We start from the raw sequence: 139,434 nt of genomic DNA, 5'->3' as shown, positions 1-139,434 counted from the left end.
AATTCTAAATTAGAAGTATTTTCCAAGGAGTCATCTTTAGGTGACAGATAGATGAGTCAACGAATAAATCATCTGGCTGATCCCATTCATAACTTTCATGTTGACTCCACATGCCCCACCATCAACCACCCTGTTTCTTTGTTCCCTTTATAGCAAAATTTCTCTAAAGACTTGTCTCTACTCTGTCTCCTATTTTTCCTTGGTGTCTTTCATCAGTTTGGGAATATTTTTGGCCATTATGTAGTTAAATGTTGCTTCCTCCCCTTCTCTATCTCCTCCATCTTGACCATGTGTAAAGGCTTCTGATCTGTGATCTTTCTCTGAAGTGGGTTTCCTAAGCTCTAGACTGGGATGGGGGACTCTTTCAATCTTGCAAGGCTTATGAAAACAGATTGGTGGATCCAATATCTGGTTTCTGATTCAGAAGATCTGGAGTGGAGCCCAATAATTTGCATTTTTCAAAAGAATCTGCATTTCTAACGAGTTCTCAGGTGAAGCCAATGAGACTGTTCCAAGGACCACATTCTGAGAATCACTAGAAGAAGGAGTTTAGGACCCTGTCATGCCCACACAAGCTAAATTCCCCCCACCGAACTTCATTAATAACACAGGTATTGTTTCGATAGTTTATCTTCTGACTCAACTGTTTTATTTCTGAAATGATTCAGAATCCAGGCAAGAAAGAGAGGTGCTATTTACTATTTACCGAACTCCTTAAAAGCCCAACAGCTGACACATGACTTAGGTACTGTTCGATGTCATTAGTGACCTGTGTTTATCCTTATTGATGTGGCATAAACTGCTCTCCAAAAGTCATTGGAGTCAACCACGGAAGTAACAATCGATAACGTAAATGCAAGTTTAAACTCCTCTAAGGATATTATACTGTTGAGCAAATATCAAAACAAATATTAGAGAAGCAATTTGTATTATTTAGATTTCTCTTATTAACAAGAAGTTAAAGTTCTCATTCTATAAACATTTATTGAACTCTACTACCTCACACAATTGGGGAATTTTAGGGCATTAATTAAATAGCATACTTTTCCCCAGCCAGGGTTCCCAGTCAGTTGAAAAATAGCATATTAGTTTGCTCAGGTTTCTGTAATTATAAGACATATGAAAAAGCAGGATAATGTGACAGTGAATAGAAGCAGACTCACATATGAACACAATGTTAGAATTAGCAGACAAGGACTTTAAAATAACAAGAGTAGATATATTAAAAGATTGGACAGAAAAGATGAATTACATGCAGGGAGAGAATTTCATCTCGAAAATGGAAGCTATAGAAAAGATGCAAAATAAAAAGTTAGGACTAAAATATACAATATTAGGAATAAAAATTTCATTATTTAGGCTTAATCATAGACTTGACAGAGTAGAGGAAAGATCAGTTAGTTTCAATACAAATTATCTAACCTGAAATGTAATGAGAAAAATGAGTGAAAAAAGCAAACAAAGCCTCTGAGACTTGTAGGTCATAAATTAAATCATATAATAAACCTAATAATTGGAGTCCAAGAAGAAGAGAGGAGGGATGGGGCAGAAGAAATACTTAAAGAGACAATGGCTAAGAATTTTCCAAAATTAATGAGGAAAAAGTAAAGAGTTATATGTTTAACGGAAAAGGAGATGATGAACTGGAACACTAAATGTCATGTAAGTGCCTGATTTTAAGCTTTTGATTCCTAAGGTAGTCATTTCAAAGACAGATCAATATTTTAAATAAACATATTACCTGCTATATGACACAGTTACTAGTAAAATAATTTAATAAAAAACTAGGCTGCCCCACCCATGAAGTTTCCCTTGTAGAAAGCCCTGGGTAACCTAGATAGCTGACTGCTTGAGTGGCCCTACTTCTCCTTTCCTGCACCCTGATTTCTTACGCTTTAAATTGACCAGTAAAAAGTGAACTCTTGAAACCCTAGACACCCTTCCTGCGGGCCCTATAAAGACAGAGCCCCAGATCCATGCTCTCTCCCTCTCTCTCTACCTCTGCCTTTGCTACATGGCCTTTAGGCCTGCTGTGTACTCTTTAGGACCAATGAGTAATAAACCTGTTCTTCAAAGCTCCCTGTTGGCTTCTTGCCAACATCTGCAATCATAGCAAGAACATCAAGGGCCAACCCAGCACAAAACAGGTGGCAATGAGAGAATGCCTGCAGCATTCCCTGTGAGGCAAGTGCCTCAGGCATTCCTACCTGAGAATGTCACTACCAATAGGCTCTGACAGCACAACACTAAAACACAAAACCAAAATCAAGCTAAGTAACCCAAAAGGAGACAGAAAACAAACATAGGAACAAAGAACACACAGGACAAACAGTAAACAAATAGCAGTGGTAGACTTAAACCCAAACACATTAATAATTACATTGAATGTAAAAGTGGAGTCACTTAAAAGATAAAAATGAACAGATAAGGTTTTCAGAAATGCACCAAACTATTACTAGACTATATTTTCATAAACACAACAATCCCACATTTAGGTATTTACTAAAGAGAAATGAAAATGTATGTCCACAAGCAAACAATCCAAATGTCCACCAATAGAAGGGATAAAAAATTGTATAATCATACAATGAAGTACTACTCAGCAATAAGAAAGGATTGAACTACTGGTACATGCACCAATGTGGATGACTCAAAAACATTACGCTGAGTAAAGGAAGCCAAACACAAAAAGTACATACTATATGATTTCGTTTAAATGAAGTTCTAGCAGAAGCAAGTATAATCTATTATGATTGAATTCAGAGCCTACTACCTTTGGGAGTGAGCAGGAATTGACTGGGAGGGGCACGAAGGAACTCCCTGAGGTGATGCAAATGTGTGGTTTGATATGGCTGTGGGTTGCATGTGAGGTTGTGTGTGTGTATGCATTTGTCAAAATGTGTCAAGTTGTGAGATTAAGATTTGTGTATTTAACTCAAGGAATATTCCTCATTTAAGAAAACTTAAAGGCAAAATATATTATAATGAACAAATATCAAGTTTTTAAATAAAAATATTTAAATAAAACTGAACCTTTCATTTAATTTAAAAAGTCTGTGCTTGGTACTTTTATGTCGGGAAGGGGGAGTGGCTTTTTTTTTTTTTTTTAATCAATGACTTTTTAAAAACTGGTATGGGTATATGGGTTATTGGTATGTTCTGATTCTTATTTCTGAAATTTCATAATTTGCATATTCTAGAAAAACGATCCATTGAAAGGAGAATAATATTTGCTGCTTTAAATCACAAAGCAGATGTTTCACACTCTGTGTTTCTCAGAGTAAATCTTTAATTCCATTATGTTTTTACAACCAAGTAGGAACTGTGGAGGGTCTAATACTAGATTCATGTGGCTTGTCAATAGGCTCAAGAGTTTTCTCAAAATCAGATGGTTTCTGGTTGGTTATGTATTGGTTAATCACACATAAGCTGACCATCATATCAGTTTGTCTCAGTTCTAATTTTCACCTATGGTCCTACAATAATTATTAATAGAGCTCCTTTTATTCTCAAATATGTTCTGTTTTAGATGAGTATAAAGGAAAAATCTTAAGATTTCTTGGTTTTACAGCTTCATCATAGTAGGCAGAAAAAATAGATACTATGACTTATGCCTGGACATGACTACTACTTAGAGAGACTGAACACTATGTCACTATATTCAGTACTAGAATCCCTGGGAGAAATGGATATTAAGAAGTTTCGAAAAATATTTAGTGAGAAAGAAATGCACTTTGAATATGACCTGGGAACTGGTACTGCTAATGTTGCAGATGTTTAACTTTGCAAGAAAGCAAAATGTCTCAAACATCCTTAAGGGAAGAGAATGAAGCCATTGATGGATTATGCCACATATTTTTTTCAAATTTTACATTATTGCCAATAATGTTGCAGTCAACATCTCAGGATACTTGCCTCATATTTTAGAAAAGGAAATTTCCCTCTAATTTACTGAGTTTGGGTTGTTGAAAGAATTCAGGCTCAGAAGGGGATTTTACAGCAAATCAAAGAAGAAAGGTCACATCTTTGAAGGAGATCTCTTTGATCATAGGTCATGGGGATGGTGGTGAACAATCGCTGTGGCATATCAGAGATCCACTGGAAGGTACTCTAGACCAAATTTTCACTTAAAAAATAAAACCGAATTGAGAGATTCTAAGGTGGCAGTTGATAGTGTAATTTAATCTCCCCAAACCATTCCCTAAAAATAGCAACTAGGATGGCAAAACAAAAATACCTACAATAAAACCAAGTGACAAGGTATTCGAAATATGGGTAGATGGGTACAATCTACTGACACGTAAAAGAACCCTGTGGTATTTGCATCTGTGTAGTAGGAAGCAAATGGAAGGCAACCAGGCTTCTGATGGCTCTGAGAACAGAAAAACCCCCAAATCACCAACAGGTACTTACTGGAAAATGAAATGGACTATCTGAGAAAGACACCAGGAACTGGGTGGGGTTCTTCAGGATTCAATTTGTGGGTGAATACAAGGGGAATGCTATGTAAGGTCGCCATTGCTAGAGTAGGCTTGACCCTTTAACTCTTGAAATTGACAGATGCAGCTCCTTTTAAGGACAAATGTCAGCACTGAAAGAATAAGCTGAGAATACCAGTGGAACAGGGGAGGGTATAAGGGTGTGTAGTGAGGTAAATAATGGCCCCCCACAGTATTCAGGTCTTAATGCTTGGAAAGGAATCTGTAAATGTTACCTTACATAGCAAAAGGATGTAAATGATTATTCTGGATTATCCAATGTTCCCTAAATGCAATCACAAGTCCTTTTAAAAGGGAGATTTGACTATTGAGAAGGCCATGTGTGGGAAGCAGAGTCAAAGAGAAGATGATATGACACTGGCTTTGATGATGAAGGCGTCATGAGCCCAGTGATTAAACATAATTTCCACCAGCTTCAACTTTCAATCATGCAAGCAGGCAATCTGACCTCATTCCATATTGTATGTAGTTGGTGCAAAAGGAGAGACTGTAGTCAATGGTGTTTCTGGGAGTTGCCCAGAATACATATTTTGCTTTCTTTCAACTGGTTTTGTTTCCTTTTGCCTGCTAAGTTTCGTTGCAGGAGTTTCAATATATGTTCCCCACCATCTGGTTTGGGGAAACCTTTATACCCCTACCTAAAACAGTGCTTTGGTTCCCTCATAAACTACTTATTGTGGTCATGAGTGAGAACACCCACGGCCTCAGATGAATGACTCCTGGCTCTCTTTGCTTGATTGACTCTTTAGAATCCCACCACTGGCTGTGACTTCTCACTTCCCCCTTCCCATGCAACCATCTCCAAGAGGCAAAAGGTAAGTATCTACCATGTACGAGGCATTGTTGAAAATAAATTCTTTGTATTCTGTGCTTTCCACATATGATCTTATTTAAACTTCTCTTTTAAGCTCTTCATGGGGTACTAATATTATCATCCCCATGCTATGACGAGAATTTTCTAGGCATAGATTCTGCCCTCTAGTGCAGTGCTAAGGTATGGTCTGAAGACCAGTAGTGAGACCTTACCTGGGAGCTCGTTAGAAATGCAAAATCACAGGTCTCACCCTAGGTCAACTGAATTGGGATCTGAGAAGGGGCAGGACTTCATGTTAACAAGCCCCCCGGTAATTCTAATAGAATTAAATTTGAAAAGCTCTGCTTCAGGGGCTCTCAGTCTAGTAGATGAATGAGGAAAAACTCGAAAACAAATGTTCACAATTTAATCTGCTGAAAGCGATGGTACTGTCTCCTTACAAGAATAAAAGAGGTACTAGTTCACATCACAGCTTTGGTGACTTTCTCATTCTCCTTCCTCGTGCTTTTTCATTTCCTCCTTCTTTCCACTTGTGTGCTGTTCAGAAACCCAGGTAGGAGTCAACTGACATTTGTGAGACACAGGCAGGAATACCAAACTGTTTTCCCACCCAATGAGTTGGAAGAGAGGGGAGATTAGTTTGCATAGATGTGTGTCAGTAAAGCTCTTGTGAAGCAGAGTATGCTTTGTCAGCATAAAGCTTCACAAAGATAGGTATCAGCCTCACCTGGAAGGCTTACGAAAACACAGACGAGCCCCAGGCTTTTTAATTGATTAGGTCTGGGGTGGGACCTGAGAACTTGTGTTTCTAACAAGTTCCCAAGTGAGGCTGAGGCTGAGGCTGAGGCTGCTGCTCTAGGGAGCACACTCTGAGAACCACTAACCACACAAAGTAATAGATATGGAGGCAAGAGCTTGAGTTAGGGAGCTGGAGGGAGCCTCCTAGAGGAGAAATGCATGAACTTATGGATATTTCGGACAATTGCTTTACTTCTGGGTTTGTGTATCATGCAGCATAATTTGTGGCATTTTTCTTGATAGCTCTCCCCATCACCCTCCCTGATAAACCTATTTCTGGTTCCTACTTCAGAAAGTTATCAGACTTCAGCTGATTTTGGCTTACTTTAAAAAGAACTGAACTGCTAAAAGGGTGGGTTTCATTTCCAGATGGTAGGAGTTTGAGAAAAGTGAGAGTTCGCAGAGAAGCTTCTATGTAAAAATTAGATTTTAGCAATTGGAGTCAAAGAGGTAAGTTCTAGTATAACGAAGATGGATGATGCAGAGAGAAAAAACTAACACAAAACTTAAGGACTCAAGCAGAAAAAGAATTATCTAGAAATGGGGTGGGGTATTGCTGAAGACTCTGAAATAGCCCTTGTGTTTTTAGTAAAACAGAATATTTAAGACTACAGTAACTCAGTAATATTGAAATAAAAATGTTGAGTGAATCTCCTGTAGGCCAGGGAGAGAGAACTCCATTCATGTCCTGTCTATAATTTGCTTTTTTTCTTTTTTTCTGCCTTCAAATGACCCAAATGCTTGGAAGGGAAACATAGAGAATCGGTTGTAGCAGTTCTTGAAGCCATTGCTATTAAATAATGTAGAAACATATAAGTATGGAAGTCAATAACATGGCAATATGTGAATTTTGCCTGAAGACCAGTAGTGATGTCTTCCTCTCAATTGCCGAGGAACTATGCAGTGGACAACCAGACAACCTTCCCAGAGTCTCCTATGCCTGCTCCTCAATGACCTTTTGTGCATTCTGAAGAAGTAGCAGATGCGGCTTCTTAGGATCAAATGCCATGATGGTTAATTATGAGTCAACTTGGCCACAGGGTGCCCAGACATTGGGTGTTTCTGGATGAGACTAACATCTGAGTAGACTCAATAAGCAGATTGAGCTTCACCAGTGAGCTTCACCAGTCAGTTGAAGGCCTGAATAGAATAAAAAGGCTACCCCTAGCCCCCCTCCCATAAGTAAGGGAGGAACTCCTCTTGCCTGACTGCCTTCAAATATGGAACCATGAAGGGTTTTTCTGCCTTCAGACTAACTGAAATATTGGCTCTTTCTGAGTCTCGATCCTGCTGGAACTACACCATCGCCTCTCTTGGTTCTCCAACTTGCCAGATCCAACTGCAGATCTTGGGACTTGTCAGCTTTTATAATCACATGAGCTACCAAGTCTGTAAAATGCGCGCGTGCACACACACACACACACACACACACACACAAACACACACACAACTTCTATATCCTACTGTTTCTGTTTCTTTGGAAAATCCTGACTGGTAAACCACAGATGGCCTCCATCACGGCATAGCTTGGCTACAGAAGTCTTCTCAGAGGGCACCTGGTGAGGAGACCAGTGAGAGGGAGGTGATTTGAGCTCACCAATTTCTGTTTTGAGGACAGATTGGATTTAGAACAAAACCTGAGCCTTGTCTTCAGCATATTAGTGCTCATTTAGCTTAATCCTCACTTTAGGCTAGGCTGAGACTCGATCAGCTAAACTTTAACAGTAGAGATCAATGGTTGGGTCCCTCCAGTTAATATATTTGCCAGTTTCCTCTAGAACAGTGGTTCTCAAGCTTGGCTATACATTAGAATCACCTAGATTGTTCCTAGAAATTTCATTACCTTAACCAAACTGCAGACCAAGTAAAACAGAATCTCTGAAGGGGAGGCTTGCATATCAATATTTAAAGACCCATGGGTGATTCCAGTGTACAGCCAAGGTTAAACTTCTGAGTCCAGAACACTCCAAATTTGCTAGAAACTAAATATTATCTAAATTACAGTTATGAGTCCCAATATTCCTTTGGCTGTAGTGTATAAATCTACTTGACAAATTGGGTTCAGAAGATAATAAATGTTTAATAACTGATCATTCTTCATGACTAAAGGCCATGTCATTATATAGATTAAAGTTTATAAACATCTTGATGATATCTTATTTCTTAATCCAAACCTAAAATATTGGTAGTAGTATGACCAAGATGGTAAAACTGAAGCTTGGGGATGTTATGACTTGCAAAGTTCATACTCTAGTAAATGGTGAAACCAGAATTAGATCTCAGTACTAGTGGATCCATATTCATGGTCATCTCTCCTCTTTACCTATCTATCGATATAGTGAAATAGTATGTTTCTCTGTGACCCGAGAAATCACTATTTTTACTTTACACTAAACGCTGGATGCCTAGCAGGAGGCATGTAATAAGATGATGTAAAATATGACAATTCTCAGAATTAATGGGTTATTGGCAAGTTAGTAATCTGAACTTCAATTTAAAGTAACTTAAATAAAATTTATTAATGAAATAGACATGTTCAAAGTACTCATTGAAATACTACATTCATAAAACGATTATTCAATTGCTGCTTTTTTTCCTAGATTTTTTCCTTCTTGAAAATTTGTCATGTCAATGTCACATCTTATTTAAACATAAATTGCTTCCCCTATCTTGATAACCTATAATTTCATTATGCTTTCTTATTGATCATCAGCAAATATGGAATCAGTCCTCACATAAGTGTTTGCCATCTTTTTGTATCATTATATCTTTCTGTCCTTTCCCTCTTATTCTGTAGATTTTCCTAGGAGTGAGGGAGAGTATCCCATTTATTCTTGTGACTTCAGGAGTATAGAAAAATGATCTCATTTCATATCAAACCTAAAATCCATAAAAAAAAAATGGTTTCACAGATGATGAACTTGGGGTTAGCCAGGAAAAGTAACTTTATTACTTCGATATCTAGCCAGTAAGTGGCAGAGCAAGAACTCAAGTGCAGCTTCATGTAGTTCTAATGACCAGGCAGTCTCTACCACTTACCCTTTAGAGATGACCCCCCGAACCTACATATCTCTGATTTTCCCCTGGAGATCCTATTACCTTAAGGACCTGCCTCTAGCCCGGACTGAAAGCATCAACCCACATAGTTTAATAACCTGATGAGCTGTCCTAGAATGCAACCTTTAGACTGAATTCCTCCACCGATTGTTTTTTGTTTTCTATTGCCATGTATGGTACCAATCTTGGATGAAGTACCATATAGTGGACCACATTAGCTTGGTTCCCTGTGGATAGTAGTCCTTGGTCTAAGCCCAATGTTGGTATATACAACATTGCTTCTAGGTGCTACCTGGAGGGTTTGGTGGGTGGGACCACTCTGAATTAATTGTTATGAATACCACAGTAGGTAGCTAAGCTATAGTGACCAGTGCTGCAAGTTTGGCCAAAAACTAGATACTTGTTTTTACCTGTTCAGTGGTCTTACAGGAATCCTGGTGTACTTGACTAAGAAACCAGGTAATGCCTGTCTCTGGGTCATGGTACAGTTCTTCCTGCTTTGGAAGCTAGCCATATGGCTATGTTCTGGCCCGCATAAGGAGAAGTGGGGAGGGAGCAGAGGCACCAGCTAGATACAGCTCTTCTGCTCTGTTTTCTCTCTGTCTAAAAACTACGAACTCTGATTCCTCCTGGAGTTGGGTAGATGAAAATCTCCAACCTCAAATGTATTTGACCCTAGAATTCTCTAGGGATATTAGGCCATTTCACCCACTGGGAATCGATCCACTGGCCTCAGATAATTACTTTCTCAAGAACAACTCTAGTGTAAGAAGACACCATGGATGATTATGCTCTGCTGGGAATCTCAGTATAGAGTTCTGTGCCCTGGAGGCTGAGGTAGGGCTATGAAGAAATGGAGGTCTATGTTACAGAAAAAGATTCCACAACATGAATGCAGTCTGCCATCACCTGAACAAAAAGAATGTGCAGAAATGAAAGTTCTACACAAAAATCCTAAGAAATAGGCATTTCATATCTTGCTCAGTCTACTTTCTACTTTAATTTCCAGAAAGGGTGAGCAAATAACAAAAGAGAGGTGCTGTAAATACCTTGTAAACATCTTTTCAGTTGTCTGTTACCTTGTGTATATAGAAGGATGTGTCTCATAGCTTAGATTTTTATAGAACCTAGAAGTTATGGTGCTTCTCAAATTCTTTAGAATAATTCCAAATATTCTGACATTCATGTACTGACATTATATTACAATGTTAACTCTAAATTTCATATGTTGGGATATCTGCAGCAATCCTAGTTCGTGAATGTCCCTAAGGAGAAGAAGGCTAGAGCAATACTGGAAAAGTTACTAATCATAGTTTGTAACAGATGATTTTTCCCCCCTCCATACTTACTAATATATTTATCTGGATTATTTTCAAAGTATTGTAGTAATTAGTTTTTAAGAAAGATTATTAGGTTTCATTTCGGATTCTTCTTTAGCTACTACATTCCAGTTTTGAATGATCATATTCAGAATCTTAATTTCATGTTCTATATTCCCACTTAATAATATAAATGAAACTAAATCTCATTTGTTTGTACTCAACCATATTTTAAGAATAACTACCACAGAACTATGGAAATATACCATTCTATAAATAACAACAGTCTTGTGATCTTCCACATTTGTTCGAGTTGCTCAAACTTATTTTTATTTATTTATTTTTTAACTTTAACAGTTCTCCAAGGACTTTCGATGTTTAGAGACTGTGCAGGTTTAAGTAGCATTTCAAATTTTTTTTAAAAGGTAAACGTGATTATTTATAGCTTTTAAAAAGTCAGGTCCAAAAGATAAAGAGAGACATTTATAAGATTATGTCTCCTGCAAGTAACTGTATTTTCGGTTCAATATGGTTTAGAATAAAAGTGGTTTTATATTTCATGTCAGGGCTTATAATAAAAAAAAAAAAAAAAGGAGTGAAGTCTATCTAGTCTGAATTCATGAAAAAACTATGCATTAAAAATTGTATAAATGCAGTAACCATTACTTTTAAGTCCTGGAACTTGATTTACCAAGTGCTAAGAAAAGAACAGAAACCTAGATTGAAGAACAATTGGAATTATGTATAAATTCTGTATTGTTTTTGATATGTAAATGGTACTTCTAAAATGTTTGAAATAATTTGTTCTCTTAAGCAGATGAATGGTGTTAGCAAGATTTAGAAAACATATTTCTTACCTTAGAGATCAGATTGCTAGCACTTGAATCAGTGAGGCTTCGCTGTACATTTATCTGCATGTTAACGTATTTCTTGGCATTTATTCTTATGTCCTTTCATGTATGTGTGTTCTGCCTTCCACATTAAACAGGGAAATCATTGGAGGGCAGAGATTTGTCTTGTCTTCTGGATGCCAAGTATTTGCAAAAATAAATAAATAAATAAATAAAACCCAAAGCAAAAAAAGAAACAAACGAATTTCTTGGTATTGAATATCCAGCCAGTATTCAAATTTGCTCAATAGTTTCAAATTGTTTATGGTATTAGGATCAATTAGGATCTAAATCAGTTATGTCAATTAGTATCTAAAATTTATCTCATTTATAAATTGTTTCTCTGTATCTCTCTATTCTCTTAATTTCTTTACTACTTCATTAATTTTTTTTCTTTTTTTTCTTTTTTTTTTTTTACCAACCAACCCAGAGCCAATATCCCTAACCACCACCTCCTTTGTAGGATTCTCACACTCTAGGCCATGAGACTTAATATAAATTTTCAAGCAGCTAAAAGGCTGCTTTTTAGGCAACTGAAATGATTTATTTTTCATCTACACTGAATACTTGTAAAGTACAAAAGCTGAAGCATAAGTGCCCTTAAAGTTTTATAAACTCAAGTTACTGAAATAGATTTTTGAAGAGATGGGAATATAAAATAAAGGTATTTTTTCTCAAAGATATTTAAAAAATAGGATAAGCAGCCATGAATTTCAGTGTGACAAAAGTGAAGTACTGGAACTTCACTTTCAATACTAGATAAATAGTCCTCTAGACAATGTAGTCAAGTGGTACTAAATAACAGAGATCACAGAAATTTGATAAAAAGGACTACATTATGTAATTTTACAATTCACTAAGCTCTGATTCTCACAGCCTGTAAGTGATGTGAAGTCGTTGTTTTATGAACAAGGATACTGGGATTTAGCATGTCCAGGAGACTTGCTCAAGATCCCTTAGCTAGACTTTCTGTTAAATATGGAGGACTGAACAAAGGTATAATCTCCACAAAACAAAAGTGAAAAGGCACATGCTCACAAGGACAAGAGGAATGAATGAAGAAAAAACAAACAATAACTTTGAAGATAAGAACCAGATGGGTGGGAATGCACACTTGGCAGACCCAGGAAACTTGGATCAAAGGCCAGTGGTAGGGAAAGATAAGAAACCATCCATTTTTGTACCACAGAACCACCCAGATAACCCAGGAACTGATGCAACCAACTACTTCTGGAGATGGAGGTTAGAGTAAGGCTAAAACAGGAGCATGTATTTAAGAAGCACCAGGACCTAACATCTTCCCAATTCCATACGGCTGTGGTTGCCTCTTTTAATTCCCAGTAGAAGATTGGAAAGAGTACAAGAGAATTTCTGGAAGGAGAGGCTAGCATGGGGTAGGGTAGGAATACTGGTACAGATGAGGGAGGGGAATATATTATAAAAAGGGAAGATTAAATCAAATGTTACAATGGATGTTGATACTCTCCTTATCCCATCTCCTAGCCTTCTCCCTTCACTTTAAATGGCTGTTCAGCTGGCAGATTTTTAGAGCAAAGTTGCTAAATTGCTCAGATCCAGAAGAGCCTTTCATACACACAGTTTATGTGAATGGAGTTGTACAGTGCCCAGCTTGCATGGCCATACATTAAAGCCCTGGATCAAAAGCACTTTCTCTGAGAAAATGGACCTGCCCAAGACACAAGACCCAAAGGTAATGATGTCAGAGATTTACCAAATGAATGGTCCAGGTAGGTTTCCTAATATTGAAGGCAACATTTGACAAGCCCCTATTGGAAACACAGAACCTTAGATCCACTCTTTGAAACCCTAGGCTTCAATACGAACTTCTAGCCAAGAATCACCAGACTGAAGAAGTCTCTAATATGTAAAACAGACCGAAATAATTAGGAAAAAAAAAAACTTAGAGGATATTAAGTATGCAGGGGAAAGAGAAAATGATCATTAATGTTATCAGTAATATGAGAAGATAATGCGTATGTGGAAACTAAAAGGTATTCTATTATGATTAGAAATATTCATAGAATAAAAAAGACCTGTTGTAAATCAAAAAATGTGATAACTAAAATGAAAACTTGATAGAAAGTTTAAGAGATAAAGCTGAAAAACTCCCAGGAAAACAAAACAAATTTTATTTTTTTTAAGTAATCTTTTTTAAATACAGTAAAATTTTTTAAAAATTAAGGGATCATTTCAAGAAATCTGACATCTGAATAGTACTATTTTCAGAAGCTTAAGACAAAGGAAAAAAAGGAAGATATAATAAAATGTAACTTAAGAAAATTCCCTAGAACTGAATAATGTGTATTTTCACATTTAAAGGACTCACTTAATGCCCAGCAAAATGATGAAAATAAAGAAAATAGATTCATATTTTAGTACATTATGAAATGTCAGATACATACTTTAGTACATTATGAAATGTCAGTTAATAATCAATCCTGATTATTAACCAAAAAAGTTAAAAATAAGTAAAGATAAAAATATATAAATTGGTGAGTCCCTCAAAGTTTTAAATACTCTAAATTAACCTTAGATCATGGAGGAATTTACGGGAGATGAAATCAAGAAATCAACGGAAATAGGAATATGTTGTAAACAAAATCTACAGGAGGAAGCTTTATCTCTCAAATGTCCTCATTATTAAATACAAACAATGAAATTTAAAGGAATCAACTACTCATCTTATGAAATTAGGAAAAGACTACCAAAGGAGCCTCAGAAGGCAGTAATAGGATAAAATAATAATTTTTAAAAATTAGAAAACATACAAAAAGAACAACAAAAAAAGCTGGATTTGGGGAAAAATACAAATAAAAAAATTTTATAAGTTAGATAAACTTTTTACAAGCCTGATAAGGGGAAAAAATTGACAAGATTAGAAATTATGAAGGAGAAACAACTGCAGATATTAGATTTTTTAAAATCCTGAGTAGAAAAATACTTGTATGTCTGAGGATTGCATGATAATTTTTATTAATATGAAATATATTAATAATCCACTATGAAATTAAAAATAGAATATAAAACAATAAGTACAATGAAGATCCACTTCACAACAACATGGATGGACCTAAAGATTATTATGCTGAGCAAAATAAATCAGACAAAGATAAAATATCATATGATTTCACGTAGATGAGGAATCTAAGAAACAAAAAGAATAAACTAATCGAAAACTGACTCACAAATACAGAGGACAATCTGGTGACTGCCAGAGGGGAGGGATGTTAGGGGCCTGGGAGAAAGAGGTGAAGGGGTAAAGAAGTACGAATTAGTAGTTGAGAGATGGTCATGGGGATAGGGATTACAGCATAGGGAATGTAGTCAGCAGTAACATAATAGCTACATGTACAGCCAGATGTGTGACAGAGTAATTGGGGGGATTGTTTCATAAACTATATAAATGTTTAACCAATGTACTACATACTTGAAATTAATAATAAAGTAAAATAAAATGCATATAAAAACAATATGTCCAGAAGGACCCACTTTTAATTCTAATAAATAAAACAAAATAAAAGCAAATGTGTATATTAATAGAAAAATGAATAAAGGACTTGAACATACTTGAACAAAGGTTTTCTCTTAGCATAGAATTATGGGTGATTTTTATATTTCGACTTACATGCATGGGTAATTTTTTACATTGGTTTTATAACAAATATACCTACAGGTTATTGTAGTAAAAGTTTAATAAACATTAAAAAAGAATTTAGGTCACTGAACAGTGGTAATTGAAAGAATATAGAAATACTGAGAAACAATTTATGAATGAGATAAGGGAGGATAATTCTAAATTTCCCAATTTACTTTGCAGTTTCTGCACCAAGGTGTTTTATTTTGTAGCGACATACTTATTGTAATGTTTCATTTTACTCATTGCTGAGACTATGGTAATACAGCACAGTAAAGATCATTTTCTCCTCCAGTGAGATAAAGCCATGTGGGACAGACATTTGGCCATCAGTTTCTTTCTTAAAGAATATTTTCATTATAAAAAAATAAACATATTCTCTCTACAAAAGTAGAGAGAATAGTATAATGAACTCTTATGTCCATCACCATCTTCCACAGTTATCAAAAATCTTATTCCCTCTATCCATTTACCTCCAACCCCACTGGATGATTTTGAAGGAAACACCAGACATCATTTATAAATATTTCAGTATGGAGCTCTTAAAAAAATAAAGATTTAAAAAAAAAAAACATTACTACGATACCATTATACTACCAAAAACTAATTTCTTAGTATCAAATATCTAGCCAGTATTCAAATTTGCTCAATAGTTTCAAATTGTTTATGGTGTTAAGATCAATTAGGATCTAAATCAGTTAGGTCACTTAGTATCTTAAATTTATCTCATTCATAAATTGTTTCTCAGTATTTCTTTATTCTTTCAATTTCTTTTCTACTTCATTAATTTCATATTTTATCTGCAATTGGATGATAATGTCTGCTATGCTCACTTCCCTTTTGATAGAAGTTTATGTTTCAATATGTTTTAGACAACTCATTAATGGAATGTAAGAAATCTACATATGTAGTCAATCTTTTTTTTTTTAATATCTTTTGATAGATTCCAGAAAACTGCTTGAAAATCACTCATAAAAAGGAATTCAAAAAGATTTTTTACAAAGAAAACAATGTTATAAGTTGTGTTAAAGAGATAAGTGGGAGTTAACATCTCTCTTAGTTTCAGTGAACCACTCTCCTGGTTTTTCTCCTGCTTCTTTATTCTCAGTCTTTCACTGGGCCCTCTTTCTTTATTTGATTTCTAAATTTTGGGGTTCCTCGGGACTCAGTTTTGAGTCCACTTCTCTCTTGAGACCATTTTCTTATGGAATGTCAATAATACCCATGGTTCCAAAAGGTATCTTTGTTGATAAACTTGACTAAAAATACTTTCACATAGCAAATGGAAACAAAACAACCAAAAATGAAGTAAAAAGACAAATGACACCCTGGCTTAAAGAAACTGCATCTTAATTCACAAAGAATTAATAGATAAGAGTTTCTTAAAAGTAAAAACAACCAATAATCCTGTAGAAAAATGGATTATAGATAAGAGCAGACAAATCACAGGAAAAGACACAAATTATCCTTAAAAAAAAGATTTTCAAAAGACAAATGATCTAATCAGAAAATGAGCAGAGGACCTAAACACACGCTTCGCCCTAGAGGACATACAAATGGCCAACAAATGTATGAAAAGATGCTCAACATGGCTAGCTATTAGGGAAATGCAAATCAAAACCACAATGAGATACCATCTCACACCTGTCAGAACAGCTATAATCAACAGCATAAGTAATAACAAATGTTAGAGAGGATACAGAGGAAAAGGAACCCCCATATACTGCTGGTGGGACTGCAAATTGGTACAGCCACTATGGAAAACAGTATGGAGGTTCCTCAAAAAACTAAGAATTGATCTACCATGTGATCCAGCAATTCCTCTACTTGGTATTTGCCCCAAAGACTTGAAAACTCATATCTGAAAAGATATTTGCACACCGATGTTCATAGCAGCACTATTCACAGGGGCCAGGACATGGAAGCAACTGAAGTGTCCTATGATAGATGATTGGCGAAAAGAGCTGTGGTACGTATATGCAATGAAATATTACTCAGCCATAAGAAGAGATGAAATACTGCCATTTGCCATAACATGGATGGACCTTGAGATAATCGTGCTAAGCAAAATAAGCCAGACAGAAAAAGTTGAAAATTACATGATATCACTTATTATATGTGGGATATAAACCTAAAAGCAACAAATAAGCAGGATAAACAAACAGAGACTCATGGACATAGATTAGAGGCTAGTGGTTACTGGTGGGGTAGGGAGGGAGAGGTATACAGGGTAAAGGAGAGGAAGGGTGAAGTGTGTAAAGGGGATCAAATATATGGTAGCTGGAGGAAACTGGACTTTGGGTGGTAAACACAATAGAATATACAGATGTCAAATGATAATGTACACTTGAAAATTATATAATTGTATTGACCAATGTTACTCCAATGAACTTAATTTAAAAAAAGATGTTCTACTTCATTTATTCACGATAAGAGAATACAAATTAAAACTACACGATGATACCATTTTTATCTCTTACCAGGTTGGCAAAATTCCAAAACTTGGACCAAATACTGTATTGATGAAGTTATAGGAAGGTGAGCACTCATATGTTGCTGGTGGAAATATGAAATAGGAACAAAGTTATAAAAAGGAATTTACCAATAGCAAAAATACATATGCATGTATACTTAGACTCCAAACTCCGCTTATAAGAATTTAGCCCAAAGATCACAGGCAAAACTATGAAAAGGCACATGCACACAGCTATTCATGGTAGTACTATTTATAATGGTAAAACCTTGAAAACAACCTAAATGTCCATGGACAGCAGACTAGTTGAATAAATTATGGTACACTCACTCAATGAAGTAGGGTGAATAACTTAAAATGGTCAATTCAGAACACAGTCATACGAGGGGAAAAAAGATATGTAATAAATATACACGTGTTATCACTTTAACCTAAAATGAAAAATAGATGTTTATTTGAAATTACATATTGTGTCTTTAATTTTCTGTTATTTAAATGCAGTTATTTAAACAACAGAACTAGTTAACAGTGATAATTATTAGTAATGGATAGTAAAAGCAACTAATTAAAAATATGTGAAAAAATATAACTATATTGATAATGTTGATATATTATAAACAGTGTATAGAAGATGATTATATATTATTTCCTAATACAGGAGTTTAATTTTTTTATAACTTTACTGGATTATTGTGTATTCTTAAAACACACAAATGTAAGATTTTTTAAAAAGATAATGTAAAAACATTGAACTAAATTGAAATTACCTATACTTAATTAAAAAAATGCTTCTTTCACATGATACAGTAGGATATCTTTCTATTTCCTTTTCTAAAAGCATTTCTCTGAACTGTCTGCAGCTTTTAGGATTTACTTAATTTCTTTATGTAGTGGTAAAACTGAATCATCAAATGTAAAATTTACTTTGACAGCTGGTTTTATCAAACCCATGTTACAATGGTTCCTGGTGTCAGTACTGTATGATGACATCAAGCTAAATTTCCTCTCAAGCGTTTAAGCATGGAATACTTAAAATTTTACTAGTCAAGATTTAGACTCCTGTAAATTAGTTTCCAGCTCTTCAAAAATGCCCATCAACTATGTATCTATACAGGCTTGTTTAGGGACACCAACTATTTGTCTATCAATTCCTGTGCATTCATTTATTCATCTGGTAGTCTATCTAATGTCTAAAATATCCACCATTTTCAACACTATGAAGCATACAGGATGTCAGAAGTTAAACTCTTTCTCAGAAAAAATGGTTTCTATAGCAGAAGGTTATTAGAATTTGTGAAAATTTCAATTTTAAATAAATTACAATTTTAGTTAAAATTAATAAAAACCTGCTTCACTTGACTGCCTTATTCAAGTGATTTCTTTCTTCCTTCTTCCCTTCTTTTTTCTTCATCTTTTTCTTCTTTTGCTATATTGGTTTCTGTCATAATCTACACAATACTTAATACCTTAGGCACATTCAGTCCATCCTTTTCTAGATTTTATAAAGATTATCAAATGGTTTTGGAGAAACGATATAAATTTCTGTTGTTATTCTTTTCCACATTGTCATTAGTGTATTTAGTGAGTACCTACCATATGCCAATCACTGCCCTAAATGCTGGGGATACAGGTTCAATCAAAATAGTTCCTGCCCTTAGGAAATTATTCTGTGAGACATAAAGATATATATTTTATATTTTTAAATTTAATGTTATTAAGTTAGCACATCTGCTTTACATGCAGAAGATCCTGGGTTTGTGTCCCAGTGGAACCATAGTCCATAGTCTTTGGCCATCCCACCTTGGAAGCTAAGCAGGGTGGGGCCTGGTTAGTACTTGGATGGGAGCCCACCTAGGAAGACCAGGTGCTATAGGCATAAATAATAATAAATAATTTTTAAAATAAAGCTATGAAAATTAATGTACCAACACATTTTCATTCCTAAGTAAACATCTAGAAGTAAAATTGCTGGATCATATAAACACATGATTAACTTTACAGTAAAAGACAAGTTGTTTACCAAAGTGGTTGGAACCATTTTGCAGTCCCATTGAAAATAGGAGAGGTTCAGTTGCTTCACATCCTAGTCAACATTTGGTATCCTCTGTTAGATTTTAATGGGTACGTAATGCTAAAGATGCATTTCTTACCTGCACCAGTCTACTTAGTAACTCCACGTTAAAACTAATCGTTTTATTAATAATTTTTTTAAAAACCTAAAACATTTAAGAGTTTGGAAGAAAATGGTTGGTTTGACAATGCAGATATTTTGTTTCTAACTTTCCCTCACGAAACCCCCATGCACTCTCTAGTAAACATAAATCTGATGTTAGTTAGCTCTAGCTAGGTAGAGAGCTTTAGGAGCCTAGCTCTTCATTCAGGACTGTAACTTCTAGAGTCCACACTTATTTCCATTGTTTCCTTGAACCCTCACGTCACCTTTCTAAGAATTTCCCAGGGAGCCGCGCGGGGCGGGCTCTACAACCCCCCCAAGGCTCCGCCCCTTACCAGGATCCGCCCACTACCCCAGGACGCGGCCCGAGTCTGCAAAAGGAAGGGAGCTTCTGGTCTCGCGATTGGCTTTTCTCCCGCGAGAAGAAAAGACGGCTGCCATCGGCCCAACGTTGGCGGAGGCGAGGGAAGGGGTGTGGCCGGGGAGCGTGAGTCCCCTGGAGTGAGGGAGAGGGGGCGGGGTCGCGCGCGCACCGGGCGTACGCATGCGCGCACGCTGCCGGTCGGGCTGAGCTGGTAGGGGAGGGGGCGGCGGCGGCGGCCAAGGAGGCGTCGTCTTTTTCCGCGGTCTGGAAGGTGCGTGGCGGCGCGGTTGGCCACGGGAGAAGTAGGTAGGAACCGCCCGTGTGGAGCCATTGATACTCCCTCTTTTCTGGCTCTGAAAGCTTGGGCCCCTCGCGTGTGTGACGGATCCTAGGGACGTCAGGTCACCCTGCGGCCCCGGCCCTCCTGCCGCGCTTCAGGTAGGAGCCTTAGGCTCCTGAGCGCCCGCTGCCCGCCAAGGCCCTCGCCTTGACCGGTGTTACCGGGGCGACGACCTGCACCCGGCGTGCCCGCCCTCCCGTTCGACAACAGTCTTGTCCTTGCTTTCGCGCCCTGTGGAGCCGGGGACAAGGCCGGGTCGATTGGCCAGGGGTGGGGTGGGACCCCGCCTCAGGTGCGGTCCGGCCGTGGACCTGGCCGGTGGGACTCTGCAGTGCGCTCCCGCACGCCGTGCCCCTCGGCGAGGCTGTTCTGGGGTCCTGCCCAGTCTGAGAGAGGTTGGCCCCTCAAGCTCCTGGCAGGTGGGGGACCACTTTGACTTGAGTAATTGGCTGCTTCATGGAGTACTGAAGAGTACCTTGGTCAACTTGTGGTCTCTGTTGAAAGTTGCAGTCTCTGGAGTTGGTTTTGTTTGGGCCAGTGGTGAGGTGGTTTGTCATTTTTCTTAAATAGTGGAATGGCAAACTCTTTATGATCTCTGGTGGGTGGTGGGCTATTAGTAAATAAGCAGTAGTAGTATTACATTAACGTGAGATTTTATTGCAGTAAGGTATATTTTTCCAGTACGAGCCTCAAACTCGGAAGAGTTCTGCTTAAACAGTTCAGTAAGATTTTCATCCAGTGCTTGAACACACGTGGTTTGCAAATACCCTTGTCCTGAAATATGCATCCTCTCTTTTACACCAGTATTAATTTTATAGGCATAATGGTTATGAAAGCTTCTGTAGAAGACGATGATTCAGGATGGGAGCTCAGTATACCAGAAAAGATGGAAAAAAGCAATACAAACTGGGTGGACATAACCCAAGATTTTGAAGAAGCTTGTCGAGGTGAGTTTGAGTATTTGGATTAGAAGTTCAAAATCTGGGAAAAGATAAAATCTTGATTGCGATTTCTGAACTGTCTCAATAAATTAAATCGATAGGTAAGTATGGTTTATTAAGTTTATTAATCATACTTATTCATTCTCTACCCTCTAATTTTAACTTTCATTTAAAGCCAGGATATGTGAAATACAGCATTAAATATAGATGTCGAGGCAATTTCTTCTATTAAAATTTTCCAACTTTAAAGATTAGAGAGTACATAGCAACAATTTAAAATGTGGAAACAGAAATTCTGTTGACCTAAAGATGGTTATGTTATTGTATATTTAAGATTTGAAAATGATCAGATTATGCGACTCTCTGCTTGAGATCCTCTTGTGCCTTCTTGTTGCACGTGGAATAAAGTCCAAACTTATTCTCCAAGTCCTTTATGATATAGTTTCTGACTACCACGCAGATTTCATTTTCTTACCACTGACCCACTAGGCTCCCTATGTTCCTCACAAGTCCTTCCTATCTCATTAAACACTCCAAGGTACATATTTTGTTTACTCTATCTTAAATTGCTTTGCCCCAGGTCTTCACAAAGCTCTCTCCTTTCTGACCATTTAAATGTTAAATCTCCAGAGAGGATTTGTCAGAACAACCAGTCTAAACAGATTCACCCCCTCATTTTCTTCTTTTTAACTCCAGTTCAGTTGAATCACCCTGTTTATATCCTTCACATCACTTATCTATTGTCAGAAATCATCATTTTCAATTATTTCTTGTTTGTTGTCAGTTTCACCCACTGAAATGTAAGCTCTGAGTGCAGCGATCTTATCAGTTACCTTAGCATGCAGAACATTTCCTGGCACATAGTAAGTGCGATAAATGATTGGAGAAATGAGCACGTTTGTTGGTTTGAGGTGAGAGTCTTAGCGAGGGGGAGATCGAAGTGGAAGCAACAAATGACAGAGTGAGAGCTTGAACTTTAAGAGAGGATGGGATCAAGAACATGATAAAGAAATTAACTCAGGGGAAAAGAATAGGGACATACTGAGACCAGAGAAACAGGTTAGGATGGTGAAGGGATTCATACCTTGATGGCTTCTATTTTCTTAGTGAAGAAGAAGGTTAGGTGTTTGGTGATGATGAGATACAGTGTGTTTAGACTAATGCTGTTAAGGAGCGGAGCAGCTTCAAGTGGAAAGAGCCAATTGAACGTAAGCAGAATGATAAATCATGTGCCTGTCCTTCGACTCTTTTAAAACATGTCCAATTAAAGTATGCCTAAGTGAGATAGTGGAAGGAACATCAGTCTAGGAGTTGGGTGACTGCCCATTTTATGTCTTTTAAGGGAGAGAGAAAGAAGTATAAGTTGCAGTGTAGTTTTTGTGCTCAGAGATCTTAGACTGTTAAGTGGATCATACCTATCATCTTGCCCTGATCTTAAGTGATCTATATAAGAAGGCTGTCATGAATCTAAATAAGAAAGGTTTTATGAAGTACATATGGCTTGAGTTAGGCCTTAAAGAATGGTTGAGTTTCTCTTAAGTAATTATGAGACAATTATTCTAGACTGAGATGAACCATCAGAGCCAGAATAAATTCATTGAGAGTTGTGTATTTGAGGAACAGTGAATAATTCTTCCTTCTTCATGGAAAAAGTTTAGAGTAGGAGATAGGATTTAATCTCTGCTTCATTGTGGATTGAGAGTCTGGCATGTCATTTTGTTGTCAACATCAAATAATCCTATCAACTTCCATAATTAGTACTTGCGCTGTTTCAAGTGGCACAAATGTGAGGTATACTTCTTGAGATTAAAAAGTGGATATAGAATTAATCTTGCTTTACATGTAGATTTAGGACTAAAGGATTTTGGCAGCTCTTGAACCTGTAGTTATTAATAATTTGTTTTCCTTTGTTGAAATAGATTCATTGCCTAGATTATAGTTTAGGTTTCTGTTCTAGCAACTTTCTGAAAACTAAATTTAAAATAGACCTCATTGCATCCTTTTCTTTAACCATTGCAGTGGTTTCTCTTCAGTGACTGTAATGGCATTTGGCTAGACTTTGGTGATTTGGTGCAGGTATGATAAAATAATCTGCATATGGATGGCAATATTTTTTTATACACATTTCTATTTATTCTTTTAGTGGCTCTTCAGAGTACTCTGGAGCAAATTCTGACTTATCATTTATTTTCTGCTATGCAGCTGGCACACATTCCCCTCCACTCTTCCTTTAACCAAGTTTTTTTCTTTGCATATTATTTCAAATGTGTGTTGCCATCACTGTTATTTTGCCTGATATGTAATATATCATTTATTTAAAGGACACCTCTGAATTTTTCTTCTCTAGGAAACTTTGCCTAATTAAAACCATCTCATTTTGCTCCTGTAAAATAGTCTCTGTGCTTCATATTCCATTTGGTTGTCTATATTTAGGTACTTCCTGAATTACTAATCCACAGTTTAGACTTTTCACTTAAACATAAATGATCATAAAATATACACAGCTCCTTCTTCCACTTGCCAGATTCTCTTCTTCCACAAGCTCTCAGGATAGCCAACAACCCCTCATAGACACCGGTAGGTGTCTAGAACCCAGAGGTGATCCTAGGTCAGCTGGCATTGCTTCCATTATTTTTAAGTCAAGGAGGATATAGACCTTTCCTCTCATCGCTTTTTCTTCTCTAATGCCTTAGTTCATTCTTCCTTAGTCAATCTTTATTACAGGTACCATTGTTTATGAACCCCATATCCATCCAGTTTCTTCAGCTCTTGCCCAGTACTTTTGGAAAACTTTTATTTTCTTTCTTCTTTGAAATCTAGGTTGCTTAAGCTTCTTATTTCTCTTCCTTTCTCATTTGTCTTCTCTCACCCAGAACTTTTATGTATATTAATACAATATATATATATTTGTTTTAAGAATGAGTGAATATTATAAGGCCATGTTTCTTCTAAGCAGAAAATATCTGGATCTTGGACTTCAGAAGTTTGAGAATCACTGCATTACATTAAATGCTGTCATTTTGGGTGACTTCTTGGAACCAGCATAATTATGACCACAGCTTGGGCACTCAAATTGTAGCAATACTTGATTATAATGTTATTATCCAGTTAGTTTTAGAACATGTTTCTGTAATCTTTTTAAAAGATTATCATTGAACTGATTATATAACATTTAACAATTATAGAAGAAGTATAGATTCTTGATAAAACTTTAATAGACTTTTGGTTCTTCATCCCCATCCATGAACACCATTTTTAAAATCATTGTTTTAGGAATTTGCTGTTAGTGCTTTATTCTTAGAAGAAAAAGATGGACTCATTGCATGTTAACATTTTTCCAATGAAAAATATATTTTCAAAAAAAAAGAAAACTTAGAACTGAGTGGAGTTGTTTTATATTTTTGAAAATCTCTTTAATGTTGACATAATGGAGGGCACCTGAATTCCACGTCTGCTTCTGTATTCATTCAGTCTGTTGCTGCATGTTGTTTTGGTTGAAGAAAATAAAGTAATTCTGACCTCAGTAAATATGTAGTTGAGAAGTGGATGAAACTTTTCAGATAATTGTGAATATTCTTTGATACTACACTAAAACTTTACATGCAGTTTTTTAAAGATTAGTTATAATGTGGAGTTGGAAGCCATATCAATGGACTTTTCATGCTCTGTTACATTAAAGTCCATTGGTCTGTCTTAAACTTTGAATGGATCTTTTATCCATGCCTAATTTTATAACATGCATTGCTAGTTGCAAAATATAAGTATTGGAAAACTGTCAGGCTCACAGTGGCAGATACATGTTTTCCAAAATTTCAGTTTTTCCCTGAAACCTCAAATTTTATCATTGGCAAGGTTGTTAGTTTTTTTTTTCTTAAAGCGACAAACATTTATTTTTGAGAAAATGTCATATTCTCTAGTATAAGTAACTGTAGTTTGTCAATTGTCCTTTCAAGTAAAAATGGTGTTCCGTGATAATTGTGCAAGAGCTTTTCCTCAGGACAGCTTCTTACTCTGGTATACAGTGGAAGTTAATGTATACTTCCCATTTGTCAAATAGAATATTAAAAAGATATATACTCAAAGGTTGAGATTTAATAAGATAAATCAGAGTCAGCACTAAGGTGAAACAAGTAAGGCACTTAGAGTACAAAATTTAAGGAGACACTACCCGAAAGCGAGTGCCTCTTAAATTTTGTACTGTAGATTCTTCAGTTGCTCACCCTAGTGCTACCTCTGAGATTAATAATTTTTACATTCATCAAGGACTTCTTAGGTGAAATTTAAAAAATATTTTTTGTCTTTTTTAACCGCAAATGTGTGGAGTTGAAGAATATACTATTTAGCATGGGGACACTGTCTTGATTTGTGCTGAAGCTACAGCAGTTTTTTCCTCTTTACATTATTGCTTTTGCATTATCAGTGCAAATGTCAACACAATGAAAATGACAAAGTACGTTTTAGTTTTACTACAAACATAATTTTAAAGTCACAGACTCTTGGGTTCCCAAACCATCTTTGAGAATTGCGGTATATTCTGTTACGCTTTGTTGTAGTATTTTGACCTATTCTTCTCATCGATTTATCTGTTTTGGTACATGGAACTGTTAAAAATGATTGTTATTTAACTTGTGATTAGCTAAGATGATGGGTAAAGTTCTGGAAATTGCTTGTTATACCTTCCACAGGATTTGACCATTAACATCTAAGCTACTTGAAATGTAAAGTACCTGCATATTGAAATTACCTGGAGTGCTTTAAAACCTTTGCATAGATCCCACCCCTTAGAACTTAGTTGGTTTGGGATGCTGCTTGGACTTTGAATTTTTTAAGTTTCCCAGTTAATACTAATATGCAGCCAAGGTTGAGAACCTCTTTCTATGAGCTGAACACTGCTTTGATCAGCTGTTTACGCATGTTTTATATATTATCTAAATAAAATGTAATTAAAAAAATAGTTTTGATACTGTATCTGGAACAAAAAGAGATAAGATTATGACACCAAGTGGTTTAAAAACAGCTTGAGAAGTAGCAATCAATTCTATGGAAAAGTTTATTTAGAGGAAAATTTACTGAGTGATTTTTTTTTTTTTTGAAATGAAGTTGTTAATTCTGATTGGATCATTCTGGCCCATGATGGGCCACTTGTTAATTCTCAAAAGTTCGATATATGGTTAGTATCTAAATATTCACTATGTAGAACAGGAGTCCACAACCCTTGGGCCATAGATTGGTACTGGTCCATGACCTGTTAGGAAGTGGGCCACACAGCAGGAGGTGAGCTGAGCCTTGAAGCTTCATTTGTATTTACAGTCACTTACCAGCACTAGCATCACCATCTCAGCTCTACCTCAGATCATCAGGCATTAGATTCTCAGAAATTCCCAGTTCCTGGTGCCAGAAAGGTTGGGGACAAGTGGTAGAAGGTATTATATTAGAAATTGAAGAGAAATAATATAACGGTTTCTTAAAAAATGAAGTTAGAAGGAATGCAAGCATATTTTTCAGGTGCTAATATTTTGTTTCATTTTTTTTTAACATTAAAAGTTAAATGCAGTTATTGTATTGTTCAAAGGATTTTTCTCTTTGTTTCTTTTAGAATTAAAGTTGGGAGAACTGCTTCATGATAAGCTGTAAGTATTTCTGTCTTTTGAAATAGTGTGGAGTGATATTTCCATCTGTTTTCTCATGTGCAGTAGTGTTCCTTGACGTCTGACTATTTCACCTTTCAAAGCTGTAAAAGTAATAGTAATTATAAATATATTTTTAACCTTGGTGAGCAGTTTTGGGGCCAGTGACCCTAGTTGTGATATGAAATGTTCGTCTGTGACTTATGGTCCTTTCCTTGAGGGTAAATATACAGGATGTGGAATTCTTAAAGAAAAGGTATCCATAGTATGTCGTATGTGATAGGCTGGTTGATGACCAGAGATATCAGTGACTAAGCACCTGGGTTAAAGTAGATTGAGAATCCCTGGAAAGATAAAGGGAAGTGCTTGATTATATTTTTACTCCCATTGATAGCTTCAGTTCCCATAGTGCTATATTCAGGCTCAGTTTTCAGGTTAGGAATATAAAATTTTAAATTAGCAGACAAGATTGGACATTTGAGGAGGGGAAGTAGAATCTGAAATTTAGTTCTTCTCAAACTTTAGTGTGCATCAGAATCATCTGAAGGGTTTTTTAAAATGCAGATTGCTAAGCCTCACCCCTTATTTAGTAGGCTTGGTGTGGGACCTCAGAAATTGCATTTTTAACAAGTTCCCAGGTGAAATTGATGCTGCTGATCCAGGTATCACACTTTAGAACCTTTCTTTTGATGCTGAGGCATTTGTAGGAGGAGGGATGTAATGAAATCACAAGCTAATGCAGGAAAACGATGGAACAAGATTTGAGAGAGCACAGTTAAAAAGGCCTAGCCCTCTTTATTTCCCCAAGGTTTTAGGTTCAGCCCAGAGAATAGCAGCCTACCCTGACCATCTATTAAAGTTGTATCTTTCCAATTCATATCTTTTTTAGCTATCTTTTCTCCCTACCATGTACAGTCTTCTGACATATTGTGTAACTTATTTACCCTTATGGCTTATTGTCCCTTTCCTTCCACTAGAACATAAGCTTCATGAGGCAGGCAAATTTGTTTTGCTTATTCATGTATCTCAAGTCCTTAGCACATAGTAGGCACTCAGTAAGTATTTCTTGAATGAATTAAATAGCTACCGTCAAACTTACTTTTAGGCTTTTCTTCTTCCTCTCCCATTTCTTGAGGCACATCTCAGTTAATGGTACACTTAATCAGTCCACTGCGTCGCAACTATCTGCTTTTATGGCTAATAAGCCACAATTACCAGACCATCAGGATTACTGCATTACTTTTCATTATGTACTTGCCAAAACTTTGGGCATTGTAGAGTGTAATACGCTAGATTGTTGGACTTTCACGATATAAAGAAAATGAAAAAATCAAAAAGTTACATTTAATAATGATTATTCTGAGCATGACTTTCTGAATGTTAAATAGAGAAAATTAAAGATGGCAAAGTATAATCTATTATAGATCAGTTGATCTCCTTTGTCCAAAAATTTCTAACACACAGCCTTGTTGAAGGTAGCACCAAAATTATCTTTTGTTTTCCACAATGCATGTAAAATAATTTCAGTCTATAATTTCAGTCACCAGTACGTGGAAAAATTGTTAAGTTAAAAGAAGATTATTTAATTGAAGTAGAAGTGTTAGCAAGTTGGAGAGACTTAAATACATAGAATATTGTAGTTATTTGAAATATGATTTTATATCATTGTGGGAATCTGGATAAGCTGACTAATTCAAAAACAATTTGTGAAGTCCATTTTTTTATTTGCAGGTTTGGTCTTTTTGAAGCCATGTCTGCCATTGAAATGATGGATCCCAAGATGGATGCTGGGATGATTGGAAATCAAGTTAATCGAAAAGTTCTCAATTTTGAACAAGCTATCAAGGTAGTCAGCATTGTGCTTTTTGTGTTTTCTTTTATCATTTGTTATTTATATTATAACATTCTGATTAATAATGGAAATCAAACTTAGTATATTAACTTAAAGTTCAGTTATTTTCCTTCTATGGCCATGCCACCCTGAACAAGCCCAATCCTGTCTGATCTCGGAAGCTAAGCAGGGTCCGGCTTAGTACTTGGATGGGAGACCACCTAGAAAGACCCGGTGCTTTAGGCATAAAAAATAAATAAGGATTGTAAGCTGACAGGGTTCTTGCAATCTGTGAGGTCAGCAAAGGGTTGCCTCACCTCAAAAAGAAAAAAATTTAGTTATTTTCTAAAAATATCTCAAGTATATAAACAAGAATTATTTAAAACCTTTACATATCTAGATCTCTTTCTATTGAAATCTGAAAATTTATTATATTAGGTCTTCATGAAAAGCTTGCTCTAAATTTGTATGTGTGTGTACATTTTTAAAATTGAATTTTGAAAGCATTTAAGTATGTATTCCAATACCAGGGAAATTGGATATATTCAGATACCAGCATAATTGGCTTAGGGATTAAATTTTATGTATTAATATATTAAGTATGCTTATAGTAGCAAATTTCAAATTTGCTCATGGAGAATTGATTTAGAAATTCATTCAAAGTTGCCAGAGTTTAATTTCACATATTTTACGAAGAAAGATTTGCTAAGTAAATGGATATTGTAAACAAAATTTACAAGTAGTATAGTTACTCAAGGGAAGTATTTTTTTAAATGTTTATTCTTTGTAAATTTCTATTCATTAAAATGATTCATATTCATTCTTAAACTAATTCACACTGTGCTTTTAAAATACCTGTTTGTTTGGCTTTTCATTTCTTTATAAAAGCCTTTATTCTGTTTAATTGAGAGGCTTTGATTTTTCTTATTAAGATACACTATTTTTAAGAACACAGATTTAATTTGGCATCTTAGTTTTATCAGATGATGAGATAGAGATTTCCTGGAATTGCTGTTTTTAAATATTTAATTTTTGAAAGCCAAAATGCTACTGTAGATAGATTTGCTATAACATTTGCAAAATGCTACTCTACATAAATTTTTTAAAACTTCTGCTTATATGTCATATTTCCCTTTCTTTTTAGGATGGCACCATTAAAATTAAAGACCTCACCTTGCCTGAATTGATAGGGATAATGGATACATGTTTTTGCTGTTTGGTAAGAGTTAAAATAACACTATTGGTTAATTTAAAAACTATGACTTACATGTGAATCTTTAAATTTAAAAGTATACACACCATGTTGAATATGATCCATATATAATGCTTAGCCTAGTAAAATTAGCAGGCCAAGTTATGCTATAGGAAACAGCATTATATCTTCTCGTATGATTTTAGGTTCTCATTTTCTGGGTAAGTGAGTTATTTTCTTCTAGTGAAGATAATAATATGGCCATCACTGAGTTCCCCCTTCATTCTCAAGATAACAGGGAAACAAATCTGCAATTGGAAGTTTCCGTAAATAAGCATAGAATTGAAACAAAGAATTTTGGATTGGCTTCGGAGAAATATGTTTCTTAATCTAGGGTAGATTGTAGTAAACTGGCCATCTTTTTGAAAATGAAGAAAACTTTTTAGTGCTTTCTGTGTGGTAGATAGGTTGTCTTCTGTATACAGTATTGATTAATTGAGGGAAAATGCTCATTTATATTGCCTTTTTTTCTTTTTCACCTATTTTCTGACTGCTCCTTTCTTTTTAAGCTTTTAAATCATTATCCTTAAAAATATGTAAAATATATTCATTTAATCATTTAGTAAGTATTGATTACCAGTGTATTTGAAGTACTCTGTTAGGGAATTTACATGTATATTTTTCATTTAGTTCTTACATCAGCTCTATTTGATATATGTATCTTATTATTTGTCTAGGATTACATTGCTAGGAACGGGCATAGCCAGAATCTTAATCCTGATCCTTCTTCCTCCAAAGTTGTCTCTTTCCCTCAAAGATATTGTTATTACCCTTTAGCAGTGTACAGTCCTAGTAGAAAGGACTAATAGAGGCTAGAGGGAAGGTTTTTGCCAAAGTTGAACCATTGTATGAGGCTCTAGGGATTTTATCTGAGAATTTGGCCTTTAATAGACACATAGTTTTTAGTCTAGAAAGTCTTCTGCAGGCTGGTTATACAAAACACCTTAATTGTAATTTTTATGTTCATTTCTCATTTTGTAATTCTTGCTATATTGCAGAATTCTTGGGACTTAGTGTAAAATGTAACTGTAAATTTGGGCAAAATTATTTACACCCTCAGGCTTTTTTTTTATATATGTAAAAGTTGAAAGATACCTTTCTCCTCAAAGTGTTAGGAAAAATGAGATAAGATATGTGAAAATACCTAGTATAGCACTTGGGACATAATTACTTAATTTTGACTGCTAAAGATATTCCCAGGTTTTAGCACATGGTACCTGGCCTGTTACAGCTACTCAGTAAAATAGTGTTGAATGATTATTTTCATGTTTTAGCAAGATTCCTCTGGTTGAGAGTATTAAAGATGGGAGGCAATAAAATCATTGTATAGTTTCTTGCAGTAATCTAAGTGAGATGTGTTTGTTGCTCTTCACTGGGTTGGTGGTAGTGAAGATGAAAAATAGAGTCGAATGAATGGCTGGGATCTCTAGTTAGTTCTAAAATTGTAAATTCCCTATTTTATGGATTTTTTTTTTTTGACCACATGTAGGATTGATTGCTTTTGGATGCTATATAAGGAGGTACTCTAATTTCATTAGTCTCCAAATATATTATAATATGAATTATGTATATGAATGCTTCCCATATTTATCTTTCAGCTGGTCATATTTAAGGTATATGATTCTTGAAAGACTTTAGTCAATGAAAGTGAATTCTAATTTTGTCTTTCCTGATCTTTTCTTTAATCACCTTTTAAATCTTACGCTTACTATTATATTTATTTGGGTCTGTGGCACTCTGGTCTTTGTTGGATCAGTTGAGACTTTGCAGACTCTCTATCACCTTAAACATACACATTCTTTTATTTCTTTTCTAGATAACATGGTTAGAAGGCCACTCTTTGGCACAGACAGTATTTACATGCCTTTACATTCATAACCCGGACTTTATAGAAGATCCTGCCATGAAAGCTTTTGCTTTGGGTATCTTGAAAATCTGTGACATTGCAAGGGAAAAAGTAAATAAAGCTGCTGTTTTCGAAGAGGTAAGATTTTGTAATATAAGAATTCTCGAAGCTCATTGGCTGCCTAATTATTCACTGTGATGGTTCATATTTTTGTAACACGTATAGTTAAAAACAGTTTTTAAAACATGCTATTGCTTTTTACAAATACATTGGCTAAAGTAATCCAGTTCTCTTCAAGAAAGAACCTTCATCTTAGTGTATGTTCTTTCTGTCAGTATCATTCATTACGTATCCATTATGTGCAGAGTGCTTTGTTCTGGATATTGTAGGGCTACACAAAGAAAATAAGTGCCAGCCTCTGCCTTCAACTCTCTTATAAATTAAAGCACAGAGTGCTTTACTTTCAGTCCTTGATAAGAGAGAGCTAAGGAAAACAAAGGTATGAAGAATAGTTAGGGTATAAACGTTTTTTCCCAATTAATACTAAGCACCTCACCCTAAGGAAGTGTTCTGAACTTTAGACATAAAGATTTTTTCTTCTTATAGAAAATAAAGTTTCAGATACAGATAATTTTAAGAGAAAGGTGATAGAATCTGAGATTATTGATAAGTGATTATTTAATTCTTTCCTTTGTTGAGACTGATTTTTTATTAATATTGTTGTTGATCCAAAATAGATATCTTAAGCTTCTACAGTGGTCCAGTATATAAGTATGTAAAGCTTTTCTAAATTAATGTTATATATGTGAGAATAATTAATACATACCTAACATGATTTTCCACATTTAAATGTATGGCTTGTGAGTTGTTTATGAAAAACCATTTACTTATATACACTTGTTGGTTATTTAGCTATATATTTGAATTGATATGAGTGTCATGGAAAATCTAATCCACTGGGTAGAATTTTTAAAAGATTAAGTTAATAAGTGAGAAGAGAAACAAATTATTTAGTTGCTTAGGTTCTCAAAGTACACCCAAAAGAGATCAAAAATCAGGCTGAGAAAAAATCCATTTAACAAATAGTACTGGAACAATTGGTTAGCATCCTTGAAAATTAATTTGTCATTTTACATCTGCTTTAGTCCCTTTGGGCTGCTATAACAGAATACCATATACTAATTGGCTTATAAACAATAGAAATTTATTCCTCACTGTTTTGGAGGCTAAGTTGCCCAAGATCAAGGCACTGGTGCTTCAGTGTCTGATGGGGGCCTGCTTCCTGCTTCATAGATGGCCTTCTTTGCACTGTGTATACACTTGGCAGAAGTGTGGGAAGATAACTCTCGGGGGTCCCTTTTAAAAGTAGAGATCTCTGCCTTTATGACCCAATCAATCACCTCCCAAAACCCCACATCCAGATACTATCACATTGGGGGTTAGGACTTAACATATGAATTTTGGAAGGACACAAACATTGTTTATAACATAAAAATAAATTCCCATTAGATGAAATATTGTAAGTGTAAAATGTTTTTTTAAAAATCAGGAGATAGTTCACAGAAAATAAAATGGCTTTTAAACATGAGATGCTTAGCCTTAAGAGAAATGCAACTTAAAAGTGTGAGACACCATTTTTTGCCCATCATTGACAAAGGTTAGAAATTTTTTAGAATACCGTGTTGAGGATGAGAAAACAGGCATTCCTCATATGCTGTGTGGGTTTATCATACAAGTAGTCATTGTTTCCCCCTAAACTTTTCCAATTTTCCAGATAAGTTTGTCTCAGATTTATAATTAGAAAAAAATTTTGATTACCCAGTAAAAGTCCTTAAGAGATCTGGTAATAAATGAAAATGATTTATAATAAGATCATTTCTTTGTTTGAAATGGATGCTTCTAAAGTTCCTAAGTGCTAATGTATTTTGTTCTCATATATGTACTGCTTTGTTTTAACTCCTGAACTAGATACATTTTCAGCTACCTAAAGGTGTTTCTTTATTTCTTAATATCTGCTCACACATACAAAATGAGAACCACAATTCCCCCATGAAACCACTTTTCCTCTTGCATTCTGTATCTTGCAAAATCATATCTAGAGTGTTATCTTTGATTACCTTTTTTTTTTTTTAAAGACTCCTACATCCAGGTTCTTTTATTTTTACCTTGCAAATGTCTTGAATCTGGGCACTGTTTTTTCTTCTCTCATTTTTCTTGCTTTAGTTCCTTCCTTCATCAGCTCTAGGTTTAGGCAGAACTCTTCTTTCTGGCCCAGGCTTTACCTCTAGTTCATTCCCCACTTGACACCAGTTACCTTCTTAAAAATAGGTTATCTGGTCACATTCGATTTTGCTATTTGAACATTTTCCCTGGGGCATGTGTTTTAATAAAAGTAATAATACTTGTACATAGTGTAAAAATCAAATAGTTCATAAGACTTAAAATGAAAAATTGTAATTTTCTGCTCTTTCCTTATCCATTCTATAATAATATTTAATTCTTTTAGTTTTTTTCTGCTATTTTCATATTTTTGGATACGAGGCTTACATTCTAATTTCTGGATTTAAGGATTTAACAATTTTCAGTTATCACACCTTTAGCATATATTTAGCATTTATATATTATCCCCTCCCTTACCCCAAATAGTAATTAAATTTTCGGTTAAATCATTATTTATTGCTGACATTATTGTGATTATATAAATGTTAATGACAAATGAGCCAAAGTAGTGTGTGCTTACATTTTCTTTCTCCTACAAATTTTTGTTTTTCTCCTCCTAGCATATTATTTTTTAGCTAATCCTGAGTGTGTGTTTCTCTTTCATCCTCTCACGCTTGTGCACAGGACGTTCCTTCTGGCTCTCATGCCTTTTCTCTTTTACTTACCTTTTTATGGCAAAGTCTTACTTATCTTTAACCTTGGATCATACTCTCTTGACTTGCCTAGACAGACTTTACTTTTCTTCTCTGCCTGCCCTTCGTACATTCTTCTGTTACAGTTGGTGTCTATACATGCTGATTTGCATGGAACAGTTCTCCTTGGTGCCTTTTGTCCGGTGTGATTATTAATAGCATCCTCCTCTTCTCTCGATAGTATCCAGTTTGAATAATAATAGCATGGCCCATCCCTTCTGTCATTAAACATGGATGTGATGTTTAAAGGTACTGCTTCATCTTGTAAACATTAAGTGACAAACATGAAAATCGAAGACAATCCAAGCTTAGGGTGATGGAGCTGAAAAAAAAAAAATACATATATTCTAATGTTCATGTTATTTGGCACGGTATAAGTCTGTGTCACTTAAGTCACTGTATCTATTTGCAACCAAACATTTCTAATACAAAAGTAAATAAACTAATTGAAACAGTTCTGGTTGGCCTGGTAGAGGGTAAACACGTTTCCATTTGCTGTGTACCATTCTAAGTATTTTTTATAATACCTATACTTTATGTATACATATACATTATGTACACAATACATAATGTATATTTTATTTAACATGGTGGAATTATATAAACCAGCAGTCCTCAGCCTTTATGGCACCAGAGACCGGTGCTCCTATGAGAATCTAATGCCTGATGATCTGAGGTGGTGATGGTAGTTCTGGGGAGCAGCTGCAAACAGAGGAAGCGTCGCTTGCTGTTCTGCCACTTACCTCTTGCTGTGCAGTACCAGTCCGTGGCCCAGGGATTCCGGACCGCTGATATAAACTGCAATTTTTTTCTGCGGACAATAGAAAATAGATTTCTGTACATACCAATACATTGAGGTAGATCCACCTCATTGTTTTTATTGGCTGCATAGCATCACGTTAACAGTACAAGTTTTGAATAATTAGTTCCAGCAAGAATTATCAAAGGCTGCTAAACTAGTACACAAAATAACTTTGGCTTGTTGGACTTTTCTAAAATGTCAGGGCATGAGAGGCAAGGACAGAAGACGTGCTCTGGATTAATGAGACGTGAATTTCCTGATTTGTTAATTATACCGTGGTTTTATAAGAGAATGATTTTTATTTTTAGGAAATCACATTGAAGTGTTTAGAGGTTAAAGAGGCATCAAAGTCAGCAACCTATTCTCAAATGTTTCCAAAAAAAATATAGAGAATAATAATGCAAATGCAAATGTAAAATATTTGGGAAATCTGGCAACGGGAATATGGCACTTTTTACTATTTCTGTAATCTGAAATTTTTGGAAAATAAAACTTAAAAAAAATACAACCTCTGGGAATTAAGGCCACCTAAGTTTGTGTTCTGACTGTCACTAGCTTTCTTCCTTTTGAGAATTTAACTTTTTGTTCTCAGTTTCCTCACTTATAAAACATAATTGATAATAGTACCCACTTCAAAGCATTCAAAGGTTAACGAAGTTAATAGAAGTAAATGTTTAGAACAGTGCTTGGCACATAGTAAACAGTTAATAAATGTTGGCTATTGTTATTAGTAATATTTTATCTACAGTAAGTTACAAGCCATTTACTACTGGACATTTAAATTGTTTCAGGTCTTAATCTGAATTATCTATATGTGTATTTTACCCTGTACCCTAAGTATGTTACCCAGTGCTTTATCTGTATATGGTACCTGAATTTTGGTTGAGTGAATCAAATCATTTCAGGAGCCCCTAAAATCTTTATGCAAAGTATTCTATCCATGAAGTGTATTTTTAATGTAATAATGTACTGCAACTACTATTGCATTTAAGTTTTAGAAGAGGTTGAAAAAATTTATTAGAATGTTACATTATTAGAACAATCAAGATTACTGCTCAGGTAGGATCACATTCAATACTGGTATTGCATAGTCTGTTACACAGTAAGGATTGTAAATACTTTACCATTCTAAATTTCCTTGTAAGGTTGCATTGTTTTAAATACTATGTTTTATAGAACTCTAAATATCTCTGAAAACTTTCTGCAATTATATCTTGGCAGTATTATAAAAACATCGTAAAGTACAAGAAAGAACATGGGCTTTACCTGCCAAGATATTTTACTTCTCTCACTGGATAATAGGCTCTATAATGGCAGTGATTGTATTTTACCATTGTATCGCTGGTTATCTAGCTCATATCAGCCACCATCGGGTACTCAGAAAAAGGTTTAGGAATGAATGAATAAATGAAAATATTTTCCCTAGTAATCTCACCTCCAAAATCTCGATTTCAAGTATACTCCTCTTTGTTCGCTACCACTTACTTTCTTGTCTATTTACTCTGATTCACCTACTCCCACTCTTCTTCAAGTTCCCTGGAGACCTCCAATTTATACATGTTGCTGCTTTATTTTTCTCTGCTACTTTCATGTCCTCGTTTCTCTGATTCTGTACTGAAGTCACTCTTTTTCAGACAGTCTTAACTCCCTTGCCCCTCTCATTCCATCATGATGTATCTCATCTGGCAAAACCCCCAACCATCTGCCTGCTCACTACTTGCACCCAAACAGCAGAAGGCTACTAGAGAAAACCCACATCTGTGTGTCTGTTCTCACTTTAATTTTAGGACTGCAAATCTAAGATGGGTACTCAGCACTAGCGACAGTCTTATTCTATAACATTTCTGTAGTGAATTTGCTTTTTCAGTCTCTGAGGTGACTTTTTTTACTTCTCAAACCTCAGTGTCAGCCCTTCTATCAGCTTGCTTTGTACCTTAATGAAATGTTAGATAGAATCAGATGTAATTAGAAGTACCCCATCTTCTCACTATCACAGGTGCTAACCTGTGCTAGTACCTATGTGCTCTGCCTTCTTTCTTGTTAAAGCGAAAGTATTCCTGCAACAGTCTAAGCTTGACCCCTCCACTTGTGTTCTAGATTCTCTTCCCTCTTGCCTACTGTAGTTATGAATCTTATTTTGTATTGCATTACTAGTGTCTCCTTCATGGCTAGATTATTTTTATTGGCATGAAAACATGCTTTAGTATCACTCGATTTACAGAAAATAGTAGCTTCCCTTGATCCCATGATTCCTTGTATTTACAGTCTCATTTCTCTTCTACCCTACACAAAAGTAAACTGTTAATGTTTACTTATTTTACTTTGTCTTTCAATCTCTTCTCACCCGCTTGGATATTTTCCAACTGGACATTCTTTTCTACTACTACACAGAAACTGGTCTTAACAAGGTCATTAAAGATATCAGTCTTACTAAATCCATTGTTCTCACCCCTCCCTCTTCAACCTATCAGCATAAATTGACCTACTTTGACCTACTTTCTTCTTGTCTTCCTGATATGGCAGTCTCTTGGATTTCTTTCTTCCTTACTGGTTAGTCCCATTTTCTGTGCTTGTTTCTCTAGGTACTAGAGTACTCCTGGGCTTTCTCTCTTCTCTATACCTTCTCCTTCGGTTGATTTCCTCTGGTTTGGTGTCATTTAATACCAACTATGCTCTAATGAAGGCCAAATTTATATCTCTAGTTCTGATTCCTCCCCTGACCTCCAGACTCAAGCAGATACCTTCCTGAAATCTTCATTTGGATGACAGAAGAAATTGCAAACTTTATATAGCCAAAATGGAACTCCATCTCTACCTTTAATCTTGCTCCTCCCAAAGTCTGCCCCATCTCAGTAAATGATACCATCATTTACCAGTCGCTCAGACTGAAAAATGATCCTTGATTGTACAGTTTACTTCATACCCCCATATCCTGTTCCTTAGCCCATTCTGTTGGCTTTACTTTTTAAATATCTTGATTTCAATGTCTTCTCACTTTTAATTACAATCTCGATCTAAATCACTATCAGCTCCTGCTAGGACTATTGGATGGTACCCAGTATCTGTTTGATTTTTGTCCTCTTTAATTCTACAAAGTTTCAAGAGTGATCTTTCATGGCAGCATCTGTTTACGTAACTCCTCTGCTTCAGTCCTCCGATGGCTTAGATTAAGTTCTTGTTACTGAGGCTTGTATTTATTACACAGACCTATGATATTTTCCCAGATAAGTGCTTTCCCTTAGACTCCTCTTGAAAACACAGTTCACAGATAGAGTTCATAGGTGTCTTCCCAGTGTCAGCCTACTTAATTTTTTAAAAAATATGTAACATTTAGATATTGGAGAATTTTACATTAAGTTTTTGTTCTGAAAAATTAGACCTTGCCACATTATCCCTGCATTCACTCATGGCCAAAATTGGGTAAGTAGTAGCTGACTTCTTTAGATGAAATATATGTTCTTCAGTTTGTCACAGTGTCTACCACTCCCCAAGGTATTTTGTAACCAGCCTGATGTACTTTGGAAGGTTACCAGCTGTTTACATTTATGCCCCCTGCCCTACAGTAAATCATTTCTTCAACAAGTATATTGTGAACAGTACTCTATGCGAAGCACTGTTCTAAGCTCTGGAGAAAAAGTAGTGAATAAAGCAAAGCCCTGATCTCATGGATTACGCATTCTTTGGGACACATAGTGTGTAAGTAAACAAATACATATACGATGTCAGGTGATGATAAGTTCTATGAAGAAAAGTAAAATGGAAGGGGATAGAAAGTGTTGGAGGGTGCTATTTTAGAGAGAATGCACAGAGGAAACCTCTGTATGAAGAATTGACATTGGAACAGAGTGGAGCTTTGTAAATCTTTTGAAGAAAATCATTTTGGGTAGGGGGTCAGCCAGTACAAAGGTACTGAGAAGAGAATGTGTTTGATGTATTCAGAGGCTACAAGAAGGCCTGTGTGACTGCAGTACAGTGAACATGGGGAAGAATGGTAGGTAGGAAATGAGGTTAGAGAAAGAGACCAGAGCCACATGCTGGAGGGCTTTAGAAACCATGGTGGGATTTTGGATTTTTACTGTGAGGAAGGAAAGTAGGTTTTTTTTTGAGTAGGAAGTCACGTGAAATGACTTATTTTAAAACAACCTTTTCAACTTTGGTAGCCACCTATAATTTAATGGAGGATCTGTCCAGAGACAGTATAGAAGTGAGAGATGATGATGACTTGAACTAGAGACAGCTGTAAAAGGAGTGAGATGTGATTAGATTAGAAATTGAAGATAGAGCCTACAGGGTTTTTTGATGGATTTGATAGGAGCTGTGGGAAAATGAGAGGACTTGCAGTGCAGGTTTTCAACTTGAGTAACTGGATAGATGGAGGTGTCATTTATCAGTGTGATAAACACTCAGAGAGTTCCTTTTTTCAGGCGTGTAAAATTTGAGAATCTTATTTGATGTTCAAGTAGAGATAGGGTGTATTACCTAAAAGATAAGCTTATAGCTCTGTAACCTAACCTAAGATTTCCCAATCCTGTGAGTCATGTAGTACCACTGAGTTTTTTGAGACCAGAGACATAATGTTCGTTTTTCTTTCTTTTTTTTTGTAAGATACTGGTACCTGACATGAATCACATGGTCACTGATATTTTTCTTAAGAATTCAGACATTTTGCTAGTTTCTGTCATTGTTGAAAATACCTAGTATTTCATTATATTAGGCTTTTGTGTACATTTTTGTGACAATTGTGATGATGGAAACACTCTAATAGAGCTTCTGATTCCTTAATCACCAACCAGATGATATTAAATTCATACTCTTCAAGTGAGTCAACAAGTCACTTAATTTGTTAATGTCTCAACAAGGTTTTAAATGATTTTGAGGAGTGGGAATCCATCCGTAAGTGGGAATTATTACCATGTGGTAATATCATAAGCATTAGCCTTATTTTTCAAGTGAACATATTAAATGCAAGTATATTTAAGTCGCCTCAGAACAAGCAGTTGAATTTAGAATACAGTGTTTTAAGGGTATACTGACAAGGAAAACATGAATGTTTTGATAGTAGTATTTAGACAAGCAGGATGACCTTCCATTACTGTTTTCTCATTAGCAAATAATGATTTTGTAAGAGAAATATTATGAAAAGTTTTGCTACTACTTAAGGGCCTAATTATTCCTTTTCTGTATAGGAAGATTTTCAGTCAATGACTTATGGATTTAAAATGGCAAACAGTGTGACTGATCTTCGAGTTACAGGTAAATCATTTATAAAGATAACTCACAAGTTTAATGTTTGGATTTGTTTCCTTTTAACCTCATTGTCTCTCTTTCTAGGCATGCTAAAAGATGTGGAAGATGACATGCAAAGAAGAGTAAAGGTATATATTTCCCCTTTTCTTTGGTATAGGGTTTTTGTTTTCTATGTGTCAGGTTAACTTTAGCTAATTACAAATAGCTAATGTTGGTAGTTCCATCAACTTTATATATGCTGTGCCTTTTTAGTAATGACTTTGAAGACTGTTAGAGGAGTTTTTGATAAGTTAATGTCACTTTCAGTATTCAAAATTTACACTTAATTTTTCGCCAATGTTTTAGAATTTTTGTATGCTATTTTAAGAGTAGCATAATATGTAAAGTGTCAAGCTACACAAAGGTAAGGACTATCTTCTTCACCTGGTGTCTTTAATAACTAGTATCATGTCTACAGCACAGTGGAAAAGCTCAGTTAATAGTGGTATCCCAAATCCGTGAAAGCCTTCTATGAATGACATCCTTGAGCCAGATGACCCTGACGATTTGGTTCTCATGGAGATTACACAAGGGAGAAAGTTAATATGTCCACTGTTTTTTTTAAACATATAGCACAGCATGATTGTAAGAGCACTTTTACATTATTGTCTTATTTGATATTTACCATTATTCATGGATTCAGCAATACAGTGCACATAATGCCCCACTTTTACATTAGGAAAAGACAGCTTAAAGGACTTTAGCAACCTGTGTGAGTCTTACTTAAGGACATGCCACTAGTAAGTGGCAGCTCCAGGGCTAAAACTTCCATCAAATCTTCCTGTGCTACTGCCCTGGAACTTTACCATAGTCAACGATCTAGTACTCGATCTAGTACTCATGTATTAACAAGATGTTTTGCATTGTACTGCAAAACAGATTAGTATTTACTACGTGACTTTATTTTTATGACATGATGTTGTAAAAGTTACTATTTGTTTCTAACAAGGTTAGTTTTAAAAGCATCAAGAATTTCAATTAATAGATTATTTTTAAAAAATAACCATGTTCTGTGTGCTATTATTTGTTATTTCACTGTTTTGCTTTTGCTGTTTTTAAAACCTTATTCTTTTCTGTGATCTTTATATAAAAATGAACTTTACATATTAATAGGAAAATAAATATTAAATACAGCTTTTTTTCCCTTTACAAATGTTTTTCTTAAAAATAGCTCTTAAACATATTCATTCAATAAATTTAGTGCTTCACCTTGTATAGTTATACTCTAACGTTTCTACAGGATTGTGTTTGTTTTAATTCGCCTTTTTTAAAATTTTAGAGTACTCGAAGTCGACAAGGAGAAGAAAGAGATCCAGAAGTTGAACTAGAAGTAATTGAACTTATTTTCTGGTAGATAATATCAGAGAAGTCTACCTCTTAATGTTGTAGTTTTATGAACTGCGTTATAATTTATGGAAGCCCTTTTTAAGGTATTTCTTTAAAAATTGGACATTCCAAGGGATTTCATTTCCCTTGTGTTTATTTTGATAGAATGATAATACACCTCTTTCAAATACATGATTTCAAAGCTGAATCTCCAGTATCCCTGTGAGGTAGGAAGAAAATGGCTTTTTACAGATGATACATCAGAGCCTGGCAAAACTCAAGAACTTGAACAGTATCAAAAGTTGCTCAGTGTTGAGATCCAAAATTTTCTGACTCTGTTTAAAGTACTTTTTTAACAGTCCTTTTTAAAAATGATAATTAAATTAGTTTTGAGATAATAGTGTAATGTTTTTATTAGGAGAAAAGTCAGTCCTGGTGATAGAGAAGCTTTACTTTATTTCTATTTTAGTAGAATAGGCCTTGTTATGTTTTCTATAGCTCATTCGCAGGCATTTAAAAGACGATAAGTGAAAGTGTTTGTAATGTAGTAAGTTATTAATATTGAGATTTAGGACTCAAATACCTTGAAAATGAAATTCCTTTGACAGACTTTACATCTTTTAACTTCCAGTTCTTTTTTATTTTTTAGCACCAACAGTGTTTAGCTGTATTCAGCAGAGTGAAATTTACTCGAGTGTTACTGACAGTGCTTATAGCCTTTACTAAGAAAGAGGTAAGAGTATTTACTATAATCTATTTTAGTGGGGTTTTTTTGGGCATGGAATGCTTTATTGAAGTAGTTCTGAAACTTTTCCATTGAAATGTGCCTGATCACACCTATATAGCACTCAACATTTGATGTCTTTACATCAGCGTAGCCCTGATGATTTTCTCAAAGTCGCATGAATTTTATATTCTCCATAATATATGCAGGTGTGTTGTTGATATAAAAATAATATTTTTTATTTTTTATTAGTGGATAAAATAAAAGAAGGCGAAATTGCTTATGGGTAGTCATATTTTGAGAATTGAAAAAGAAAAAGTAAAAATGAAACTCTTAGGATATTTTCTTTCTTTAATTGTTAGATTTGTATAGACTCAAGAGCAAGCCCTTGATGGTGAATATTTTTTTCCTTTGTGTATATTTGCATTAACTCTATTATGGATTAATTCGTGAATAGTTAATAAGTGGTAAGTAAAGATCCAGTCTTCATCATTGATCTAACTTCTGTAATACTATTTTTTTCCTCTTTTTTTTTTTTTAATTTCGCCTTGATGAATGACAAATGTTGAAATTTTTCAGTTGACTGCATCTCTCTTTTTTTATATACAAAAGATTAACAGAACAAACTGGAAATGTTTCCCATTGGTTTTTAATGGCTCCTACAAAATAATAGATATGGGTGAAAAAATAATTTTTATCCTAACAGGATCTGGTCATCCTATATTAAGTGAATAGTTTGTGAAAACCAGTGTCATTACAATAAGCATTTAATTTCTTTATTGTTTATAGGATTTTCCTATTTAATGTATATCTTTCAGTGAAAGAATATGTAAGAATGTTTTTGGTGATTTATTTGCTAGACCAGTGCAGTTGCAGAAGCTCAAAAATTGATGGTTCAAGCAGCAGATCTTCTTTCTGCCATTCATAATTCATTGCATCATGGCATCCAGGCCCAGAATGATACTACAAAAGGAGGTAATTGTCTGTTTTACTCCTATGTTTTTTCATTCTTTCCCATCTAGAGTGTATAGGGTCTAGTTCTAAAATTTCATTTAATTCAGTCAATCTGGACCTTGGAATGTTTTGCCCCATAGACTTATATAGAGTATTTATGCCCCCTTATTTTAAATTTTTTTTGTAGAACAAAACAATACTACAGAACATGGCCCTCTCTTGTGTCTTACTGTTTGGTCCCTGAATATTTACCTTGCCTTGTGATCATGCCGTAATGTCAGCAGTACATTCTTTTTAAATCACCTCTCCCCTTTACTTTTTTGAGAGATCATTACCTCCATTAGAGTCTTCCCTGACTCAATGCAGGCCTACGTATTCCCTCTTTGGCCTTACTGTACTCATACACACTTGTTACAACATTTTTTAGTACATCATATTGTAGTTTACCTATTTGTCTTTTCATGAGAATTGATACTTTTCGGCTAGAGACTGTTTTATTTGTATATCTGTGTAGTGCTTGGCACATTGTTGATATTCAGTAGATTTTATTTATGAAATATGCCTTAAAAGGAATAGTGTGCTTTTGTTGTAAAAGTTGCAACTGAGTTAGCATTTTAGATAATGTGTAACAATTTTGATTATGCATAAAACTCATTAAAATGAGATATTTATACTTTTATAATTAGTTTTTCCCAGTTGTTGGTATTGTGACCAGAAAGGCCAGTTTTTACTGATTCACACTGCTTTCCTTTTCCACTCCACCCCCGTCCTTTTAGGGACAGCAGTTATGTTCCCCTTCCCATGAATTTTTTTCTTACTCAGATGGTAGATAGTAGAACAGTGCAAAGGTCATTTGGTTTAAGAAATTAATGTTATCATAATCTTTATGTATCTACTAATTATACTGAATTTATTAATTCATTAACATTTTTTCATTTTCCCCAGGAAGGGGAATGAATGTGTATATGAGATGACTGACTAAGGTGGCATTCTGTAACCATCGACCATGAAAAAAAGGTTGTTAATGCATAGTACACTATCTAGTACATGTTTACAAAGAGGTATAACGTGTCTACAGCTCTTCAATAACTTAAAATACTAGTGCAAGGATACTTTTATGAAAACCATTCTGTAATAACTTATTTCGAAGTAATTTGTTGGGTTATGTGTCAGGAAGATATTAATAATGTAAAACAAGAGTCTTCCATATGACTGGATCTAATTCTCCTTTTTGCTGTATCCTGAATACTGTGGGCTGTTCTGGTCTATAACTAAGGATAATAATTACTGTAGGATCGTTAGTTAGTTTGTCCATGTGGTTCGTGGCTTCTCTGTCTTTCAGACTAGTCATTGCTAAAAAAAAAAAATATATATATTGTCTGTGTATATATTTTCCACTATTTCTCTGGTTTTATGGTTTGCTCATAAGTAAGCTTCAGGAAGATGGTTTGCATAAAGTCGACTTGAATAAATTTTTTTTCAAGGTAATCTTATGAATAAGCAAGTAAAGTTTTAAATTTAAGGGGTACTCTATGTTTACTTTTCTGTTTAATATCTTTAGCTGGCTTAATTTAACTTTGTAATTATCCTTTAAGCATAAAGCTAAACAGTTCTGTAATTTAAAAAAATAATGCCTTCCCAATGTCTGTTCTAAGAAGAATGATGTCAAAACAATAATGTGGATTAGTTTTCATCTCAAATTACTCATTTTGCCTTCTTAATGTTATTATAACTCCAGCTGGTGACAGAATGACTAAAGTTTGAAATCACTGAGCATTCATTTTAGCTTCTCATCAAAAGGTTTATAATCAGTAGGACTTAGTGGAAAAGCCTTTGTTTTCACAGAGCTCTTAGGGTTTTTTTTTTTAATCCTCTAGGTTAAAATCTTACTACTGTATAGTCAAGGGTTGAAATCTTTAGCCTCAAAGAAGGAACAAACCAGGCAAGCAAACCACATACCTTAAAAAAAAATGAGAAAAATCAGCGCACATATAAAACAAAATATAAGATGTTGTACAAAAAGAAAAAATATATTCTTTGAGATGCAAAATATAAGAGCAGAAGTATTAAAAACAAACAACACATAGAACAGAAAGTTGAGGAAATCTTACAGAAAGTAAAGTAAAGAATGAAAAGATGGAAAATAAGTGCGAAAAAAGATCAGAATATTATAGGATCAGCCCAGAAGGTCCACTGTCCAATAAAGATAAATAAAGTAAATGAAGGATAAGCTAATCAAAGTTATTCCAGAAATAGAGACCAGAAAGTAGAAGCAATAGATTTATGAAAATCTCCTGGAATTGAATAATGGAAATATTTAGAGTGAAAGAACCAATAAAGAGCTGCCCAGTACAACCAAAGCACATCATCGTGAAATTTCTGATTAGTGGGGCAAAACACAAAATCCTAAGAGATTTAAAAGACAAAAACAAATTATGTACACAGAATCAAGACAGAATGTCATTAGACTTCTCAACAACACTAATGAAAACTAGAAATCAATGGAGCATAGAAGAAAGTTAACGGAGTCATTCTTCCCAATCTCAAAACTTACTACAAAGCTACATTAATCAAGACAGTATGGGACTGACATAGAGATAGGCATAGATCCATGGAACAGATTTAAGAATTCAAAAACTAACCCATTTTTGGTCATCTTAAACCTAATAAATAATACTTTATTTGGAAAAAATTCTGTGCAAATTTGATTAAGTACAGATGGATCTTTTGATGAGATAATCTTGGACTATCTGGTTGGGCCCTAAATACCATCCTAAATGTCCTTAAAAGAAAGGCAGAGGGAAATTAGACACATTAGGCCATTGTTCACTAAAAGTAACTGGGGATGAGACTCAACCAATATGGTGACATAGGAGGCCCCTCAGCTCTCTTCCTTCCATGGACACAGTGAATATATAGCTGCACATGGAGTATTTCCTTCCAAAAGAGATCCAGAAACTAGCTGATCAACTCCTACATGTTAGATAAATGAGAACATACCACATCAAAATAGCTAGGAAAGGCTGAGGCATACTCTTGCCATAAACCCCCACACCTGACACGGTGCCATACAACCAGAAGAGAACCCCCAACTCCCAGCTTCTACCTAGGGAGTGAGAATTTGCACCCCACAGCTAGTGCCCCAACTTTTAAGACTCCTAGAGAGACGGGCTCCCAGAATTCCTAGCTCTGAAAATCAGCAGAGTTTATGTCCACAAGACCCATAAGACTATAATAAACAACGAAGCAATTCTTATTGGGCTCTTGAGCACATGCCATGGCTATGCAGAGATGAGTGCAAAGGGAGCAGGCAAAAGTGTCCCTCTCCCAGTCTGTTCCTGAAAGAGGTTTATCTGTATGTTTTGAAAGCTACTGCCTGAGGGCCAAGCTTCTAACTTGGTACTAGGAGCTGGCTGAGATCTTCCTCAGAGACTAGGAAAGCCAGTGGGCACCTTTCTCTCCTCCAGTTTGTTGCAATAATAAAACCCAGTTGCCAGTATCTCCCAGGAAGGAGCTTGTACACACAGCTTACACACAAGCTTTTGCAGCTGTCGCCCAAGGGACAATCTTCCAGATCACCTGGCTCTAATAGCCAGCAGGGCTTGTATTTAGGAGACCCACAGGACTGTATCAAACAGCCGGTTAACAGGTGTTGGAGCACCCTTATTCTATAGATACACACCTAAGCCTAGCACAGAGGATTTAAGTAAAATTGCCCATCTCCTAGTTTCTCCCTGGGAGGGCCTTAACTTTATACTTCTCCAGCTTCTACCTGAGAGTCTAGCCTCTAATTGGCCTGCATCTAGGTGCTGACGTTGGGACATTAATGGGTCTTGGCACACCCTTAACTACTAGGAGCCACTAAGAATAGAGGTGGAGGCATGGACAGTCCAAAAGTTTTAGAGGCAACTATCAAGTTGGGCTAAGCTGAAAACAGGAAAGTATCAAACTACGAAAGGTATATGTATACGGTATCAGCAGGGGATTGGTTCTAGGACCTCTGTGGACACTCAAGTGCCTTATGTAAGAAAGTGTAGAGCAATGCATACAGTTGGCCGTCCACATGTGTGGATTCCCAGCCTCAGATTGAAAATACTGTTTTTGATCCATAGTTGAATCCATGGATGCAAAACCTTTTGGATACTGAGGGCCACTAGTTTAATTCAGAATACTCTAACGTAATGATGGTAGGTAAAGAACTTATAACTCTTGTATGAAGGTAAAAAGACAAACATATTTTAAAAAGCTAATTACAATAATGGATACACAACATAAAAAGGTGCAAATTATGACATCAGAAACAAAATGGAGGTAGCTTTTGTATGTGTTTGAAGTTATTATCCGCTTAAAATAGACTATTATGAATGTAGTTTATGCAAAACCTCATGGTAACCACAAAGCAAAATCCTGTAATAGATATACAAAAATAAAGAGAAAGGAAGCAAAGTATAGTACTAGAGAAAATCATCAAATAATAAAGGGCAAGAGAAGAAAAGAACAAAGGAATTGTAAAAATTATAAAACAACCAGAAAACAATAAAGTGACAATGATAATTCCATATCTATCAATAATTATTTTAAATGTAACTGAACTAAATTCTCCAATCAAAAGACAGCACAGTTAAAGGTTTGTCAATTTTTTATCTTTTTGATAAGCCAGCTCTTTCACTGATCTTTTGTTGTTTTTCTGGTCTCTATTTCATTTATTTCCCCTCTGATCTTTATTATTTTCTTTCTTCTGCTAACTTTGGGCTTAATTTGTTTCTTTTGTGTAGTTCTTGAGGTATAAATTTAGGTTATTTGAGAGATCTCTCTAATTTCTTAATACAAGCTTTTATTGCTATAAACTTCCCTCTCAGAAGTACTTTTGAAGCATCCTATAAGGTTTGGTATGTTGTGTTTCCATTCTCATTTGTTTTGAGATATTTTTTGATTTCTCTTTCGATTTAGTTTTTGACCTAATGGTTATTCAGAGGTGTGCTGTTTCCACATACTTAGAGATTTTCTGTTTTTCTCTTGTTGATTTCTAATTTTATAGCATGATGGTCAGAGAAGATAGTTGTTATGATTTTGTTTTCTAAAAATTTGTTAAGACTTCTTTTGTGTGCTATCATAATGATCTGTCCACTTGAAAAGAATGTACATTCTTCTGCTATTGAATGGAATGTTCTGTACATATTTTTAGGTCCATCTGGTCTAACGTATAATTTAATTCATTGTTTCCTTGTTAGTTTTCACTCCGGGTGATTTATCCATCATTGAAAGTGGAGTGTTGAAGTCCCTTCCTATTATTGTGCTCTGTATCCCCCTTCAGATTTATTAGTATCTGCTTTATGTGCTCCTATGTTGGGTACATAAATATTTACAATTGTTATATGCTCTTGATGAATCGACTCCTTTAATCATTTTATAATGAACTTGCCTCTTATTACATTCTCTGTTTTAATGTCCGATTTAAGTGTAGCTGCCTCTGCTTTCTTTGGGGTCCCATTTGATGGATGACTGGATAAAGAAAATATCACATATATACAATAGGATATTATTCAGCCTTAAAAAAGGAAATTCTGTCACTTATGACAACATGGATGAACCTAGAGGGCATGATGCTGAGAAAAGTAAGCCAGACAGAGAATGATGAATATTGTATATTATCACTTACATGTGAAATAAAAAACAAAAATTGTTGCCCAGGACTGGGGAGAAATAGGGAGAGTTTGATAAAAATTATAGGAGGAATAAGATCTGCAGATGTAATAATATATGACATGGTAACTATATTTGAGAACACTATTGTGTAATTGAAATTTTTGCTATGAGAGTAGAACTTAAATGTTCTACTTAAACCAAAGCAGGGGAGTGGAGTACAATATGTCAGGTGATGTATATATAAATTATCTCAGTAAGGGGAATCCCGTCACAATTTATACATACATCAAATCAGATTGTACACTTTACATATCTTATAATTTTATTGTGAATCATACTTCAGTAAGGCTGGAAAGAATACAAAAATAAAAGGAAGTAGTAGCACATCTTGGAGAAATTGGTGATTCCAGGAGAAAGGCAGGGAAAGATATAAGATGAGCCTGGAATAGCTTATCATGTCAAAAGTTAGTAAATGTTCAAAGAATGATGGGGACATGTAAATTGTACACAGAAAACAGCTGGAAGTGATATTCACACAGGCCAAGTTGGGGACAACTGGGGCATTAAAGCAAATAATTTAATAGATTATAACCTATTGAATAGAAGAAATCATTCCATACTGATGTAAGTAAATGCATTAATGGAATTTGGTGATGATGATGATGAGCATGTTTAGGTTTTCTCTCCCCTGGCCCCCCCCCCCCGCCCAAATATTTATTAACTACAAAGGGAAAATGAGTGACTACAGTGAAGAACCCTGTCAGACACTAACTTAATCAAGTGATCAAAGTTAACATTACCAGTAGTAAGTTAAATTACCACTTTGCTGATAGGGTACAATGAGAGGAATATAACATCACTTTTATCATAGTCCAAAAATTAATATTCTGAATCTAATCATGAAGAAATAAGACAAACTCACAAAATTACTGGCATGTTAGTCTTCAGAGTTATCAAGGTCATGGAAGCCAAGGAAAGGCTAAAATACTGCTCCAGATTAAAGATCATTAAGAAACAATGAAATTAAATGCAACTATGGTTCCAATGTGGATGTAAAGAATATTATTGGAATAGTTTGTAGAACTTGAATGAGATCTGAGAATTAGATGATAGTAATCAGTCCCTAATTCTGATTGTAATGTTATGAGTATATGAGTATGTCTGAAGCGACAACATTCTCAATGTATTTGAGGGTGACTCAGTACTGGCTATGCTTGCATCCTTTACTGTAAGTTTAAGATTGTCACAAATGAAAAAATGAAAAAAGTTCACCTTAAAAAAATACAAAACAAATCAGCGTATATTACATGTTGATATTTTGGTTCAAAAAAGGAATTTATGTAACTGGACGAACTATGATATAGTCATACAATGAAATACTTTTCAGTAATAGAAACAAATGAAGTACTGATATACTCAACATAATACATAAATCTTGGAAAAATTATGCTGAAGGAAATCAGATATAAAAGATTACAAATTGTATGATTTCTTTTTGTATAAAAGTAGGAAAGACTATATTTAGAGAGAGCAGTTCCATGGTTGTTGGGCATGTTTAGGGTCACAGGGAACTCGTTACGGAAATAGAAATGTTGTATACGTTGACTGTGGTGGTAGTTACATTATTTTTCAAAATAATGAACTATAAGCGTAATATTTGCATTGCATTATTTGTAAATTATACCTCAATAATGTTGAAAAAGATTTATGTAAATAGGTACACATGAAAGAAAACTAGTAGTGGTTAGTTCTCAAGAGATTAACTGGGGTCACAAGTGGGCAGGAGAATGGTTTTCATTGGATACACTTTGGTTTAGTTTGAAACATTTTGATCATTTGCATGTATACCTATTCAAAAATATATACCAAAAAATTTCTAAATATATGAATGTGCATATATTATACCTTAAGTTATTCTGACCGGTAATTAGGATAGAATGTTTATTTATTAAAGCCCCAAATCTTTTGATTTTAACAGTTATATTTTAATGCCTTTTTAAACTTTTTTTATTGTGACGAAATAGACCTAACATAAAATTTACCATTTTAACTATTTTTAAGTGCAAAATTCAGTGCCATTAAGTGCATTCACATTATCATACAACTGTCACCACTATCCATCTCCAGAACCTTTCATCTTCCCAAACTGAAACTTTCCATTTCCTGCTCTCCCCAGCCAGTGGTAACCATTCTTCTATGTTCTGTCTATAGGAATTTGAATATTCTAGTTAACTCATACAATTGGAATCATATAATATTTGTCCTTTTGTGTCTGACTTAGTTCATGTACCATAAGTACAGTATTGTATAAAAGGAAATCAAGTATCCAAAAAGTATAGAATAACATAACAAAACCTCAACAGCTTCTACATTGTTTTCCAGAACTTCTTGCAACTTCAGAGATCCAAAACTTGTTTCAATAAGTCTAACTGTAAATTGCATATATAACTTGGGAGAGATGTGTTGTCTAAAAGTGATATAATGTCTCTCTATCCCTTTTGACTAATGTATTTCCAGATCTTTAATTTTGACATCTAATTAATTTTAGAGTAATTTACTTTGCTAAGTTAAAGCACGTTGTTACTATAAATCTTTTATCAAAGGACCTCGTAATGTGTGTAATGCTTTTTTGCTATTAATGAAGACCAATTATCTAACAAGGATTTTAGTAACTAAAACACTCTAAACCAATGTGCCATAATGTTTTAAAAATACTAATTATACTATATTATTTTATTTTTAAAAGTGTTAGTGTAAGGGGAAAATCATCTTATTTGGGATTCTTATACTGATAAGCATTTTAACTGGAAAACCAAGGTAATTTTTATAACCTATAGACTTGTAAAATTAGAAGTCTTGAAGTTACATTGTCTAATCTGTATCTAGCTTCAGTCAAGAAAACTATTGAGCACAGCACATTCTGGGTAGAAAGTAATGTGAATTATCTTCTATTCTTAGCTCATTTAGTAAAGGCTTTTCAGGTTATTTTAATATAAGACAGTCTGAGATAAATCGTGTGGTAGAGATATATGAAGTACAGTGGGGAAAAGAGCAATTTAGTCTGCAAAAGGATTGGGTGCGGTAAAGCTTTTCACAACTTGTCAGTTGCCGTGATAAAAAACACAAATTCCTGCCTGGCTTTTTAGCCTCTCTCCTCACCTCTATTCTATATCATGAATAACTGCTTATCATTTCTCAGTTTTTATGTTCTTTTCTAGTGAGGCAAATTATTATGTCTTGTATAGGATGGGTACAAAGTCATTATGTAGCTCATCAACAGCTGAGATTTAAAAATAGCTACTAAGAACCACTTTCACCATTAACAAAGATTGTGTCCAGAAAAATGTGGAGGAAAAATTTAAATGTATGTGGAGAATGGAGAGATGCATACAGATAACTTCTCACTTTATGCATAGAGACTTTGTTCTCACTCTATATGTACCTATTTTTACTTTTTGAATTTGGAGAAATTGTGACTTGGAATGTTGCAGCTCCCTAAGAAAAAAAGAAAAGGAGCCATATTATCTGTCCTCTAGCCTTTTACTATGCTTAGAGTACTTTGTCCTGACTAATATTTTGTCCTTCGACTAACTTCTTATTATTTAGTTCTTTCCTTAGACTTCATTTCTAAGAAGTCTTTCCTCTAATTTCTGTGTAGATTAGATACTCCTGTTACTTTCTGAGCTTACTCAAACTGAATTATACTTATTGTATTTGTCTGGACATGCGTTTCTCAACTGAGGCCTCCCAGAGACATTTGACAATGTTTGGATCCATTTGTGGTTTTCACAATTAACTGGATGCTACTGGCATCTAATGGAAGGGGTCAGGGATAGTGCTGAACACCTAGTAGTACACAGGAGAGCCGAACTTGTTTTAGAAATTAACATTGTTTTATATTGTACTTTTTAGTATAAAAATGAAGGTAATACAGAATATATTACTCATTTTTCATTAATATTTACTTCTTTCCATGCTAATACAGATTTTCATGAATGGATAGTATCTATTTTCTACTTATAGCTTAAAACCTAGAAATATATTATTACGAATAAAAGAATATTTCTGGGTAATAATTTCAGATGCATATTAGAATGCTTTAAAGAAAAATAAGGTTAACATACTATGTAAGTATTTAGATTACTGGGGTTTATCAGTTTAGCCCCAGATATATTTGTGTTGGTATGGTAAAGAAGCTTCTTACAGTGTTGCCACTACTACTATAATTCTAAATGAAGTGTTATAAGTGAGAAATTCAGACTATTTTATTATATTGGTCTCAGTCTTTCATTTTATTTTGAGCGTGCATATCTTGTCATTCAGCACACATATCCAGTGCCTGTTTAGGTGTTTGGGACACAAGCCAGTTCTTGCTTTCAAAAGAACCCGAGAGAAAGGAACAAATGATATAACTCCACACAGACAGTGTAGTAACATAATTATGAAGAAGTAGGAGAGGACCTAGGATGAGAAGGAATTTAAGCTGTATCAAGTCTCCCAGGCTAAAAACAAAAGGGTAGTTTTTACAGGTAGAATAATTTGTGTATAAGAGGATAAAAGAGTATCCTTGTAAGTTACTGTGCTTGCTTATAGATAGTGGTGTTTAGGGAGTGTTAAAAGATGATTTAAAAAAACAAAACTATGACTCACACAGATATAACATGTTTTAAGGATTTTATTAAACTCATTCAGTGACCAGACATCAAAAGTTTTAAAATGCACAAGTTGTTATGGAGTATTGGAATGTTGAAATAAATGGTTAGCGGAGGCAAAACTGTCTTTTTCTATAGAGTGAGGAGGAAGTCCATTGAATCTATACCAGACAAGACAGAATTGCTTCTCTCAATTATTTATACTTTATAGATTTTTAAAATAGCTCCCATAGGATCAGTCTGGCAGTACATAGTTTTTCATTGAAGTACATTTTTTTCTATAGAAATGGAAGGAAATCGTAAAGCACCTTTCAGTGCCCCACTGGAGAATTTGTATGATATATAATAGGGACTCAACAAATCTTTGGATTAGTGGAGTGAAATCAGGTTGTAATATAGATAAAACAATTGAGGTGGCAACAGTCAGGATTAATTTAATGAGAGAGCAGTCAGTGCAGGGAAACCAGGTAGGCTTTGCAGTAAGAGTGAAGAAGAGGGATAGATTGGGTAGATGGTAGGAAGTGGAAAACAAGACTTACGGACCAATTAAATAAAGCAGATGGGGAGGTGAGAAGAGACAGGGAGGTTTCTGGCTTAAGCATTCGTAAGGACAGTGGGTCATTTTACAGACAAAGGGAATGAATATAAGAGCAAAAACAGGGTTTGGGAAAGATTTAAGGTAGTTTTGGATATTTGTGCTTTTTGAGATGATGTGGAATACCAAAGTGGAAGTGTTTTCCATTATGTAGTCAGAAATCATAGGTTTGGAACTCAGAGAAGAAAGGTTATGGCTTTTAATCTGGAAACCTCTAGCTAAATTAGAATTTGTATGAAAATAAATAACTTCAATCAGAGAGAACTTTAATACAGAGAAGAGGAAGAAAGAAGGCCAGGAACCCTGGGGAACATCTTTATTTGCATGATCCTCAATAGTAATAGGATGCATGTCTCAGGAGCATTTTTGTAATTTTTGGTTAAGTATCAGTCTTGCTTTTAATTCTTAATAATGAGACCTGCTCAGCTTTAATTTTTCTTTCATTGACATCCTAAATTTTCTTTTTAAGTCTTGGTTTGTAGCCTGTTTATAATCCAGCAAGAGAACTTTTGAGTCCAAAATTTTTAATCATTTTACATTTCAGGGATATACTTCTTCATTTTAGATTTCCAGTTAAGAAAGACTGATTTGGAGCTTTGCACTAGTGTGAAAAGTGAGATCACCAGCAGAGAATGAGAACTCACCGTTAGGTCTCTCGTAATATTTTATTTTGATCGTGAATTTCTGCAATTAAATTTTAGTACCAAATCCCTTCCAGACTCATGGGGGTAGAATGGAGACTTTCCTCCTCTGATGTTTTTCATTATTATGTAGCTAAATCTGAATTGATTCTATTGTTCGGTAATTAAAGGGAAGACAGTGTGTTCCCATTTTACCTTTCTTCACAATCTCTTGGTAATGCAGCATTTCCTCCCCTTTTTTTTGAGGAACTATGTTAACCCTATTTTATCCCGTTCTTGGCTTGGTGTTACTTTGAGGCAGAAGCTTTTTGTCATCACTACCACCACTATGCAGATAGGAAGTATAATTTTACTGCTTATCTCATTTTAAAATGTATGTGTATATTTTATTATATATTGTAAATTATAAAATCTATTTAGAGAATATTGTGATTAGATATTTGAAACTGACCTTTTTATATTTAGTAGTACTTGATGTTTAAAATTCAGAGAAACATTGAAAATCTTTTTTTTTTTCTTTTTAGATCATCCAATTATGATGGGTTTTGAGCCCCTTGTTAACCAGAGGCTACTTCCACCCACCTTCCCTCGCTATGCAAAAATAATTAAAAGGGAAGAAATGGTCAACTATTTTGCAAGATTAATAGATAGAATAAAAACTGTGTGTGAGGTGGTCAATTTAACAAATTTACATTGTATCCTGGTAAGTAGAAGTCTATATTCTGGAATATAACTGTTCATTTTAGCAATTAAGAAACTTGAGTTTAGAGAGGTCGATAATTCACTAAGTTTTACAAATCCAGAGAGTTTCAACCCTGGATTCTATCTTCAAAACCTTTTATGTAAGTATGTGCATGTAGACGAATTTTCATACAAAAATCAGATCATGGTGTTTGGTAACCTTTTTCTTTCATTATTACTTTCTATACCATGCACATCTCTTTATGTCAACAGATACATATATTTCTGTATTATTTTAATGGCTACATCGTATTCCATTTTAAGTCCTTTCATATTGAATTACATTTAGGTCATTTTCAATATTTTATCATTACAAACAATACTAAGGTAAATGAACGTCTTTATATGTAAATCTTTATATCAGGGTAAATTCCTAAACGGTGGAGTTGCTGGATAAAAGAGTATATACATTTTTAAGTTGACATGTTTTGAATTAATCTTTATGGGTTAAAATATAGAAAAAATATAGGCTTATTTTGGGAATATTGAAACATTCAGAGATAGAGTTTTGTTCATTGGTAAGGTTATAGTGACATAAGGTTAGTAGGAAGTTAGAAAATATACAAAATAATACTGTTAATATTTAAACATAGTGCACTAATTTATTTTGTATGGCTATGTGTAGATATCCATTTGATTTGTTACCTCTGCATGCTGAAGTATACAATTTCTAGTCCCATGTCATTTCTTCTGTGAAGTTTTCCTTGTTTCAGGTTTTTTCTGTAACTATGGTCCTCGAGATGACAAATTAACCAATTTATATTCATAGAACTGAGCAACGGCCTCTGAGAGATAGTTGATGGTCAGTGAAGATTTGTGCTTTTGTTCTCTGTCTTGTGATAACTTTATTTTCCTTTCCACTAATTCTTTGCTTTAAAACCCAGCTTAAGTCTTCATTCCTTAGTGAAACTTTCGATGATTATGACTTTATTACTTCCTTTTGTTTACTTTCTTTTTAGTAGTTTGTCCTTATTCTGTCATAAGAATCATAGAATCTAAAGGTAGAAAATATCACAACATAAGCTAGTTCATTTCACAATTCACTGTATAGCTAAACAAACTAAGGTTTAGAGGGCTTATAACTAAATGAGATTATTGGTTAGTGGCATATCAGGATAATGAATAGATACTTTCTTATACCTCTGCGGTATCTGCTTTTCTGATCCTTGTTACATTGATGTATATTTGTGTTCACCAGATTAATCATAGGATTTTAGAAAAGGAGATCAGTGTGACCTGGAATTAGAAAGTATGATGTAACAGTTGGAATTTGATAATCTGGCAAAAGATTATGGATTGCCTTGTCAGAGGTGTGAATGCATGACATACCATAAGAGAGGAGGCTGGTGGAGCCAGGCCTGGACTGTTGGCACTGGACATGGAAAGACCATAGTAGGAGAAAAGTCTGGATCCCTAGAAGACTTGGGACAGAGGAATAGGTGGTAGTAGTGGGAGAATGTGGCAGAGGCCAAGAGTAGAGGAAACAGTTAAAGTTAGGGAGAATAAGAGACTAAATAGTCTGGTAGATATGTATAAGAAACCTGTTATTAGGATAAAGTGCCAGATTATAGAGAATGCGACCGTGTCAATAAAATACAGCATCCAGATGAAAAATTTGGAAAGGACATGAGCACACAGGTTTAAAAAATATATATGAAAAATGTTTAGCTTTACTAGTAACTAAAATGCAATTTTTAACAAGTAGATTGAAAAGTGTAGTAGTATTTAATGTTGATAAAGGGAAATAGTCATTCTCCAGTACTCGAGTGGCTGTCTCTCTCCAAAGTTAAAAATGAGTATACTTTGACTCAGCAATTCCCCTTCTAGATAGAGATTTAGGATGAGAAAATAACCTGAGATATATGCAGAGGCACTAAAACCTTTTTTAGTACATCATCCTTTGTAATATTGAAAAACTGGGAACAGTTTATATGCCCAATGGTGACACTAGCTTTTCTATGGTATGTGTCAAATAGTCATTAAGAGCATGTTATAGAAAAATATCGATATGGGAAAATGTTTATAAATGTCAAGCTATGTTTAAAATTATGTGATCCATTTATACATCATTGCGTACAGAAAAGATTGTTAGAGATAGAGCCAAATTCGGTTTTAAAAAAGATGGGAAAATATTAATTATGACTATTTCTAAATGGTAGAATACTGGATGGTAGTTTATTCTTTGCATTTTTCTACATTTTAAAAAATTTTTGGTATTTTGCATATAGGGAAAAAATATAATGGTAAGGGATAGGGTAGAGAAATTAATGAAGGGAAACTTGTGGATCAGGAACCCAGAAGATGACACTTTTGACAACTGTGGAATAGCTGAGTTTAGAGGAGGTAAATAATGGACTTCATAGAATATATCCTGTTAGCGATGCGTACTAGCAATAGAAATGTAGTACAAACTGTGGGAGTGAATGTACATACATTCTTCAGTTCATCCAACATCTTTGAGTGTTTTCTTCACTGTTGGCTATGGTACGTATACAGTGATGAGCAAAAACTTATCTATCTATGTTGCTATAGGGCTTACACCTTAGTGTGAGTTAGAAACTAATCAAATAACACTGATTATAGCATTAAAAACCAAAGTAAGTGATACGAAGGAAAGGAACTAGAACATACGTAATCAAGGAACTGAGCTAGGTGATCAAAGAAGGCTTTCTTAGGGAAGTAAAGGTAAAGCTGAGATTTGAAGTTCAGGTAGACATTCGTTGAGATGGTGAGGAGGAGGCAGTTCCAGATGAAGGAAGTTGAATGCTCCTCCATGATACATTTGAGAAATTAAAAGAAAAGTATCAGAGTAAATCATACTGTGATGGGGATGGGGGATTTGGTGAGGCTAAAAAGGTGTAAGGCAGATCAAGCAGGTCCATTTAAGCCATATTAAGGATTTTAGTCTTTATCATAGGGCAAAGGAAAACCATTAGAGTTATGTAAGATCAGTATGGGTAGATTGGTGACATAATTGGGTTAAGAATTTGCAAAGATGTGGCTGCATTATTGAAAAAAGAAGAGGACCAGAATAAACACAGCGAACAAATTAAGAAATCATTATTATAGTTTAAGGGAGAGAAGAGGACGACTTGGACTAGAAGGATGGCAAGGAGATGATGAGGTAGTCAAGAGTTAGAGCTATATGTGAGTTAAAATTGGTAGAATATTGGTGGTGTTTTAAATATAGGGCATTAGAGGAGCTCTCGGGAAGGTCTCCAGACTTGTAAATCTGGTTGCAGATTTGGCACTGTTCACTGAAATGGGGAAATTCTCAAAGGGGACCTTTGAGAGTCAGTTGAGTCTCAGGAAGTAGTTTGAAGTGTGTTTGAAATGTTTAAATAGATATAGAATAGATATTGGCTATATGGATAGAGTTTAGAGCTCTGTGCTAGAATTATTTTAGAATTATTACAGTATAGATAGTAACTGAAGCATGAGTGCGGATAAAACTACAAGGAAAAAAAGATATATAGATTAAGAAAGGAAAGTAGTCTAGAACTAAACTGTGAACCTACAGGAGAAAGGGCCAAAGAGGAAGCAACTCCTGAAAGTCAATTAAAAGGTTTTTCACGAAGGAAGTCATGTCAAATGCTGCTGTGAGAGATCAAATGAAAGAGATGAATAAAGGTCCAAAACTAATGTTCATTGGATTTAGTGCTGAGAGATAATGGTGACTAGAACAAAGAGCCAGGTAGTGGGCAGTGGTGATGAGTAGGAGTTGAGTAAATAGAGACAGGGGGTGTAGCTAACTCCTTTAGAAAGTTTGGTTGAGAAGGCAGTGGTTGAGAGGGAAATGTGGGATCATGTGACAGTCTCTCTCTCTTTTTTTTTTTTTTTTTAAATGGGAGAAACGACTTAAATGTAAATGGGAACAATCTGCTAAAGGGATAACTTTACTATCTGGGGGAGCAAAGGATGGATAATTGACAATGTATAATATTCTTGAAAAAGCAGGAAAGAATGGAGTCCTTGGAACAAGTTAGTGGACTTCTGTGGTTAAAGTAGGCAAGGAAAAGGTCTGATACAGATGTAGGTACAGTAAGAGGTTAAGAGGCTGAAGTTGAGGAATTTCCTGTTGGATAGATGAGTTTTAAATTTCTTTGTAATGTGGAATGGAAGAACACATCTCTGGTGGAGAATATTTGTTTTGAGCAGTATGTGTAAGGTGTAACAGTTAATTTTAAAAAAAGAAAATTGATTAGCTAAACTTGGTAAAATTTGGCAGAATACTCATTTAAATTGATGTTCATGAGTCTGAGGAATAAGTATAGAAAGAAGCAGACAGGGGATATCCATACTTTAAATTAGGGATGATGAAGAGCCAATAAAGAGCTAGAATAAGTGGTCATAAAGATAATAATTGTAACTGAAAATTATAAGGTTTGTCTCCTCTAAAGAGGAGAGGACTTAAAACATTGTGCATTGCTATTCATAATGATGAAGAATCTTGGAATGATAACCCAAAGAGATAATAGTTTGAAGAGAAAAAGAAAACCTTTAAAAAAAAAAATAGGTGAGACTTCAGTGAAGATATTTTAACAGCCCTCGAAAAACATTTTTTTTCTCCATTCTTCCTCACTACCTCCTACCACTCTGTGTGCCCACCACTGCTTTCTACTCCCATTCTCCCTTCCTCAGTCATCTCCCTCTCACTTTCACACCTCTAATTTTAGGGATAGTACGTATTAAAAGACCAGGATTTTTCCATGTCCGGCAATAATATTGTCTTCCTTGGTTGAAATTGCGTGGCAGAGAGGTTCCTCTTGAATACCAGATCCAAGTCATTGATGAGAACTGTACTGAGGGGAATCCTTGGGCTACAATAGAGAGCTCAGTAGAAAAAAGTGCTGCCTATAATTGTTGAGGGATGTTTTCCACGGTGATAGACACTTGGGCAACAACTGTCTCTGTTTCTAGGAGAGTTGTAGGGTATATATATTTTATTCTCTCACTGCCAGCCTGTAGCAGTGCCACGGGTGTCCCCAAACTTTGATACCTATCTTTATTCAACAAATATTAATATATATACATTCTTACTTAACTATAAAATTTGGAAAATGCAGAATATGAAGATGATAAATAACAGCTGTCTTACAATATACAGATGTTAACATTTCAGTATATCTTTTTTTCTTACCTATGTATAAACCCATGTACAATTTTCTAAGCATATCTTTAGGTCTTTCCCTAGAGTTATGAACAGTTGGTAATATGAATCCAATTGGCCTGATTACTTGGTATTTCTGTGAAGCAGGAAGTAAACTCTTAATGTTAGTAAATTATTGATACTGTTATTTTCATGGTGTATTAATATAATATGGGTATCCACACAGTACAATTATTGATCAGCTTGTTTTAAAAAAAATTGAGGCTCTAAAATTACCCATTGTTCCATTGATACAATTAAATAATTCATATAGAAATGATCTCTAGCTATTCGTCATATTCTAACTCTGGTAGTGTATAATTCCCAGAGAGTCTAGTAAAAATTACACTCTATATGCAGACATTTTCACCTTTTATTTAATCTATTAATAACATTACTTATTCTCTATGTCTTAGGATTTTTTCTGTGAGTTTAGCGAACAGTCACCTTGCGTTCTTTCAAGATCTCTTTTACAAGTAAGTTCCACTTCATATTAAAAATACTTCTTCAAATATTGAATTATGTGTTGACATTGTTTTATTGGTTGGTGGAATAAAAGGGAGATGCTTTTAAAGTGTATTCTGCAGTTAATGTTATATTTTATTAATAGAAGTATTGACTTAGATTGTTAGACGTTCGTCAAAATCATATCCTGGGCGAAATATTTGGAAATTAACACATGTGAAAAGAATACATGGATTAAAGAGGAAGCCTGCAGTTAGAATGAAAATATTACATATCAAAATTTGTAAAATACAGTTAAATCAGAACTTAGAGAGAAATTTATAGCCTTAAAATGTTTACATGAAAAAAAAGATCTGAAATTAATAATTTACATTTTCACTTTAAAACACCAGGTTAAACTCAAAACAAGAGAAGGAAGGAAATAACAAAAATAAAAGCAGAAATTAGTAAAATAGGAGACAGATAAACGATAGAGAAAATCAATGCAACCAAAAGCCACTTCTTTGAAATTGATGAACCTCTAACCAGATAGGGCAAGAAAAAAAGTGAGAAGGTACAAATGAATATCAAGAATGATAGGATATCACTATAGATCTTACATTAAAAGGAGAATGTGGGAATATTATTAAGACCTAAATAAATCGAGAGATATACCTTGTTCATGGATTGGAAGAATCGATATTTTTAAGATGTTCTCCCCAAAATGGATCTATAGATTCAAAGCAATCTCAATCAGAATTATAGCAGGAATTTTTATAGATGTCAACAAACTGATTCTAAAATTTATATGGAAAGGCGAAGGAATTAGAACAGCCAGACAATTTTGTTGAAAAAAAAAAGGACAAAGTTGGGAACTCACGCTACCTGACTGCAAGGCAGGTATGGTATTGGCAAAATGATGGACATATGGATCAGTGGAACCAAGGGGAAAGTCCAGAAAAGTACTGTTTTTAAATTAGTTCTAATTTAGTTTTATATTTCACAGTCCTTTTTTAATTGACTAATGTTAATCATTTAATCAGTAATTAATATGGTCAATTTTTGACAAAGCACAAAGGCAAACCAATGGAGAAATGGTAGTCTTTTTCAACTGATGATGCAAGAACAATTAGATAGGTGTATGCAAAAAAGAAAAATTGACTCAATACATCATAAACCTAAATGTAAAATGTGAAACTATAAAAATTTTAGAAGAAAGAATAGGAGAAAATCTTTGTGACTTTGGAAAAGGCAGAGAATTCTTAGGTGTGACATCAAAGCACAATCCTTAAAATGATAAATCGATAAATTTAAAACTTTAATTCTGTGGCATACACTTAAGAAAATGAAAAGAAACTACGGAGCGGGAGAAAGCATTTGCAAATCATATCTGACAAAAGACTTGAATCTAGAACATATAAAGAACTCTATAAACATAATTTAAAAATGTAAAACCCAGTTTTTAAAATGGACAAAAAATTTGAACACTTCGATATGAAAAAATATTCAGCATTATTAATATTAGGGAAATGCAAATTAAAACCACAATGAAATAATACCATACAACTTTCAGAATATCTTAAGAACAAAATACCAAGTACTTGTAAGGATGCAATACTGATGAAAATGTGAAGTGCTACAGCCACTTTGGAAAACAATTTGGCAGAGTCTTATAAAATTAAATCTACAAATCCTACCCTTGTTTACCTAAGAGATGTGGAATCTGATGTTCTGAAAAACCTGTATGTGAATATTTATAGCCGTTTGGTTCATGATCATCAAAAACTGGAAAAAACTCCGATGTGTTAGGAAATCAAGTAAGGTATAATGTACTAAATATTAAAATATACTGAGGTTGTTAAGGGGAAAAAATTAAATGCAAGTTATTAAATATTTTGAATTTAATACTGCATGTATTAATCATTTTTTCCAATTTAGGAAAGTTTGCATTACAAAGTGTTTATTAGTGATAAAGATTGTTGACTGACTTAATATTTATAGCTACTTAATATTTCATAGCTCTGTTATATTAGTTCACTTGATATAGACTACTCAGTTCATTTTGACTAGTTCAATATTACTCCTTCGGAGATTTTTTCCTGCACATTTTTATTCTGCATAAGAATACACCTTAAATAGGGATTAATAAGTAATACTTATTATAGAGGCAGTGATTTATAAAAATTTTCCACCAACTTTGTATATTTTAATCTCTTTTTATTCTGTGGTATTTATAAGAGGTATGCTCATGTCACATAGTTTGGCAACTATATGTACAATATGTCAGGATTGTGACAACATTACTAATATATAACATTTGTTTTAAGACCACTTTCCTGGTGGACAACAAAAAAGTCTTTGGAACTCATCTCATGCAAGACATGGTGAAAGATGCACTTCGGTCTTTTGTCAGTCCTCCGGTGCTTTCCCCGAAGTAAGTATCATAAGACATTATAGCATATGTGTTTCTTAAAAGTCCAAATTCTCTGTCTTCTTTCTTTATAGCTAAGGCATAAAAACTATTGGAATCAAGTCTCTGTATAAAAAACAATCTTGTTAAAATTGATTTCTGCAACTCAGTTTTTTGCGAGGTTGACATTAGGTACAATATGAAAAGCAAAATTTCCAAGGAGTTATCAGAAATTCAGTAAGTTTTATTAACTCCTACTATATGCAAAGCACTGTGTTAGATGGGCACTTTGGGAAATAATATTATAAAAATAAGGTCTCAATGATCTGAGTCTGCATAGAAATAGAAAATGCAGGTAATTGATTTTTAAATTATGTTCTGATAGTGTCACTAACTTGAAAACACGCTGTCATAAGAGGCTGGAAGGTATTTCAGGCAGAAACAATCATCATTTGAGTTGGCATTTTGAAAAATAAGTAGAGCTTTTCCAATGCAGAAGGAAGAAAAGTCTTTATTTCTTAAATGAACATGGGTGAAGACTATATGAATTTATGTATTATCGAAACAGTTAGTGATTCAGCATTCAATTTGTTGAATAAGTCATGCCATGTCTCACATAGAACTCTCTAGTAGCTTCCTTTCTTAGGTTGGGTTCCGCAGAAGCAGACCCTGAGACAAAGATTTATGTAAATGTAATTATAAAGTGTTCCCAGGAAAAACCAGTAGAAGTGTGGGCAAATGAGACGTGAAGAGGGAGAAAGCCACACACAGGTGTGCTCCATAGAAAGTTCCTCTGGTTCAATCCTATCGAGGAGCTCTGGAGACAGTGTGGGTTACACCTCAGAGTTGTCCTAGTCAGGGACAAAGGAGTTTGAGAATTTACCCACACAAACTGTCAATTAAGAACCGCCCCTTAACTGGGAGGAAGTAATTTCACAAGCATCCTCAATGTTAGTTAATATTTGCTATTTCATTCACAGTAAAAGCCAAAATAAAGTCTTTATAATTGAACCTTCAAGGCCCCATGTGCTCTGGTCTAGACTCTGTCCTGGTGCCTCTCTGACCTCATCTCTTAGTTTTTCCCTTCACTGGCTTTGCTTCAGTCACAGTGGCTCCTTGCTGTTCCTGGAACTTAACAGGCTCTTTCTCATGGCCTTTACACAGGTTTGGGGGTGGAGGGCATTTTCCTCAAAAATTATCAGGGCTGGCTCCCTTACTGCCTTCAAGTCTATTCAGTGTAAGGTATGTATTTTTTAATAGGAAGCAAATCTGTAGCGATAATAGAGATAAAGTGTTTAGCTAGGCTGATTCACTAGTACAACTGAAAGGTCCCAGAGTAGGGCTGAGTTTAGATATGAAGGAGCAGCTAATTTTAATGAATTAAATTAGTAGAGATTCATAAAACAGCAGTTCTCAAGCTTTTTGTCTTAAGACCCTTTTACATTCTTAAAAATTATTAAGGAACCAAATAGCTTTTGTTTATAAGGATCATATGTCTTAACTCTTTAAAAAATAACAATAACCCATTACATGTTAACATAAGTAACATTTTTATGGACAATAATTGTTTTTAAGAAAAAATAGAAAAGTGGTTTTGTTTTACATTTTTCCAAATCTCTTTCATGTCTCTCAATAGAAGATAGCTATACACTTGTGAGAGAATAAGTGCAAAAGGCAAATAACATCTTAATATTATTATGAAAATAGCTTTGACCTTGTGTTCTCCCCTGGAAACATCTCAAGGACAGCCCTACCACCACCATGAGGGGAACGTCAACCACATTTTGAGAACTGAGTAGATTTTCAAATCCTCTTTTCTACTGCATTCTTTCCTCTCACTCCAGTTCTTATAGTTTGTATATATCACTTATGAATGCTTATACACTTTACCCAGATATATTTGTCCATATACAATACACCAGCCTATTTTATGTTTTTAAATTTCACTTATATTTTGTCACACTTACAAAAGTGTGACATCCTTTTGCAACATTTTATTTTTTATTCAACTTCAGTGTTTTGGAATCAACCAAGATGATCCATGCAAACTTATTTTATTCATTAAAGTATACCCTTCAAAGATACTGCACTTCATTTTGCCAGTTCTCTACAATTAGATGTTTAACTTGTTTCTAATTTATCAATACTGAAATCAGTGCTGTAATGAACATCTCTGAACATTTCCCCTTGTGCACATAGGCTATGTACTTAGAATTGCTGAACATAGGGTATACGCAATCTTCAACTTAACTAATTGTGCCAAATTGCTTTCTAAAACAGTTGGACCAATTCATACACCAGGCAACAGTATATAAGGATTTCAATTTTCCTATAGTCTAGTCTTTGGCATTATTAGAACTTTTAAATTTTTGACAGTCTGACACATGTGAAATAGATCTGTATCGTCTTAATTTGCATTTGCCTTTGTTCAACAGTTCTCCTTTAGCAATTAGATTACACATTGTCACTCATTATTATCCATTTAGATTCACCCACAGTCCCTCTCTTTATTTGTGGATTCCATATTTACAAATTTGCCTACTTGATGAAATGTATTTGTAACCCTCAAATCAGTTTTCACTCTGCTGTCGTCATCTTCATGGTAATGTGCAGAGTGGTAAAAAATTCAAGTCTCCTAACACATAGCTTGAACAAGGAAACCTTCTTCTTGCCTTCTTGTTTCAGCCCTGATATTATAAATAACACTGTTAGGTGCCATGTTTTGTGCTTTTTGTTGATGATTCCATAGTTTAAAGTATCCTCTCAGGGTAGTGATGTGCTATGTAGTGTTCCTTACCACAAGAAGACTGTGGTGTGCCTTACGGAGAGAATGTGTTTGTTGGATAGGCTTGGCTCATGCATGAGTTCAATGCTGTGAATCAACAACATACATTACATATGGTGTCTTGAAACAGAAGTACACATAAAACAAGGTTATGATCAATTGGTGAAAATGTGACCAGAGACTGGTAGGAACATAACTCCCATATTTTACCGTAGTAGCAGTGTTTCAGTGTTCTCTATTTCAGTGTCTATGGTAACTTCACAGAAGAAAACTATCATAAAACTAGTAGAGAATGGACAATGTATATAGCAAAATTCATTGCATGGTAGCCTGTAGATGATTTTAAGAATTCCAGTGTTACAGATAGGACATCTGATGCTGATCTGATTCTTTTTTCTTTGTAGTATTTGATACTTCAGGAGGATTCTAGTTTCTCTTTATTTTAGAAGTTCAAGAGTTTTACCAGAATGTTCATGTGTGATTTTAAGATAATCCTATCTGGAACTAAGTTATTAAAGTCTCAAGTCTTCAGTCAGACCGTGTTTCCTATATTTTTATTTAATTATTACTTCATCTTCATCTTTTTTCCTCTTTGTTAGAGCTCCTCATATACTATGTTCTTAAAATCTCTTCTCCATATCCCTCATGACATTTATTTGTTATTTTTGCTCTGTTTTAAGAAAGTTCTTCAAGGCTACTAGTGAGACTCTTTCATCTACTAAATTAAAAAATTTTTAAATCTTAGTTTTCAGATCCAGAAAACCTTTTGTTTTTTTAATTGCTGTATTTTAGTCTCCTTAATTTTCTTACTGTGAGGTTAAAAATGTAATAGACCTTCCAGCACTTCTATTTTTTGACCACCTATTTCAGGTGTTCTGCTTTTTCTTTCTCTTGGCTCCTACATGAACTGTAATTTTTCACTGCATCATCGTGGCTCTTTATCTTTGAGGCTCTGATCACATTGCTCAGTTATGTCAACCTCTTAGTGCACCAGAAGATTGTCTGCTTCTCCCTATCTCCTTAGGTGCAAAGGCTACTGACCTCCTACCTCAGGGATAAAAAAAAGAAAAAAAGGAAAAAAAAAAGAAAAAGATCTTTTATCTATTAACTCCCTGTAGTTCCTCCAGAGTCAGAAAGGTAGAAGATCCTTCTAGACTGCTCAGGAAGGCTTTAGTCAGAAGTGATGCTTTTACCTGAGATAAGGAATGCCACAGGAGAACCACTTTGTGAGGAGAGAAGATGATGAGGTGCTCAGATGTCTAGATGATGATTTTGGCCAGTAGTTGGAAATGTAGATACATCTCAAAGAAATTAGGATTCTGTGTAGTGCTTTCTTTGTAAATTATTATTATGAGCACAGTCCCTAAGGGTATCAGTTGTAGGAAAAATGACATTGGAATTGGGTCAGGAAACATGGAGCTTTGGAATTTTCCTTCTCTCGTTGTTAATCTGATCTTATGCAATCCAACTCTAATTGTCCAAATTATAGAACTGAAGAAATTGAAAATAATGTATTTATTGTGTGAGCAACATAGTAATATAAAATATTTCTTAATCCGATGCTACCAGTCTTCAACGAAGCAATGTATTTGGTTCCATTTTCTCTTTTTTCACCATCCCTGTCTGTTGGAAGCACCTACAGTAATCACTGCTTCTTTTTGTAGGCCAAATAGTTTGATTTTAACGACATGACTATTATCTTACAGGTGCTGCCTATATAATAATCACCAGGCTAAGGACTGTATTGACTCCTTTGTTACTCACTGTGTTCGGGTAAGAACTAAAATTTGAATCATTGCGAGGATACTTTAAAAATTGTGGGGTGTAATTCCTTCAGTAGCTTTAATTTGTACTGTTTTCCATCTGATATTTCTTATTCATTTTCACTGAATAAATAGGAAGTTTCTGTCTTATGCTTGAGTAGATAGCTTCAACAACCCAGTCTTCCTGGCAGATTGTCAGATATGGAGGCACATTTGATGCCCTCTCACTATAACCTTCAGGAACCACACAAACAGGATAAATTATGACCCCCACCTGGGAAAAGAGCAGTTGTTCATTTTTTTTTAAATGGACTCAAAAACTTTACTTATTTTGACCTTATAAAGAAGGAGTATTTGTAACCTCCCCAGGCAGTTACCTTTGTGCTACCTTAGTAAGATTATAGTAAAATTAAAATTATTAATTTAGATGAAATCACAAACGTTTTCAAATCTCAAGTAATTAGGAAAAAATTACAACCCTTGAAGGAGTCAATTAATTATAAAGTCATTCCTATTTAATTATAAGTTCTTTTTAGAGAGCTCTTTTGGGCCTGATTCCAGTATTTGCAGGCAGTATGGTATGATGAAAGGAGAATCAATAAAAGACCAGATTTCATTTTTCATCATTAATATTTTATTATAGGCAGATCACTTTACTTTTCTATAAATTTCTTAGTCTTTAAAAAGGTGAAATGTTAATAGCACCTCTATATCTCTTAAGAGGATAGGCTAGTTATTGATTAAATGAGATAATATTTGTCAAAGCATACCATTATAAAACAATATACTTGAATTCATAATTCATAGTTCCTAAATCCAAGCATCCTACTGTTCATGTGTATTATCTCATTAGTGACACGTTATAGTATTTTATATGAGAATACTGTATAGAGAGAGTAGAAATAGAAAAACTTTTGTCAGAACTTACTGGTATTAGCCATTACTCAAATATTATAAGGCATTTTGGTATATTTAGAGCAACACAGAAATGTCAGCCTTCAACATTGCTTTTTGGCTTGAAATAAACAAAAAGAAACTATCCTCTTGAAATGGTGGGAAGATATCTAAAGATTGAAGGAAGATACTTTTGCTATAAAAACAAGTTTCATAAACAACCACTTTCTTCTAGCCATAAATACTGGTGTTGAATTCCTTAAAAAGAAACACCTGTGTGAAAAATGACATAGGCTTAATCCTTAAATACACAGCATTTTTTTCTTCCTAAAGCCAGATTTTGGAAACTTGGAATGTTAATTTTCTTTAGTATCAGGAAATTTCATATTGACAGTTAATAAACTGTATTTGTATTGCAGCCATTTTGTAGTCTTATTCAGATCCATGGACATAATAGAGCTCGACAGAGAGATAAGCTTGGTCATATTCTTGAGGAGTTTGCTACTTTGCAGGATGAGGTAAGAGCCAACAAGTTGCCTTCCTTATAATATTAAGCAGTTCATATACCTTGATCAGATTTTTAAGAACAGTTATTTGGAACAATATTTTGACTATTTAATTTTTCAATATAGTGAATTTTCTTTTCATTTACAGTGTAACAGTTTCATACCAAAGTAATAGTTTACAAAGGGAAATAAAACAATCATCCAAACCGAGAAACAACTTAAATTATTTCTTTTGATAATCAGTATAAATTATAAAATATGTGTAGAACTGTAGTTCTATAGCAAGTTCGTATTACAGTAAAAATACATTAACCATAAGTAAAGTTGTGAGCATCAGCAATATTAATTAGTAATATAACTAAAGACCCGAAGTCAATTATTTGGGTTTTTTGGTCATATAAATTGTGTGTCTTTTTAGTTTAAAGAGTTTTAGCTAAATGTTATCCATTGTGAAATGAGAAATTTGGGTAAACATAACTAAAAATGCATTTGAAAGTATGAGTTCTTTAGGTAGTGAGACTTAAATTTTCTGCTCATGCTATTTTTAGCTATTTAATTCTCTCATTACCTATAAAAGAAAGTAAATGTTATATTTCATTCTAATAGGCAGAGAAGGTGGATGCAGCCCTTCACACTATGCTGTTAAAACAAGAACCCCAAAGGCAACATTTAGCCTGTTTAGGTACCTGGGTCCTTTACCATAACCTTCGAATTATGATACAATATCTTCTAAGTGGCTTTGAATTGGAACTCTACAGCATGCATGAGTACTACTACATATACTGGTAAGAGAACAATATGAGTTAAAATTGGTAGTAGCTGGAGTAGAAAAGATCTGGGAGAGAGTATCTGTAAAGTATAATTTCAAGGTACTTTTTCATTTGGTGTATTTTAACATTAGTTGTGGGACGGTTGGAAAGTACTGAAAAGTAGACCTACATGATTTTAAACATCTTTAAGTACCATAACACCACACAAATATTTCTTTCAGCCATTGAATATTTTCTTAAAAATTACTACTAAAAGTAGCACCAAGGTAACTAGATTAATTGAAGAGCTCTTATCTTTTTCTAGGGAGAAAAACTAACAACATATGCCCTAATGTCAGTGAACTTAGATGTTAGCTCTATAATGTACTTAAATAAATTTAAGTTAAAAATTTGAACTAGATCTTCTGAGAAGAAATCATGGCTAAGATTATCATTGGGAGTATAATTGTTGCAAACCATAGCCCTGAGGATTTGTTTCAGGAGCTTTGGAGCTGATAAGAGATGATCCTCAGCAGAGTAGTTCTGTGCTTTCGCTTGGAGATAAGGTAAAGAAACCTAGTAAGTGGATGCTTGAGAATATTTCAGGCATGGAAAAGCCGTTATAGAAAAAAATAAAATTGTGCACTAATAATTTCAGTTCTCTCGAATCTTTCTTAGTCTGGCAGAGTGTGGTGGTCATTTAAAAATAATAATGACCTATTATCGTTCATCACAAACTAAGGTTAGTAGATTAGATATTAAAACAGTTCATCTTTTTAATTCATTTAAATTATTTACATGAATAACTAAGATATTGTATGTTCCCTGGAATAACTTACAAAGAAAGGAAAGTAATTCTCTTCCACGCTGTTGATATGGTCTTGTTATCATGGTTGCTGGGGTTCTCAACAGATAACTCTTAGCTATGCAAATTGAATTTCAACATCAACTATAGTAATATGAGAAAAATATTATTTGATATATTCTCCAACATTTATATAGATAACAAATAACTCTTAACCAGAAGGTCTTGATAGAGATACATTTTGTTAACCTATAGTAGACACTGCTATTCAAAGAAGACAGTTGATGGGGGAAATTTTCAAGTTCATTCTTTGTGCTTTGAGGCAGCTCATTGGAAACTTTTGTGCTCTTGATTGGATTTATTGGCTTTCTTGTAATTAACAGGAAAATAAAATATTTACTTTAATAGGTTGAGGCGAAACACGTTCTGATATAGTGAAACTAGTGTAATGGGCATTTGTTCCATGCATATATGATTATGAAGAAATCTTTTGTAAAGTTGTAAAACTATGTTGTAGGAAATTAAACAAATTTTTCAGTATTATACGACAACATGGCTACAATAAAGGTCAAGTTAATTCCTTGTAATGCTCATTTCTTATATAGTCTAATCACGTATCAGTTATCTGACTGGGTAATCTGTTTTTAAAAGACTTTATAGCATTATGGAAAATAACTATTAGTACCAGTACATGTGTTGATAAAGCTGTCTCATTTATACCTTAACTATTAACTAACATTTTTTTATCCTTTAAGGTATCTCTCTGAATTCCTTTATGCATGGTTGATGTCGACATTAAGTCGTGCTGATGGCTCTCAAATGGCGGAGGAAAGAATAATGGAAGAGCAGCAGAAAGGCCGTAGCAGTAAAAAGACAAAGAAAAAGAAAAAAGGTGCTGTGGATTACTTTTAACCTTAAGAAAAAAATAACATTGCAGTACACTTTAATTTCTGCAAATAGATGAAGAGCTACCTGTGCCTCATAAGGGGTGAATTAGTCATAATTTAATTCTCCCCTGTCTTTTTTGGAAAGTATAAAGTAGAAACCTAGCCCTGATATTAATGATACAAGTTTTTTTGGCTTCCATTCCTTGTTTTGCTTTACTGCTTTGCAATTCCATGTGTCAGAGGACCTTAGAACAAGAAGTAGGCACGTGGAGTGTGTAAGCAAGATAGGTTGAGGAACAAGACAACAGGAGACCTTTGATCTTTTGACAGAAGGCAGACAGTTCAGGAGAGACGTAAATCTGGAGTTCTACTGTTATAGTCCGCACTGAAAGATGATTCCGGGGCACCTTAATGCACCACTCAGGGAACATGAGGAAAAAGAAGTGTTTCTGAGGGACTGCCCTACTGATCACTTGCGGAAGGGAAACAGATATTGCTACAGTTAAAAAATATTTTGTATTTACTTAGGATTTCAATACTTTGGACTATTAAATAACCTTTCATGGGTTTCCTATTTAAGTCACTGTATGATGAATTTAGAAGTTAAAATTACTTCATACTAGAATTTTATAGTTTTAGCTATTTGAGGAACATGATTTTTGTTTAGCCTTTCAGTTATATTTTATTATTTATAGATTTGGGCCATAAAATATTTATCCTGTAAGAAAAAACTGTTTAGAATTTAATTTAGTAAACAAGATAGAACTTTTTTTAGATTTTTTCCTGTAACAATGCAAGAGGAAAGGGGAAAGAGTATGGATGATTTTCTTTCTAATTACAGTTCGCCCACTGAGCCGAGAGATCACAATGAGCCAAGCGTATCAGAACATGTGTGCTGGAATGTTTAAGGTTAGTCGTTGATAATGAAGTTTTTACTTTTTAGCTACATTGCATTTAAACAATTTAATTAAAATGGACTCTTTTCTGTGATTTTCTTTTCTGGGTTCTAATTTCAACTTTATTTTTACTAACTATCGCTTGTAGTTACCTTTTTTCCAAGTCTAGTTGTTTTCATTAATTTGTTTACAAAACTTTTTTATTAAAAAGTATTGGAGTGACATTATTAAAATCAAATAAGTTTCAAGTGTACAATTCAACGGCATGCCAGATAGATAGATAGATAGATAGATAGATAGATAGATATAGATATAGATATCTATCTATCTATATATATATATAGTATTGTGTATTCACCACCCATAGTTAAATTTCCTTCTTTTACCAAATATTTGACCACTTTACTAAATATTTGAACCCATGTGGTATGCCAGGTATCTTGTATTAAGTACACTACAGGATACCAAGTCTAATCAGATGTGATCCGTGTCTCAGGTGCCTAGAATGACAGGCCAGTTGGCATATATGTGACACAGGTAATAGGACAGGGAAGAGTTTACTTCTGATTGATGATTAGGAAAGGTTTCTTGGAAGAAATGCGGTTTGGATTTTTTTTTAGGAGTATATTAGGAAGGAGGTAGGCTCCACAATGAATGGCATAAACAAAAGCAGGCATTTTCAAGGAGGCGTAGTATTAAGTTGTACTTGGCAATTCAGGAAATGATTTGAGGTACCCTTGTATTAAAATACATAGAACATGGACTCCTGTTTGAAAAACAGGACCTATGCTTTTATTATAAAAATTATATGCTACTTGTTTCTTCAGAAGTTTTTACTTGAAGGTTTCAAAGCTATTGTAAAGCATGGGGCATGGAAAAATAATGTGCATGTGGTATAATTTCACTGGGAAAAAAACAATAACATAAACACTAGACCTTGAAAAGTTTTAATATAAAAGATGACATAACAAAAATGAATAGTGAAGCCAGTTTTTCTCTTCCTATTTCTGTACCTTCAATTGTTTTAGCTATGTGTAAATTACTGTTTCTTATTTTCTTTTCTGACATAAGGAGGATGTTCACTTTTTCCTATTGATACCATCTTTTTTCTTACTCTTTTTCCTTTAGACCATGGTAGCATTTGACATGGATGGCAAAGTACGAAAACCCAAGTTTGAGCTGGATAGTGAGCAAGTTCGATATGAGCACAGATTTGCTCCATTCAACAGTGTAATGACACCACCGCCAGTGCACTATCTACAGTTCAAGGTGAACCTGCTCATTAAAAACACCGTAAAATATTTAGTCTTAGACCTTCTCATAGATGTTTATACCTAGCCCTTTTGTTAAAATAGTCAAATCAAACTATTGTTGGACCAGCAATATCGTTCAGCTTCTTTTTGGATGCATTCATCATGTTAATAGTTATTTAAGTATGTGAATAATGTGAAGTAGTATATGAATGTTGAGAATTTAATATTACACAGGAAAAAAATAGGGACATGATGAATGTTTGCTTCGTTGTCTATATGTGACTGGATATTCAATGTAGAATTATTTAAAAATGTATATTATATGACATTTTGAATAATAATATTTCCCCCTTTGTAGGAAATGTCTGACCTCAATAAATACAGCCCTCCTCCTCAGTCTCCAGAACTGTATGTGGCAGCTAGTAAGCACTTTCAGCAGGCAAAAATGATATTGGAAAATATCCCAAACCCAGACCATGAGGTAAGACTACAGCCACGTTAATTCTAGAGGAAAAGCGTGGCAAGAAGTACATATCTTTACTAGATGGTAGTTTATAAAAATGAACTTTATAGTATTAATGAAGCCTATCATGTTTCTGTCAAGGATGTCGAATGGCTTTGCTAACCTAATCTTGTCAGATTTTAAACTTTTTGATTAAAGAGCTGATATAAATACATCTTTTGTGTAAATTTGGAAATCAAAGCAAAGAGAAATTAAGACAGAACGGTGAAGTATGAAGAGTAGAAATAAGATCCAGATTGATCCACAGCTCACAATGTTAATTTTTATTTTAATCTATCGTTTACTTTATTAAAATATAATTATATGAACCTTAAATCTAAAAAATGATCTGGTCAGTTATCACAGGCAGTAAAAACCACATTTTCCCCTTGACCATTTAAAATAAATGTTTTGTTTTTTATGACTTTGAGATAACATTTTTTAGAGCTTAGAACTTGCAAAATATTTTCAGGCTTTCATTATTTTCCCAATCTGCTACATAATTTTATTGAAATGCATTTATTCTGTAAATGAGAGTTAACTGTAATGCATACATCATTTTGGGGGTTATATCTGAGTACGACCGCCATGGAAGAGCTATCTGTTAAAAATCACAAATGCTCAGGCAATTCTGCTTCTTAGGGTTTTCTTATAGGTACATGTGCACATGTGGGAAGTGAGGGAAGTTATAAATATACAAGAGTATTCACTGCAGCAAGATTTCTGATGGAAAAATATGAAGAAACTTAAGTGTTCATTAACTGTTAAATTATGGTATATCACACAAGGGAATACTATACAGCCTTTAAAAGAACAAAGGTCTTAATGTACTGTAATGGAATGTTCTTCAGGACACAAGAAATGCAAAAAGCAGGGTACTAAACAGTGTGTATAGTATGCTGCCATTTCAATCAAAAGGAGCATTTATTTTCTTATATATTTCAAGAAAGATATATAGAAAGATGTGCATCTTGGGAGGGGAGCTGAGTGCCTTAGGGAATAGGGATAGGAGAGAGATGACTTTTTAAAAACCTTATATAACCATGTAATAAATAAACATGAAAGGGAGAAGTATAAAAATTAGACGAAGGTACCTATTCTAAGCAGCATATTTCTTTTAGTGGACTACATTTATTCAACAAATATTTGCTGAGTGCCTACTATGCTTTCAACACTGTGGTAGATTCTAGCAGGGAAAACAAACCCCAGCCCTCCTAAGGGTTGGGGAGAGTGGTAGCTTGCAGTGATAAGTAAATAAATGAATAGATAAGTAAAAATAAAATAGTATACTAGAAGATCACAAGTATTATGAAGAACTATCAAGCTGGGAATGGGGATAGTGGCTGCTACAGGAGATGGAGAGGTAGAAAGGATTAGGCATTTGTAATAAAGTGGCCTTTGAGCAAATCCTGGAAAGTGAAGAAGGAAGTGGCCATCCATGGATGGAGCCGCCTAGGGTATGGAATGTACATGTCTAAAGGTGCCAAGGCAGGAGTGTGCCCGGAGTAGTTAAAGAACAGCTAAGGACTATTGTGCTGGAATGGGATGGAAAAGGGTGAGTTCCTGGAGGGTTTTGAGCAGAGTGACTAGATCTATATTCTAAAGGACCACTCTGGCCACTTTGCTAAAAATAGACTGTGGTAGGGCCAAGGGTGGAAGCATGAAAACCAATTAGGCCATCGTAACCCAGATGGGAGTTGGTGACAGTAGAAGTGATCAGAAGTCATCATGTTCTCTGTATATTTTAAGGTCAAGCCAACAGTGTTGATGAATGGATTGGCTTTTGGGTAAAAGGAGTCAAATATGACTTCAGAGTTTTTGGCCTGAGCACTGGGATGGATTGAGTCATGTGGGGAAGACTGCAGGTGGAGAGGCTGGGCTGGGAAGGTCAGAGCTCAGTTGTGGACATGTTTATTGGTTGCTCAGCTCGAGCTGCCATCTAGGCAGGTGAAAGTGTGATCATAGCTGAGGAGGAGTGGTTTGTGAACTTATGGTGATATGTTTTCCAGAGAGAGGTCAGCAGGAAAATAACACTAGGAACTTTCTTACTGCAAATTGCACATTACTCCCCTCTCAAAGAGAAATGCAGTACTCTGTTCCATTATTCACATGTTCAAGTGAAGCCTTTTAGACAAGTGGTAGTCAGAAATAACAACAGTTAACACTTAAAGAATACTTACTACCTGCCAAGCCTGGTTCTTAGCCCAACATATATGAACTCATTTGTTCCTCACAACAAATCCTTGTGGGGTAGGTAAAATTATCTCCATTTTTACAGATGAAGAAACTGAGGAACAGAGAGGTTAGAGAACCTGCCAGAGGTTTCAAAAGTAGTTAAGTGGCAAAGCTAAAATTTGAAAGCAGACACCAACTCCAGAGTCCATGCCCCAAATACTCTTACAGTGCTGCCTTTGCAGGACTTTGCAGGCTAATGTTCTTCTGTTTGTATGAGAGCGAGATACCATAACCCTTTCAAGTTTTCAGAGTTGACTAAAAGAGTTCTTTGTTACTAAAAGGCGTACAATATTTGTTCATATTTTTTATTTACTTTAAAATATCAGCTTAAAATGTGCAAAGTTCCTATTAGTATCCATAATAAAGACATTTTGATTTAATTTTATGTATGTTTGATAGCTAAATGTTGCTCATTGTTTAGGTCAATAGAATTTTAAAGGTTGCCAAACCCAACTTTGTGGTTATGAAATTATTGGCAGGAGGACACAAAAAAGAATCTAAGGTAAGTACATTGTGGGGAAAATAAATGGTCCAAAATTATTGTAAAACTTCACTTTTTTCCAATAAGATGTATAAATATTATTACAAAAATTTTGAACACATAAAAATGATCACCCTAAAAGAGGTTGAGCAGCAGAAATTTAAACTTAGAGTTTGCCCTTTTGCCTTGAGACATGACATGCATTTTTTCAACTTAAAATTTCAAAAGTCTGCCCTTCTATTCCCCTCCATCCTCTTGTGTAAATTACTGATTGACTTGGGGTAACAAAAAAAAAAGTGTGTAAATACATTTATGGGAGAGATATTTAAAAAGTCATCTGCCTTTAGAAAGGTGAACGCTTCAGTAATTTTTAATGGTTCAGGAGATGAAAGATACCATGAGCTTCCTTGGTAATGTTAGTTATATCATCAGTGTTATATAAACATTTGACACAGAAGTTCTGCATTGGTTGGAAGCCAACTGCTGAGGCGTTTCTGGTGGCATTTGCCTGTTGTATGTATCTCTATTTGTTCACTCCCATTGTTTTTCTATCTCATCTCCTGCCCTGCTTTACCAGTGACTCTCATTTCATTGGTCATTACTATCAATGACTCTGGAACTAAAAAAACTTGGTGACCCGTGATCTTTTCCTGTAATTAAAATCTATTTTCCTTTAACTATTCTCTGAAGGTAAAAAATAGATGGTCAAAATGTTTTCTATTGAACTTCATAAACTCAGAGATAAGCTAATTTTTTCCCCTCCAGGTTAGTTCCTAAGTTAATGGTTTTGTCATTAAACCAGTTTTTATCTCTGTGCTGCCTTGTCTTTAAAAATACAAAATTCTAAAATAAAAATTGTCTTTATGTTCAAATATTTGTTAAGATACATTGATTTTTCTGATTTTCTTTATAGGTACCTCCCGAATTTGATTTCTCTGCTCACAAGTACTTTCCTGTTGTGAAACTTGTTTGAGACTAAAGGGTGACCATAAAAGGGTAAAATCTAATTTCAGATTCTATCCATCCATCAGTCTTACCACATAACATGAAGTGAAATGGATTTCTTGGATAACAACCCATTATAAGGGATACTTTTAATTTGACAGCGACATGAATGAAAACTGCTGTTTTAAAGTGGTTTATTATGTCCATGGATGAAACTGGTCTTGTTGAATGCATTGATGAGTGTTATATGGTTTTATTACAGATTTAATCATAAATCATTTTTTATGAATAAGATTGAGTGAAAATAGTGTTTGTAAAGGTTAATAAATTTCTTGACAAAAATGCACTACTGCATATGAAAAACAGTAGTACTTTGTTGACACATGTTAAGAACTGAAGGTGTTTACTCTTTAACATGAGTGATTTAAACAAATCATCCAAAAGAAGTTTTAAATCAAGGGATTTATTAAACACTTGTACGGGATTTTGGCAAAATACATTTAAAAGGGATTTGGGGGGACCTCTAAGCTATATAGGGAGGCTAAATTACATGGGATTGTGATTTTGTGTCATGACCTCTTAAATTATATATCCGTAAGAATATAGCGGTTTTAAAAAATATGCTTTAACTGTTACTTTGGCACTTTTAAAAGATTAAGGCAAGCCCCTCAAAGTACCTGGTACGTCTGATACCAGCAATCAGGTGTCAGCACTGTAGGAGTCAGGAGCTCAGTCCTTGGGTATCCCACGAAAGATTTACATGGAGGTCCAATACTCAAGAAAGAGCAGACGAAAAGTAGCAAACAAGTGATTTTATTAGGTAGGCAGGGTGAAGTACATTTGGAAGAAAGTCCAAGTGGGCACCTCAATAGAGGATTGAGGACCCTGAGAAGTTGAGGGTCAGGGTTTATATGGGCCATAGGGTTTCTTTGTTTTCCCTCTGTCTATACTACCTCAAATGGTGTGAATTTTCTGTTCCTCCCTTAGACCTTACAAGCCTGGGTCCTGCGCAGTGTGCACCCATAGATAGGAAGTCATACACCTGCACTGTGGGAATTTTGAGGGTAGGCGCATGCCCAGTTAACTAATTTTGCCCATACCAGTTGAGTGCCCCTGGAATAAGGCCGTATAATGGTCATTTGCAGTTAACTGACTGGGAGAAACGCAGGGAGAGAGCCAGGCACTACTAGGATTTTTTGCCTATCTGGCTTCTGACCTTGGGGGAATGAGGGAAGCTCTACAATTCTGCTAGACCCCTGGTTGTGTATTTTCTTCCCTGAGCTGGTCTCAGGGCCTGTTAACCCTTCACTGTCCTCTCTCTCTCTGGCTCATATCAGCTTATCTACCTACCTTTTACTTTTAGTTGTAATTTTAATTGTTGTTTCTATCTTCCCAACTGTAGTATAAACTTGAGAAAAGGGACTTCATCTTTCCAGAACCTGCTCAATTAATAGAATGTGGATTTTAAGATGTAAAAGCCATACTGAGGGCATTGCTGCTAACCCGGGGGAAACAAGGCCCCTAAGACAGTAGGTAGGCTACCTTTAGTAGGAGACACACTTGAAGGTGACAACACAGGAAGGTTGGAAGTACAGAAGGTATTGAAGGTGGCCTTGCCGCTCCCTAAACAGTTTGCCAAAGCTGATGAAATTGGTTGATTTGTCTAATATTTGCAAATCAGTCTAAGTACAAGTTGGTATATCAGATACTTCCAAATAAAAGTAGGGAACCAGAACTGTTGCTTTTGCAATAAGGAACTATCAAATAAAACTGGATGACTGAATATTTTTGTTCTACAGCTGCCAAAGGTGTTTTCAGAATTTGCTTTTGAAGAGATAATGACCTGAGATTTTGAACCAGTCCACTTATGCATTCATTTACATTGTAAGATTTTTTTTTCTGTAGTCCTATGTTAATATTGCTTTTCTTTCCTTCCATTTAAAAAGAATGTATCCACTTTTGGAAGATCATGTAAAGTTATTGTACAACAACTCTGAATTTTAAACTATTGCAAAGAAACAGATGCAGTACTGGGAACCTTCTGTTAACAATTCATACATTAAGCCAAGCTTAAAGCAAAGTGGGGTGTTTTGTGTTGATCACAGACATATCACCATTGACTTCCAGAATAATTTGAGCCCATCTCAAAAACCCAGAGCAAGATTGTCCTTTATGGGAAAAGAACTGGCAATTGTAGGCCACTGGTTAAGGTCACAGAACTACACTTTAAAATGATATTCAGATTTTAAACATGGTTATGCAGCAGCTTTTTTGGAGAGTTAAAACATTTAGGTGAACCCTTATATATGAACGTATGAGTTCTGGATAAAGGCATACATGGTACATGGCCCTGGAGGTTCCATTACTGTCATTTCACTACAGCCTTGAGAGAAGCAAATTAGTGAAAAGCAAGCTAACATCAGGGACACCTTCACAAAGACTCTGGCTTACCTCTTAAGGCTAGGTGGGTTTCACCCTAATTCCCATGTGTTTACCCTTTGTTCAAAAGGCATTTGTTCATCTAAATTTGTTTATAAAGGTTCTAAAGGGCAAGCTTTAGTTATATGGAAATGAGGTTATCTAGGACCACATCTCTAATCAATCACAATCATTTATTTGGACTTAACAGTCAAGAATTCACTAAGCACCCATCACAGTACTATAATCTCTGTAGGAGTATAAAGTTGTATAAGCAAGGTATGGTCTATGTCACTCAACTCAGGACAAGGTATAATTTTATTCTAAAGAATAAGGATAAACATTTGTCTCAACTAGTTAGGGCCTTGGTTTGTAAAACTCATTATCTTAAGTTTACATATATAGTTTAAAGATGAAACTATTTAAAGTCATTTAACTTTCCCAATGCTGCACACTACCAAGGATAAAAGCCTCTTAGTTTTAAGTATATGGGAAGATCCCTACTATGAGTAACCATTCAGTGTATACATTATCACAATTTTACAAAACAGTTTTTAAGGGACAGTGGCTTGTACAGTTTAAGAAAGTGTTGCCCTGAGCTGATAACACACAAACATAAAGACATTTACATACGCAAACTGTTTTGCCATCTTTCTGACACTAATTAACATTTTCAAAGTCTAACCATATGAAAAAAAATAATCCACAGTTAATGGAACCTATTTTAAATATATTTTTTCTAAAATTCATTTCAGGCAACTGTTAGAAGTTGTTCAGTGTCCCACAAACTATATAATTAAGAATCTTTTAGGCTAAAACAATGTGAGTAGACTGGTCCCCTGGACCTTGACGTGAATTCACAATTCTCTTCCACCATCATAAATGGATAACCAGCTATTACCAATTAAAACAGTCATGCTAGTTATCAATCTAGTCATTTAATGACAGCATACTAAACAAGTAATGGTTTATTTCTCAAGTTTCGTCACATACATTATGTGCCATAGTTAGGAAATCTAATCCACCATTGCTTAGGGAACCTCTACCATTAAAAACTGGAATAACTGCTGATTTAATTGTGGACACCCAAAGATAAACGTCAGGGGTTTGACATCTACGTAATGCTTATTACACAGGTGGTTTTTTTAAACACCCACAATACCTCTGAATTGTTGCCTCAGAATAGGTGCCTGTGATTCCAAAGGAGCCAGTGGTAGTAAAGCATGAATGCCTGGAGCAATAGCTCAAAGTATACACCTCCTGAACAAATGGCCTTTTGATGCCTCTGCAAATGAAGATGAAATCATCATGGTTTTAAATTATATCGATATCCCATCTCCACAATTGAAAAGCTATTTCTTTAGTGAGCAAATGGGGGATAAAGGGAAAACTGAAGGCACAGTTTTAAAAGCTAAACAAAGTATTTCATTTCTCAGCAACTCTATGCACACTGATTAAATATGAGATGAACCGAGGCTTTATTTATTATCTGAGAAAGCAAGGGAAAATCTTATGCTTTAATTTTATGCTCTCTTCTGAGTGAAAAGTTTAATCTTAGTGATTAGGTAAAAGGATAAACATACATGAAAAACATTCAAGTTGGCAATCTTAACCTGAATGCAAACCAGGGCCTGCCTCCAGTGACTCCCAAGGGTACAGGAAGTCCATACTGGGTGTGAGGCGAGGCTTCAGCTCCCTAACTTCTCTGGGCCCCAGTTTCCTCTCTGAAACAAGAGTTCTACCAGATGTTCTGAGGAACCTGCATCTCAAATCCTATAACTCAAAATATATTTTAATAAGCATCACTACCCACTTCCCCTTTAGAGAGCCTTACTTGAAAGTCATTAGTGTGACTGCCTGTCACTTGCAAATGACAAGCCTATTTACCTGAAACAGTAACAACCAACTCAAATCAAACCTAACATCACTTACCAATGTAAATTATGATTAATAATTTTCCAATTTACATTAACTTTTCATTTTTAAGTCAGTTTTGATAGTCATTTACCACAAGTGACATACCACTATAACAAAACACTGTTGCCATTTTTCACACCTTTCTGAACTTTTCCAATTTGTAACACTATATATCCTTCAACATCAATTTTCTCTTCTTTTTCTCTAATGAAGTAGGCAGTTTCTCCACAACAAGCCTGCCCCACAGTGCTGTGCTGCCCTCACTACTCTGCTGCAGGCACCTGGGGGTCACCTCTGGCCTTGTATCAAGCCTAATCCACTTGTGGCCTTTCTTGGTAACATGGGCTTACAGAAGATTTTGCATTTCCCACACATATTAGCAACGTAAGTATAGATCGCAAGTGTGCAAATTACAAGTCACTTAACATTAATGACAAGGGATATTATACAGGTAGTCTCCTTGAAAATTCTCCCACAAAACACCTTTGTATTTAGACTCACTTAAAACTTACTAGCGGTGTTTGTGCTAACAGACAGTGCTGTGGGCCATTTGAGTGTCATAACTGGAAGTGAGCATAAACCAGTAATCCTTCAGTGCTGATGAGGGAGAACAGAAATAATGGCTGCTACCGTCACTTGCCACAGCATGTGGAGAAGAGAGTGACTCCAGAAGGAACTGAGAAAAAGGAGTTCTCTTAAGGGCAGTGGGTCTCCATGTCAGAAGGTGGATTCTTCCTACAGGCTTTTGTTTTAAACAAAGTCAGACTGTAGAATAAGTGCCACTGTTGCTATGCTTGAAGGAGAACTTGTGTTTTACTTTTGCTGTTGATCTTTTCATGAAATACCTATTAACCAACAAATTTTAACATCTTGAATATAGATGCTTCAAAAGTACCCCCAAAAAACCATCTAAAAGACAATCTCATTTTCCTACAAAGAGTACATACTAAAATTCCACAGTAATCATCTTTAGATATATAGTTTTTACTTAGTACATTTCACAGTATTCAATTCCTCATGAATATTTTGTAGTGATCTGTTGAATCCTCACACGAAGTATGTGATTCCAATTTGATTCAGAGTGTGTGATTCCTCTTTTCATGTTGATCAAGTAAGTTTATCATGTCTCTTTTCTGATTTTCCACATTAAGAACTAAAAAGGGGGGAAAAAACATAATACTCTAATATTAAACATTTTAAGAAGCCAGCCCAGGCAGGTCCCATTTGACATTGTCTAGAAACTCTCATAAAGAGGACTTTATCTCCCATCACAACATTATAATGGAGAATTGCATTCCTAAACAAAGACAGGATACCAAGAGACCATGTGTGTGGCCAACAGGGTGCCATGAAACAAAGCTAAAACATCTGAAAACTCCATAACTGTTTGAAACAGTGAAATAATGCCCCATGTTCTATAAAATGGATAATATAAAATGCACTCTGAGAAAATTTTTGATACTATCACAGCCCTGCATGCTGTGTGAATCCCTGTTTACTACACTTCCAACGGGAAGCACACTGCCTCCTGAGAGCCACTTGCAGCTTTGGTCAGCTCTTGTTACTTCTAAGTGCTTCCTTGACAGAGCTTAAATTGACTGTGGCTTCCATCATCCTTACTCTATTCTCGGACACACGGATAACATAAAAAGACACATCACAAATAAGACCTAAAATCAATATCTGATTTACAACTACATTAAATGATTAATGATTTTACTTATTAAATGACTGACATAAAGTAGTACTGTCTTTTAAAAGTTCTCTAAAAAAGTCAGAGCTAATGTCTTTTTTCTTCTAATGTTCCTGGAGCAAGCAGAGTCTTAAACTGTTTATTTCAATGACATCGTCTTAAAATTATGTTGACGTTTCTTCATCTTAAAACTATTTCTTATAAGAGCTGACAGCATTTATCCTACTTTACCTACCTCCTCACTTTTTTTAAAGCCTTGCACAGTATCAAATCCTTAGACACCAGAGTGTAAGGGATGAAAGATCACACACCTTCACTGCAAAGCCGAACAATTAGTAGGACACTGGGCTCATTTAAAACAGGGGTCCCCAAACCCTACGCCACAGACTGGTACTGGTCCATGGCCTGTTAGGAACCAAGTTGCACAGCAGGAGGCAAGCAAGCAAAGCTTCATCCGTATCTGCAGCCGCTCCTCAATGCTAGCATCACCGCCTCAGCTCCACCTCAGATCATCAGGTGTTAGATTCTCATAGAAGCACCGGTCCCTGCTCCCGAAACGGTTGGGGACGCTGATTTAAAGGAATGGTAAAGAGATGTAATACCATAACCACATCTGAAAACATGCTATTCAAGAATCGAGATACGACACAACACAAATAAGTGGAGTCAATGAACAAAAAAATGGAGACCTTGTATTTGCTTAAAATTCTGACACTAATGTGTGAATCTACATTTTAAAAAATATTACCTAAATAGCCTGGAAACATGTCAAAAATCATGTAAGGACTCCCATTTCTAAAAACCTCAAACAACTCTGCCAAATGTAATAGCTGACGTGGGGATAAAATATGATATGTTTTAAGAATGCACTTTTGAATCAAATAACTGGCCAGAACACATAAAAATATCAGTGTCATAAATGATAATGACAAATGGCTCCAGGTTAAAGGACACTAAAAGGCATAACAATTAATGCAATAATGATCCTGGACCAGAAAAGGTATTTGTTGGACAATTCACTAAATCTGAATAATGTCTATAGGTCAGACAATAGTATTGTATCAATATTAATTTCTTCATTTTGATCACTTTACTGTGGTCACATAATATGTTCACATTTGGGGAACCTAGATGAAGGATATAATGGAAATTCCTTTTATTATTTTTAAAAATCAATTATTTTTAAATAGAAAGTTAAAAAAAATTTAAGAAAAAAGTTAAGAAAAATCCATTGCCTATAATGGTAATAAAAGGACTCTGAGGCCAAAAATGAAATGGAAGTAAGAACTCCACAAAGCCAGCTTCTGCCCTGAGGACTTCTGCTGAAGCCTGAAGACACTGGGTTTCAAAAGGTATAGGAGTACAAAAACTAAAGATTAGGGCTCCACTCAAGGTGGGGAGTCCTGAAGGGGACCCCTATACAAAGCTGAAACTCCAAAGGCTCACATCCTTGGTTTAAAGGTAATGAGACACTAACCTGCAATAAAAATAAGCAAGAAAACCCAGTGTGTGTGAATGGAGGGGATTCTTAACCACATGAGATGGCCATGCCGGGTATATCATCTTAACTCATTTCCTGTGTTACCAAAAAAAATTCTAAAGAAGAGAATTTGTTAAAGAGGCTGTGAGTTTGTGGTGCCTGCCTTGAGACTGGTAGAAGGAAACTACCTATTTCAGTGGAACATACCTGTAACTCAGTCCTCAAAGACTTCCCACAGATTAAGTCCCCAGAAAACAGTTCATAGTTGAAAAGCACAAAACACAAGGAAACAACTAGAAGACATGGAATATAAAATAACTCTATGATGTATTTTAAGAAATAAAAGATGGCTAAGCATGAGCAAGGAATAATGGCCCATAAAGAATGGCCAAGCGGAAAGTCTAGAAAGACAAAAATAATTAATATTAAAAACAAAGTATGAATAAGTAAGGCAGAGGTGAAAATAGTTTGAATGAAGATATTTCTGAGGAAATTATTTTGAATGTAGAGAGGCAAAAATGAAAAATATGAAAACGGATAAGAAACATGAATAGAATGAGATCTAACACTTCTGAGTTCAAGAAGGAATCAAAAAGGGACGAAGCATTATTCAAAGATACATGCTGAGATTTTCTTCAAGAGGGACTGGCCTTGCCATATATTTAAAATAAAAAAGGCTGCTAGACAGTGCGGTACAGTGTGAATAAACAGAGAAACCAATGGAACAGGAAAAGCCCCCAAATCAGACCCATATGGAAATTTACTATTTGATGAAGGTAGTATCAAATTACTGGCTTTGAATGGTGTTGAGCCAATTGGACAACCCTTAAGAAAACTACCTATTGCTAGTTCCATATACCTGAATACATCTGAAATGAATCAAGAGAGCAAAACGTAAAATATAAAAGTAGAAGAGGATTCTGGAAAGATGGTGGCAACAGTAGCAATGTTTTTGAACCTCTCAGAGTCCCTACATAAAGCAACTGAATTAAAAAACTCAAAATTCATAGACATTTACAAAACTAGATGACACAGAATACTGCAGTCCCCATACAAGAGCATCTGATGGAGAGCCCCACACAGCCAAGAGATTTGCACCAGAGAGTACCAGAGAGGTCCAGCAGTGGGTGAACTGCTGGAAGTGGGGGAGTTTCTGCTGCAAACATAACAGGTGCCCCTCAAGGTGACCATGGTGAGGTCCAGGGGGCAGGTGAAGGCTGAGCCCCATGGACTTCTAAAACTGATTTGCCAGGGCTCCTTTCGAGAGCTCCTTCCCAGGAACGGCCCATGGAGAGACTCAAAGAGTGCTGAGTGTGGGGCGAAGCAGCAGCCAAGCAGGACAGGGACAAGAGACAAAGGAATCTGAAGGTTCAGATAAAAGGAGGGGCGCGGGGGAGGCCCCATTGGCCAAAGATGGAACAACCTGAACTTCAAAAAGGATAAATGCAACTGAGTGAAAGCCATCAAATGTTTAAATCTATGTTTATAGTTTCATTTTTTTAAATTGTCACCTTCAGTGGATGACAAGAAATAATTCATTACTGTGAGAAGTAAATAATCAAGGATTTATCCTGCCTACACTAAAAGAAAATCACTGACTTGTCTATAAAAATACTCCGTTAAACAAATGAAATAGAAAAGGCTGGATTAGAATATCACCAATGAATTAATAAAGGCACTTAGCATCAACGGCTGCTCACATCACAAAAAAGACGCCAGACATTATATCCCTCCTGCTGTGAAGCAAGAAGAACACAACCACAGCTACAAAAAGGTCCAACCTACTAATCACAAGGAAACACAAAGCCAGCATCTGATACACCCACTGGCCTGGACTCTTCAAAATTCAAAACAACAATACAAAATGCTACTATAAAAAGCTGCCTGGAAGCTCTGTGCATTATAGTGGTGCTTTCTGATAAGTGCTGTACAGCAGCAGTCCCCAACCTTTTTGGCACCAGGGACCGGTGCTCCTATGAGAATCTCATGCCTGATGATCTGAGGTGGAGCTGAGGCGATGATGCTAGCGCTGGGGAGTGGCTGCGAATACAAATGAAGCTTTGCTGGCTTGCTCGCCACTCACTTCTTGCTGTGCAGCCCAGTTCCTAAGAGGTCATGGACCAGTACTGCTCCACAACCCGGGGGGTTGGGGACCCCTGCTGTAAAATGATCAAGTGGTGAACTGACAGATCATTTTGTTAAGGAAATCCCTAAATGTCACCGAAGACAAATGCACCAACTGATTCCTGAATGCTGGAGCCCTACTGAACACCCAGACTTCATCTCGGGCACTTTGACCCCGTACCTCCCTCCACCGTGCCTGTGCTCAAAGGCTTCTGAAGAAAAGAAAGTGTCCTTCAAATGACAGACCATTTACAATGTTTCTGCTGGGATTCACTGTACGGTCACTCCAAAAGAGAAGGAATACAAAGTAGATTGTTACGACTGCACCTAGAACGAGGTGACCCCACCAGTTATTACCATTTACATTTCTGTCATTCCCTGCAAGGGCTGCCTGCTTGTCTGCCTCAGACTCTGCCTCATTTTCATCCATGCTGTAGTCATCGTCTCCTCCCAGGTTTTGGTTTCTCCCTGTAAAATTAGTACAGACACATCAAACGTAAGCTACATCATTTCTCTCTCAATGCCACAGAGTACACCAGAGCCCAGGTACCGCGGTTATCTCAGTCCTGGTTTCACAGTCAGATCTTTTTGTTGCATCTTAGGAAAGGACAGGTATTGTGTGCTTGCTTCCGGTACACATACCACATAGGAGCTGTCTGTGTCCATCCACTTCAACTCTAAATCTATATAAAATTATGTTACTAGCTAGCTAACTAAACCAAACTCCCAGTTTTTAAAAGAGACAGTCAAGGCTAAAGGCAGGCACCACTGCTTTTGGAAACAACCGGTTTCTCGTTAACGACGGCATCTCCTGAGGATGTCTCATTGCCCCGAAAGAAGGTCATGAAGTGGCTTTTGTGAGCCAAAGTGTAAAATTCTCCATCATACATACATAATTAGATCATTCATCACTACAATCATCCCTGAAGAGAACAGAAACCAGAAAAGAGCAGGACAAAATGCATTCAACAGACATATTCACAAGGTTTAATGTAAACGTTTTATATATGTCTACAGGTAAGTAAACAAAATCTTTTTTAAAGCGTGCCTGGAAAAGTCAGCTCTGATGATATTTCTCTGCACTCACTGCCTGAACTGGAAATGAAGCACAGGCTTGTGTGCCCTGTGTTTTATTCTGCAGAGCAGATCATCACAGCCACACCTAGAACGAGGTGTACCCCACACACCCTGCAGTGCCACAGGCCCCTCAGGAGCTTTTACACTTTGTGACCTGCTAAGTGGTCTGAAACCTGAGTGCCACTGGATCAGCCACCGAGGTTCCTTTTTTATTATTTTTTTTAAATTGTTGAACTGAGAACTTGTGAGAACACATTCTCCAGAAGACGGCACTTGAATGAAAATTATATTTAAATGGAATCAGGATAACTTCTGCAAATAAACCCAGTCCCCAATTTCTGTTACCGGTCATCCCAGAACACAGGTGTCCCCAATAAGTGCTCCTGGCTCAGCTAGGACTGAAACTTTTCACATCTTTAAGAAACCAGAATACATCCCGTAATATCCTGTTGCTCTCAGTTTCCCATATTTTCCTTTAAAAAATAAAAAAGTCAACCAAACCAGGAAGGTGGGATTCACATGTCCCTTTTCTGCAACACTCAAATTGCACAAAGCTTCGTCTGTCCAATCCTTCCTTCCTCCAGTCACCAGGCACTGACTGGTGACACTGAGAGGAAGTGGAGAGACAAAGACAAGGCACATCGTCTGCCAGGAGGCCTACCTTTACCCGATGGTAAACACCCATCAAGGTCCTCCACCTGAAAAGCCCCCTTGACCCTGTGAATATTATTTCTGAAACCCCCAGGTGCTGGTGAGTGCACTGCTCTTCTGTCCTGCCTCCTACTTGATAATGGATATTGAATGAATGAACAAACAAAATGAACCACCGGATTGTGAACTGCTGTTTGGTAAACTTCAGGGCAAACCCGTCTCACGTCAGGAGGGAGACTAGGGAAAGGCAGCCCCCAGAGCCTCTCGCCCACCTTGTTTGTCAGCATCCTGCTCCTCCTCCTGCCCATCCCGGATGACAAGCTGGTCTCGCTCCAGGTCCTCCACGTTCTGATTTCCCTGGCTCACCCCGAGGGCAGCTGGCGCCTGCGGGGTCAGGCCAAGGCCTCCGGCATCTCCCACGTCTCTTCCACCTGCATGTCTGTCTGCTTCCACACCCTGTTCTTGGTCTGGCGCTGGTGACAGCCCCAGGCTGTCCCTCCGAAGCTCTCCCTCACTGATGACCTGAATGTCATTGGTTTCCTCTGTGCATAGAACAGAGTTAGTTGTGACCCCATCAGCATTTAATTTCATTAAAACAAAAACAAAAATCCTAATACTGCTCAACTCGCAGAGCCTTCTCAAGGACTGCATGGGTGGGGCAGCGGGTGATTTATTTTGTGACATCAGCAGAAGACTCTTGTCTTCTCTATGTCTGCAGTTCATCTTCAGAACCACGAGGAGAAAAATGGTTCGGAAAAAAAAATCTGGATAGAGTTATCATGATTACAGAGACAACCTACAAGGAGAAAAGGGTGTACTGCTGAGGTTATCTGATTGTCATATCTGTTTGAGACAAGTACTTGGGCGCCACTGACAGTGCCCAGGACTTGGGCACCTCCCCTAAATCCCACAGTCCCACCAATGTCCTGAATAAAGGCACAGTCTGGACCTTTCTTCACATAGCTACCAAAGAACAAGGCACATAGTTTACAGGGATGAGACCAGTAAGACAGAAAAAGCCCTGTGGCCCCAGTTCCAGGTGCCCAGAGAGACACTCACCTGCCACCTGCAGCCCCATTACCAGGCTCACCGACTGCCTCCAGCAGTGCACTCTGCCCTCCAAGTATTTGTACGGAGTAGAGGGCATGAACTGCCACTATGTTTTTTATTTGAATGGGGCTCTGAAGAGGGTTTAAATATGTAATTTTCAAGCTTCACTTACCTTTCTTGACCTGCCTTTTCAAATTCAAAATGTTCTCAGAACTAGGGACTGGTGTCTGAGGCTCGCCATTACTGGGCATGTTTCCTTTTGCTTGTGGCTCCTCTGGCCGGGGCAATGCTGCTTCCTGTGACTTCAACTGAGGTTCACTGGGAGGTTGGAGCTGAAACAGGAGCACAGGATGGCCAGGACAGGGGCTCCATGGTCAGAAACCTTACAACAACCCCGAGCAATGCGATAGACCACCACATCCTTCTGACGAATGAGAACACTGAAACCCTGACAAATGCCACAATCCGCCCCAATTGTGCCCTGTTGCCTGGCATAAATCAGAAGACCTGAGGTTGAGTCAAGATCTCCCAGAAAGTACTTTCAGTAATGGATTAACAAGCAGGCAAAAGAACAAGGAAAAAGAAAATCTGAACAACACTATAAATCAAATAAACTGAACAGACATTGATTCACTCTACTCAACAAGAGCAAAATAGACATTCTTCTCAAGTGGACATTGAATATTCTCCAGGACAAACAGATGCTAGGCCACAAAACAAGTCCAAACAAATTTAAAGTGACTGAAATCATATAAAGTATGTTTTCCAATCACAGTAGAATGACATTAATAATCAGTAGCAGAATGAAATTTAAGAATGAAATTAGGTAACATACTTTCAAAATAACCAATGTGTCAATGAAATCAGAAGGCAAATTAGAAAGTACCCTGAGAAAAATTAAAACAAAGAAACACAACAAACCAAACTTAAAGGAGGCAGCTAAAGGATGCTTACAGGGAAATTTACAGACCTATATTAAAAAAAACAAAAATCTCAAATCAATAACATGATCTTCCACCTTAAGATATTAGAAAAAGAAGAGCAAACCGAACCAAAATCAAGGACATCATAAAGATTAGAGAAGGAATTAATGACATAAAGAATAAAAAAATAGAGAAAAACCAATGAAACTAAGTTACTTCTTTGAAAAGATGAACAAAATAGACAATCCTTTAGCCAGATTAACCAAGAAAAAAGTATACACTCAAATTACTAAAATCAGAAATGAAAGGGGACAGCACTATCAACCTCACACAAAAAAAGTAGTAAAATATAGAAGGGAATACTATGAACAACTGTTTGCCAACAGGTTTAACTTCAATGAAATAGACAAGTTCCTAGAAAGACACAAACTACCAAAACTGACTCAAGAAGCAGCAGAAAAATTTGAGTAGACTTTATAAATATTGAATCAGTAATTTAAAATTTTCTCCTCCAAAGAGCCTGGACCTGCAAAGCTTCTCTAGTGAATTCTACCAAACATTCAAAGTTGAATCAATACCAAATCTTCACAGACTCCTCCAAAAACAACAGAAGATGAAGGAATACTTCCTAACTCATTCTACGAGCCTAATATTACCCTTATACCACAGCCAAAGGCATTACAAGAAAATAAAACTATAGGCCAATATCATAAATACAGACACCAAAATCCTCAACAAAATACTAGCAAATCAAATCGAATAAAGGGATTTTATACACCATGACTGACATTTGTTCTAGAAATGCAAGGTAAAACACGCAAAAATTAATGTAATATATCAATAGCATGAAGGACAAAAACACATGATCGTTTCAATAGATGCACAAAAAGAATTTGACAAAATCCAACCTCTCTTCTTGATAAAAACACTCAACAAATTAAGAATAGAATGGACTTCCTCAACTTGATAAGTAAAGTCCATCTATGAAAAACATACAGCTAACAATAAACTTAATAGTGAAAGACTTAATGCCTTTGTCCTGTGCTCAAAGACAATGATGTCTGTCTTACCATTTCTATTTAACACTGCACTAGAGGTTCTAGACAGGGCAATAAGAAAAAGAAAAGGCATAAAAATTGGAAAGGAAAATGTAAAACCATATCTATTTTTAGATGACATGATAAAGCATATAGGAAATACAAAGGAATCACGAAAAATATTATTAGACTTAGTAAGTTCAGCAAGGCTGCAAGATACAGGATAAATATAAAAAATGAATTATATTTCTATACACCTAGCAATAAACAACTTGAAAATATACCAATTCCATTTATAATAGCATAAAAAATACAAATAAATTGAACAAAAGAAGTACAAGGCTTCTGAAAACTACAAAACACTGTGGAAAGAGAATTATAAAGGACTTTAACGGAAAAACATCCCACATTAGTAGAACAGAAGACTTAATGTTAAGATGGCAATATTCCCAAACTAATCTACAGATTCAATTGTAATGTCAAAATTCACCTGGATTTGAAGAAACTGACAAGTGGATCCTAAAATTCATATGGAAAGTCGACTGGCTCAGAATAGCCAAAATAATCTTGAAAAAGAACAAAATTGGAGCACTCATATTTTCTGATTTCAAAGCTTACTACAGAGCTACAGTCATCAAGACTATGTGGTACGACATACAGACAAACAGACCAATGGAATAGAATCAAGAGCCCAGAAATAAAACTTCACGCTGAAAATGATGTTCGATAAGGATGTCAAGACAATTCATTGAAGAATAGTTTTGGGTTTTTCTTTTTTCAATAAATGATACTGAGACTGAGTATCTATATGCAAAAGAATAGCTGGACATCTACCTTCACACCACATACAAAAATAGAATTAACTCAAAATGGAACATAGTACTATATGTAAGAGTTAAGAACTTTAAAACTCTTAGAAGAAAATACAGTAAATATTCATGACCTTAGGTTAGGCAAAGCCTTTTCAAATAAAACACCAAAAGAACAAGTCACAAAAAAGAAAACTGATAAAATGGGCTTGATCGAAATTTAAAACTTGTTCTTTAATGAATACAATGAAAGAAAAAAAAACAATAGGAAAAATATTTGTTAATCATCTAATATCTTATATATAAAGAAATATGAAAAATTTACAATTCAAAATAATTTAAAAATGGACAAAGGAGCCAGAGCCGAATAGACATTTCTCCAAAGAAAATCTATAAACATTCAATAAAGCACACGAAAGGATGTTTAACATCATTAGTTATTAGAGAAATGCAAATCCAAAGCACAATGAGACACCCAACACTCACTAGGATGGCTGTAATGAAAAAGATAATAAGAGTTAGCAAGGATGTGGAGAAATTGGACTCCTCATAAACTGCTGGTGAGAATGTAGAAGAGTATGATCACTTTTTGAAAACAGTTTGGCAGTTTCTCAATACATTAAGCATAGAATTACCATATGACCCAGCAATTCCACTCCTAGGTACACACCTAAGAGAAATGAAAACTTAGGTCCACACAAAAGTATGCATATGAATGTTCACAGCATTATTCATAATAGTCTATTATTCATTATTCATAAATATCTATCAAGTAACAAATGCATAAACAAAATGTGGAACAGCCACACAATGGAATATTATATAGCCAGAAAAAGGAATAAAGTCTTCATAAATGCAACATGGATAAACCCTGAAAAGCATTATGCTAAGTGAAAGAAGCCAGACAACAAAAGGCCACATATTGTATGATTTGATAAGGCAAATTTACAGAGATAGAAAATAGATTAATGGTTGTCTAGGGCTCTGGGGGGTTAGGGAGTGAGCAAATAGGTATGGAGTTGCTTTGGGGGATATAAAAATGTTCTAAAATTGATTGTGATGATGGTTGTATAATACTATGAATATACTAAAAAAATAGTGAATTATAAATATTACATAGGGTGAACTGTATAGTATATAAATTATATCTCGATAAAGCTGCTATGTTTAAACACAAAACTAAAGATCTCCCAGAAGGCTTCAAGCAGCAATTTCATGGGCTGTGTTTTACTAAGAAGGTAGCCTCACAGCACAGGCTCTGATCACTCCACCACTGACCAGGTGGTACGACCCTGACCGTAGTACTTAACTATCTCCATAGGCCCCAGCACCTTCAAAACAGGGAAACAGCAGCAACTCTCTCCCAGAGCGGCTGTGTGCTTCAGCTGAAGTGATCCTGGTGTAGTCTCAAGCACAGGGCCTGAGGCCAGAGTCCAGCCTTCCAGGTCAGAGTCCCAGCACCCTGGGACCAGGCTGTTGTGTCTCAGGGAACCAAACCCATAAGGGAGAGCAGCAGAGAGTAAATCAGACAGCAGATAAGAAATAAATGCCTGCAGAAGGGATAGGAATACCTTCTGGAAATCCTCAGCAAAAAAATACCCAGAGTTACCTGCTGGCCTTGGTTTGTTTTCAAGTCTCTGGAAGCTACGGCTTCATTCCCATTTTTGGTGACTTCTTCTATCCGCTCCTCACACTGCTCCTTCACCTCTTTCATCTGATTGATGCACTGGCTCCTTTGGGGAAAGAAGGGAGGGACAAATATCGATGGATGTGTCTATATACCAAGTGTGTCCCTGCTATGATGGAGAATCCACTTCAGTAAAAGACACACTCGTCTTTTTCCTGAACCAGGCACTTTATCTGAAGAGGACATAGGGCAGGGCAATGTGTGTTCTCAACTCTTAAATTACAAGGAAACTGTAGTTGATTGAAATTTACTAAAAGGATGTCACAATGTTCTAAAACAGGTAAACTTTATTGGTTAGAAAAAGCAATTTTTTAAATATAATCTGTGATATGATAAAAAAAAATGTTTTTGATTTTTGTCCTCAGCTACTGGCACAGAGCTCCTACAACCCTTGGAACTTCCTGAGTAATGGAAGTGTCTCTTGTTATTTATAATGAGCCAGGTGGACCATGCCTGAGTTTATGCTAATGAGCCAAGTGGGAGAAGCCTACAGAGCTTTAGGATGGAGCTGGTGGCCAAAAGAACCAACTATATAATGAGAGGGTTGGAACTTTCGGCCCTACTACACCCATCCTGCAGGGAGCTGGGAGGGACTGGAGATGGCTTTCGATCATGTAACCAATGGCTTAATCAATAATGCCTACATAATAAAACATCAGATAAAAACTTTAGACCATGAGCCTTGGCCAACTTCCCGGTTGGTGAACATATCTATGTACCAGAAAGGTGGCACCCCAACTCCAACAGAAGCTTCTGCCTTCCCCCCATTCCCACCCCAGATCACGTGTTATGAGTTTCTGCCATTCAGCTATTCCTGAGTGGCATCTTTACAATAAAACTGTAATTGTAAGTATAGAACTTTCATGAGTTCTTTGAGTTGTTCGAGAGAATTACTAAACCTGAGGGTGTTGTGGAAAGCCTAGAATTTATAGCTAGCTAGGCAAAAGTACATGTGGCTTGGGGACATCGAGAACTTGTGACTGGCATCAGAAGTGGGGGCGGTCTCCTTGGACTGAGGTCCTTAATCTGTGGAGTTTGCGGGAACTCTGGGCAGAGTCAAAACTGAACCGAATTTCTACTTCCAAGAAGAGGAAAGAGATGTATTTTTCCCTGTTCCTCTCACTAAGCAGAACTAAAAACTCTGGACTTTATATTTAAAACAAACATAAAAAGAGTCCCAAAGGTGGAGAGAAAAAGGCACTCCAGCTAGGGACCTCGGACCTGAAGAACAACACAGTGGTGTCATTGGAGGGATGTGGGGATGCCAGCACTTCCACTTCCACCTGACAGTAATGTGGTCCCCTCCCTCCCCCATGAGGATGTCAGCAAGGAGTCAGGGCTTTCACCACTGACCAGAAGTTTCAATCAAAAATCACTCATCATATCAAGAACCAGGAAGATCTCAAATTGAACGAAAAGAGACAACCAATAGATACAAACGCTGACATGACAGAGAAGTTAAAATGATCTGACAAAGATTTTAAAGCAACCACCAGAAAAATATTTCAATGACCAATTAAAACATACTTGAAGTAAATGAAAAAATAGTCTCAGCAAAGAAATAGAAGATATAAAGAAGAACCGAATGGAAATTTTAGAACTGAAAAATGCAACATCCAAAACTTTAAAACTCAGTTGAGAAAAGAATCAGTGAACTGGAAGATAAAACAATAGATATTACCCACCTAAACAGAGGAAAAACCAGACTGGAAAAATTAAAAACAAACAAACAAAACAAAACAAAAACACATAGCTTCAGGGACCTGTGACCTGTGTGACTCTAACTAAAAACCTAAGACTTATGTCATTGGAATCCAGGAGAAGGAGATTTCCCAGCAAGGCCCACATAACTATTCATTTTTTATGCACATCCCCAAGGTCTTACTCCTATTCACTCACCTCCATGACAACACGATATTATCTGTCTTGCCCAGGTAGATCCCTCTGAGCTCCCCAGGTTCTCCTTCCTTTTCTTCTAGAACCTAACGTCTTAATCTCCCTTTTCCACTCCCCATTCTAAATGGCCTTTCCAAAGAAGTCTTCTGGGTAACAAATAAGCATTCATGAAAATGATCTAGTTTGAGACAGTATCTAAAGGCACTATCGAAAGAAAGGTGGCTAAGTTAGCATCAGGTTTGGCTGGGTGAAATAGAAAGACCAAAAGACAGTTTATTTTTTCCTCACAAAAAAAAGAAGTCTGGATATGGGCAATTCAGAGCCTCGTATAGCAGCTCTGAGTCATCAAAAATCCAGGCCTCTCTTTTTGTTTCAATATCCTAGCATTTGGTTTTCATTCTCATGATTATACCTCATGCTTCAGGATGGCTGCTAGCGGTCAGACACCTTGTCTGAGGCCCAGGCAGCAGGAAGGGGGAGGAAAGGCAAAGGAAAGGGATGTGCCAGTGGACTGTCCTCATTTTCAAAAGATTTCCTGTAAGCCCCACTCACAATTTCCTTTTTCCACTGGCCAACTTAGTCATTTGGCCATACCTAACTGCAAGGAAAGATTAGAAATGTTGTATTTTTGCTGGGGAAAAAAAAGATGACCGGATCTGGATAAGCACTGACCAGTCTTGGTCACAAGCAGTTTCTCAAAAATGTTTGAGTCACGAAAACTGGTAAAACAACTGAGCAGTGTACCAAACTGAGAACATATCCAATTACATACTTTGTTAATTTAAATGTTTAGCTCATGTTTAATATAGACACAGATGGATACATACAGAAATATTTATCGATACGTGTATATAACACAGATGAGTATACACGCGTGTATGTCTGCTGTCAGCTGAGAAGGCCTAGTAGCAATGATACCCCAATGGCAACAAGTATTCAGATCTTGGTTTCTAATACCATTCGCCAGTAAAAATAACAGGGCTCCTTAGAGAAATGCTTGATTGGACTGGGACAGAGCATACCAACCAGAGTGTAAAAAAAAAGAAAAAAAGAGCAAAAAGAAAAGGCAAATCCACAACATTGGGGATATGTCCAATGGACAATGGAGTCAACTGAAAGCGTTCCCCATGGCCAAAGGTAGAACAATTGGAGCAAAAGAAAAAGAATAGTATTGAATTATAACTCAAAGTATAAAACAAATATCCGAGTCCCTACTGATATAAATAAGAGCCAAATCTGTACAGAAAAATTCAAAACAACTTCTATAGACGCTCTGCCCTTAGGGAAATGGAATGTATTTCTCAATCTTTCAAGTGTTGGTTATGCATAGTGACTTCTTCCAAAGACTGTACTATACAGGGAGAAAAAATACTGTAAGTTGATAGTGAAGAAACCTGACAATGACTGCCTCAGTCAAGAGGTCAAGATTAACATCAACAGTGCTAATCATACTGACAATATGTACCCTCGATGTGAAGTAATGAAAATGGCACTTTCTTCTGTGTGGCCTTCCTCCCCAAAAGGTGTCGCCCCAGTGTAACCATTAGAAAAACATCAAATCTTAACTGAAGGACAGTCTACAAAATACCTGACCAGTAAAAGGTAACCTAACACCAACCAAGGTCAGAGAGAGGGAGAAATAAGGCTGAAACCAGAAGCCAGATGTGTGGTTTCCTGATTCTGTGCAGTGCTCTCATACCACACGGCTGCCTCTTAGGCACTGCACGCATTTCAGAACCCAGTGCAAGTGCACTTAACCTCTAACTCTTGTAGTAGACCCCTCAGTTCAAAGGAACTTACCAGGTCTCAGCGTACTACGTACACAGAGGGGTGTCAGGTAGTGCAGAAATAATGAAAGGCAGTTCCTGACCTTGCACAGCTTACAGATCAAGAGAAGACTTGCTGAAATAGTCACTTAAATAAAATTCTCATGAACATGCAAGCCACAGGTGGTAGACTAGTGCCCAGAAGTTTAAACACAGGGAACAAAAAGAGAAACGTCTGTGCACTGAAAGAACTAGACGTGTCCAATTCATTGTTATGAATATCACAGAGGCTCAGGATTAGCAAATGAGCAGGTGCAGGGCCATTCCGGGACATTTAAACCTACAAAAGGGAAATACCGTTTTTCAGCCTTGCCAAAATCAAGTACAAAGAGCTTCTATCTCAGCCTTGCAGATTAAGGTCAGCTCTCCATATTCCAGCAATAAGGGGAACAACCTCAGAAAAAAGCTCAAATTCCAAGACACAGGCCATACAGATCATGACGGTGTTGCTTCCTGAAGGCCTCAGGCTGGCTTTTTCTTACATGTTTTGGTAAATGTTCAAAAATTAACTGGAGCTAAATTACAGAGACATACAGGACTTGGCCACAAGAGATTATTCTAACTGGTACAACTGACGGTCGGAAGCATGTGAGTGGACTGCACTCAGCACAGAACTCTATCTATCAGGACGAGCAACCCGATCATCCTGGACTCTGATGTCGGAGTATTACTAGTTACATTCCAGTAACGGCATTCGCCAGCCCTACTTCTTCATGGCATGGAAACAGATGGCAAGCAGTTCATCTCACACACTGACTCTAGGTGCTTTGGGGAGAGAATGCAAGCCTGTCTGGATCAAATACAGTGATCACTTAGTGATGTCTGCCATGGGGACAGAAGAAAGAAGTGGGAATGTGTGCTGCCTCATACTGAAAAAAGAACATTAACTTGTTTCTAAGGAAACTGGGCCTTTCCAACAGCTTCTCCATTCTCAACGCTGTCTTTTATAAAACCTTTAGACCAGAGAGAGTGTTTTAACAGAGGACAAACTTATACATGGGCATATACACAAAGTGGTGTGTTCAATTTGTAGGAACCTGATGCACAACTTTGTGTATATATCCATTTATAAACTTTCTAACAAGGTGTTCGTACCTTTTATCAGATTCTCAAAAAGGATCTATAATCCAAAGAAGTTAAGAACAACTATCCCTCTCCAGGTTTCAACATTCCATGAATATCATCCCTGGGAAACATCTTGTATCTGGTTCTGGGCTTTGGGCACAACTAATGAAACGGGAGCAGTCGGCCAGAGTTTTCGATCTACCAACCTCCTAAGAGAAAAACAGTGCATCCCAAACACACAGCCAACCCAGTTAGAACATCCTGCCTACCATCTGTCTGAACACTCCTACCTGGAACACTGGGCCTGGCTGAATTCCAGCGAAAATATTCTGGATTAACATTTATTGAGGGAGGCCGTTAGTGGCTTATTGTATTTCAATCAATGGAAGGGAAATAAGGTGTCTCTCAAGGATGAGTAATAATAGGATTGGGGCACCTGATATTTGTCAGAACACTTTCATGGGTTAGCATCCTAACTCAGGGTTTCTTGACTTGGCACTACTGGTGTTTTGGGTCAATAAAACTTTGTTGCAGGGTAGGATGCCTACCAGCATCTCTACCTACAAGATGCCAGGATCACCTTCCTCCAAGGTGTTGTGGACAACTAAAAGTGTCTCCAGACATTGCCAAAGGTCTCCTGGCAGCAAAACTGCCACTCATGGAGACCACTGGCCTCGCTGAATAAGGTTCCGTATGCATATTCTCTAATTATGTTTCCTTCGCACTGACTGTGAGGTCCTTTATGTATTTATGTACTTGGGGATTTCTGCTTTTAGTTCTATTTGGTTTTAAAGCAATTGGGAAGACATGATGGTGAACAGGCAATCTTTTGGAAGACGTCACAATCCCTACGAGGGCAACAGGTGTAAGGAGACTTATTCTCTATTGCTGGTGACAGCACAGATGGCTAAAACCTTTCAGAAGGCAATCTGGCAATTTATACCAAGGGATACACTAAACTTACAGTCGAGTCTTTTTTAGAAGGAAATAATCCAAAATAGTAATTTTTAAACGTTACAGGCATTGATGTCAGGCCAAATATAATAACCAAAACTTAGAAGCCACCTAAATATCCAACAAAAAGGGAAATGATACCTCCACCATATGCAATAGTAACCAGCCATTTTTACATTTTTAAATCTGAGAGCAATATGGATTTTTATATATACATAGTACTAGTAAGAGAAAAAATGATTTAAAAATTTTAATGGCAATTGTAATTATGTAAAACTTGTTTGAACCTGGGCACAGACTAGAGAGGAGTAAGTCAAAGAGAAAAGAGGTCTGGGGCCATGGGTGGCTGGATGTCTCTGAATCCCAAACTCCTTGTGCTCGAGTTATATTGCTTATAAGAAAAAAAGGGAGGGAAATACACAGACTAGACATTCTCTACCCTCTAAATTGGTTTTTACTATCTTATTAATGGGTTTAGCCAACTTTTTAAAAGTTTGTTTTGATCAAAAAAGTACTCCAAGAAGTAAAAGTGTAGTTTTCATATGCAACTAAAGTGAAGTTGTTATCAGCTTAAAACAGAGAATGTCGTAATTATAAGCTGGAGATCTATGTAAAGCATGATAACTACAGTAAATAATAATGTACTATACACTTGGAATTTACTATAAGAGAAAAGTGTTCTCAACCATACAAACAATAAAAGGTAAACATGTGATATTACAGATGGTAAATTAGCTCGATGGTTAACTAGGGGCAGTATTTCACAATGTATAGGTATAGCAAAACATCACATTTTACAACTTAAATATACACTATAATTATTTGTGAATCATACCTCAGTAAAGATAGAAAAATAAAAGCACTCCATTCTTACTGTAGAACTTTGGAAAGACACTTAAAAGTCAAGAAAACAAAAGCAATAAAATCATACTGATACTATGCTGAATCACCTCTTAGTCTCTGAGTTGGACTTAGGTCACATCTGAGTACTTTTAGAACACATCATCAAAGGCTTTAGGTTTATTGACTTACCAGAAAACCTGTGCCACACCAAGTTTTAAATTAGATTAAGTTTGAAAGTATGTTGAATAGTCATGTCCTGCTAAGGAGAACTGCCCTGCCCTCTTATTTATCTTGTCTTATGAGTCCACTGGCTAACACTTTTCTATGGCTTTCTGAAGCACTGCTAACACTTAAAAAATAAAATGCATTTTTTTCGGAAGGCCCTGACTCCTTAAAAAGGGGCTGGACCCGTCCCACAGAGCCCTGTGTGCTCCATCACAGGAGGGCAAGTGGAGATTGTGCTGGACGCTGTCCACTGCCTTCAGCCTAAAACTTGTCAGCCCTTGAGTGCATGCACGTGATGCTGAGACACACTTACAGGTCATAGGAGAACTTCCTCTCCAGGTTAGTCTGGTTCTTTTGAAACTGGAGAACATCCTGATGCAGCTTGCCGTAATTCTTCTGCAAGGTCTGGAACTGTTCTAAATCAAGAGGAAGACAAGAAATCACACAGTCACCAGCACGGCCGCAATGAACCCTGCTGATCCCTCCAGCCGCAGCAGAAGGGGGAGCAGACTGCACAGAGGGGCTCACCCTGTTAGTGCCTCTACCGCTGCTTCAGCAAGGCCCCCCACAAAAACCCAACCCTGATGCCAAACTGATGAAGTGTAGCAAAGAAATGGAATTAAATTGGGCTGGATAATTTTTATAAGTTTTATAAACGATATGTGAATTCAGGGTGATGAGTGACCCAATTAACACCCACACACGCACACACAACATATACATAAAATAGACCACATGCATATCATATATATGTATGTATATATTATTTCTTAATGTACCAAAAAATGAGTCTGAATTCTTCTGTACAGAAACTTGAAATGTATTCAGTAACATATTTGAAGGAACAGCTCTTTAAGGAATTATAGTGAAGCAAAAAGAATAAATCAAAGATTACTCAATCACTGTAATCCTATCCATCATTAGATTACAATTAGAGACCTTAGAGAAAGCCAAGAGAAAAGGCAGGTTTTTCCTACAAGGTCCAATGTCAGGTGTAAAGGAGGGGAATGGAACTCACCTTGCAGTGTTCTGATAAGCCTCTCACTTGAAGTGATATTATTCACTAAAACTGCCTGCAAGGAAGATAAACACAGAATGAAACACTGGGCAACCTAACGACTCACAAGTGCGGTGATAAGACTGACATGTGGGTGGGGGAGGAAGGAAGGGAGCAGCCCCTCCCCAACCCAGAGCAGCTGTCAGGAGGGCGGGCCCCAGATGGGCAACAGCTCTCTGGCTGGACAATCAGATGTCCACAGTCTGAAAAATAACATGCATGTTGAAAGATCTGCTTTCCAAACAGTAGTCTGTAACCCAAGGGAGGGGTACCCGGATCCTGGCTCTGTTTCATCTCCAGGACACGATCCTCCTCCATGAACAGCCCCAGCCCTGCCTGGCTGAATCAGCAACTCCGGTTTCTCTCTGAGGGAGCCCAGGTACAGTCACATCCTCAATCAGAAGTCAAATTCTGAATTCCAGGCTGGTGAACAGACTGAAGAGAAGGGGACCTGGTGACCACTCCAGCAGCACAGGCTCCTGATTCATTTTAGCCTCTGGCTTCTGTCCACAGAGCCTACCAGCTTTGACGATGGAGGGCTCACAGCCAGTTAGTTACACAAAGTTGGGAATGCCAACGACAGAAGAGGGAATTGGTGACACAGGACTCAAGACAATAAAAAAAAAAAAGTAGAAAGAGATGGTGTGGAGTTTAGTGCAACCAGCAGCCAGTATGCGCTGAATAACCACTGTGCCTGGTGCTCTGCTGAGCCCTCCACACCTATCCACTCCTTTGCTCTTCATACCAGCTGGATGAGGTGGGCAAAATATCATCCATCTTAGGGGCCAGGAAACTGAAGCCCAGACTGCTTAGGAGGGTCAATGTCACATGGCTTTCTCAACAACAGCAAACAGGCAAAGCAAACCCCTAGCCCCAGCAAGGGGGCTCCAGGAACTGAGCTCTTCACCACCAACCACTTGCCAAATTGGATCTAAACCCCGAGTAAGACATCAATCTAGTGGACTGTGCCTAGTGCTAAAAAAAAACAAAAATCTGGGAAAAAAGGGAACTAGAATATTCAATATCAGAGCACATAATACTGGTGTTGTTTTGTGGGCACTGTGTCATAATCGACAAAGTCTGTAAAATGCTGCCCATAATCTGAAGACACATTTTTGCTGCATTCCTGGTTCATGGTGTCAGTGACCACACCACTTCCCCATTCTGTGCCTCTGGTTTCCTCTTGGACCCTCTCTGTGTAGCCCATACTCTTTCTTTGGCCTGGACAGAGTTTTCTGGAATAAGGTGATTATGAATACAGCAATGTGCTCCTAGAAATGAAATCTGGCCAAGCTAATCTGGTGTTTATTTGGGGAGATCTGAGCACAGGAACATTTCCTAGTTCAATGGAAAAGAAGTCACAGTGATAACATCTTCCATGATCAACCTCTCAGGGAGAGACGTCAAGAGGGGTACTTACAGATATTCTACACAGGTAGCAGAGAGAAGAGAACCTGAAGTGACAGGACGATTAGCATAGTGGGGAACCAGATTCACATAGCCTGAAGATCCTGCCACTCTTGTTAGATTAAAAAGACAAAAGATGGCCATATGGTCCAGCATCCCCACTTACGGGTACAGAACCAAAAGAACTCAAAGCAAGATCTTGAAGAGATCTTGCACCCGCACATTCACGGCAGTATTATTCACAAGAGCCAAGAACTGGAAACAACCCAGTGTCTCTCAATGGATAAAGAAAATGGTATATATGGTGGTGGTATAGACATATGGCGGAATATTATGCAGCCTTTAAAAAGGAGTGTCACATGCTACAACATGGATGAAGCTTGAGGCCATAATATTAAGCAAAACAAGCCAGTCACAAAAAAAAAAAATACTGTGATTCCACTCATATGAAGTATCTAAAGCAGTCAAAATCATAGAAACAGAAAGCGGAAAGGCAATTGCCAACGGCTAGGGGAAGTGGCAGGGAAATCAGGGTTGAATGGGCATAGTCTCAGTGTTGCAAGATGAAAAAGTTCGAGATCTGTTGCACAACATGAATATATTTAACACTATTAAACTACACACTTAACTTCTACCTCACCTATGCATCAAAACCTCCTCTCTGAACATCAAAGCTGAAACAAAACAGAAAAAGAACATTTAAATGATTATACACTGATTATATCTCAAAAGCTGTTATCTCCCCAAAGCTGTTATCTCCTAGGTAAATCATTTCTAAATTATGGCAATATAAAAATTATGGGCAATATGACTTGTCCCTCCTCATAGCCCAACCCAAAAAAAATTCATATTGGAGTTTGCAACTATCTGGGGATTCAGAAAAGTTTAGAAATTGCTGCAATCTGAAATATCTGAAGTTATTTCTATCTACCACATAAGTTTATTCTTCCAAAAAGAATTTTAGTTATCTTCCTCCACCTACTTACTTATGCATGGAAAAAAACAGTCGTCTCCACTTAAATGGAGAAAAGATCATAAAACGCCAACAAGCGTTTATATACAGTTTTATATTTACTGAAAATCTTGTTGAATCACTTTTAGGAAAACTATAAAAATGCTTTTAGCTTTTTTAAGGGTTCAATAAAGAAAAAAATACCTGTACTAAGCAAAATTATTCTTAAATGTATTATATATTCTACTCTAGACAACCCAGGTGCTTCACATGTTGGTGCAGTGACTTTGTGGAGAGCTGCACTTCCTGTGAGTGTGAACCGTGTCCCCAGGGATCGCTCAGCAGCGGACAAGGAGGCACAGTAAACTCCACTGGAATGTAACCGGAAACTCGGAAAATCTCAGGATTATAATCCCCCACGTACAAATTAATTGTAACCATTCCATTCTGGGAAACAAGTACATTTGATCAAACTATTTCTGCTTTAGCTTCCTAGAAAAATAAGCCCAGCATTTCACAGTACATTTCCAAAACAGTAAATCTACAAAAAAATCAGCACATTTTGAAAGCTCAACAAAATGTAAATGACTAAATTTTACATACGCTATCTTTTGAAAAGCTCACTGGAAGTGTGATACCGATCACATTATTAAAAAAAGAAGGTGACTTCTACTGCTATATTTGTTTGGCTCATTAAAACAATCGACCTGCTTTGAAGGAGAGGGTCCATCTTAAATCAAGCCTTACTAAAGAGGAGCCTCAAACCATCTAACCCCTGACAACCCACCAGCACTCAGGTGCCCAGGTAATGTCTTTGGAGTGTCATTGCTGTTAGTTCCTCAGAGAAACAAACCTTAAAATGAAAAACTTAATCTTAGTGACCTGGGCATGATATTAAGAATGGGGAGAACAATATGAAGTATTCATTCGTGTCATTTTATCCCTCACCAATCTTAAAATCTCCCAGAGCAGTGCCACCCGACGGAAATATGGATGTCCTATGTTAGTCACATATAGAAATTTTCAATTCTCTACCCCTGATATTAAATAAAGTAAAAAGGCACAGGCTGGGCAATGGATTTGAACAGATATTTCTCCAGAGCAACGGCCAATAAGTATAAAGGAAAGATGCTCAACGTCATTAGTCATTAGAGAAATCCAATCAAAATGAGAAGACACCACTTCGCACAAGTAAAAAAAAAGTGAAGGGTGGGACTGGCAAGGATGTAGAGAAAATGGATCCGTCATACAAAGCTAATGAGAATGTAAACTGATGCAACTGCTATGGAAAAGTTTGGCAGTTCCTCAAGAAGTTAAAGAGACACATGACCCAGTAATTCCACTCCCGAGTATGTACCCAAGATAACTGAAAACACAGATCCACATAAAAACTTGTCCACAAACGTTCACAGAAGAATATTCATAACAGCCAAAAAGTGGAAACAACTCAAATGTCCATCAAGTGAGGAGTGGGTAAACAGAAAGTGGTATATCCATACGACAGAACATTATTCGGCCATAAAAAGAGTAAGTGCTAATACCTGCTGCAACATGGATGATCCTTGAAAACACCGTACTAAGTGAAAGAAGTTACAAAAGCCCACAAAATGAGTGATTATGCTGATATGCTATGTCCGTCATCAGCAAATCTACAGAGACAGAGCAAGTGAGCGGCTGCCAGAGGCTGCAGGGAAGGGAAAATGGGAGTGAGTGCTTAACGGGGACACGTTCGCTTTTGGGGGTGATGAAAATGTTTGGGAATTAGTGGTGATAGTTGCACAACATCATGACTGTACCAAAAACCACCGAATGATACACTTTAAAATGGCTAAAATGGTGAACTTTATGTTATGTGAAAAAAAAAAACAGGTGAAATACTAATATTTTAATATATCCGAATTATCGTTTTAAGATGCAATCAACATAAACTGAATTAATGAGATATTTTACTTTTTTATTCATACTAAACCTTTGAAATCTAGCATATTTTACACTTACGACACATCTCTATGGGGTATTTTCAGTGCTCCATTGCCACTTGCCGGCAAGGATAGCACAGTCCCTGAGGAATAAGAAAAGAGGGCAGAGAGAGTCGTCCCAGAGAGTCCCAGTGAAGTGTCAATTATTTATTTACAGCATCTCACTAAGATCACACATTCACACTGGCACCCATTCGCATCAACAACAAAACAGACAATGCCACCCAAACGCTTCATACCCACAACCCCTGTGGGCCAAATCCTGGCTCAACGAACATATGTTCTCAGAGAAACCACCAAACAGAGTGGTGGGCAGTTAGTCCAGTTCACAAAACCCTACAGCTGATGTAAGTCACTTCTGTGATTAAAAACAGACATGGAAATGTGAACGAAGAGATATCTGATATTGAGGATTTACTGGAGTTTGGGGTATGATAACGGCATTGTGGTTTCAAGAAAGATCCCACCTCTCATAGATATATACTGAAATATTTATGATTGAAAAAGTATGAGTTACAATCACTGAAGCCTGATGTTGGACACACAAGTCCATTAAATCACTCTACTTTTTCATGTTTAAAAATTTCCACAATTAGCCTGCATACACAAGCACACATACCTAATCTTGTCACGTTGCTACTAATTTAAACTGAAAAGCAAAGCTAAGAATGAATTCTCTTTTTAATCTTAACTTCAAGGCTGGTTTTAGTGGGAAAGAAAGGTCAATTAGAAAACGTCGAGATAAACTTGTTTTCTGAAGGAATTTTGGGTAGGTTCAAGACCGTTCAGAGGCACAGACCTCTCTAGCATGTTACTGTTACTTGTAATTTCACTGCTAACCTTAAGCAGTTTTCTTATCGCAGTATATACAGCTGATCCACAATGTATCAGCTATGATAGAGGTTTCTGAAGCTCTTTAACTAAAGAGGAGGAGCAAGAAAAAGAAATGAGTAGACAGCAAGAGAGGAGAGTGGGGGTGGATTTTCTTAAAGAAAATGAAAAGCTCTGAAGGGAGAGAAGGGAGATGGAAGACACCGTGGATACCGGTTTGCAGTCTGCTACTAATCTGCTCCTTCACTTTGGACATGTCGCTTAACTTCTCCTGGCCTCAGTTTTTCCAACTGGAACCAAAAGCGTTGGCCTGCAGTGTTTTAAAAGAGACACGCAATGGACATGTCAGGTGGAACAAGTCTTTCTTTTCCGTACTGGCCCCACGTGGCAGCATATTTACAATGCTGCTCTCCTCATCTCCTCTGAATGTCAGTAGCACCTTTGTCTATGAAATGTATGCTACCGAGACTGGAAAAAAAAAACCAGCCCCACCCCCACATTTCCAAATGGCCCTGGAAAGGAGGCTGGAGGTTTAGTCCATGGCTGTATACATAAAAGAAATGACAGCAGAGCTGGGGGAGGGGGTGGAGGGCGGTCCAGGTTCTAGCTCAGCCGCTTGGCCCCAGCCTCTCCACCAGGTTGAAAACCACTGGTCATGATGACCACACACGTCTCTTTACTCCCTCAAAATTCCTGCAATCCTACACCCCCAGGAAGCAAGCACAGCAGGAGGGAGCCGGTCTCCTGTGAGCGGGGCTGGGCAAAGACAATATCTGGGAAGCGCTGCCAAGCTAGACAAGCGCAGCACACAAAGGCTTGACTGGGGGGCAGGCGCTGGAAACGCGCTTGAATATCTTCGGCCCTGTTCTCAGAGGAAGAAAAACACTCATGGCTACACAGACGGCACCAGCAATCTGGAACATTGTTTTTTAACCAGCCAGGAAATGCCAGTTTGGGACAGGTACTGAGAGCAACAGATTCCACGGTTCCGCGTCCGATGGCAGGGGGAGCTGCCCCGAGCCCCACTGCCGATGGCAGGGGAAGCCCTGCCTGAGCACCTTCTGTGGTTTCAGTTTTTTCCCAAATAGAAATCCTGACAATGCCTCCGCCTCACCTTGGCAAGTCAAATCCTGACTTCCTGCAAATACGTGGACACAGACACCTGGGGGTTAAAGAGGAAATGAAAACTGAACTAACTGTAGGGGTTACTGGGCCACAGGAATAATCATAGACCCACCCCCATTTGTCAGGGGGAAAGAGAAAATAAAAAGATAGTGAGGTCAAATTTCCTCTATGTATTTCACATCAAACGCCTGTCCTGCGGTGCTGGGTTAAGAACAGAGGTGAACAGAGGGGCAGGGAATTCTGAGTGAGAGAACAAGGCAAAGCCACACAGAAGCACACCCTAGGAGTACATTACACCTTCTATACAGCAAGGAAACATGAAAAAGCTCTTTCTGGTCAGGAAGAAGCCAAGTCCAAGACTGAATACGTCTGCAGGGTTTGTTTTCACCCCCACAGAACAAGAGAGCAGTGCTCAGAAAACAGCCAGGTCTGGCTCAAGTGCCGTCATCACGGGCCATTCTCACTGCAAGGTAATGCCCTCCATGTGGAATCAATCCAAGGCACATCCTAGTAAATCAGCCTCGAATCAAGTAAGCTTTCCCCCACTTGCCTCCGGAGGTCCAGCGTGCCCCACTACTACGCACCTCATCCCTTCCTTTGAGGTTGGGAGGGGAAGACCTACCAGGTAAGGAAGGGATGGAGAACCGACTGCAGCAATTCCATGGGGACAGGGTAGAAAACCGCGTTGGCGTGAAAGTCACGTTTTCTGCCATTTCTCCAAACACATTTTTTTCAAATATGGCAAGTAAATTACTCAAGTTTAATTACAAAGCTGTCTTTGAAGACTATGCCCAATTGGCAAACCAGAGAATTGAATTTACAATCTAAAAAGACTGAAAGTTTTCTCAAAAACAAACCCACTTTTTTTTTTTTTTTTCAGGAGAACAGGTTTCAATGAATTTATTTCCCCTGCTTTCACTTTCTGCCTCTATGCACACAGCTCCTTCACCTCTCCACATCACACTTGTCACCCAGGCCTGTCAATTCTTTCCACTGGTTGTCTGTCTCCTGAATCTAACTTCACAGAATCCCTTCTACTCTTACCTCAATTCAGCACATGATTTTTGCTTCAAATATTTAAAGAGCTGCCTGAGTGGTCTGCTTCCTCTGCCCTGCTCCCCACCCCAAGCACGCCCCCGAGGGCAGGGCCTGCCTTTTAAACACCCCAACTGATCTGATGACCTTGAACCCTGTGATGGTTCCCCTGTCATCGAACTCAAGTCCAAATACCTTAAGTGGCTTAAAGGTCTCAACTCCTTATATGCCCAATACCACTCACACCCAGCTACCAGGTGCTGTTCCCACCTCCTGACACCTTGGGAGGGGCATATTTACCTGGCACTTCCAGGTGAGACACCTGAGGACGGCTCTCCTGTGACTCACACAGCACTTCGACACCCCCACCTTACCCGCCCAGTGGAGGACGCAGATCAACACCTCCAATCTTCTAGTGTGCCTCTTGAAAAAGCTTGAAAGCTAAAGTTCAATTTTCCAGACTCATTCCAAGTGACATTTAGATCTAATCAGATGCATTCACTTGAGACTGGAATGCTGAACAGGATTAGAGTACGGAGTGGGATGTCCAGCCTCTGAGCTAAGCTGCAGAGGAAGCCTCCTGGTCCAGTCTCTGGATGGGGCTCTAGAGTCACTCCTGACATGGTGAGCCATCCTGTAGACTGCTCCTCCAGGCCCTCCTACCTCTTATCAGCACCTACCTCCTCGTGCCAAATCCTTTCTGTTTAAAACAGCCAGAATGAGTTCTGCCTACAGTTAACCACGACAGATCCATTTACTTGTCTTTTTCCAGCACTCAACAGGAAATGAATGGACATCAGACACAGCCTGGTCCGCAGCTGGGCACAAGCCTAGTGCCTGGTAGAATACTGAACAGACAGAACTGAACACGGAAAATTAATAATACAAACCAAAAAGCTATTCTTAAACCCTTTATTCTTCAATCAATCACAGGGATAAAAAGTGATAAAAATCTATACAAGTTCGCTCTAGCCCCCCAAGAAAACCACCCCTCCAGAAGAAAGGTACACAAAAAAAGCTGGCCCAGAGAGAAGAAAATGGAACATTCAGAACTGTGTCTTGTGCCTCATGAGATTTCTATATGGTGACGCCAGAGGGAAAGAGCCAACAGTCTGGATCCAGCCCCCTGCCGGCCACTCTGCAGGTTCCAGGAACCAAGAAGTGACCTCTCGAAGTACAATCTTCGCCTCTATCTCAGAGGTAATATCACCTATGTCCCAGTTGGGCACTTTGAGAAATTAAGTGTGTTCTTATGTGTGAAAGCACTTTGAAAACTCTAAAGTAGGACAAGTGACTAGACCTCTTAATATCAGTTTTTTCTTTTACAAGAGACAGAATCTTACAGAGAAGTCACTCACAGAAGCCAGTGCTGAGGAGAGCAGCCCCAATCCCGGGCTCCAAACTGCACAAGAACCAATGACACAAACCATCTCAGATCTTCTGGCTTTCACCACCCACCAACCACAGAAACTCCACTAAAGGGTCGTTTACAACAGGAAACCCCTCTAAAGCATGGTGTTTTCATGCCACTCATCTCAGGGCTTGACAGAGCCTCCTCGTGCCCCAAGTTACTATGCGAGAGAGGAGAAACCTGGAAGCTGACTGAAGCCACCTCAATGCAAGCACAGGTCACAAAGGTGAGTGACAAAGGTGCAGGTGAGGCAAGGTGAGTGGCCGGCCTGTCCCTCCTCCACCTTCCCAGCTGCCTCTCTCCCTGAGCTTTTCTGACACAAAACAATTAACAAGTCACCAACATCCCCTCTTCCATTCTTCTAGTCAACAATTTTTTTTTTAGATCAGTAGCTTGCCTTCTGGAATGACACAGGAACTGTATTTCTGTTACAAATAAAATGTTACTCAATTTTCTTTAAACTACTGCACTATTAATTTATATATTTTAACAATAAATGAAGTCTAAATGTCAACATCAAATAAATGACTGCAAGAAACCAGCCCAGCAAGAATGTCACCAACACAAATATGAAAAATGAAGCCATTTCTGATTTTAACTTGTGGCAGGTAAAAATGAACAAAAGAGCAGGAAGCTGGACATTCCCTGGATGAAGTGCTACTAAGTAATTCAGGGTCTTCAGATATTAAGTAATCTGTCCCTCCCACGCCTTTAGGGCCACTGCTTGAGTATGGAGCAGCCACTAGCCAGGAGAGTATCCAAGATCTTGGTAAGTATTCAGACTCCAAAATACTGATCAAGATTCTGACAACAAAATAAAAGAATGAATTAAACCACTCTATGCCATCCTTAGGAGATAGATAATGCAGACTTTTACAAGTGACCTCCTATTAGCTTTTGCCAAAAACTAAAACCTGAGTCTGTTTCTACTTAGGCCACTTAAAAACCTGTTTTATACATACACCCGTACATCTTAAAATAGCACTTCACTAGTGGTTGTGTGAAGATTATTTATACCTACACAAATGTGGTGGTTTAAAATGTGACCTCGAGTTCTTTGACACTGTTCCCAAAGACAGAGTCTAATCCCTTCCCCCGCTTCCATTTGGGCTGGCCTGACTGAGTGACCCACTTCTAACTAATGCAGAGGAAGTGACCATGCTGACTATAATAAAAGGTATCATGTGTTGTACCAAAAAAAATCAGGGCCATCCAGAACCTGTAAATGGACCTATGAACCTATTTAGAAACAAACATTTATAAAACAATTCTGTCTTGAATTATACCCCTGACTTTCTACCCTTGACGTGACTGCCTCAACACCCCTAAAACAAGAACGCATAATAAGGCAAGAGTTTCTGGGTCTTTTTAATGATGTGCAAAAACTATATGTGTTTATATATGTTTATCGTTTAAAAGAATCTCCTTTACGTTCTACGATTTTCACGGCATACCTATATTTTAAAAGCTTGAATATAAAAATTTATAAAAGTTTAGATGTAATCTGTTTTTTAAAGGAAGGTAAGTAGTTCTCAGGAGTGTTAATCTCTAAGAGATAAAATTATGATTTTTTTTGTATTTTCAAAAATGTCTACATTATTTTGATAATTAAGAAAGACAATTTTCAAAAGTTACTTTAGGCTGACTTGCACAATCATTTGTTTCAAAACAAAGCTGAACATCCCTTCTAATATACAACCCAGGAGATGACTGTATGAGGGCTTCCGCCAAGTTGTACAAATACACATGAACTTGCGTAATTGTACTTACGTGGTCAAACCATCATAAACACATCTAATTCTGCAACAGACAAGGAAGCAGAAAAGAAGGGATATGAGAATGAAGGTTCAATGCCCAAGAATCAGCTGAAGTCTCATTTGAATATCTATCACCAAATGATCAAAGTCTGAGTTCTGGTTCAAATTATCTCATGTCTGACTGGTTGATACTCCAGCCAATGAGTGCACACCCTCTGTGCCAGGTTTCCTCCCTCATCCAATGGGCTGTGGGTCATCAAAATGGAACAAATATCCACCTAGCCTTCCACGTGGGCAGCAGCAATGGGTGAGCAGGAAGTCTCCCACCTGGCACATCTTCTAAAAATTTTCAAGGATTCCAGTAAATGTGGGTAAAAATGAAAGAAATACCTTAGGAAAAAAGTATGAACATCAATTACTTGGTAACGGCACTGCCAAATTATTTTTAAAGAATTATATCTATTAATTATAATGTCCTCTACTTTTAAAAATAATTTCAGAGGGTCAAAAAAATGAAAAAAACTCTAATAAGAATTTTATTTTTAACAGTGTCATACTGAAAAATGCCTTATCTCCATCACCAGCTTGTGGTTTCACTACCTGTTCACAATACAATGATTTGAGAACTTAGAAGAAATGTATGCATACGTGAGCAAACACATGCTAATTATTGTGTGTCTTATCTATAAAATAAAAAATTCCATATTCTTTGAGGCCCAATAGCCAGATATTCTGATTCGGTGTATTTTAAAAATCCAATTTTTGTATAAGCTCCCAGGTGATTGTGATGTGCAGCTGGAAGAGGACTGATTACTCTGATACAACGTCTATAACAAATTAGATCAGGGACAAACATCAGACAATTTGATAAGCTGAACTGGTAATTCCACATGGACAAACACTAGCAAGCGACAGAGGCTTTCACAAGGACCACGGTCATGCGATCAAGAGGTGAATTTAACTCACTTGCTGCTGAGTAGTGAAATTCACCTGATCAGAAGGTGAATTTAAATCATGCCGCTGAGGAAAACAAGGATTTGAACCCAGGTCTGCCTTTCACCATGCTAAGCTATGGCTAAACTACTCCTGGAGCTAAGAAACTAGTACCCACTCCCAAAAGGAAAATAACTTTATATTGCATATCCTTAAGTTAAAAACTAAAAAAAAAAAAAAAAAAAGACTCGCATTCTTTTCCAATGGCCATTTGATTCTGTCAAATGTTTATTTTACCTTTTTTTACTGGGACTCTTTGATGGTCAACATACACCAAAAGAGTCTCCCTCCACTTGGATCCTGAAAGTTCTCAACCTGGGGATAAGGCAAGAGGGCTGAGGCATTTTGCCCACTTTGTAAAGCAGCCATAAAACCAAAGCATTAAGAACCAAGCTGAATCACCTGGTTTCTGGCTAAAAGATGTTCCCTCTTATTTCCTCCTGTGTGAGCAGATGTTTCTAGGAAAAGCCAAAGAATTCCAAGTTTTGGTCATATTTCAATCATATTTCAAAGTTGATCATATTTCAAAGAATTCCAAGTTTTGGTCTTATGTCCACAACAGATTACACTCAAATAAACTAGCATTACTGTCTTAGGATTTGCCTATGGTAATGGCGCTTCATTGACTGCATTACTGGAACTCTCTAGAACAAATGGTCCTGTGTAGAGCATTCTCTAAGGATTCTGCCGACACGATATGGGAAGCTGGTTGTCTAGCACCCACTTTATAGGGACTGGAGCCCCAAGAGCTCATACCCAGGCTGGGCAGAATGTCCATGAACAGAAATCACCATGCAACCTCTTTTCCACCTCCCCACACAAAACATGCACCTACACTTGCATGCAATGCACAAACTTATCCAGAAGCTTGGAGGAGTACGAGGAGAAAGATCAGTCCAGAATTTTGGATTTCATGGTTCAAGTAAAATTTCAGAAGTATTTTAGTAGACTGACAGAAAATAAGGACACTTAAAACAACCAAACACCACATACAGACACACACAGACACATACCATCTTCTATTACCGCCATTTTAAAAAGAAAAAACTAAAGACAAAAATGTAGAAAAGCCAAGGGGTCAGGGGTTAGGGGGCTGGGAGAAAGGGGTGAAGGGTTAAAGAAATACAAATAGGTCATGGGGATGGGGAGCACAGCATAGGGAATGCAATCAGCATTAATGTAACGGCTAGGTGTAGAGCCAGAGGAGAGAAAGAGCAATCGGGGATCGTTTTATAAACTATATAAATGTCTAACCAATGTACTGTATACTTGAAACTAATGAACATTTTTTTAATGTAGAAAGGCCAGAGATTCACAATAAAAGACAATTCTTTCTAAGGAAAAGAGTTAAATTTTCAGGTAATGACACATACATACAGGGTGGAGAGGCAGAAAAAGACACACAAAACATCCTTATTTTTCTCACTCTGTACAGATGGGCAAAACCTGCTGTGGCTGGTCTCAGGCCTGGCTTCTGCGGCCATGCACTGACAAAGCAGTAAATTAGCAATGAGCACGCACTAAGCGAGCAGGGAGAATCCTTCTCACTTTCCCTTGCCCCACCTGGGGGACCATCTCAGCCCAGGCCCCACAGGGCAGTCCTGCTGGTCTTTGCTGGGTCCCCTTCCCAGCCCAGCACTCCCCAGGTCCCATCACACTCCTTCCTAACCAGGCAGAGGCCAGGGTGCCAGAGACTTTCTCCACAAACCCTGCAAATCCCAAATTGAATCTCTGCAAACTCTATTTCTTAAGAATAAACTCTACATCCTCCCAAAAATGTGCTTTAAGGGGTTTTATTTGTGTACGCCCTGTGAGAAATGTCTAGGTCCTAGTCTATCCAGTTAAAGGGGATTTCAGGGACACAAAATAGTGTCACCCACATATAAGAAGAGTAAAGAGAAATTAGGAAGTACTTTAATATAACAGCATTAAAATTGGAATAATTCCCAGGGAAGAAATATACATTTGTGAACAAGGGAAAGTACTCTGCAAATGAAAAGAAAAACAGCATTTTTCACATTTTAAACCAGTTATGTAAGAAAAGCCTGAGAATGGTTCATTTTCTGGTGAAGTGCTAGCTACTAGTTCATACTAAAACCAAGTCTATCTTCAAGATAATAGGCCTCAAGACACAACCTTCCTCCAACAAATCAAGTACGTCAGAGAGAGGTGCATGCATTAATAAGGGCCACACTCATCTAGGCAATAAATGGTCATGGGTTTCATATACTCCAGAAAAGAAAATATTAATAACTCACACCATTATACAATTTAATAAACAAAAAAGTAGTCATCCATTCCTAAGAAAAACAGAAAACGCAAGACATATACAGCTGAGATATATTAGTGGAAAGCCCCTTTTTAATCTGATTTTTTTAAACTTAAAATCCAGCAGTCTTGAGTCCCCTACGTTCTTTGTTAGTACTTACTTAGAGGTCTACAACTCTTCCAATCCATGAGATATAATGAGGGCACAAATGTTATTCCTCCTTGAGACACAAGCATCCAGCATAGGCCAAGCACAGAGTAGGGACTTCATACTTGTTTATTGAAAGTTCCTTTGCATTTCTCCCATTTATCACCATTGTGAAAGGTTTTACAATCAGCCTACCCAGGGCCTAATGGGCAGATGGAGGGAGATACCCAAAGCTTCATCAAGAGGCTAATTCCATATAATTACATAAATATACACAGCCACTTATCCCTCTCATTGAGAAGAATTTGACAACGTTATCAACTGGTATTTAGGACAGACTAAGAAGAAAACAAAGCAGGTCTTGCCTTTTCATCCTGGTGTAACTTGTTGACACTCTCCATCTGAAAGTTATGGCTGGACTGGATTTTGTCGAGCTGCTCACGCTGCTTCTCCAGCTCTCCCTGGAACTCATTCTTTTTCAGCTCCACAGCACCTCTTTCGGCAGCTGCCCTGCGGACTCTGCCTTCCAGCTCCATGATTCGCGTCTACAAGGACACCTGAGTGTAAGGGCAAATGTCAAGCCATCCCTGGAGACCAGACCACCTGAGAGCCCTCAGCAAAGACACTGGGAACCAAAGCACGCCTTACACACACAGTGTGTTCCCAAGTCTCAACCTTTTAAATCAACTGTGTGGAAGCTACAGAAGTTTTTTTTAGAGAAACAGTGTTAGAAGTGAAAGAATTCACTTCTGAGTGTCTGCATCTCCCTGGAATCACCACCACACCCCCCAAAGGAATTTTGTGAGGTTTAAATAAGTACACGAAATGCCTCCTGCCTTACCCGGTGTGAACTGGTGCTCAAATATTTAGTTCCTTTTCCCCACTGACAGAGCATTTAATCACTCTATCACTCAAAATTTCTAAAAAGATTAGGTTCTCCAACTCTGGGTACCAAAACTACATCTCTGGGGACAAAACATTCAGGTGGGATGAAGTTCCAAGCTCTGCCATCAGAAAGACTGGGTCGGAATCCCAGCTCCCCATACTTTACCTCTCTGTGCCTCAGTTTGCCCGCCTGTAAAATGGGGAAAATAAAGTCCCTACCTTGTAGAGTTTGTGTACAAAAGATGATGATGGATGTAATGTACTGTTAAAGAGAAATTATTCTGATGCTTGTTAAAACAGTAAGGAAAACTTTATTTAAGACTACCACAACTGGAGTCATGACTATGGCAGGAGGAGAGAGAGAGAAACCGTGTTCAACTATAAATAAAGCAAAGACAGCAGAGGATTTATGGCCAACGAGTAGACTGAGGGGGTCGATGGGTGGAGAAGTATTAAGAGGAGACATCAACGGTAGGGGGGATTCTTGTGAAAGACAGGACCAGGGCTCAGATATCAAGAACGAGGGATGAGGGGCTTAATGAGGTATCGGGGGAAGGGGAGCGGGGGTGACTCAGCAGGATTCTCTGCTAAGCCTGGGCTGGGGAGGGCCAAGATGGAGGTCTAGCCAAAAGAGAGGGCATGGTTTGCTCCACCTAAAATTTGGTCAAAGAGAGTGTCATTGCTCAGCACTGCTTGACTCACAATGCACAACAATAAATGGGAAAGCTTAAATCAGCATCCACATTACATGATGGTAATAAAGACTGGTACCCCTAAACTCATTTCTCACACCCATTAACCAAATACACTTCTGACACAACTCTTACAACTAAGGTGGATGGGAGGACAGGAGTGGGTTGTGGTTAGTGCACTTCATCAAGCTGTCTTCCCAGAACCAGCCTGAACAGCTCGACTAAAAGTTACCTCACGGGAAAAGCAGAGAGGGATGTTCTGGCAGCAGCCCTAAGAAGTCACAAGGGGGTCCTCCCCCAAGAGCAGAGCTGATGTGGAGAGTCGGGCCCAGGGCTGGGCGGGGGCACGAGCAGAGCCCGGAACTAACATTTCAGCCAGTGCAATGTCCCAGGTAGTGACAAATAACAAACCCCTCGGCCCCCACCACCCGGCAACATTTCATACTCGGTGACACCCAAACAAAACGAGCAAGCAAAACACCTGGAGATCCACGCTCCGGGAGCTCGCAATCCAGTAGTTGAAGCCCAAGACAATGATACAGGCCACCAGGGCAGCCAGCACGAGGGGCGGCGACTTCATGGTCCGACGCCCGTTTCCCAGTCCCATCATCTCAAAGGCCGGGCTGAGAGCCTGCCAAATAAAAACAGAGAAACCTCAATACTAGTACTCCATGCCCGGGCAGGCCGCATCCATCGTCCTGCCCAGAAACACGACTGGAGTCTTCTCCTTGAAACGTGAAGCTGTCGCTGGAGAACACATAGGTAGCACGTCCAGCACCCGCAGCAGTGTGTGTCCCGGGGGATGTGGCCGGCTCTCCAGGACAGGCTCGAAGACCTCGGGTAAGTAACAATTTCTCTTACATTTCACATTCCTCATCTGTGAAACAGAGATAATTACAGTACCTGCCTTCCGGGTAAAGGGTGAGAACAAACCATCTCTGTAAACAGCAAAAGCAAGTATCAAGTGCTTCCACATCCCACCAGAAAGCACCCACTTCTCCCCACACTCCAAAAAGGACTTTCTGATTTGATCCCTAACAAGGGAGGGTTTTTCACCCTCTCACAGAATTACTAGTGGGCCCCCAATTAAAACGTTTCTTGAGCAAAGCAGGAAAGCACTCTGGAAGAGTGTGAACTGCACTGTGTAGGTCACGGGGACAGACAGGGCCTGCAGGGAGGAAGGGAACCTGGCTTCCCTCGTACCTCTCTCTTCAGAGCCCTGAACTGTGCAGCTACAGCATGGCGAGCTGCATGGCACACTCAAGTTACAAAGAGACTACGCGCACTGCAGGGGACATCAAGCTTCTTAAGAGAAACACAAAAACCGCTTACAGGAAAAGGAGCCATTGATTTTGTTCATGGGCTTCAACCGAACACCAGGTCTGGCTGGATCCCAGCACTGGTTACCAAGGAAAAGAAAAGCTGACTTTGCCAAAGGCTTTTGCTGAGCCACATAAAATAGGACCTTATCAGAGAAAGGGCAACACGAGCAATAAAAGGTAATTCTGAGGCTTTTATGCCAGGTGGGGCCAGAAATGGAGGAGGCAGGAGGAGGGGTATAAGGGGAAGGGGCTAGCGAGGGGAGGAAAGACCACTGGAGACTCACCTTTGAGGTCAAGTTCTTGGAGTGAGAACATGAGCCAGCTCTCACTCTATGCTATTTCTAAGTGTGTCACTGGAAGACATCCACTTTCTTAATATAGGTACATTTTGTTTTATCATGCCTCGGTTTATTGAGGTTCACAGGGATAGCGTTTTTTTAACAAATGGAAGGCAAGGCCCTCCACCAGCAAAAAGATTATGACTTACTTTCTTGTGAGACTCGCTTTGCTGCGATGGCCTGAAACTAAACCCGCAGGATCCCTGAGGTACGTCTGTACCAAGACTGGGCTCCAATTCTAATTCAACAGGTTTCAGGCAGGGCCCCAGGTGTCGGTATTTTTAATCTCCCCAGGTGATTCTAATGTGCAGTCACTCTTCTCGATGTTTCTTGATGCATTTACAAGCATCAATATATATTTAATCCAGATAAAATATTCACGCTGTTCTATAAATGTCATGGATCATTTAGTAACACGTCTTGTCATTTTTTCCTAGTAGCACATTATGATTTTTGCTCCATACTTTTTAAAGGGCTGAATAGGGCACCACTACTGTATAGCAGGATTTACTTAACCAATCTCCTACCAAGAGCCATCAAGGAGTTTTCCAGGCTTATTTCCAACAATGCTGCCAAAAACACACTCATACATCCACGTCTGTGTTTGCAAATTCTTATCCAGGTGTATAATCCCTTATTCACAATTCTGAAATCCAAAATGCTCTAAAAACCCAAAGGGATTTTTAAAAATTCAGCAACAAAACCTAACTTGAAATCAGATCAAGGTCTGACCAGAACTCACCTGAAGCTACTAATAATAGTCTTTCTTATCTTTCTCTCTTCATGTAGCTAGCTATTCATGCATTTCATTGCAGAAAGTTTAGTGTTTGACTGTGGGGTGCTGCTTCAGATCCCTCTGGGGCTGTCACATAATATATAATAAATGTATTATCTTTTGACTTCTGAAAAAAATCTGAATTCCAAAACGTCTGGCCTCCAGGCCTTCAGGGAAGGAAGGGCGAACCAGCAGGGAGCTTACTGTGTGTGAGGCACTAATCAAGTACTTCAAATGTGAGGGTTCACTGAATTCTCCCATCAGTTCTAGGGGGCATTATCACCCCCACTTTGCAAGTGATAAACTATCACAGGCAGCTATAAATAAATTGTAGTACGTGGAATTGCTGGGCTAAAATGTATATGCATTTAACACTGATCTTATCTCTAAAATATTTAGCAAATTACAAAGAGAAAATTATACCTTTACAGTGGAGAATCCTGACAGACACCACTTTAGCCACGTAGCCAAGGTTAATATCACTAGTAATGAGACATCAACATTAAGGACAACCTGACATGATGCACTGGGAGAAAAATTCACAGGAATGTAAACTGAAGGACAGTCTATAAGACATCTGACCAGCACTGTTCAAAAACTTTCAAGATCATGAAAAATAAGGAAAGGCTGAGGACCTGTCAGAGACTTAACTACAGAGACATGATAACCAAACAGAAGGTGGGATCCTGGACTGACTCTTAGAACAGAAAAAGGCTGTTAGGGGAAAAATTAATGAAATTCAAAAAAGTTATGTACTTAGGTTAATAAGATAGTGCTAAGGTTAATGTCTTAATTTTGATAAATTCTGAGTATATAAAATAGTAACATAAGAAGGAGGCAGGTGATGGATACATTGAAACCACCTGCACTATTTTTGCAACTTTCATAAATTAAATTTCTAATAAGTTTTTGATCTTACCATATTGGCTTCCAAAGCATTTCCAATAATTTACCTCTCCCACAAGCTGTTTTGAGAATGTTTTCTCACACAATAACACACAACTTTTTAATATCTGGCAATCTCAACAATAATCTTATTTAAAATAAGTTTCTTTAGTTATAAGCATAAATGGGTATCTTCTCATTCATTGCCCATATGTATTTCATTTGGTGAAATACCTTTTCATAGTCTCTACCCATTTTAAAATGGGCTGTTCATCTTATTGATTTGTAAGAGCTCCTTATATATTAAAGATCAACTAATCTGCTCTTTCATGGGATAAATTTTTTCTCAAGTTTTCATTTGTTCTTTGACTTTATGAAATTTTTTGCCCATAGCTTTTTGTTGTTGCTTTTAAAATAATCTAATCTTGTCAATCTTTTATTGCTTGTGGATTGTTTAGACTTAGACATTTCCTACTCTAAGTTTAGAAATACATTTACCCATGTCTCCTCTCAACATATTATGGCTTTCATATTTATATTTAAATCTGGAATTCCTATTTATTGTAAGGAGTAAGAAAATACAAAGAATGCAACTTTTTGGGGGGGGAGGGGAATGGGACAGAATGGCTGGCCAGTTCTTTCTGCACCTTTTATTGAATAATCTATGTTTATCTAATGCCTTGAAAGGCTATCTTGGTCATCTCCTTAACTCCCTAATGATATACTTTTAGATGGGAGCCTTGCATGAGCTTTTCTATTTCCAGCAATTCTAAGTCAGTGCATGGGTATAAGTTTGAAAACAATATAAATTCGATTCTCACTCCAAAGGAAGTGTATAGATGATTGTTTAATATTCTCTTTTATCTGGTCAGTAAAAAATGTACTGAGCAACCACCATGAGTCAGGTGTTGTGCTAGCACCAGGCAGCTCAGTGTGGTGTTAAGAGAACAAACACTGAAACCCAATGGCCAGCGTCAGATCCTGGCATTAACTCAGGAGCCATAGGACCCACCTTCGCCTCACTGTCCTCCTCCTAGGGTTATTATGTAGGTGATTAAATGAGTTAAGATATAAGTGCTTTAGAACCGTATCTGGCACATAGTAATTGCTCAATAAATGTTGACTAGTATTGTTATTAGAGATAGAAAGATATATAACAAATTAATTTAAATTGAGTCTTTTCCGGTTTTAGAAGGAAAAGGTGATCTTTTTGTTCCATGATCATTCTACTTTGTAGGAACCAGCCCTCTGTGTTCCTCCCATCGAATCTTCTGTCAATTGCACCAGCTGTAACTGCCACCACCTGAGGCTGACTCACAAATGCTGCTGCAGCAGCAGACATCCCAGACCAGGACCACATAATGAAAAAGAGAGGTTCAAGGAAGCTGAACCCAAGTACAGTCTCAGAAGCCTCTCACTGTGACCCAGTGCTCAGCTGGCCAGGGCGGTGTGCAGCTGTCCAGAGGGGACTGTGAGGAGAGCCCTGGACTCCCAATGGTCAAGGGGCTGCCCCAGTAAGGTGAACACGAGAAAAGGAGGGTCAACACTCAGCCTTCAGGTCTGCTCCACCACTGACTTCCAGGGCTGCAGAAACCACTGCTGCTGAATATAAAGGAACAGATACAGGTGAGAAATGACAATGACCGATGAAAACTGCGGGCACTAACTCAGAGCCAGAGATGACAGTTGTCAAATACTATAAGCACTCTCCTTTCCCCCACCTTAGGATTTATGTGGACTGAGGGGGTGATGGAAGTGGGTAGGAGATATACTGAGTCTGATTTATTAATATTCACTAAAATTTAGGCTTCAGAATGTGTTGTGTTTCATATTTGATTATAGGCATCTGATATAGTGAAAATAATTAACCTAATCAGCTAGACCCTGTGAAACCCCATGCTTTCCTGAAGTGAAAGTGCTGTGTTTTTGCATTAAAAGCATCTTGGTAAATTGGAAAAATTTTGAGAAACTTGCAGGTTCTTTCCTACTGGCTTAATTAATTTTAAGAATCTGACCCACTAGTTAAAATTATTGTTGGCTTATAAGACAAAATTTTTTCTAAGAGAACAGAGACTGCTAAGTACTTAAAAAAAAAAAAAAAAAGCACATGAAATAGGCAACCTGCCAAATTCATGAGCCCCTGAACCTCCCAAATATTTTTTCTTTTCATTTCCTTATTTTCACACAGAGGTTTTTAATCATATGAGCAAATATATACGGAGCAATCAAATCAGATTAGCTTGTTTGACCAAGTCACCAGTCCCAGACAAAGCACCTTCTCTGAGCAGTGGGGAAGCTGCACCTTTATTCCTTCTCAGGAAATGGCCTCACCTGGAGGTGCAGAGCAGGAAGTTCAGAAGTCACAGCCTAAGCAAACAGACCTGAGATCACCCCAGCACAGGGGCTGTGAAGAACTCAGTCACTCATACTTTTTTAAGGATTTAAAAATATTCTACCCTGTCCCATGAATGCCTCCAAATCAGGTCAGCAAACTATGGCCCATGGGCCATAATCAGCCTGTCTTGTAAATCAAGTTTTACTGAACACAGGCAAGCCCATTCTTTTAAGTACTGTCCACAGCTGCTTCCTGGCTGCAAGGCAGAGTGGCATAGTTGAGACAGAGATCTCACAGGGTTATTATGAAGATTACATCTGTTAAAATGTTGTCTGGCCCTTTAGAGAAAGTTTGTCAACTCTTGCTCCAAACCATTAGGGTTAAATAACCAAGTCCATTGTGTTCTCCTTAAATTCCTTTCAAAACTTACTAGGAAGTACACAGAATCTCCTCCCCTCACTTCCCCAACCCTCAATTATTATAAACATCATGTTTTCCCCAATTCTGGAAGCTGATAGTTTATAAAGACTAGCAGCACAGTGACTATAGTTAATAGTACTATAATGCATATTTGAAAGTAGTTGAGAAAGTAGATCTTGAAAGTTCTCATAATGAGAAAGAAAAATTTTTGTAACTTTATGGTGAGGGATGTTAACTAGATTTACTGTGGTGATCATTTAATAACATATACAACTATTGAATCATTACGCTGTACTGGAAACTAATGTCAATTATACCTCGATAAAAATTTTTTTAAAAACTTTAAAAATTAATGTGCAAATTTAGTGTTATATAGTGGAAAAACCAAAAAGAGATGAATGGGTGGAAATGAATGTGAGGGACCAAATTCCATCATGTTTCTTCCAGCACCTGGAATTTTCTGAAGAAAGACCGCCTCCCATATACACACCGAAATCACACACTGGCAGCAGCTCCTAAATTATTCCTCTGGTTCAAGAGTCAGCAAACTTCAACCTAAGGACTGAATCCTGCCAGCCACCTGTTCCTGTACACAGCCTATACGTTTAGTTTTTGTTTTTCAATGGTTGAAAAAAATCAAAAGAACATTTGATGACATGTGAAAAGCACATGAAATTAAAATTTCAGTGTCTATATATAAAGTTTTATTGGAACACAACCACGCCCATTCGTTTATTGTCTGTGGCTGTCAGGCCTCAAGAACTGGTAGCTGCAACACAGTCCATATGCCCTGCAGAACCTAAAATACCATCTGGCTCTTTACAGAAAAGGGTGGCCAGCCTTTGCTGTAGTTCAATGGTTCTCAAAGCGTGGTCCCTGGACAAGCAGCATCAGCATCACCTGGGAATGTTAGAAATGCACATGTTCTGGACCACCCCAGGCCTACCAAGTCACAGACGTGGGGTGTTTAAAAGTCCTCTAGATGATGCTGTTACAGGGCAAGCTTGAGAACCACTGTCCTCTTTAGAGCACCCTGGACTAGTCTGGACAGTGAGTTTTGTTCTGGCTGCACTCATTTATTATCAAAAAGCAGAAAGGCATGTCCAAGAGGGTGTGTTGTTTATCTTTGAAGAAACCTTTGTATTTCCCTACCTTTTAAGAGCTTAGTTTTGTGTCATGCTTCCCCCTGCCCCCAGCCCTTTCTGCCTTTGGTTTTATTCTGTTGTCTCCCACCTGTCATCTGCAGCCACACTTTTCCTAAACCTTATCTATTACTGTCTGCCCAGAGGAATAAAGTTTCCATTTACCCCTCCTTTTGAAGTCACTTCTTAGTCATAAGTTCTTTTCTCCTCAATCAGTCACTGTACTACATGTAGACAAAGGTATCAGTTCTTTAATCAGAATGAAATGTCCTAAGTCCAGAGCTGCACGGCTTATACAGGACCCACCCTCCCTGATGTAGGAAAAAAATGGGGAAAGATAAAGAATAATCCATCAGCTATAAATGATAGAGACCAAGATGTGATGGTCTGGATCCTCCAGTTCTGATAACATTGAAATCAGACAACAGTTAAGTATTTTCTTCTAACTCACTCATTAGTATGAGTTTGCCTCTTCTAATAATTCACCAAGGCAATACTTTTAAAAAGTGATAATAGCCAATAAGCCATCTTAAAGTTCCAGCCCACTGTGCCTCAAAAAACTACAGCCCTGGCCAATATCGTATGGAGCAGAAGAACCATTCAGCTGAGCCCAGGCAAGCCACAGACTCATAAGCAATAATAAAATGATGATTTTAAGTTTAGAGGTGACTTGTTATAGACCAATAGATAATCAAATCCCATTTTCAATGAAAAAAATTTTTCAGCACTCAAAAAATGAACATATTTTTATATCCACAGAAAACATACAGCAAATGTTTAATGAAGAATATATACAAGCTGTAGTGAGAGTAGAATGAATAGAGAAGAATGAAGCTTTCATTTTTTGCTTTATACAATCTTTCTCTCCTCAGCACATCTTTAATACAAAAGCAAAGCAATAACAATAAAAAAAAATTAAGTAGTATGGAAGATATATATTAGTAACATTAGCAAGTTTTGAAGCTGTATTTCTAGCATTCCCAGATTAAATTATAGTATTTTTCAGCTTCCCCTAAAACAAAATGATTATACCATATGTATACATCATGAAGTAGAGAAAAAAAACAGAAGTCATTCAGACTTCAATACTCTTTTCTGTGCTGAAATCTCCCACTGGGGACACTAATATGGCAAGAAAGATCTCTGTCTTCAAGTGACACAAAGACCCAGGCCCCCATCTTGAGCCTTGGGCAGGCAACCGAGAGATATACTGGGGTTTGAGGACCTGTTTCTAACTGGGTGATGGGCAGTTACTCATCTTCTCCCAAGCCCCTGGGCTCATCTGTGAAGGGATAACCTTGGTGTCTCTCAAGGCTGGTGTGAAAATTAAATGAGAGCATTTACATGCTCCCAAGTAAATACTTAACTAAAAGGGACTGCCGTGATATTAGTCTATTTACTCACTTAAAAAAAAAGTGGGAAAGACCAGTTATATCTGCCTTCATGGGGTTCTTCTGATGATCAAATGAAAGAACTATCTGAGGTTAAAATATGAAACCAGCTGTTTATGGCAGGGCTCATGCATCCCAGAGAGTGCAGAAGATGCTCCACCAGGCTGGGAAAGGAAATCCCAGAAGTTTATTTTTATCCAAAAAGTAGGAAAGCAACTATTTATTTTTATCCAAAAAGTAGGAAAGCAACTATTTTAATAAGTATTACGTCTAATAACTTAAATATATATTACATATATACTAATTATGCTAATTACTTTACACTATCCTACTAACTATACTACTGTAAAATATTTAACCATGCTAATAAAACTAGAAATTGACTCTGCATCCTAAGTCCCTCTGTAGAGTCACAGATAACCACCCCTCTGAGGTGCCTGAGGCACTCCTTTGCTTTCAGCACTTGTAGGGTGAAAAAGATGTGAAAGATTAATGTATTATAACTAAACATTACAGACAATATGAAGCTTTAAGATTCCTATAAAAAGCACAAATTAAAGTTATACTAATCAGTGCAAGCACAGGTGAACACAAGCCCACAGTAGGGAAGGTGCATGCTTCTCACCCTGAGTGAGCTTTGCATGAGCCAAATCACAAAGTAAAAAACTATGATGATGTAATCAGATCTGACCAGAAAAAGGCCGAAACTACTCAAAATTTAAGGAGTATCTGAAATAGGGTTTTGCTTCCACTGTCATTAACAATGAATCCAGCCCAAGTGTATTTTGAGTCTTGAGATACAACAATAATATCACATGTATGTAATTTATATGTTAACTAACACACAGGGGAGAGCTAAAAATTGTTTAACTGAGATATAATTGACATAAAACACTATTAATTTTAGATGTTAACATTTTTTTTATTAATTAGAATGACCAAAAAAAGTTTGGAAACAGCAGCAAACTATAAAATATATAACTATAATATTATATAGTATTTTTACATATATTTTCTTCCTGTCGGGCACTAATTAATCTTCAAAATCTTAGCTAGGGAAGTACTATTAATACAGCCCTGAAAGATTTTAAAGAGAAATTAGATCGAAATGTTGTAAAAATCTGAGAAGTCGTGCAATTTTTTTTCCTGAAAGTGCAGGAAATTTCTGTGTCAATCAAAGGAGATTCTCTGGGAATTTAGGAAACACTTCTTAAGCTTCAAGCCAAGTTTCTCTTTTAAAGTAATCTCATCAGCAACTTGAAAAGTCTAGAGAAGAAAAGAACCACAATCTATGGACATCTTTTCAGAGGAAAGTGAAACACCACTCACTTTCCTAAGGTGATAGCAAATGCATATGAAGACCATTCCTTCTACTATAACAAATGTTTAGGAAAAAATTTAACAAAGCTTTTAGGGTTTTTGTTGTTGTTGACCAAAAAAAAGCTATTTTCTTATCCAACTTATGGATGTTAACGAATCGTTTCCTAAGGCAACTTTTTTTTTTTTATGATAAATAACAATGATACAATTGATTTAAGGCACAGGGGCTCTCGTCCCTTGTCCCAGCCTTTCTTTCTCCCTCTCTCTTTCCTTCCCTCCCTTCTGGCAACCCCAGACTGTTTTAGAAGGGGGCTGGATTTCAGGGACCATGCTGCCTTCAAGCTCCCTTTCACTAAAGTGTCCATCAAGGGATCCTGCTTCCCTGCTCATCACAGCCTGCTTAAGGACTCTCTACCCTTCCAACTCTTCCCTGCAGAAGCAGGTACCACCCCACCTCCATCCCTTGCCATCTATCCAGCCTGAAAGTTCACAGGACTGTCAGTAAGGTCAGCATTGCTCTACCTGCTGGAGAAAGGTGGAGACATAAATGAACCGAAGGTAGACCTGGGCCTAACATAGTCGACAATCCTCATTGCTATTTGTTTCATCCCTTGAAAAAATATGTAAATGCAAAATCTTTGCATCAATAACTGGACCTATGGCCAGCAGTTAGAAAGCAGATGACATCTTTATCTCCTAATAGCAATGTCACTGCAATTTGTGTGTCACCCCCACCCTTCCCACCCACACACTCCTTCCTCTCATCCTAGGTCTTTCATTTTTGAGTGAAACCAATGGGGGAAAAAAAAAATGTGAGAATAAAATATGTCTTGAAGAGCTAACCTTTTTCTTTAAACATCCTAAGAATTCTGTCTTTTTGACCACTAACACCCTAAAAATTGGCCTAAGAACAGTAAGCATTAGCGAATAAAGTAAAATTATTTACTTTCTATTTACAAATAAAGTAAAAGTATTCTTCCCAATAGCATGATCTTAGCTTAAACTTTTATGACACAAGAAGTTAGACTATCCTAAGAGACCCGCAAGGACCTCCAAAAGATTCCATGCTCCCTAGGTCTCATGCTCCAAAAAATTTACAAATACTAAAACTGCCTAAATTTGAGTCAATCTGATGGCCATAAATCAAACACAGTCACTCTAGAGTTGTTAAATATTTCATCAGGCTGTTGGACATCTTAATAATCCACCCCTAGGAATGTCTCTCCACATTTGCATAATTTCCAGATGCAGGGCCTTGGAGACCCCAACCAGACATAGGAAATCTCAAGATGGTGACAGTCACCCAAGTTTGTTTATGCAAATTTGGAAATGGGACATCTGAAAATGACTAGGAGCATCATGGCATTCCAAATATAATAATGATTCTTTAAATTCAGCTAAAAAGAACATTCATCAAAATAGGTATTTTTCCTATTTTCTAACCAAAAAAACCCATTAAAAATATTAAGATATTTTTATATACAATATAAAAATATTAAATATGTTGTGAAACATAAAAAGTATATAAACCCAGGAGTCTATTTTTACAGCAGGGCAAAAGTTTTGTGGATCCCCTACACTGCCAAAGGTGGAAAACACACGAGGGGCCGTGGGAGCATCCCTGAGACCGGCTCCCCAAGAGATCCAGCAGCGCGGTCTAAGGACCTGGCGCCCAGCTACAGGTCACCTGCCAAGACGCGACCGCTGCCAACGTGGGCTCCCGCGGCGGCCCGAGCACTCCAGGGTGTGGAGGAAGAGGAGGAGAGGTGAGCGGCGCGGCCAGCCCTTCCTCCGCCCTTGTGCCCATCACGCCCGCAGGACTGGCACCAGTGCGACTTTGGGGACGCACGCTTTTGACTTCGGATGCCGACGCGCGTGACCAAACTAAGAACAAAAAGACGGGCCCCGCATCGCTCCAGACTGGCCTCCGCAGGAGCAAGGAATCCTCGCATGCCCCTCGGCGGCGGGGGATGGAGCCCAGTGGGGCGGGGCAGCCCGGGGGCGAAGGCTCCGGCGCGGGGAGGTGCGGAGTCCGCCCCGAGCCGACTCCGAGAGAAGGGTGCAGCAAGCCCGCGGTGTTTCCGGGACCTGGCACGTAGTCCCTGGGCGCGAACCCTGGGCCGAGGAGGGACGCCGGGAGGGAAGGCGGCCAAGGTGCAAGGCGGCGACAGTGTGCGCCGGGGGACGCGCGCCACTCACTCACCTCCTGCCGCGGCTCCAGCGGCCTCTCGGCGCTGCAAGCCTGCCTCCGAGGCCACCCAGCCGCGCTCCCGCCGCCGCGAGCCTCTCGCTCCCGCCGGCCCCGCGCCCCGCACCCCGCACCCCGCGCAGCATCCGGTGCCGCCGCGTCTCTGGCCTCCGCAGCGGCGAGTCCCCGCCCCCGGCAGCGCTGGCGGCGCGGGGAGGAGGTGGCGCCGCAAGCGCAAGAAGGAAAGGCCGGGGCCGCGCCCGGGCGCCGGCCACACGGTGCGCGCGCCCTGGTCCGCGGCCGCCCCCAGGCGGGAGCCGGGTAACCAATGCAGCGCCCCCTCCCCGCCGCCCGGCCGCCGCCCCTCCTCGGCCAAGGCCACCCTTAGAGACGCGACTTAGAGACGCGGCTCCGAGTGCAGAGCTGGAGCGGTCCGGACGCTTCCTAAGGAGGAGCGTAGGTGGGAAGCGGCGGCGGAGCAAAGGGACCTGGAGAGACAATTCTCCACCACCTCCAACCTGGCCACCCAGGAATTTTCCGGAACCCAAAGGCAACCACACCCAGCGCCACACACCTTGCCACATTCACGTCTCCTTCACTGGTCCCAGCACAACCTGCCGAGAGTAGAGGAGCCAACGAGAAACAGGTATTTTGGAGATCTGTAGTCACTAAATTGTCTTTTTTAAATCCCACATTCCTTCCCAGTTGGCCATAATCTCCCCTCGATTGTTATCACTCAAGCCTTAATTTGGGGGGGCTGTGCTCCTCCAACTACTTGCAACAGATAAAATGAAGATTCCTGGGCGCTGCGCAAGCAGGATCTCCTAGAACTCTCTATGACTGAAGATTGGGAATCTGAATTTTAAACAGCACCTAGGTGGCTCCTGGGTGCATGAAAGTTTGAGAATTACCGTTAGGTCATACCTACCTGAGAGGATGCCACAAAATGAGTGACCTGTACGTTTACTATATTAGGAAATTCTAAAGCAATGGTTCTTAAACCTGACTTTATTAACCAGAAGTTAGAATTATCTGGAAATTTTTAGAATATTCAGATGCCAGGGTCCCACCTCGAGTTCTGAGTCTGAACATTGGTATTTTTGTGCATTTGTTTTAAAGCTTCCCAGATAATTCTAACATGTAGCCACGAGAATAATTTTTCTAGAATCATCTATTTTGGAACCTACCTAGCTCTGGGGTCTGGGAAAGGAATGCCTTCCTCTCACTCCTCCCAAATCCCAACAACAACAAACAAAAACAAACGAACAAACAAAAAAAACAGGGAAACACATTCCTAAGGGAATGCTTACAGCCAGAATTGTTTCCAACTTGAATAAAGACTCACCTTGAAAATGGTGACCAAGATACTTTACTACCCAGCTGAGCATGGGTCTCCTTAATTGCCAGAAAACATCTTTATGAGCCAAAACCTTTTAAATTAATTACAAGTGACCATAATGACCCCTATGGAGTCATAGCCTACCATACTCAAAAGTGACATTTTTATTACTTACTGTTAGACTGTCGCCTGGTCAGACTGAATGTTCAAAAGCCAAGGTGTGTTGGACATCAGCCCTGGCTTTTCCTATGACTTGACTTGTGTCACTTTGATCATCTACTGACCGTTAAGTGACCACATCCAGATCTGTGGACAGATACAGTAAATTCCCTTTATTGCTCCTTTTGACTCTCCTGGCTGTGTTTTGCCTTCTTAGATTGGTGGACCATAACTTTCATTTGCCTCTAAGTAGGTCTCCATTAGTGCCTCTCATTTATCAGCAACTAATTAGGCAGCAGGGACTAAACCAGTGATTCTTTTTGTGGAACAGGTCTGTATGTCTAGGTACTAGGGCAGCTGGTGAATTAGCTACATCTTTACTGAGGAGAAATCATTCTTTTTCAAGTTTAATGAGAAATTTGAATTTTAAAGATGCAGTTATTTATATACTGTGTATGTAAATATTAGATATACATTCCCTATAAAGTTTTCTTCTATATCCTCAAGGCTTCTCACCCAGAATATTTAGCCTAATCAGTTGATGGCCCTAAAAATTCAATTGGACCGATGCTAAATGATATACAAGGGGCTGTGGTGTGTGATGGCAATGGGCACCCATGTTTTGCCTGTTCCGTATCCTTTCCTTCACTTGTTTGAAAAGCAGGTACCATTAGCAAGTTTGATAAGTTTCTATCTAACATATAAGGAAACTTCCCCTTATCTTCAAGGTTTATAGCCTTGGGAGGACTGCCAATCAGTCATGTCCTCTCCAGCTCAAGGGGTGGACCTTGTATTAGTTTCCTATTTGCTGCTCTAACAATTTATCACAAACCTAATAAGTTTTATAAGTCAGAAATCTCACTAGGTTGCATTCCTTTCTGGAGACTCTAGGGAAGACCCATTTCCTTGCCTTTTCAAACTTCTAGTGGCTACCAGCATTTCTCAGACCATGACCCCCTTTTTAAATCTCCCAAATCAGTAACATCTTTCTTATCCTGCTTCTGTAGTCACATCTCTCGGATCCAGCTGGGAAAGTTTCTCCACATCTAAGGACCCTTATGATTATGTTAGTCCCACCCAAATAATTCAAGATAATATCCCCACTTCGAAATCTTTAATTTGACCACATCTGTAAAGTCCCTTTTGCCATGTAAGGTAACATTTACAGATCCAGAGATTAAGACAGGAACGTCTTGGAGGCCATTTTTCTGTCTACCACAGACCCATAACCTCTGCTGGTTCATTGCACTCTGTTCCTGGAATGAAAAGTGATGCCCAAGGACTGAAAAGTATTGCTGTGCACTTGTCTCAATAATGGCACCCATTGTTTTTGTCATGTAGGTCCATAAGTCTGCTTCCTGCCTGACTCTTCAGTTTATTCTTCAATTCTAAGAATTTCCCCATAGCCTAGAACTTGCTAAAACTAAATTTAAGACATCAGAGCAACATCAGTGTGGTATCAGTTCTTGTTTGCAAACAGAAACATTGTCTATCAATCTTAAGGAAAAGAGGAATTGATTGGACAGATGTCAGTGTCTCACAGAATCAATGGTGATACTCAGTGAAATCATACTGATTGATTTCTAATCAATTTGGAAAACATAAGTAGCAGAAATCACTGCAGAAATGACAATTTTAAGAAATAGGACCTTCATCTGACTCCTTGCAACAGCTTACTCAAGATATAAAGTGTCAGGAGGAGCTTCTAATTGGAGGAATTTGAGTCCTCACTCAGGCTAGCAGGGACAGCCCCTCTGGTTTCTCCAGTGGGATGTGGCCACTAATTTTCATCAAGGCTAGCACCATGGACATTCCCCTAAAAGGAGATTGAGATGCTGACAGGCAAAAAAAAAAAAACTAGCAAATGTCCCCTACAACTATCCTACGAGAAATTCAGAGAGCTGTGGAGGAGGCAGAAGTCATATCTGTTTAGGGAAATCAGGAAAGACTATAAAGAAAGTGGGTATAGAACAGCATTGTTGTATAGAAATGGAAATCAAGCTATGTATATACCTCAGACTCAACAAACATCCTTTACAACATTATAATCTTCCCCAATCTGGTCACATTGCTCCCTCTTCAATAACTTTTAGTGGCTTTTCCTTGCCTATATAGAATCTGAGTATTCTTGGCTGTCTGTCCAGATTTCCTCAGTCCACTCCAGGGTGCTATCGCGTGTTCCCCACAACCCAGCTTCGCTCTGCTATTTTGTCTGCAAGGTCCCTCTTTTCCCTTTCTCACAACTCAGCTCAAAAGCTCCAGTTAGAACCAACTCTTATAGCACCCACCACATTTCTGCCCCACAATATAAAGTCTGCAAAGTCCCCAAGGGAAGGAATTTTCCTTTATTAGCTTGACACTTACATGGTAGGTGCTGGATAGATACTTCAGATTGGACTATAAGCTCCTTGGGGAAGACCATCATGTTGTATAGAATATTTGTCAAGTCAGAAGTAGACCCATTAACCCTTGGATCTGCCTTTCAGTCTTGCAGCATTTCTATCTTACCCTCCCATCTACAACGATTCCCCAATCTAAATTCGTCCCCTTGCTTTTCTGCTTCAAGCTTTTCTCCTTCTAGCCTGTCGTTGTGGTGGGGCAGCACGGTGCCCCGCACATTGGAGGCACTCTCAAAATAGTAAATACACGAAATCACCAGAATGGAGTAGAAGAGAAAGTCCTTGTTACAAACATCTTGCTCTGTTTGCCTCCCAGCATCCATTTTTCCCTTTTAGCTGCCAGCATCACCATTTACTTGAAAATTCTTTCTTGCTGATTTTTCAATCCTAAATGTCTGTAATGAGCTGAAAGGTAACCTCTACCACCAAAACCTATGAATATTATCTTCTAGGGCAAAAGAAGTGATTAAGTTAAGGATCTTGAGAGGAGGAGCTTATTCTGGATTATCCACGTGGGTCTGAAATACAATCATAAGTGTCCTTTCAAGGGAAAGGAAGAGGTACTTTTGAGACAGGGGAGGAAATGATGTGGCCACACAAGCCAAGGAATGCCTGGAGCCATCAGAAGCTGGACAATGCAAAGAATGTGTCCTCCCTAGAGCCTTTGGAGAGAGTATGCCCTACCTCCATTACCATGACAGAATAAAGCCATTTAGTTTTGGTAATTTGTTATGGCAGCCATAGGAAACTAATACAGAGTCCAATCTGTATTAGTTTCCTATGGCTGCTATAAGTGATTGGTTCACAGTTGGGCACGTGACTCAATTATCCAGTGAGATTCCATTATGGGACATTCATAGGAGCTGCTAGGAAAAAGCAGCTCTTTTTTCCACTGAGACAGCCCATGCTGGGACAGGATAAACCTAGAGCTGCTTAGGGCCATCATCTGGAGACATTGGCCTAATATGTTGAAAAGACAGTGACAAACGCCTAGTATTAATGGCTCTAGCCAGATCTAAAGCCAGACCTTAACCTTGGATTTTTCAGTTATATCATCCAATTAATTCCCTATTTTACTTAAGCTAACATGACCTCGGTTTCTGTCACCAACAGTCCAAAGACTTCGGACTTATGGAGTCTTTTTATTACTTGTGTAAGGTTGTCAATTATACATGAACTTTGGATAACAACAAATGAGCTTTTTGTATATTTCAAATATTGCATGGATCAGATACTTAAAAAAAAATTATTTGCTGTTTATCTGAAATTCAAATTTAACTGGGCATCCTGGTTTTTTGGTTTTGGGGTTTTGTCTTTTGCTAAGTCTAGCAATCCTATGTTGGAAGAAAGTTTTTTTTAAATTGATCATCTGAAACTTTTGAAAGGCCAAGTTGTTATAGAACAAAGGAAAGTATGAATAATTCTTATTTCAAAGTAGGTGCCTCCTATAATTTTAGGTATTCAAACAACAATCTTCTATGTCCTGCTTTGACTAAAGTTATAAATCAGTGTGATTATAGACTCATGGTATCATGAATCTTAATGCGATTTGAAGTCGAGAAGGAAATATTACCAGTTTTTGAAAGCCTCCGACCATTGAGCAAAGCAGTAAAACGGTGCCTTTGTGTGTTATGAGACCTATGACATTCTTTAAAACTGATGCTTTCGCAGTTTTCTCAGCTTGGTGTGCTGTGCGTGTTAGGGAGTGGCCCAAAAGCAAAAGGTTATGGAGAGCAGACTGGAGGGGCAGGGCAAGGGGCATCGTGCTACGTCTGTCAGCTTCCTTGAGCAGGTGAGAAGAAAAATGGCCAAGCTGAGGGCATTCTGAAATCTAGGGACCAGCCTGAAAAAGTGTGATTTAAGAAACATGTGAGAAGAAACTACCAAACTGTTTTTCCAATATGACTACTATTTTGCATTCCTGCCAGGCGTATTTTTGTAAAAGTTGTAAAAATAAAATTTTAATCTGGGATATGAAGTAGGAAATAGATTGTTAGTCTTATTTGTAATACTGTGACCTTCTCTAACCTTAGATGTTAAAAATATTCCATACTTCTAGTTTATTTTTTCATTCTCATATTCAGTATTCTCATCGCCTGCCAAAATGCCTGATAAATAGCAGATTTTTTTTTATTGTTTTAATATAGGAAAGGCCATCTTAAGACCATAGTAAACCCAAAGCTATAAAGGAAAAGATTTTCAGATTTGACAGCATAAAATTTTTAAAAGTCTTTTGTATTTAACAAAAGCTGAAAGTAAAATTAAAACACAAGAGAAAACATGAATAATATATGACATTCAGATTAATCTAAATGACTCCTATAAATCAGTAAGACTAACATAAACCATCAAGTAGAAAATTGACCAAGACTATGAATAGGCAGTTCACAAAAAAACAAATACGGGGACATGCAAATTAAAATGAGTACTCTTTCTCCTATAAGATAAAGTGAAAAAAGATTATTGAAAAAAGATAGATAGTATTCAGTGATTGTCAGGATGTGGGGAGTTCAAATTGATAAAACCTTTCGGAGGCTTTTTCCTCTCTTTTCCACCTGGAGGAATCCATATCACAACACCACCACGTAAAAGATTATTTAGTTATTTTAATCAGTGGCCCTGGTAGCAACGGGAAACAGTTGACAACAATCTCAATATCAATCAGCAGAGGAAAGGATGGAATAAAGTACTATAATTATGGTAAATTATATTCATCGCAGTATGTCGCAACTGCAAATAATCAGGTATTGCCATAGGTCCAGACTTGGAAAGAAGTTAAGGACATGAAGTAGAGTGTGTTTTGAGAAAGATGAGGCCTTGTATATGTGCGTGGTGCACATGTGAGAATGTCAGTGTTCCGAAAACAAGTGGACGTTTGTAAACCCATTTGCAAGTGTGGTGACTCAAGGGAAGTGAGTGAGGCCGAGAAGGGAGGGTACTGAAAGGAGACTTCATGTGTTACTCTTGATATTTCTGCAGTTTAACATTTTTACAATGAGATTATATGATGTTAAATCATACAAAATTCCAATATATCGATTGTGTTGACCTACAAAAATAGCAATTTTCTGTGGTTTGACCAAAATGCACAAAATCACACGTGTCCATATTCTAATCTCACATGCCGACTCACTAATGTAGATGATGATTCCACAGCATTTTCTCTAGTATAGAATCCAGGCTAGGATCACGCATTATTTTGGTCATCATATTTTTTTAGTCTCATTTAATCTGGAACATTTCCACGATCTCTGTGTCTTTATGACATCAACATTTTTAAAGAGTAGAGGTTCCCCCAACTCTTTTAGAAAATAGAATGTTCCTCATTGCAGATCTATTTGGTGTTTCTTCATGATTAGATCCAGGTCATGCATTCTCAGCATAACCTAATGTGTACTTTTCGGGGTACCACATCTGGAGGTACACATTGTTCATCTGTCCCTTACTGTGTCATTAATTTCGGTCATCTGGTATTGTCTGATTTCTGGTTGTGTAGTTACTGCTGTTTTCCCTTGGAGCTCCCAAGCAGCTTGTGGAGAAACATTCAAATATCCAGCTCCTCATTAAAATTTATCTCTACATTTAGCATTAGTTGATACTTACCTAACCTAAACCAGTCTCTATAACGATTGCTGCAAAATGATAATTTTCCAACTCCAGCACTATATCCACGTTTATCAGCAGGTACTCAGCATCCTACTGTAAGCAAGAACTCCTTTCTCTCTTATTAATAACAGATATGGATTCATGGGTTCTTATTTTGTTTCCCAATGGTTTGTGATTCATTACTTTAGTGCTCAGGTTGTGGCAGACTTGGCCAATAAAAAGCCTCTTTGAACTGGCTGCCTCTGTCATTTTTTGAACACTTCCTAACTTTCTGGCATAATAAGATATTCTAGACTCATCTTGTACACTCTTACCCTGGAGTCAGCCACTTTTACCAAAGAGTCCTGCTTCTTTTTAGTGGGGAATGGTATTAAAGAACAATATCTGGATGCTAGGTGTGTTCACTGCTTCTAGGACATTTTTGCTGCTGGGCCCCTTCTTCAGTCAGAGATAGAAAATATATGCAAGTACAGCATATATACCCCAAATAAACTTACATGCAAATACACCTACCTACATGCCTATATCACATGCAAACGTACATGCATATACTTATACAAACAATTTTCCTTATGTTCAGTACTCATATCCTATGAAGTTGCTGCAAACACTGAATTAGAGAATACTGGATATTTGTTAAGAGGGCGCATATAGGGTTTGGTTCCTACAAGTCCCTGATCATAACATTTGGTCAATACCTTACTTTGTTTTAGATGTGTTTGTTGAGAGACACCTTAT

The 139,434-nt window shown here is 37.3% G+C and overlaps 2 protein-coding genes across 7 annotated transcripts; one reads left to right on the top strand and one right to left on the bottom strand.

The window, feature by feature from the left end:
* Positions 1-20,210: 20,210 nt before the first annotated feature.
* NAA35 (N-alpha-acetyltransferase 35, NatC auxiliary subunit) lies at positions 20,211-80,885 on the top strand. 6 transcript variants are annotated; one of them, XM_016130326.2, is made up of 23 exons: positions 20,211-20,313; positions 21,201-21,329; positions 26,920-26,953; positions 28,682-28,796; positions 29,926-30,000; positions 31,850-32,017; positions 40,780-40,846; positions 40,925-40,968; positions 42,159-42,209; positions 42,855-42,938; positions 43,790-43,904; positions 55,942-56,120; positions 61,724-61,783; positions 64,079-64,185; positions 68,653-68,719; positions 70,023-70,121; positions 70,716-70,894; positions 72,419-72,555; positions 73,392-73,459; positions 74,575-74,715; positions 75,058-75,180; positions 77,858-77,938; positions 78,831-79,208. In XM_016130326.2, the coding sequence occupies exons 2-23, from the start codon at positions 21,206-21,208 to the stop codon at positions 78,888-78,890; spliced, it is 2,178 nt and encodes a 725-aa protein (XP_015985812.1). In that variant the 5' UTR covers positions 20,211-20,313; positions 21,201-21,205; the 3' UTR covers positions 78,891-79,208. The 6 variants fall into 6 exon arrangements, with proteins under 6 accessions (XP_015985812.1, XP_015985811.1, XP_015985813.1 ...); XM_016130325.2 differs by having other exon boundaries at positions 20,213-20,348; positions 78,831-80,885; XM_016130327.2 differs by having other exon boundaries at positions 20,224-20,344.
* A 570-nt stretch (positions 80,886-81,455) lies between these two features.
* Positions 81,456-131,334, bottom strand: GOLM1 (golgi membrane protein 1). Its single transcript, XM_016130331.2, has 10 exons — positions 131,209-131,334; positions 119,559-119,708; positions 117,866-118,045; positions 103,556-103,610; positions 102,851-102,953; positions 95,651-95,774; positions 91,445-91,604; positions 90,495-90,764; positions 88,852-88,962; positions 81,456-84,350 (listed from the first exon to the last, which is right to left on the bottom strand). The coding sequence occupies exons 2-10, from the start codon at positions 119,685-119,687 to the stop codon at positions 84,274-84,276; spliced, it is 1,209 nt and encodes a 402-aa protein (XP_015985817.2). The 5' UTR covers positions 119,688-119,708; positions 131,209-131,334; the 3' UTR covers positions 81,456-84,273.
* Positions 131,335-139,434: the final 8,100 nt, after the last annotated feature.

The sequence above is a fragment of the Rousettus aegyptiacus genome, unplaced genomic scaffold, assembly GCF_014176215.1.
Source record: "Rousettus aegyptiacus isolate mRouAeg1 unplaced genomic scaffold, mRouAeg1.p scaffold_m13_p_3, whole genome shotgun sequence".
NCBI classification, from domain to species: Eukaryota; Metazoa; Chordata; class Mammalia; order Chiroptera; family Pteropodidae; genus Rousettus; species Rousettus aegyptiacus.
Note: the sequence above shows the minus strand (reverse complement) of the source record. Positions and strands in the feature narration are given on the sequence as shown.

Coding starts and splice junctions, on each gene's coding strand:
- NAA35 (XM_016130325.2), top strand. CDS start 21,206: ATGGTTATGAAAGCTTCTGTAGAAGACGATGATTCAGGATGGGAGCTC. Junction 42,210..42,854: donor ATCCAGAAGTTGAACTAGAA/GTAATTGAACTT, acceptor TTTATTTTTTAG/CACCAACAGTGTTTAGCTGT. Junction 74,716..75,057: donor TGCACTATCTACAGTTCAAG/GTGAACCTGCTC, acceptor CCCCCTTTGTAG/GAAATGTCTGACCTCAATAA.
- GOLM1 (XM_016130331.2), bottom strand. CDS start 119,687: ATGATGGGACTGGGAAACGGGCGTCGGACCATGAAGTCGCCGCCCCTC. Junction 118,046..119,558: donor CCCGGAGCGTGGATCTCCAG/GTGTTTTGCTTG, acceptor GTGTCCTTGTAG/ACGCGAATCATGGAGCTGGA. Junction 84,351..88,851: donor GAATGACAGAAATGTAAATG/GTAATAACTGGT, acceptor CCCCCTTTTTAG/TTCTTAATGTGGAAAATCAG.